The following is a 144179-nucleotide window of genomic DNA, read 5'->3' as shown; positions in this document are numbered from 1 at the left end:
TTATTTGAATATTCATTCGAAGGCTTATGACTCAGTTTATATTATTTAATGGATATTATTTGAATATTCATTTGAGGATCTATGACTCCGATTATTTGCTGAGGTATATTCTTTATTTTATTAAAGAATAAGGTGTCAATAATCAAACTTATTTTCGATTATTCAAATAAAGATAATACTTTCATATAAGTATATCTTTGGTTATTTAATACTCGTTTCAAGTATAAGTTTTAATACTTCTACTTCAATTATTTTTATAAAGATTATTCTTTATGGGAATATTATTTAATTAATAATATTCAGTCATTTTCTAAATATTCTGGGGACTGATTTACTTCATTAAATCAGCTTTACTCCAAACACTCTATAAAGTGTTTTCGAGTCTTCAAAATGATTTTTAAAGTCAGAGCGGATCCCAAAACTCATTTTTATATTTAAGATCTTCCTTTTTTAAGGGGATTTAAATACTCGCTCAAAACCTGGGGAATCCGGCTCTGTGGTGTATTTTATATTCGCAACGAGGTTGCAGTTTTGGTAAATGAATTGATTACTTGCCCAATGTTCGGGAAGTAAGCCCATCTAATTGAGTCGGCATAAGCGACAGGCCGGGGTACGGTCTATTATTGTGTAAGTGGCTGGGTGGCAGTCCATCAACGCGTAAGAGGCCGGGTGGCGGTCCAGCACAAGGTCCTTATGAGGCCAGGGTGATGACCGGTGGGGGATTCATCCATCTACTAGTAGAAAAGGTTACTTATTGGTATCTTTGCCTGATCAGCAAGATATCTGGTTTATGCCAAAATTCTTTTCCTTTCCAAAATTCATTGGATGTTTCAAACTCTGTTCATACTTTACATGACGGAGGTTTTCAGGAAATGTATGGGAGATATATATGAATATATGTATATATCGGGACTTATTGAAGTATCTCGTAACTTCACTATTTATAATGATATTCAAAGATGGAATCTATTCAAATCTTGTCTTGTAGTCTCATCTATGTGATGAACTTTTGAAACTGATTATAACTTGAACGGTGGTAGTTCAAGTAGTATTTGGGAAAGATATAAGTATATTGGGGTATCTTGTAACTTCATCTTTTAAACTTATATCTAATTAATAATTGTCTTATGAATGACAAAGATTTTCAGAAAAACGTTGAGACAAGGTTAGATATATGAGATCACCTTGCAACGATATTTTTTTTATACAATTATACACTGGGACTTTGTGTATATTATGCATAGAAGAGGACTTCCAATATTTTGAAAAGTATATATGTATATATACTGAATATTTTGCGACTTCATCGCATTAAGATATCAAACTTGGTTCATTTCTTTTGACCAAGACTTTCATGAGTATTATGAGTAGGCTCATATATTGTAAATCATTATACATATTATTTTGGTGGGCTTGCTGCTCACCCTTGCTTTCTTCTTTCATCACACAACAACAGTTAGGAAAGATGGCCAGACTCCAGCAGACCCAGCGCAAGCGCGTGGGAAGCGTCCCGCGTCTTCCCGTTGATGTTGTAGCTGCTATAGCTGCAGAGGTAGATCTATTGTAGATCAGACCATCTACTTTTGAGAATCAATTATGTATAATTATAACTTGTGGCAGATAATGGCAATTAACTGTAAATTTATCAAGTAATCATTTTGGGTTGTAATAACTTTTAAATTGTGGATTCAAAGACTTGTACTTATTTAAATTTCATCTCTGAGACTATAACGGGTTGTGGTGTGTGTTAGTGTGGGGTCACATCATAGGGTTATTCATTATTAATTAAGTGAAGTAATATTGTGGAAAGAAAGACCGTGACGACCCGGATCCCCGACCCCGGATCTGGGGGTGTTACACAGGGTGAGACCCTGATGCAACAAAAGAGAGAAAACGAGAAAAATGCAGGTGCTGGAGCTATAAGGATGGATGTCATTGCTAGTGAGTCAATGAATGTCCAGGATGCAGAGAGGGGAGGACTATCTCAGCATCCTAAAGCTGTTATAGATTCCACTTCCCTTGATTCTGAGGCATTTACTCACCCTGTTCCAGCTTATCAACTTCTAGCTGAACAGGGCAATGACAATGCAGAAAGGATGCTGAATTTGGTGCATACCACACAGTCTATGATGAGAGCTAAGGATGCCATCACAGCTTTGCCTTCTACAGCTAGTGATGTGGACTATGAGACTGGTGGTTCAACTGATTTCTTTGGTGATGGGAGTGGGGATAGTGAAGATGAGGCAATGGACATAGGGGAGAAGTAGGCTCAAGTTCAAGATCAGGTATGCCATCATGGGCATTCTCAAAGCACTGTGATGAGCACTACCTCAAGACCACCCTGATCCAATTAATCAATCAGACAAATACTACTCTTCAAACCACTACTAATGCCAGTATCAAGAAGCTCCTTCAGGAACATCTAGCCTCCCTGCAATTTCAACAAATCCTGGGCTTCCAGCATGCTAGGGATGTAAACACCATGAAGGGTGATATTGAGGAGATGAAGAAGGCCATTTCAGATAAGCTAGATTATAAACTTCCAGAAGCTACAATGCTTGACATCAAGAGGCAATTAAGGAAAAATTCTGATCTTGCAAACAAGATAGATGCCTTGGACAAAAGAATGTCAGCCATGGAAGCATCTTTAACAGTCATTCATCTTCATCAAGCCCAACAGACAGATCTACTTCAAAAATTGGTGGCTGGTCAAACCTCCTCCTCTACTCAACTTGATGATAACAAAAAGGGGGAGAAAGGACCAAGTGAGGGGGAGAGGCTTCAGATTCATATCAGTAAGGTAATTGTGCCTTCAATTACTATCTCAAAGCCACCAGTTACAGACAGTATTAATCTGATCAATGCAGCAGTAGCCAACATAAGAGCAGCTGATAAGGAGAAGTTGAGATTAGTCAACTGGGAGAAAATACAGAAGAAGTTTGAACTTGTCAAGGAGCCAGTTAAGTCAGCCATACATCACTCTTAAGTCAAGCAAATTAGTATGAATGAGATGACCATGAACTATCTGGAAAGAGGACAGCCATACTGCATCAAATCTCCAAAGGCTGAAACAATTATGAAACCAAGGGTAAACTACTCAAAATCATCATTGAAGAACCCATTGGATACTGTGTATGAGACACCTAAGCCTGATCAGAAAAAGCTTCTGTCAAGATCAATTGCTTTCTACAAAGATCCAGCTGATTCAGCTTCAAAAAGAAGAATTGCTAAAATTTTCAGGAATGGGAAAGAAATTTGTGTGGTGGCTGGACATCCTCAATTTGCTCAAGCAAAGAGAGAAGAAAAGGCTAGATTGAAGCAGGAAAAGAAGCAAGCTGCTCTGGATGCAAAAAAGACTATACAAAAGAAAGAGCAAATTACCATCTTGGCCAAGCTACATGCTGTAAATTCATCACAACAAATTCCTTCTCAGGCATCTGGAGTTATTGAATCAAAGAAGCAAGTTGAACAACAGAAGAAATCTCCAAAAATCAAGGAATTGGCTAAAAGAACTAAAAGGAAACTGGACATGGTTGATAAGGAATTGGAGAATCAGTTTCCCAAGGAATCCACTCCAACTATAACTCAAGCATCAAAACCCTCTGTGGTATTTGAAGATATCAAAGTGGTGGATCCTTACAGGAACATCCATGGTGAAACTATAGTGCCTAAGGATGAACCAGTAGAATGGGAGAACATACCAATTCCTAACTTCTATTTGCCAATCCTTAACAAGCCAAAGAGAACAAAGTCAAGAGCAGTCAAGAAAGTGAAGCTGTCACCTCTCAAATCCAAATCTCTAGTCAAAGCTCAATCTAAAGTCAGTAAGGGAGATTACATGTACTTGTGTGACATCAAAGAATTTTCTGATCTAAACCTCTATCTAGATGAACTAGAGGAAGTGAGAGGAATTGATGCATACAGAAACCTAACTGAAAGGTTAGTGTTCAAGTACAAAGGAGGAAAAGAGATATAGTGGCCACTTCACAGGATCCTTCAAGAAAGCCAAGCTGTACTGATTAAAGTTTATTCATCCTTCAAGAAGAACTTTGGGTTCAATATTACAGCAAGAAGATTGGTACTGAAGAAGATTGAAGAGCTAAGGAGTGTAGAGCTAAAGATGCACTCTCTTAGATATATTTGATAATGTCATGGCTAATATGTTTTATGTTTAGCTTTCAGATCTTACTGAACAGGATAAATCAGTACTTAACCGTTGATCAGTACTTATACTGGAAGTCAGGACTTAAGGATATCAGTACGTATGTTATCAGGAGATAATCATCAGAAGATAGATATCAGAACTTAAGTGCTGAAGGATAATCAGATAAGGACAGTAGCTGATTAAAGGAAAGAAGATTGAGATAAACATAAGAAGAGATATGCATGAAGAAGGAATTCCGTGAAGAATGGAATACTTGGAAGAAAAGATATCTGATTGATATATTTTAGGAAGCAGAATTATATTCCATATCAATTAGCGATTATCTTGTAACTGTGTAGTATATAAACACAGACATAGGGTTTACACTATAAGTGTTATCATTATTAGAAAAGATTATTCATTGTAACCCTAGCAGCTCTCGTGATATTTGTTCATCACTGAGAGGTAACAGTTTCATACTGTAACAGAGTTTATTATTTCAATAAAGTTTGTTTTCTGTTACTTAAGTTCTTAAAGTTCGATTTGAGTGTGTTATACACTGTATTCACCCCCTCTACAGTGTGTGTGTGTGACCTAACAATTGGTATCAGAGCCTATCTGTTAACATACATACAGTTAAAGATCCAAACACAATCATGTCGGACACAGAAACTCCAACTAAGCCTACCAAAACTGAGGAACCACCAAAGACACAAATTCAGAGTCGGTATGACATCATCAGAGTTCCCATACTGAGACCATCTGAATATTCCATATGGAAGGTAAGGATGACCATGTTCCTGGAAGCAACAGATCCAGAATACCTTGATAGAATCAAGAAAGGTCCTCACAAACCAACCAAACTCGTTGTTGCAGTTGCAGGTGAAGCAGCAAAGACCGTACCAAAGGAGAAGAGTGATTATACTGCTGAGGACATAGCATCAATTGCTAAGGATGCTAAGGTACGACACTTACTGCATAGTGCCATTGATAATGTAATGTCAAACAGGGTAATCAACTGCAAGACTGCTAAGGAGATATGGGATGCTCTGGAAACAAGGTGTCAGGGAACTGACACAATTAAGAAGAACGGGAAGACAATACTCACTCAAGAGTATGAACACTTTGACTCAAAGACTAATGAGTCATTAAATGATTTATATGATAGATTTGTCAAATTTTGAATGATTTGTCATTGGTTGATAAAGAGTATGATATTGAAGATTCAAACCTTAAGTTCCTGTTAGCTCTTCCTGAATGCTGGGATTTGAAGGCAACGACAATAAGAGACAACTACAATCTTGATGAAACAACTCTTGACGAAATCTATGGAATGCTCAAGACTTATGAGCTGGAGATGGAACAAAGAAGCAAGAGGAAAGGAGGAAAGTCAAGGACAGTTGCTCTTAAGGCTGAAAAAGAATTCCCCAAAGCAGCTTCCTCAAAGAAAGACAAGGGTAAAGATCTTTTCATAAAGTCTGATACTGAGTCATCAAGTTCTGAGAGTGATGATGACTCAGATTCTGAAAGCTTGCCTGAGACTGATGCTGATGAGGAGATGATGAAGCTGTGTGCTCTTATGGTGAAAGGAATAACAAAGATTGCATACAGGAAGTTCAGGAAGGGAAAGAAGTTTTCCAGGAAAGGCATAAGTTCTGATAAAAAGAATTTCAGAAGATCTGAAGGCAGAGGAGGAAAGTCTGACAGAGAAGATTACACCAATGTTAAATGCTATAACTGTGGTGAGAAAGGCCACATATCTCCTTACTGCAAGAAGGTAAAGGATGACAAAGGCAAGGCTCTTGTCACAAAGCAGAAAAGCTGGACAGACACCTCAGACTCTGAAAGTGAGGAGAACTATGCATTGATGGCAAATGCTGATAAAGAAAGTGCTGAGAGCAGTTCTGAAGCTGCTGAAACAAAGGTACCTCAGACTACTTATGCTTTTCATACTGATGATATTAATGAGTTGAGAAGATATCTTAAAACCATGTTTGTTAGCTATAGAGATCAAACTTTAACATATGAAAGATTAACTTCTGAAAATCTTGCATTTAAGAAAAGGAATGATTTCTTAGAAAAAGAGTTAGTCATGTTCCATCAAACTCAGAAGGATAGAGATGATGCTTTTTATGTTAGGAATGAAGTGCTAAAATTAAATGAATCTCTAAAAACTGAGTTAGAAAAGGAAAGAGAGATTATCAGGACTTGGACTAACTCTGGCAAAACAACTCAAAATTTGTTAAGTAGTGGAAACTGGAAAGAGGGCTTAGGTTATGGGGAAGATAAGAAAGATAAAGTAACTGAAGAAATTAAGCCTGTTGTTAAGCAAAAGCCAAAGTTTAAACCTGTTAAGTTTGTAACTGTAAAGTCTGAAAATGAGAAATCAGAAGTTAAAGAGGAATTAACTTCTGACAAACTAAAATAGGAAAAGACAGCTAAAGTGAACATAGGCTTAATGACAAAGAAGCAGCTTAAACATAAGCTGAAAGATGTTAAGAATGCAAACAAGGTAAAATCACCTAGGAAAAATAGGAATGGAAAGGAAGGTGTGAATAAAAGCAATGATTATAAACCTGTTCCTGATGCTCCTAGGAAAACATGTCATAATTATGGAAGTTCTAACCATCCGGCTTCTTTTTGCAGGAAGAATAAGAATATTAACTCCTTACCTTCAAAATCAGGAGTTAAGAGTCAGTCTGTTAGATACAAACCACAAAATCCTTGTTTTTATTGTGGTAGTTTATGGCATTCCATTTATACTTGTAAGGAATATCATAGTTTGTACTATGATTATTATCAAATAAAACCTTCTTTAAAGAAAGTTTCTATTGTTCCTTCTAGTGTAAATTCTGATTCAAAGTCTGATAGTGTAAGTTCTAATAAGAAAAATGTTAACATAAACTCTGATGCTAAATCCGCTGCAAATGTTAACAAACTTAATAAGGCCAAAGGATCCAAGCAATTCTAGGTCCTTAAAACTAATAATTAGTGGTCTTTGTGATTGCAGGGCAACAGGAAAAATATTCTAGTTCTGGACAGTGGATGTTCAGGACATATGACTGGAAATAAGGCCCTGCTATCAGACTTTGTGGAGAAAGCTGGCCCAAGTGTTTCTTATGAAGATGGCAACATTGGAAAAACATTGGGATATGGCAATATCAATCTTGGAAATGTCATAATTAAACAAGTAGCTCTGGTCTCAGGACTTAAACACAACCTACTGAGTATAAGTCAAATCTGTGATAGAGGTTATCATGTTGATTTCTTTGAAGAACACTGTGAAATTGTGAGTAAATCTAAAGGCAAAGTTGTTCTGAAAGGATACAGGCGTGGTAACATTTATGAAGCTAAGCTTTCAACAAGTACTGATGGTTCTGCAATCTGTCTGATGAGTAGAGCATCAATTGAAGAAAGCTGGAATTGGCATAAGAAACTCTCTCATTTAAATTTCAACAATATAAATGAACTGGTCAAGAAAGATCTTGTGAGAGGATTGCCAAACACAGTATTTGCTCCTGATGGTCTTTGTGATTCATGTCAGAAAGCCAAATAAAGAAAATCTTCATTCAAGAGCAAGACTGAATCATCAATTCTTGAGCCTTATCATCTAATACATGTTGATCTATTTGGTCCAGTAAATGTCATGTCTATTGCAAAGAAGAAGTATGCGTTGGTCATAGTGGATGAGTTCACCAGATACACATGGGTGTATTTCTTGCACACAAAAAGTGAAACTGCATCTATCTTGATTGATCATGTCAAACAGCTGGATAAAATGGTCAAAGATTCTGTGAAAATTTTAAGGAGTGATAATGGCACTGAGTTCAAGAATTTGATAATGGAAGAGTTCTGCAAAAGCCATGGAATAAAGCCGGAATTTTCTGCTCCTGGAACTCCACAGCAAAATGGAGTTGTTGAAAGGAAGAATAGAACTCTCATTGAAGCTGCACGTACAATGCTTGAAGAAGCAAAGCTTCCAACCTATTTCTGGGCTGAAGCTGTGCAGACTGCTTGTTTTACTCAAAATACAACACTCATTAACAAGCATGGAAAAACACCATATGAGATGGTGAAGAAAAAGAAGCCAAATCTGAAATATTTTCATGTATTTGGATGCAAGTGTTTTGTTCTCAAGACTCATCCTGAACAGCTATCAAAGTTTGATCTAAAAGCTGATGAAAGAATCTTTGTTGGATATCCACTTTCCACAAAAGCCTTCAGAGTCTATAATTTGAGAACAAAAGTGGTCATGGAATCTATCAATGTCTCTTTTGATGACAAGAAGATTACTGGTCTTGAAGATTTCATTGACCATGATCAGCTGAGATTTGAAAATGAAGACTCAAATTCTGATACTGAAAATCCTGACAGTCTAAGTTCTGATACTGTAAACTCTGATGGATTAAACTCTGATGTTATTGAAACTGTGGTGACTACGTCAAAGGAAGATGCACCTATGCAGGGGGAGCATACTCAAGATCCTACCACATCTCAAGAAACATCGGAACATGCATCTGGCTCTTCAAGTTCTGATTTGTCAAGTTCTGATAAGCCAAGTTCTGATAGTGCTGAAAATCTAAATACTGAAGAATCCAACTCAGAGAGCATAGTTTCAGGGGGAGCATCAGAAAATGAAAATGAAGATAGCATGGATCATGGGGGAGCATCCAGTTCTAGAGAAAACCTTCCATCTGTAAGGAAGTGGACAAAATCATATACACCTGATTTGATAATTGGAAATCCTGATGCAGGTGTCAGAACTAGAACAGGTACTTCAAATGAATGTCTTTACAATTCTTTTCTCTCTCAGACTGAGCCAAAGAAAGTGGAAGAAGCTCTTCAAGATGCTGATTGGGTGCAAGCAATGCAGGAAGAGTTGAATGAATTTGAAAGAAACAAAGTCTGGACCCTAGTACCAAGACCAAAGAATAGATCTGTTGTTGGTACAAAGTGGGTATTCAGAAACAAAACTGACAGTGATGGTATAATTACAAGGAATAAGGCAAGGATGGTTGCAAAAGGATATTCTGAACAGGAGGGAATTGATTATGATGAAACATTTGCACCAGTTGCTAGGTTAGAAGCCATAAGAATATTTTTGGCTTATGCTGCTCACAAAAAGTTTCCTGTCTTTCAAATGGATGTGAAAAGTGCTTTTCTCAATGGAGAATTGGAGGAAGAGGTATATGTTGAACAACCTCCAGGTTTTGTAGATACCAAACATCCAGATTATGTCTACAGGCTTGATAAAGCACTTTATGGACTTAAGCAAGCTCCTAGAGCATGGTATGAGACTTTAGCTCAGTTTCTTCTGGAAAGTGGATTCCACAGAGGGACAATAGACAAAACACTATTCTACCTCAACCATGGAAAGGACTTACTTCTGGTCCAGATTTATGTTGATGATATCATTTTTGGATCTATAAATGACAAACTTTGCAAGAAGTTTGCCAAACTAATGCAGTCAAGATATCAGATGAGTATGATGGAGGAACTTAGCTATTTTCTGGGCCTTCAAGTCAAGCAGAATGAGGAAGGCACTTTTATTTGTCAAACCAAGTACACCAGAAACTTGCTGAAGAAATTTGGAATGCAAGATTGTTCAAGTGCATCCACTCCAATGGCCACTGCTACAAAACTGGATAAGGATACCGGTAAATCAGTAGATATTACTGACTACAGAGGTATGATTGGCTCTCTACTCTATCTAACTGCTAGTAGACCTGATATCATGTATGCTACCTGTCTTTGTGCAAGATTTCAAGCAAATCCAAGAGAACCTCACTTAACAGCTGTAAAAAGAATCTTTAAGTATCTTAAAGGAATAGCTGCTCTGGGATTATGGTATCCTAGAGAATCAGATTTTAAACTAATAGGTTACTCAGATGCAGATTTTGCAGGATGCAAAATTGACAGGAAAAGCACAAGTGGAAGCTGCCAATTTCTTGGAGGCAGATTGGTTTCTTGGTACAGCAAGAAACAAAAGTCAATTTCCACATCAACTGCAGAAGCAGAGTATATTGCTGCAGGAAGCTGTTGTGCACAGATTCTTTGGATGAAGAATCAGTTACTGGATTATAGGTTAACATATTTCAAAATTCCTATTTACTGTGATAATCAAAGTGCTATTGCTATGACAGGTAATCCAGTTCAACACTCTATGACAAAGCACATCAGCATAAGGTACCACTTCATCAGGGAACATGTGGATGAAGGTACAGTGGAATTGCATTTTGTTCCCACAGATCAACAACTGGCAGATATCTTCACAAAGCCACTGTGTGAAGCTACTTTTACAAGATTGGTAAATGAACTTGGAATGGTTTCAGGTTCTTTCTCTAAATCTGCTTAGACTTGTTCTGTATTAATCAGACTTTATGCTCAGTATTTACAGAATTAATCTCATTGTATATTCTGTGCTTAATTGATAAATATCTTTAAGTACTGACTGTTGTCTGATATATGTTTCTAAACTCTGATAAGTTATATGTCTGTTCTAGTACCTATTCAATCCTATGAGGATAACTGTGCTAAATACTGACCTAGTAGTCTTCAATAAACAAATGATTCCATGTAAGAAGTAATTATTTCAGTGGAAATCTTATGACACTAGCAAATCCTGATAATTGAGCTTAGTTAAGTTTACTTTGTATATCTTATTACTAAGTCACAAATTAGAATAATGCTACTCATCTGTTAAGTTCTGATACTAGTAAAACTGCTGAATGTACTAAGTGCTGATAAACCTCACTTATCAAAAGAAAAAGCAAAAAGATCAAAGAATAAAATCAGGTACTCCTTTGAGATCTAGAGTAAAAATGTGGAAGGGACGACCCAAGTGCATTGCTGGTATTAAGTAAATATGCATTAGAAAAGCAAAATATTTTCTTGGTGACTTTTCACACTCTATGATTACTGGAGAAATACTCTGATAATAGCATAAATTCTGATAAACAGTCGTGACTCTTTTACACTGAGAAGCCACTGTAAAATAGAATTTCAAAAGATGCATAAAATTAGCACAAAACAGTTGAGGTGGACTCAAGCATAAACTCATTCATCAGTAGGTTTCAGGACAATGACAGCTCCTTAGCAAAATTTTAGTTATGCCTTATTTCTAAGATGTACTGAAGTGAATCAGACTTTACTCTTTGTCTGTTATTTAGCTTAATGCACACACTAATCACTCCATCTGAATGATGAAAATTTTTGTGGTGGTCTATGTTATTTTAGATAAACAGTCATTGTGTCACTTTGCACTAATTCTGAGGACAAGTTCTAGTTACACGTTCTGATGATTAAGTTCTGACGTCTATAACTCAGAAATTGTATGAGGATTTACTAAGATGGGCATTCCTTTTTCGAGTTAAGAAATTATGTTCTGATGACTGTTAAGTTCTGGTATAGGTCTAAGTTCTGATTTCTCAGTCTAATCCTTTACTTGGCTTATCTGTGAATAAAATTTAATAACAGTCTCAGTTAATAATTGAATATGTTGAAGTGGAAGATTAATAGTCACTATGATTAGGATTAATGGTATTCGTACTTGAACAGTCCACTGTTTCTTGTGTCTTGTGCGGTTTAAACCATGATTCCTCTTTCCAATGAATGTTATTCTTTTTCAAAGTCTAGGGAGACGAGGTAGAATTAATTCTACCTGTCAGCATTCAATTTCTTTGCGTCTCCTGGCATTCTCTTGTCTATATAAGCAACCACTTCACATCAGTCTTTCCATCACATTCTTCTCACACACTTATTCTTCTTTCAAAAATACAATGGTCAGATACAACATGTTTTTGAACTACCAAACCTTCAATATGGAGCTAAGTTGTGCCGCGTGGCAGCAGGAATGGCATGTCACAGCCATTCCTGAGGAGATATGGGACTCTGTCCCACAGGAGGCACTGACACGCCTCCTGTTCTTCTATATGGACTACCATCGCCATCTGGAGCGATTGGAGGAGGAAAGGCTGGAAGCTCTCCGCCAGCAAGAGCGAATCATCAGACTCGCCATTCTGTTTGTCGAGAGTAGGAAGAAGAAGATGACTTAATCTCGTCTTCTTCCTATTTTTCTTCATCATCTGCTTTGTCAGGCTTCTTAGCTAGGACTAAGGCTGTTGATGTTAGGATTAGAAGCTTAGGGAAAATCTTGTATAAGTATTGATGTAATTTCCATTTCATAAATGTATTGTCTTGATATATTAATGAAAATTGTTTTTACTTCAAGATTTTGTCTCTGAGTTATTTTATCTTGTGTTGATAAATCCTGATTGATATTCTGATGACCATATAACTTTTGTTTTATATTAAGTTCTGATTCAGTTTCAGCACTTACATATCTAATTTATCTTGGTCATTTTCATGTGATGTATTTTCAGAATTTCAATGATGCAGTGAAAAATAATTCAATCAGTACTAACGGTTTAAATTTTGAATTAAAACTGTTTCTCTTGATAAATGGAACGGTTTTTCCTTCAAACTAGGCAACTGGGTAAGTAATGATTTCTGTTTTCTCGAGCCCAGTAACTGTCCGTTATTACTGCATGTCTGACAGGTGTCCAACGGTAACATTTTTGTTCAGAGTATAAGTACAACAGAGAGAAGATTTCTTTAATCTTTTATTTTCTTTATATTTTATCTCTCTCCTTACTTTTACTCTCTTTCTCCTTCTTTCTCACGTTAGTTTTTCATACAGACGTATCTCAAACACCTAACAGGCATACTTGAATCCTATTTTTTTTTCACATGGCACCAAAGGATTTAATCATTGATGGAGCTAAGTTTGTCCCGAACAACTATGCTGCAGTTCTTGATCACACTGAAGCTCCATCTGAATTGCACTTTGTGGAAGATCTTCTTGCACATAGTGAGGTTGGGTATGCATTAACACAGCCTGAATTCTTTTCAAGCCAACAAGTTCTGAGGTTTTGGAGGACTGGACTTTTTGATGATGGTGGTCAACGTGGAACTCCTAGTATTATCTTCCAAGTGGGTGATTCATCCTTTGTAGTCACTCCTGGTACAGTACGCAGGGCTTTACATCTTCCAGAAGATTGTACTTTCTCAATTCCAGAGGACTCAGCCCTTCGGGAGTTAATGGCTGAATTGGGATATGAAAAGAGTCTGACGAAACTTGGACAGTTGAAACGGGCTAATATCAGAAGAGAATGGAGTTTCTTCTTTGATTGCATCACCAAAGCTTTTGGAAACAAATGTTCAAATTTTGATGCTATTCCCATTATGAGTCAGCACATCGGGTATGCAATTATCAATCAAACTCATTTTGATTTTGCAACTGCTTTAATTGGTTTTATTGGGGATAGGATGACAGAGGATCGAGATGTTGTTTATTTTACAAGATTCTGTCAACTTATTTACACTTATTGTACTGATGAACTTCAGTTAGTCAGCACCCAAACCCCACCTTTTAAGGTTGCAAAATGATACTTTAGTGACCTGGTAAATGTTGATACTAAGAAAAAAGTGCTTAGACCATTACAGATTCCTAAGTCTGTCAAACAGATCCTGGTAAGTGCTGATCCTGATACTTATAGATCTGTTTACTCTGATGTCCAACCAACTCCAAACACCCAAAATCCATCAACCTCAATACCTACCTCTCATTCTACTCAACCTACCCTCAGAACATATCTCAAATCCTATCTCTCCACTTCACAGACTGTTCAACTTTCATCTTCAGCACCTACTGTGAAGCCTTCATCTTCCAAGCCAAAGAGGACAAAGAATGTTCCTCAAATACCTCAAAAGAGAAAGAGGATTGCCTTGAGAGATGACTCTGATTCTGAGGAACCGGTTCCTGCTAGAGAACCTGTTGTAACTGAAGCTGAGAAAGAGGTTTTTCACAAGGATTCTACAATTGGGGGTTCTAGGCTTCTCAAGAGGCTTAGACGAATGATAGTTCCTAAAACTCCCAAGGAATCCACATCAACATGGAAGTACTAGAAACAGAGGGCACAAAGGCCAGTTTCAGATGATGAAGAGGAAGCAGCTAAGGAAGGGGATCAGGAATCTTTGATCTCACAAGACAAGGAATTTGCTCCAGTCACTTCTTCTCCATCAACTCCATCTCTGGAAGCTGTATCTGACAAGGCTAACTCACCATCTGTGTCTCTTGTTGATCCAGGCACAAGTGCTGAAATTGATATTCAGAACTTGGTTGTGCCTGAAATACTTTTCTTAGAAGCTCCAACAGCATATAATCCTTTCACAACACCTGTTACTGATGCTGTTCAAACTCCAGAGTTATCAACAATACCTTCTCTGCATCAAGATGCTGATGATCAGACTTTAGGTAAGCATCAGGATTTGGTTGTTGATCAGAACTTAGTATCAGATCAGCAATTAAAGGATGCTGAAGCCTCCATTACTACTCACACTGTTGTCTTATCAGAAGATACTGATTCTTTAAGTTCTGATGCTGCAAATGCTGGAGATACTGGTGAAGCTGCTCCAACTGTAGATGCTGATGAAGCAGGTCCTTCAGGACATACTCCTCAACAGACTCTTCCTAAGTCTGAACTGGCAGAGAAGTTTGTTATCAGGGATGCACCAGTACCTTGGAGTGAAACTCCTGCAGGTCAGGAGTGGACTAAGGAATGGAACTCAGTTTCATGTGTTCCAAATGCATTACATCTTGCTGAGCACTTGACTAAAGCTGATGAAATGTTAAATTCTGATGATTTTAAAACCCAGCTGAGAGTCACTGCATTGAGTACTAAACATCTACAAGGTCTTCATTCAACTACTCATGCAGAGCTACACAAGATTCAGGAGAACTTTATCAAACAAGAACAAGTTTGCAAAATTGATAAGAAAAAGTTCTTTCAACCTACCATTGACAGGATTGCTTATATTGAGAAAACTCAAGAGAAACAACAAGCTCAGATTGATGACATTCTGACAAATCAAGCTTCTCAGCAATCTTAACTTACTGAAATCCAATCCTCAGTGGAATTACTTATCTCTCTTTTACTACCTGCTGATGCCAAAAAGGAGGAGAAGGTAATTAAGTCCAAATGCAAAACTAACAAGACACTGCAAGGAAAGGATGATGGAAATGATGATCAAGGATACTCTGGAATGAGTAGCGGTCATAGTCAAGGTAGAAGGTTTACATCAAGACAAGCTAGTCACAGGACAAGTTCTGATACTGGGAAAAGAATAAGTTCTGCTGCTGGTAAAAGGATAAGTTCTGATGAACTTCTAGATCTTGATGAGGAAATGTCAAGACAGTTATTTCTTCAAGAAAATCCAGGAATGGACTTGGAAAGTTTAAAGGAAGAAGAAGCCAGACTTAAATCAGAAAAAGTCACATCTAAATCTGAAGCTTCTGGTAAAAAGTCACTTCCAAAACTTAAAGGTATTGTGATCAAAGAAAGGACACATACTGAAGCAACATTGGCTAGATCACAACCACAGATAGATCCAAGATCCAAGGGTAAAGAAAAGGTTGGTGAACCTATCAAGGCTTATGTACCTCCTGAGGAAGAAGAAATTACTGATGAAAAAGATGATCTTGCTCTGACTTCAAGAAAAGTCCTTAAAACAACCTCTGACATGGCTCAAGTTGTTTAGAGTCAAGAAATTGTAAGTTCTGATATTCAGAAGAAGCAAGTAACCTCTGACAGAGCTCAAGTTAACTTGATATCAGAAAATAGATCAAAGACACTCCTACCAGGATTCACTAAAGCAAAACAGACTCAATCTTTGAAGACTACTGCAAGTGGTTTTGAAGCAAGAGTAGTTACTGGAAAGGAAGCTAGAGATAAAACTGGATTGGGAAGTGCTGATGAAAGAAGAGTACACAACACTACCAATGATCCAACTTCCTTGAGTGAACCAGGTATTGGAGCAACTCCTGAGAGATTGAATCAACTGGAATCTGTACAGATGGTTTACCATACCTACTTGAAAGAATACATCATGTTGTATTTCATGACAGATGGTAGGGTTTATCATATAAGACAAAATGCCATTCCATTGAAGTATTTTGAAGAATTGGAGCATGTACTTTTCTTACTTCAAGTGGATGACAGAATAACAGGGACTGCTGCAAACTACTTAAAAGAACAGATTCAGAGACAGAAAAGGCTTTATTCTGTTAAGTCTGACAGCATACATGTTCCAAAGTACAGAGATCACAATGGTGATATTGTTGATATGAAGCCTAATACTGCACAGATCAGAACGTATCTTGGTATTAAGGGACTTGAATTCAATCTAGAGTCTGAAAAAGCTTATGTTATAAGACTAGATCAGGAGTTGAGAAAAGCAAAGATCAATGATCTCAGAGCTGCAATCTTTCAAACTGGTGAAGATACTGCAGAGCTTAAAGATGTTAAAAGGAGAATGATTGATGAACTAAGATATGCTGAGAAATGTTTGTTGAAGAACTATCTCAGAACAACTCCTGACATCAGAGAGATCAGAAAATGAAGAAGCCAAGTCAAAGATCTACAACTGCTTAAATTCTGATATTTATACAGACTGAAGTTGTTATCAGAAGTTGAAATTGGTAAAAACTTTAAGGACTGTAAGTTGTAGTTATCTAGTCTAATTCTCATGCATTTGTACTTAATGTTTTTGACATCATCAAATATCTGTTAAACTTGTATATTATGTTAATTTACAAGTTGGGGGAGATTGTTAGATATATTTGATAATGTCATGGCTAATATGTTTTATGTTTAGCTTTCAGATCTTACTGAACAGGATAAATCAGTACTTAATTGTTGATCAGTACTTATACTGGAAGTCAGGACTTAAGGATATCAGTACGTATGTTATCAGGAGATAATCATCAGAAGATAGATATCAGAACTTAAGTGCTGAAGGATAATCAGATAAGGACAGTAGCTGATTAAAGGAAAGAAGATTGAGATAAACATAAGAAGAGATATGCATGAAGAAGGAATTCCGTGAAGAATGGAATACTTGGAAGAAAAGATATCTGATTGATATATTTTAGGAAGCAGAATTATATTCCATATCAATTAGCGATTATCTTGTAACTGTGTAGTATATAAACACAGACATTGGGTTTACACTATAAGTGTTATCATTATTAGAAAAGATTATTCATTGTAACCCTAGCAGCTCTCGTGATATTTGTTCATCACTGAGAGGTAACAGTTTCATACTGTAACAGAGTTTATTGTTTCAATAAAGTTTGTTTTCTGTTACTTAAGTTCTTAAAGTTCGATTTGAGTGTGCTATACACTGTATTCACCCCCTCTACAGTGTGTGTGTGACCTAACACACTCCCAAAGACTCTAATCATCCCTTACACAGGGAGAAGAGTGCATCTAAGGCCCTACTGGTTGATGGAGTTCATGGATAATAAAGGTGTAAGAAGATTTTTCAGATTAGAAGACCAATTGAGCATCTCCGGCAATGAGACTCTTTTGGAAATGCAAGGAAAGCTAAATCTCTCAGAATCTGATGAACTGGAATTCCACAGGCAGCTCCAAAATCAAATTGAAGAAAACAACAGAAAGCTTGGAAATAGATCCAGACCTTCAAGGAATTAGATAGATCTGCTCAGGCTAGAGGAGCATCTTCAAAATGGCTGTGAGCAAAACTTTGTACATTTTGTTAATTGAAGCACTTTTCAGTATTATCTACTGTCTTTTAAAAGTTGTATTTTTTAAGTGTTTTGTTATCATCAAGTGTCTCTTAATTTATGGCTACAATTCCAGTAGACATAATGTTAGGTCACACACACTGTAGAAGGGGGTTGAATACAGTGTTAATCACAATCAAATCGAATATAAGAACACAGAAAACAGATTTTATTTAACACAATAAACTCTGTTACAATATGGAACTGTCCTCTCTCAGTGATGAACAATTTATCACGAGAGCTGCTAGGGTTACAATGAATAATAACTTCGATTATAATAACACATAGAGTGTAAACCCTATGTCTGTGTTTATATACTACACAGTTACAAGATAAATTCTAATTGATATGGAATGTAATTCTACTTCCTAAAATATATCAACTAGTTATCTTTTCTTCCAAGTATTCTATTCTTCATAGAATTCCTTCTTCATGCATATCTCTTCTTGCGTTTGTCTTGATCATCTTTCCTTTTAATCAGCTTCCTTCCTTATCTGAAAGTCTCATTAAGTCCTGATATTATCTCCTGATAAATATCTCCTGATAACTTAATTTCTGACAACTTAAGTTCTGACTTCAGTATAAGTACTGATTTTCAGTTAAGTACTGATTTGTCCTGTTAAGTAAGATCTGAAAACTAAACACAAATCATATTAGTCATGACATTATCAAATATATCTAACAATCTCCCCCAACTTGTAAATTAGCATAATATACAAGTTTAACAGATATTTGATGATGTCAAAAACATTAAGTACAAATGCATGAAAATTTGACTAGATAACTACAACTTACAGTCCTTGTAGCTTTACCATCCTCAAGGTTTGATAACAGCTTCAGTCTGTATACACAACAGAATTTAAGCAGTTGTAGATCTTTGACTTGGCTTCAATTACTAGATCTCTTTGATATCAGGAGTTGTTCTGAGATAGTTCTTTAACAAACATCTCTCAGCATATTCCAGTTTATTAATCATCCTCCTTTTAGCATTCTTCAATTCAACTATATTTTCATTAATTTGAAAGATAGCAGCCCTGAGATCATTTATTCTAGCTTTCCTTATGTCCAGATCTAGTATGATTAAATATGCCTTGTCAGACTCAAGATTGAATTCCACATCCTTATAACCCAGAAAAGTAGTTATAATCTTGGCAGAGTTAGGCTTCATCTTGACAATATCACCTTTGTGATCTCTGCACTTGGGACAGTATGTGTTGTCAGACTTTACAGAATAAAGCATTTTTTGTCTTTGAATTTGAGTCTTTAAATAATTTGCAGCACCATCTGTTAATCTGTTCTTCACTTGAAGTAAGAATATAACATGTTCCAGTTCCTCAAAATACTTCAGTGGTATAGTATTCTGCCTAATATGGTATACCCTTCCATCTGTCATAAAATATAACAAGATGTGTTCTTTTAAAAATGTATGGTAAATCATCTGTACAGATTCAAGCTGATTCAATCTTTCAGGAGTAACTCCAACACCTGGTTCACTTAAAGAAGTTGGATTATTGGTTGTATTCTGTATTCTTCTTTCATCAGCACTACCCAATCCAGATTTATCTCTAGCTTATTTTCCTGTAACAACCCTTGCTTCAAAACCACTTGTTGCGGTCTTCAGAGATTGAGTCTGTTTAGCTTTGGTGAATCCTGGTAGGAGTAACTTTGAAGGTTTAACATGAGCAATGTCAGAGGTTTCCATTTACTTATCTTATGATATCAAGCCAACTTGAGCTAAGTCAGAGGTTGCTTGCTTCACTGTTATATCAGAACTTACTATATCTTGACTCTGAACAACATGAGCCATGTTAGAGGTTATTTGAGAAATCTTCCTTTTTATCAGAGTAAGACTAGCATCTTCATCAGATATTTCTTCATCCATAAATGGCACATAAACCTTTACAGGTTCATCAACTTTTTCTTTGCCCTTGGACCTTGGATCTATCTCCACTTGTGATTTGGCTTTAGTTGCCTCAGGATTTGTCCTTTCTTTTATCTAAATGCCTTTAGCCTTAGGAAGTTTCTTTTCAACAACAGAAGCTTTAGATTTGGAGTTGACTTTTTCTAACTTAAGTCTAGCTTCTTCTTCCTTTAGACTCTCAAAGTTCATTCCTGGATTTTTTTTCAGAAATAACTGTCTTGAAATTTCCTCATCAAGTTCCAGATGTTCATCAGAACTTATCCTTTTACCATTATCAGAACTTATTCTACTCCCAGTATCAGAACTAGTTCTTTGATTTGTAGTTCCAGCTTTGCTTGATGAAAAACCTTTACCTTGACCATGACCTCCACCCATTCCAGAGTTTCCATGGTCATCTTTTTCATCATCCTTTCCCTTTAGTGTCTTAACAGTTTTGCATTTGGACTTAATTACTTTCTCCCCCTTTTTGGCATCAGCAGGTAAAAGAAGAGAGAGAAGCAATTCCACTGAGGATTGGATCTCATTGAGTTGATTTTGATGAGAAGCTTGATCCTTCAAAATTTCATCAATTTGAGCATGTTGCTTCTCCTGAGTTTTCTCAATGTAATCAACTCTGTCAAAGTTAGGTTTGAAAAACCTTTTCTTGTCTAGCTTGACAAGCGTATCTTGCTGATTTATGGATTCTTGAATCTTGTCTACCTTGGCCTGAGTTACAGATTGTTGACCTTGAAGGTGCCTTGTACTTAGTGCAGTAACTCTGAGTTGTGTCTTGAAATCATCATTGAGTAGCATCTCATCAGCTTTGGTCAAGTGGTCAGCAAGTATGGTTGAAGAAGGAATAAAATCAACTTTCTTCCATTCCTTAGTCCACTCCCTTCCTCTAGGAGTTTCACTCCAAGGTACTGGTGCCTCTTCTCTAACAAACTTCTTGATTAATTCAGCTTTATTTGGAGTTTGTTGAGGTGCATGTCCTGATGGACCAGCTGCATCGGCATCTACATTGGCAGCAGCTTCACCAGTAAATTCATCATTAGCAGCATCAGAACTTATAGAATCAGCATCATCAGCATCCTCTGATAAAAGAATAGTATGAGAGGCTATTGAGGCTTCAACATCATCCTCTAAGTGCTAATCTCCAACTAAGTTCTGATCAACAGCCAAACCTTGATGCCCACCTAAAATCTGATTTTCATCATCCAGATTCAGAATTGGTGTAGGAGGAATATCTTCATTAAAATCAGCATCTATAATGGGTGTTGTTGGTGGAGTGATTTGAGTTGGTGGAGCTTCTAAGTACAAAACCTCAGGCACAATCAAGTTATGAATATCAATCTCAGCACTTGTACCTGGGTCATCAATATGTACTTGTTCAATTATAGGTGACACAGGAGGAGTAGGCACTCTGTCTTGAGCAGTTTCTGGTTGTGCTGAAGGAAGTAATTCAATAACAATTGGTTCTGTTGGGATCAGAGATTCCTAACCTCCTTCCTTAGCTGCTTCCTCATCTTCTGATCCTGACTCAACTGTGTCCCTGTGAGCTCTTTGCTTTTTCTTTTTCTTCAAGGGTGGAGACACTGTAGGAGCTTTATCATCAAGATTTAGCTTTCTAAGCCTTTTGAGAGTCCTAGAACTCCCAGTTACAGTGTCTTTCTGAGAAGAGATCTTCTCAGCTTCTACTACAACAGGTTCAGACATGGGAACCTGTTCCTCATTGTCTGACTCATCTCTCAGAACAAGTTTCCTTCTCTTCTGTTGAGTCTGAGGTACTGTCTTAGTCCTCTTAGGTTTGGAAGATGAAGGCTTCACAGGATGTGCTGAAGGTTGAGATTGAGATGACTGTGATGGTTTGAAATATGTCCTGATTGAGGATTGAGTAGGTTGAGGTTGAGAAGTTTGAGGTGTTTGTGTAGATGTGGTATGTTCTGATGGCTGTTGTGGTGGCTGGGATGTGGGTTGAACATCAGGGTAAACAGATGTGTAGGTTTGAGGATCGGCATTTACCAGTATCTGTTTCACTAACTGAGGTATTTGTAAGGGTCTAACCACTCATTTCTTAATATCAGCATTTAGCAAATCATTAAAAGCCCTTTTTGCAAGCTTAAAGGGTGGAATTAAATCAGTGGTAGGTTGGGGTTCATCAGCACAAAATGTAATAACCTCAAAAATTTTGAACTTTTTGTAACACAGCACTTGCAAAATCAAAGTGAGTTTGATGAATAAGAGCATACCCGATTTCCTGACTCATGATTGGAATAACATCAAAGTTGGAGCCTTTATTGGCGAATGCCTTAGTGATGCAATCAAAGAAAAAGCTCCATTATTTCCTAATATTTGCTCTTTTCAGTTGTCCAAGCTTTCCCAAACTTTGCTAATAACCCAAACTGGCCATAAGATGCTGTAGAACAGGGTCCTCCACTGTTGAGAATGTACAGCCTTCTGGTAAGTGGAGAGCTTTGCGAACTTCCCCAAGAGTAAAAACATGTTCAACATCATTTACTTCAAATACGATGCTTGGAGTACCAGTACCACCACCATCATCAAAAATCCCAGTCCGCCAAAACGTCAGTACTTGTTGGCCTGAAATGGCTTGAGGTTGGGTCAAAGCATACCCAATCTCACTATTTGCTAAGAAATCTTGCACAAAGTGCAAATCTGATGGAGCTTCAGCCTTGTTCAAGATTGCAGCATAGTTATTTGGTACAAACTTGGCTCCATCAACAATTAAATCCTTGGGCGCCATCAGAAATTAGTGAGAAACTTGTTTGCCTGAAAGGTGTTTGTTGAAATGTCTGTAGAATGAACCGTCAGAAAATGTGAGAGAATAAGAAAAGAGAGAGAGTGAAATAGAATAAAAAAATGAATAAAAGATTTGAAAATCTTTTATCTCTTTTACTTAGACAACCCACGTATAGCAGTTAATGAGGAATGGAATAGACCTTTACACATGTCAAACATGCAGCAGTTAAGGCAAAAGTTAATGGGCACGGTAAATAAGCAATTATGACTTTGCACGTTCAATTTTTTTTTAAAAAAAACTGCTCCCACTAAACAAATGATTATAACTGCTTTATCTGACATAAACCAATATTCAAAAAAAATGTGACCGTTGAGGTAATGACCAAAAATAAACCAAGTAAATAAATATTGCCACATCAGCATCAGAACTTGATTATTATCATAATTTAAAAGTCAACAGAATATGGCTTCTTAACTCGAAAAGTGAATGTTTATTCCTGTAATTCTTCACACAAATACTGATATGGGTACATCAGAACTTAATCTTCAGAACTTCCATCAAAACTTGTCCTCATAATTTATGCAATCTAACACATAAACTGTTCATCTAAAATAACGTTGATCACCACAGTAATTTTCATCATTCATATGGAGTGTAAGTGTGTGCATTAAGCTAAATATCAGACAAAGAGTAAAGTCTGATTCAATTCAGTACATCTTAGAAATAAGGCATAACTAAGAACTTTGCTCAAAATATGTCATTATTCTGAGATCTACTTTAGAATGAGTTCATGCATGAGTCCACCTCAACTGTTTTGTGCTCATTTTATGCATCTTTTGAAATTCTATTTTATAGTGACTTCTCAGTGTAAGTGAGTCACGACTCCTTATCAGAATTTATGTTGTTATCAAAGTATTTCTCCAGTAATCATAGAGTGTGAAAAGTCACCAAGAAAATTTTATGTTGCTTTTCTAATGCATATTACTTAATACCAGCAATGCACTTGGGTCTTCCCTTCCACATTTTTACTCTAGATCTCAAAGGAGTACCTGATTTTTATTTCTTTTCTTTTTCTTTTGATAAGTGAGGCTTATCAGCACTTAGTTCATTCACCAGATTTACTAACATCAGAACTTAACAAATAAGAAGCACTAGTCTAGTTTTTGACTTAGTAATAAGATACACAAAGTAAACTTAACTAAGCTCAATATCAGAATTTGCTTGTGTTAAGAGATTTCCACATAAACAATTACTTCAGACATGGGATCTTTAGTATATTAAAGACTACTAGTTCAGCATCTAGCACAATTATCCTCATTGGATTGAATAGTCACAGAAACATTCATATCACTATCAGAGTTTAGAGATTCACATCAGACAACAATCAGCATTTAAGTAAATTTTCAATTTAGGCACAGAATTCACAAAGATAGTAATATTTGTAAATACTGATCATAAAGTCTGATTATCAGAACATAAACTAAGCAGATTTAGAAAAAGAACCTGAAACCATTCCAAGTTCATTTACCAATCTTGTAAAGGTTGCTTCACATAGTGGTTTTGTGAAGATATCTGCTAGTTGTTGATCTGTTGGAACAAAATGCAATTCCACTGTACCTTCATCCACATGTTCCCTTATGAAGTGGTACCTAATGCTGATATGCTTTGTCATTGAGTGTTGAACTGGATTACCTGTTGTGGCGCCCTCCAAACCCGGGTCAGAGGTTTGGGGTCCACAACACAAATACAATATATCAATTTGTATATAAAATATTAATTGCAATGACCCTGCTCAATATAAACATGGATCGCAACAGGTTAAAGTATGAAAACAAGCCACAACCTTAACTTTTATTACAACGTACCAAATCCCAACTAATTTAACTTACAACTGATAATAAAAATTATTCTTACAATCTTACTATCTCACTACCGCCATGAGCTCCTCCTAGCTCGATCCAACTCAATCTGAAATCCTAGCTCATACATTGAACTGGGAAACCTCGCTATCAACCGTATCCTTCTTAACTGTAGAATGCATAAAAAAAAATATTCGCAAGAGTGAGCTAACTAGCTCAGCAAGTCATAATAGCGATAACTGAGGTTAAACAATGATCAAGTAAGATAATTCAGATGAATCAAGTTTCTTTTTAACTAATCATTAGAATTGGATATTCATTTTAAGTTTTAAAACCAAGGTTAGGCTGCTGATCAGTCACGCACTAACCCCGAGCAAAGCACACAGCATTGCTCTAATTACTAGATCCAAAGCACACATTGGCCTAACTTGACCATTGGTCTGACCACGAATTTGGTCCACATATATAAAAACTATCCAATCCTAAAGCAGTTCAATATGATAAACAATATAATTCGATAACACAAGATCATAATCAATGATGATTAAACATTTGAATAAAATGTAAGGAAACTCATGGATATCACAAGGGTATATTAGGGTATGTAAAAGAAACGGCTTTCAATCTGTAAAAGAATCAGGTATTAGACAAATAGTGATTTTTCAAGGTATAGTTCTTTGATGTTTTAAAGAACGGTTGGAGTATAAAAGTTTCTGTTGTTTTCAAACAATTTTGTTTCAGTGTTTGGTGTTTGGTAGTTATATATTTGGGGAGTAGTATCATATTTGTGTGAATTGGTATCTGAGGATCAACAAAGGATGGTTTACAAAGAATAAGGCTTACGGCCCAAGATCAAGAAAATCAGGGTTCAAGGTTTAATAGTTTAAAGCACTTGCAATATAAAACATGAGTTATTTTGAATAATAGCGACATGTTGTGAAACAGTTCGAAAATATTGGTAATATATCTTGAAGAAAAGTTCATAAATACTTGCCTTACAGGCTTTATAACTATTACTGATCAATTCTGAGCCGACTCTATCGCTCGAGCTTTAACATCCAACCACTAGATTCCATTGGATTTGACTTTGATACTCAAGTTTTTCTGTTGAAACTCTATTGAGCTCGTCGACTGACCACTAGGTTATCTTTAGTCCATCGTCCGCTTTCAGGTTCCCGACTATAACCTATAGGGTCGAAATATACCCTACGTTAGACGTCTAGGTATGCTTGACATATCCTCGATACCAATTTTACCCAACGATATTCAAACCCGACTCGTAATTATGTATATTATAATAACACACACAACAAGTAGGGTTCACAATCTCAAAAATCGGTTCGGTGTTCGTTTTCAGAAAATACATATACTCTTTATTTTACGAAATTAGGGTTATCGATTTGGAAAAGTATTTCTTCACATTGTACAACCAAGTTCGTATAAAACACACACATATATATGTATATATAGTCTCTCGACGTCCCAATATTCATCGGATACGTTCCCATATTTATGTAATTTAGTTTCCCGAAAATCGGGCAGCGTCTCCTTTGTTTATCGGACTACCCATCGAAATATCAATCGACGTCAATTCAAAAACAACAATCCAATTTAAACCACGACAACCAATCACTACTCGCAAATTTCCAATCACCGATACAATTTAGTAATCACAACCAACTCAATCATCACGATTCAATATTTACAAATTAACTATTTCGATCCAGAATAAAAACACACCATGACTTTTATTTATTAAAAATATTAGGACTCAGAATCGTGTCATCACAGTTCACCGTTAGCTCATCGAAATTCATGGCTGACGGCGGTAAAACTCGCGGGTACTCGATTAAATTCGGGTTTCCAACATGAATTCCACCGATTAGCTTTTATAATTTCCTGCACAGAATCGTTTTATTTCATAAAAATCAGTCAAGTAATTCTATGCAACCAAATTAAAATAATTAAAAGAATTTCCATCACAACACACACATCCGTACACGCGCCAACAACCACACATGAACACAGGGCCGGAAAATAGAAGGAAATCGAAGAACCCAGGCGGTATACAAGAAGATAACTAAACTGCACAAACACAGAGACATGTATCTATGTATGTGTACATACATAAACAAACAGGAACCAATTCGAGGCCATTACCGAGCAGCAGATCGGAGAGAAACAATACCGGCGGCGGAAACTACCAAGCCACGGCGGCAGAAACCACAAGAATCAATGGAAGGAAGAAACGAGAGGGGGATTACAGAGATATGAGAGAATGATTTCAATGAGAGTGTCAAGAAATCAACAGGGGAGGGGTACCTGTTTTGTATATATATATATATATATATATTTAATAGATTAGGCAATAGCAGCTTAGCACGTATCCACTGAAGTCCTGGAAAATTGACACGTAATTGATTCAGGATTTGTACCCCATTTTCCACTCCCCGGTTCTGACCCGTATTTTAGATTTTAACGTACCATCACGCAGGCAAAAATAACCAGAAAATTACCAAGTTAGACTTAAAATTTTCTAAAAAATCCTGAAACTAATAAAATAAGGTTTTCATAATTTTTAAAACATTTTTGAAACATAACTCGCATCCGTATTTAATAATTAACGATTCGAGCTACACTTAAAACAAATTCAGAGAATTACGAAAATAGTTTTAAAATATTACAAATATCCCGAAGTTCAGAAAAACATAAATTTCATAATTTTAAAATAATTTCTGAAATGCAGTTTATACCCGCTTTTAGCACTTAAACGAATCGACGCGCGGGTGAAACTAACTTCGAAAATTCTCAAAATAATTTTAAAATTCTCAAAATAATATGAACTTAATAAAATATAAGTTTCATGATTTTTGAAGATTTCCATAATTAAATATGGAGTTTACCATTAAACACACTTAGAAAATCATTTATAAATAAATAAATAATGAAATATTGATTTCTCAATTTTATAAAATCCTAAAAATAATTAGTGTAATTATAAAATCATAAAAATAATTTTAGAGACATTTAAATATTTATACAAATAAATTTGCATTAAATCCACTTTAAAAGTGAAACAATTCAATACAATTCCTTAGTTAATCACGCGGACAACTCGATACATCGTAAATCACACATAGATAATAATCAAACAACACATAGCGGTCAAAATCAATACACATATTTTATTTAATAATTTCTATAGTAATCAAATATTTAAATAATTTAAAAATACACGAGTCGTCATATCCTCCTCCCCTTAAAAAGATTATGTCCTCAGAATCTGGTCTAATTACACAAGTGAGGATATTTGTCAAGCATATCCGACTCTAGTTTCTAAGTAGACTCTTCTACTCGAGGATTTCAAATGTACTTACTATAGATATACACTCATTTCCAATGACTCGCCTTTAACGATCAAGAATTTAGATTGATCACTATATGCAAAACAAACTTGGACAAGAGCCCCATTGGCTCCTGATCAATCGCTTAATTCAAACCAAATACTTATCGCTTTAACATTGACAAGTAAAATACATTATGTGTACACTGGTGTGACAGTCATATCAACTCATGAACAACTTTATCTATATTTATCAATACCTCGAATGGTTCACTACTTTTAGGACTTAACATGTCCCTTCTACTTAAACTTATCCAGTTTCTTACAAGACGACACTTTTACTAACACTACTGGTCCTATTTTTATATTCATATTTTCTCTCAATATAATTTCACCTTCTTTCTTTGTCTACTCTGATTTGCTTCAATCAATATTACTACGCTCTTGGTGTGCTGAATTAACTTAGAATTTGACAACTTTATTTCTCCCACTTTATTTCAATAAAAAAAATGTGGACCTACACTTGTGTTCACATGAAGCTTGGTAAAGCGGTATTCCAAAGCTGACATCGCTAATAAATGATCATTCCAGTATTTCCTTAAAACTCAACCTCTCAACATAACTTACATTTCCTCACTCACTTCCGTACTTTGACTCTCCGTTTAAGGATGATAGGCGGTGCTCGTTTTCAACTTGGTTTCCAAACATTTGAACATCACTTACTCTTTTTCATCAGTTAAGGCTGAAAAGTAATCTCATATTTTCACGTACTGTTACCTTTAAATATTTGAACTTCAGATTCCACTCTTTCCAATTCGTTCATTAATTCCTCGGTGGTCTTAATTACATCCAATCCTTTCTGTCGGCATAAGGCATCTGCTATCATACGGCTTAGCTTAGGTAGTTCTTAATGGATTAATTCAGAATCTTTTATTAACCTCTGTCAAAATTTCATACTTGAAGAATCAACGTGTAGTTGCTTTTCTTCTAATCTTTGGAGAAAAATCCTTGGGCATTCCGCACAGACCTTCTTATTCCTTGAATAGCTGAGGATGTTATTAATAAATACAATTTGATTATCCAAGTACTCCTTATACACCACGTTCCTTAATTCCTTATAGCCGCCTGATACACTTGTTATTTCACATAATATCACCAGAGTGTGCAATGCTCTTAACTCACTTTAATCGTAATTTCTGATATGTTCTCAGGTCGGATCTTAAGTTAATCCTCGAGACATAATACACTTCTTAGATTAGGCCTCATAGGTAATCAGTCCTCATAGGGTTACTTATTCTTATTCGTTGTTTTATTGAACTCCCGCTAATCAGTACATAATCTCATAATTTTATTCCTTTTCTTCAACAATATCACTGATACATTTTACGATTCACTTCTTGTAGAACCATTCCTTGGTCTACCTTGTTCATTAGGCTTCCGATACTTCACCTTAATCTTTTGTCATGTCCACACTTCCTAATCCATCTTGAAATTTCCTTTTTATACCTGGTTATCACTATTTTTCTTTAAATTTCCGTATATATTGGCATTTCTTCAATAAATTAAATACTTTATATTATGAATTCCCTATGGGATCTCATTTCTTAATTCTTCTGCTTGTAGCATCCAAGTGCTGGAAGAAAACCGGGGGATATCGTGATCGTTAGCGCATAAATTCCCTCTTTTTATCTGCTAACATCGCGATCTATTATCTTCTCTTGACATCTTCTTATCTTTCCCTTAACAACTCCGACTGAAAGGTCACACTATCCATCTTTCTTCTTTTTGGATTATGAACTTTAGCTTCCAATTCCAACTTCCAGAATCCTATAGTTAATTCTTCTGGTGTAGTCTCTATGTTCGTTCTCTCCTTTTTGCTTATCGCTTGCCACTACATTTGCTTTTCCTCATGAATACCTACTTCAAACTCTTATGGTCCATATAGATCTTACACCTTTCTCCATACATATTATGTCTCACAAATATTATTACTGTTAGTCCCAATGATGAGTAGGATACTTCTGCTCATAAGATTTCGGTTGTCTGGGCGCATATACAATAACTTTATTGTGCTGCATCATCACACATCCTACTCTCTTATGAGAAGCATCCCTATAAACTACCAAATCTCCTTAATACTTTCAAAATGATAAAGCAGGTGTTGTAACCATTCTTTTTTTTTCATTTAACTCCGTAAAACTTTCTTCACACTTTCCCATTTTATCAAAGCTTCTCTATATTCCTGGTAAGCTTCATCAAAGGCGTTGCAACTTTTAAGAAATCTTGAAGCAATTTTCAGTAATAACCAGTCCAGGGTAAAACTTCTTACTTTTGTTGGTGCTTTTGGCCTTCCTATATTCATAGTAACTTTAATTTCTACCGGATGTCTTTTGATCTTCTTCACATTGACTAATTATGCTAAGAACTATACTTCATACAACTTCTTCCCTCTCCACTTCCCATTTATCATTAAATGTTTTTCATGGTCCTCCGTTGACTTTAAGTATCACAACTACAGCTTACCCAGATATTCCTTAAAGATTCTGTCCATCAAGTTCAAATATTACTGGTATATTGGTTAATCCAAATGATAATACGAGAATAGTACTTAGTTCTGAAAATTATCTTTGATATATCCATAAATTTAATCTTCAATTGGTGAGATACCAAGTCTTAAATCAGTCTTATAAAAGTACTTTGCTTCTTTCGTTTGATCAAACAAATCATTGGGTCGAGGTAACAGATACTTGCTCTTGATAGTAGACTTGTTGAGTTTTCGCTAGTCGACGCATAATCTCATACTTCCATCTTTCTTATTAATAATTAATACCGGTGTACCTTATGAGATACATTGGGTCTAATCGCTTCTTTTTCTAACATCTCTTGCATCCACTTTGCTAACTTCTTCATTTTAACTGGTGCCATTTTGTGTAAGACCTTGGTCACTGACTTCGTCTCAAGTGCTAAGTCAATCGCGAGCTTCATTTCTCTATCTGGAGGAAGTTTTGATAACTCATCTGGAAACATATTTTGAAACTCCTTTATAGCTTATAAAATCTTCAAATTTTTGTTTACTTCTGACTTTTATGTATCCCATAATCACCATAATGCTTATATCTTGATCACCGTAATCATCATTAACAGATTCTTTACCTTCTTTCATCTTCTGAACCTCATCACCTTCTCATTTGGCATCCTCGGAATTTATCTTTTCATCACGACGGTCTGCCTGGACATCACGCTTTAATAGTTAATCCATCCCTTAGAATAATATCAAATCCTCTTATCTTCCATGATATCGATTCTTCACAACTTATTGCCAGAAATCTCACTTCCACTATTGGGACTCACTTATTTAACAACTACACGTTCTTGACTTGCTAGTCCTTTAATCACAATCTTATCCATTTAACAAGGTAATTCCTCTTATCAACAAAACCTTGGGAGCTAAATAATCAAGTTGCTCTCACATCTTTCAATACTTTAACATATAAAGTATCCACGATAATCATTCATATCACCACATCCGTATTCTGAATAACATATTTTATAGGAAAATCACAGTTTCTCATTCTTGGAGACGTATTCCTCATTGGAGTAGATTCCCTTGACTCTTAGTGCATCTCTGACTGGGCTAGTGATTTGAAATTTTCGTCATATGCCCTTGTTTACTTTCCATGCATGAGAGGTAGATGGAACTTTGCCCGCTTGGTCCATAATACGTTGGTTTCTGTTGGAAAAACTCTTGCAAAGAACGACAGTACAACGAAATAACTAGGAGGATTCATAATTCAACAAAAATTAGAGTTAAAAAGAAAGAAGAAACAAGGATTTGAATATGAATGAGACAACCATATTGGTACTTAAGATGGCCAGACTTTCATACCATATGGCATACAGCACATAATTAGTTGGTGTCCCACCCGACTCTTCGTCATTCTGACAAAGTGTCTCACCATAACACTGTTTGTCCCAAATCAGAAAGCAAAACTTGAGGGAAACAATTAAATTTGAAAGGAATATAATATCCTTATTTTCAATGTCATAGCAAAGAGTCTATTTAAGAAAAGAAGTTCAAACTTATTTAAGAATCAAAAAGGAATATACGCTGCAATATTGAAGACAAGAACGATACCATGGGTCACCATCCATATTTCATTTGTATTCATCTTTCGAGCTTGTTCGATCATATCCCGATTGCATCATATAACAACTCTAGAAGGTACACTGAAATGCCTTCGCAAATTAAGCATTATGGTAGATTCTTCTTGCTAAGTCTTGCGTCTTTAACATAGCACCTACACGTGTAATACTTTAACAATTCGATCATAATGGCGTTCCTACCAGATAACTTCGAGTTTCCTCATTTTAATTTAGAATAACCACGATCCATTCAACATAATGATCCTTTTGTTAATAATATTCTTCTTTTAGAGAGGTCTGGAAATCTTTCCAATCTTCTTCGATCACGCTCCGGCTTCTGTTGAATTAATGAATTCTTCGAACTCTGATAGTCCTAGTAATTGAATGTATAGTTACTCCGTACGCTGATTCTGTTGTAAATTTTATCAAACAATATCGGCACCTTACTGTAGGGAATAATCAACTTTTTCATAATCATAGGTTACTTCGTTCTCAGAATTAGCAATACTAAGTCTGAAACAGCATCCTTCCAGGTAATCCGGGCTTTCTAACAAACAAGAAACTCAAGTAGTAACTTGACAACCAATGTTTAAAAATCATTTTATTCGAAAAGGCTTTTAGAAATTTGTAAAGGAAAATCTTTTTTTCGAAAACTTGTTTAAAAAGTTTGGAAAATCACAAACATGGTTGTCCTTACTATATGAGTTGGTTGTTGTCCTTCCGACCTATAACAAGGTACCAAATTAATGGAACGATCATATAAAGGTCCATTCACTTCAATCTACCTTCTCTCCTTTATTGGGTCTATTTGCCTTCCTTAATCGACGATCACTTCAAGTGTTGTTACATGTTATTGTATTCGTAGCTTCACATTAAAATTTTCATACCGTTAATATTCCCGTTATCAACTTTGCAATCGTTAAGTGGAACAGACTATCCAATAATCAACAAGTCTATTTCATAGAACCAAAATTTGCTCATATCACATCACATCACTACTTTACATATCGCATTTATCATAGCACCATCATTTAATTCTATAAATATTCCAGATTTATACTTTTCTCTCTAACCTTTTCAAAATTCATCTAATCCATCCCACAACTAATTACTGGTGGCCTGGTCACTAATGGCTTCTTTTAATCTGGTAGAAGCTATCCTCCGGAATACTTAAATCTTCTTTCTAAACTTCTTCTCACCTTTATTAATATCTCATGCATTAACTATTTACTGTAGTTATCGAATCCATCTTCGTAAATACTGTTGCACCATAAAATAGGTTTTAAACTGAGGGCATAGAACAGAATATAGGGTAAACTGAAGAGATACACTCACAACCGAATGTCCAGTAAAACAAGAATAAACAGATGGAGGTTTTTAAATAGGTAGTCTCATAACAAGAGGTGGTAGAATGGCGTGGAATAACTTGAAGAGGTGCAACTGTTATAACAGAAGGTAGTACCATTAATACTGGTGGAGGAACAAGGTGCAAATCCAATCTAAAAGAAGATGACGATCCTCGAACAGAAAGCTCCAAGCGATCAGATGATACCGGGAAAATAGGATCTGCTATCGCCGTTGTCAGAAAATCACGTCGCAAGCTAAGAATCCCTAATCGCAACACGAACCGCGCCGGAGACCTACTATACAGTCGAACTCAACCTCACGATGACTTATCTTTCTATTTCCTATTCCTAATCCTAACCCTCTACCCAATCCCGGCAATCTAGGCTTGTTTCAGTGACTTATAACCTGTATCTCTGATACCAACCTGTGGCGCCCTCCAAACCCGGGTCAGAGGTTTGGGGTCCACAACACAAACACAATATATCAATTTGTATATGAAATATTAATTACAATGACCCTGCTCAATATAACCATGGATCGCAACAGCTTAAAGTATGAAACAAGCCACAACCTTAACTTTTATTACAACGTAACAAATCCCAACTAATTTAACTTACAACTGATAATAAAAAGTATTCTTACAATCTTACTATCTCACTACCGCAATGAGCTCCTGCTAACTCAATCTGGAATCCTAGCTCATACATTGAACTGGGAAACCTCGCTATCAATCGTATCCTTCTTAACTGTAGAATGCATAAAAAAATATTCGCAAGAGTGAGCTAACTGGCTCAGCAAGTCATAATAACGATAACTGAGGTTAAACAATAATCAAGTAAGATAATTCAGATGAATCAAGTTTCTTTTTAACTAATCATTAAAATTGGATATTCATTTTAAGTTTTAAAACTAAGGTTAGGCTGCTGATCAATCACGCCCTAACCCCGAGCAAAGCACACAGTACTGCTCTAATTACTGGATCCAAGGCACACATTGGCCTAACTTGACCATTGGTCTGACCACGAATCTGGTCCACATATATAAAAACTATACAATCCTAAAGTAGTTCAATATGATAAACAATATAATTTGATAACACAAGATCATAATCAATGATGATTAAACATTTGAATAAAACGTAAGGAAACTCATGGATATCACAAGGGTATATTAGGGTATGTAAAAGAAACGGCTTTCAATCTGTAAAAGAATCAGGTATTAGACAAATAGTGATTTTTCATGGTATAGTTCTTTGATGTTTTAAATAACGGTTGGAGTATAAAAGTTTCTGTTATTTTCAAACAATTTTGTTTCAATGTTTGGTGTTTGGTAGTTATACATTTGGGGAGTAGTATCATATTTGTGTGATTTGGTATCTGAGGATCAACAAAGGATGGTTTACAAAGAATAAGGCTTACGGCTCAAGATCAAGAAAATCAGGGTTCAAGGTTTAATAGTTTAAAGCACTTGCAATATAAAACATGAGTTATTTTGAATAATAGCGACATGTTATGAAACGGTTCGAAAACATTGGTAATATATCTTGAAGAAAAGTTCAGAAATACTTGCCTTACAGGCTTTATAACTATTACTGATCAATTCTGAGCCGACTCTATCGCTTGGGCTTTAATGTCCAACCACTAGATTCCATTGGATTTAACTTTGATACTCAAGTTTTTCTGTCGAAACTCTATTGAGCTCGTCGACTGACCACTAGGTTATCTTTAGTCCATCGTCCGCTTTCAGGTTCCCGACTATAACCTACAGGGTCGAAATACCCTACGTTAGACGTCTAGGAATGCTTGACATATCCTCGATACCAATTTTACCCAACGATATTCAAACCCGACTCATAATTATGTATATTATAATAACACACGCAACAAGTAGGGTTCACAATCTTGAAAATCGGTTCGGTGTTCGTTTTCGGAAAATACATATACTCTTTATTTTACGAAATTAGGGTTATCGATTTGGCAAAGTATTTCATCACATAGTACAACCAAGTTCGTATAAAACACACACATATATATGTATATATAGTCTCTCGACGTCCCGATATTCATCAGATACGTTCCCATATTTACGTAATTTAGTTCCCCGGAAATCGGGCAGCGTCTCCTTTGTTTATCGGACTACCCGTCGAAATATCAATCGATATCAATTCAACAACAATAATCCAATTTAAACCACGACAACCAATCACTACTCGCAAATTTCCAATCACCGATACAATTTAGTAATCACAACCAACTCAATCATCACGATTCAATATTTACAAATTAACTATTTTGATCCAGAATAAAAACACAACACGACTTTTATTTATTAAAATATTAGGACTCAGAATTGTGTCATCACAGTCCACCGTCAGCTCATCAAAATTCATCGCTGACGGCGGTAAAACGCGCGGGAACCCGATTAAATTCGGGTTTCCAACACGAATTCCACCGATTAGCTTTTATAATTTCCCGCACAGAATCGTTTTATTTCATAAAAATCAGTCAAGTAATTCCATGCAACCAAATTAAAATAATTAAAAGAATTTCCATCACAACACACGCGTCCGTACACGAGCCAACAACCACACATGAACACAGGGCCGGAAAACAGAAGGAAATCGAAGAACCCAGGCGGTATACAAGAAGATAACTAAACCGCACAAACACATAAACATGTATCTATGTATGTATACATACATAAACAAACAGGAACCAATTCGAGGCCGTTACCGAGCAGCATATCGGAGAGAAACAATACCAGCGGCGGAAACTACCAAGCCACGGCGGCAGAAACCACAAGAATCAATGGAAGGTAGAAACGAGAGGGAGATTACAAAGATATGAGAGAATGATTTCAATGAGAGTGTCAAGAAATCAACGGGGGAGGGGTACCTGTTTTGTATATGTATATATATATTTAATAGATTAGGCAATAGCATCTTAGCACGTATCCACTGAAGTCCTGGAAAATTGACACGTAATTGATTCAGAATTTGTACCCCATTTTCCACTGCCCGGTTCTGACCCGTATTTTAGATTATAACGAACCATCGTGCAGGCAAAAATAACCCGAAAATTACCAAGTTAGTCTTAATATTTTCTAAAAAATCCCGAAACTAATAAAATAAGGTTTTCATAATTTTTAAAACATTTTTGAAACATAACTCGTATCCGTATTTAACAATTAACGATTCGAGCTACACTTAAAACAAATTTAGAGAATTACGAAAATAGTCTTAAAATATTACAAATATCCCGAAGTTTACAAAAACATAAATTTCATAATTTTAAAATAATTTCTGAAACGCAGTTTATACCCGCTTTTAGCACTTAAACGAATTGACGCGCGGGTGAAACTAACTTCGAAAATTCCTAAAATAATTTTAAAATTCTCAAAATAATATAACTTAATAAAATATAAGTTTCATGATTTTTGAAGATTTCCAAAATTAAATATGGATTTTACCATTAAACACACTCAGAAAATCATTTATTAATAAATAATTAATGAAATATTGATTTCTCAATTTTATAAAATCCTAAAAATAATTAGTGTAATTATAAAATCATAAAAACAATTTTAGAGATACTTCAAATATTTATACAAATAAATTTGCATAAAATCCACTTTAAAAGTGAAATAATTCAATACAATTCCTTAGTTAATCACGCGGACAACTCGATACATCGTAAATCACACATAGATAATAATCAAACAACACATAGCGGTCAAAACCAATACACATATTTTATTTAATAATTTCTATAGTAATCACATATTTAAATAATTTAAAAATACATGAGTCGGTATACCTGTCATAACAATAGCACTTTGATTATCACCGTAAATAGGAATTTTAGAAAATTCTAACCCATAATCCAGTAACTTATTCTTCATCCAAAGAATCTGTGCACAACAGCTTCCTGCAGCAATGTACTCTGCTTCTGCAGTTGATGTGGAAATTGACTTTTGTTTCTTGCTAAACCAAGAAACTAATCTGCCTCCAAGAAATTGGTAGCTTCCATTTGTGTTTTTCCTGTCAATTTTGCATCTTGCAAAATCTGCATCTGAGTAACCTATTAGCTTAAAGTCTGATTCTCTAGGATACCATGATCCCAGATCAGCTGTACCCTTAAGGTATTTGAAAATTCTTTTCACATCTGTTAAGTGAGGTTCTCTTGGATCTGCTTGAAATCTTGCACAAAGACAGGTAGCATACATGATATCAGGTCTACTTACAGTTAGATAGAGTAGTGAGCCAATCATACCTCTGTAATCAGTAATATCTACTGATGTACCAGTATCCTTATCCAATTTTGTTGTAGTGGCCATAGGAGTGGATGCACTTGAACAATCTTGCATTCCAAATTTCTTCAACAAATTTCTGGTGTACTTAGATTGACAAATAAAAGTTCTTTCTTCATTCTGTTTGACTTGATGGCCTAGAAAATAGCTAAGTTATCCCATCATACTCATTTGATATCTTGACTGCATTAGTTTGGCAAACCTTTTACAAAGTCTGTCATTTGTAGAACCAAAAATGATATCATCAACATATATCTGCACCAAAAGTAAGTGTTTTTCATGGTTGAGATAAAACAGTGTTTTGTCAATAGTCCCTCTGTTAAATCCACTTTCCAGAAGAAACTGAGCTAATGTCTCATACCATGCTCTTGGAGCTTGCTTAAGGCCATAAAGTGCTTTGTCAAGTCTGTAGACATGATTAGGAAATTTTGAATCTACAAAACCTGGAGGTTGTTCAACATATACTTCTTCTTCTAATTCTCCATTAAGAAAAGCACTTTTTACATCCATTTGAAAGACTATAAACTTTTTGTGAGCAGCATAAGCCAAAAATATCCTTATGGCTTCCAATCTAGCAACTGGTGCAAATGTTTCATCATAATCAATTCCCCCATGTTGAGAATATCCTTTTACAACCAGCCTTGCTTTATTCCTTGTAATGATGCCATCACTATCAGTTTTGTTTCTGAACACCCACTTTGTACCAACAACAGATCTGTTTTTTGGTCTTTGTACTAGGGTCCAGACTTTATTTCTTTCAAATTCATTTTACTCTTCCTGCATTGCTTGCACCCAATCAGCATCTTGAAGAGCTTCTTCCACTTTCTTTGGTTCAGTCTGAGAAAGAAAAGAGTGATAGAGACATTCATTTGATATAGCTGTTCTAGTTCTGACACCTGCATCAGGATTTCCAATAATTAAGTCAAGTGTATGTGCTTTAGTCCACTTCCTTGCAGATGGAAGGTTTTCTCTAGAACTGGATGCTCCCCCATGATTTATGTTGTCTTCATCAACCTTTTATGATGCTCCCCCTGAAATTATGCTCTCTGAGTTGGATCCTTCAAAATTGGAGTTCCCAGAATTATCAGAACTTGGCCCATCAAAACTTGATGAATCAGAACTTGAAGAGCCAGTTGTAGGTTCTGATGCTTCTTGAGATGTGGTTGTATCTTCAGTATGCTCCCCCTGCATAAGTGCATCTTCCTTTGGCGTAGTCACCACAGATTCAATAACATCAGAGTTTAATCCATCAGAGTTTGCAGTATCAGGATTTAGACTGTCAGAATTGAGACTGTCAGGATTTACAGTATCAGAATTTAAAACTTCATTCTCAAATCTCAGCTGATCATGATCATTGAAATCTTCAAGTCCTGTAATCTTCTTATCATCCAAAGAGACATTGATAGATTCCATGACAACCCTTGTTCTTAAATTGTAGACTCTGAAGGCTTTTGTGGAAAGTGAATATCCAACAAAAATTCCTTCATCGACTTTTAAATCAAATTTGGATAGCTGTTCAGGATGAGTCTTAAGAACAAAATACTTGCATCCAAATACATGAAAATACTTTAGATTTGGCTTCTTTTTCTTCACCATCTCATATGGTGTCTTTCCATGCTTGTTAATGAGTGTTGCATTTTGAGTAAAATAAGCAGTCTGCACAGCTTCAGCCCAAAAATAGGTTGGTAACTTTGCCTCATCAAGCATAGTTCATGCAGCTTCAATGAGAGTTCTATTCTTTGTTTCAACAACTCTATTTTGTTTTGGAGTTCTAGGAGCAGAGAATTCCTGCTTGATTCCTTGGTCTTTGCAGAACTCTTCCATAATCAAATTCTTGAACTCAGTGCCATTATCACTTCTTATGATTTTCACAGAGTCTTTAACCACTTTATCCAGTTGTTTGACATGATCAATCAAGATAGATGTAGTTTCATATTTTGTGTGCAAGAAATACACCCATGTGTATCTGGTGAACTCATCCACTATGACCATAGCATATTTCTTCTTTGTAATAGACATGACATTCACTGGACCAAATAGATCAACATGTAGTAGGTGATAAGGCTCAAGAATTGAAGATTCAGTCTTGCTCTTGAATGAAGATTTTCTTTGTTTTGCCTTTTGACAGGAATCACAAAGGCCATCAGGAGAAAATACTAATTTTAGCAAACCTCTCACGAGATCTTTCTTGACTAGTTCATTTATATTGTTGAAATTTAAATGAGTGAGTTTCTTGTACCAATTCCAGCTTTCTTCAATTGATTCTCTACTCAACAGATAGATTGCAGAACCATCAGTACTTGTTGAAAGCTTGGATTCATAAATGTTACCATGCTTGTATCCTTTCAGAACAACTTTGCCTGTAGATTTGCTTACAACTTCACAGTGTTCTTCAAAGAAATCCACATGATAACCTCTGTCACAGATTTGACTAACACTCAGCAAATTGTGTTTAAGTCCTGAGACTAGAGCTACTTTTTCAATGATGACATTCCCCAGATTGATATTTCCATATCCCAAAGTTTTTCCCATGTTGCCATCTCCATAAGAAACACTTGGGCCAGCTTTCTCCACAAAGTTTGATAACAGGGCTTTACTTCCAGTCATATGTCCTGAACATCCACTGTCCAGAACTAGGATGTTTTTCCTGTTGCCCTGCAATCACAAAGACCACTAATGATTAGTTTTAAGGACCCAGACTTGCTTGGATCCTTTGGCCTTATTAAGTTTGTTAACATTTGCAGCGGATTTAGCATCAGAGTTTATGTTAACATTTTTCTAATCAGTATTTACACTATCAGACTTTGCATCAGAACTTACACTAGAAGGAATAATACTAACTTTCTTTAAAGAAGGTTTTATTTGATAATAATCATAGTACAAACTATGATATTTCTTACAAGTATAAATGGAATGCCATAAACTACCATAATGAAAACAAGGATTTTGTGGCCTATATCTAACAGACTGACTCTTAACTCCTGACTTTGAAGGTAAGGAATTTATGTTCTTATTTTTCCTGCAAAAAAAAGCAGATGGTTAGAATTTCCACAGTTATGACATTTCTCTCTAGGGGCATTAGGAACAGGCTTATAATTATTACTTTTATTCACACCTTACTTTTCATTCCTATTTTTCCTAGGGAGTTTTACCTTGTTTACATTCTTAACATCTTTCAGCTCATGCTTAAGCTGCTTCATTGTCATTAAGCCTATGTTAACTTCAGTTGGCTTATCCTGTTTTGGTTTGTCAGAAGTTAATTTCTCTTTAACTTCCGATTTATCAATATCAGACTTTACAGCTACAAACTTAACATGATTTACCTTTGGCTTTTGTTTAACAACTATATGCTCAATTTCTACAGTTCCCTTATCATTCTTATCATCTCCATAACCTAAGCCTTCTTTCCAGTTTCCACTACTTAACAAATTCTGAGTTGTTCTCCCAGAGTTAGTCCAAGTCCTAATAATCTCTCTTTCCTTTTCTAACTCAGTTTGTAGAGATTCATTTATTTTAAGTACTTTATCCCTAACATAAAAGGCATCATCTCTATCTTTCTGAGTTTGATGGAACATGACTAACTCCTTTTCTAAATAATCATTCCTCTTTTTATAAGCAAGATTTTCAGAAGTTAATCTTTCACATGTTAAAGTTTGATCTCTATAACTAATGAACATGGTTTTAAGATATCTTCTCAACTCAGTAATATCATCAGTATGAAAGGCATAAGTAGTTTGAGGTACCTTTAACTCAGCATTATCAGAACTGCTATCAGCATTTGCCATCAAGGCATAGTTTATCTCACTTTCAAAATCTGAAGTGTCTGTCCAGATTTTCTTCTTTGTGACAAGAGCCTTGCCTTTGTCACTCTTCACTTTCTTGCAATCAGGAGCTATGTGGCCTTTCTCACCACAGTTGTAGCACTTGACATTTGAGTAATCTCCTCTGTCAGACTTTCCTCATTTGCCTTCAGATTTTCTGAAACCCTTCTTATCAGAACTTGCACCTTTCCTGTAAAATTTCTTTCCCTTTCTGAATTTCCTGTATGCAATCCTTGTGATTCCTTTCACCATAAGAGCACACAGCTTCATCATCTCTTCATCAGCATCCATCTCAGGTAAGCTTTCAGTTTCTGAGTCATCATCACTATCAGAACTTGATGACTCAGTATCAGACTTTGTGATGAGAGCTTTTCCTTTGCCTTTTCTTGAGGCAGCTTCTTTGGGGGATTCCTCCTCAGCCTTTAGAGCAACTGTCCTTGATTTTCTTCCATTCCTCTTGCGTCTTTGTTCCATCTCAAGTTCATGAGTCTTGAGCATCCCATAAATTTCATCAAGAGTTGTTTCTTCAAGATTATAGTTGTCTTTTATAGTGGTGGCCTTCAAATCCCAACTTTCAGGAAGAGCTAACAGGAATTTAAGATTTGAATCTTCAAGATCATATTCCTTATCAACTAGTGACAAATCATTCAAGAGTTTGACAAATCTGTCATATAAACCAGTCAATGACTCATCAGATTTTGAGTTAAAGTGCTCATACTCTTGAGTGAGTATAGTCTTCCTGTTCTTCTTAATTGAATCAGTTCCCTGGCATCTTGTCTCCAAGGCATCACATATCTCCTTTGCAGTCTTGCAGTTAATTATCCTATTAGACATGACATTATCAATGGCACTATGCAGCAAGTGTCGTACCTTAGCATCCTTAGCAATCGATGAGATATCTTCAGCAGTGTAATCACTCTTCTCCTTTGGAACAGACTTTGTTGGTTCACCTGCAACTACAACAGAGAGTTTGGTTGGCTTGTGTGGTCCTTCATTGATTATGTCAAGGTATTCTGGATCTGTAGCTTCCAGAAACATAGACATCCTCAACCTCCATATGAGATATTCAGATGGTTTCAGTATGGGAACTCTAATAGTCTCATATCGATTATGGATTTGAGTCTTTGGAGGTTTTGTCAGTTTTGGTGGGCTTGTTTGGAGTTTGTTCGTCTTCAGACATGATTGTTTTTGGATCTTAAACTGTTTGTGTGTTAACAGATCTGCTCTGATACCACTTGTTAGGTCATACACACTGTAGAAGAGGGTTGAATACAGTGTTTATCACAATCAAATCGAATATAAGAACACAAAAAACAGATTTTATTTAAGACAATAAACTCTGTTACAATATGGAACTGTCCTCTCTCAGTGATGAACAATTTATCACGAGAGCTGCTAGGGTTACAATGAATAATAACTTCGATTATGATAACACTATAATACCCCATATTTTATTTGGTACATTGTTGGTGCAATAACTTAGTAAATATTTATTAATTGATTTTAGAATTCAAAATTATGGATAATGTTTTATGTAGATAATAGGCTGTAAAAAATTTGAATTTTGTAAGCTATCTTTTAGTTGTTTAAAATTTGAATATGAGTCAAAGCGGGTGATAGTTTAATAGTTTGTTGAGCTACTTATTATATAAACAGAGTCACCCTATTAGTGCTTTCACACAAAAAAAAACTCATCTTAGAGCGATAGCTAACAAAATGAAAAAATAGTTGTATTATATAACTTATGAGTGAGATAGAAGAGTTGCTGCATAAGAAAGGAAACTTTGGATCTACATGTGCAAGAAGGTCAGAGAAGAGCTAAATGGAGTGTCACTGTTAAAATATTGGGTTATTAAAGATTAAGAGAAGGAGAAATAGATTTTTTGGTTATTAAAGATGAAGAAGAGGAGAAAGATAGCTAGGTCGGCCAAAACTTTGAGAGAAGTGTACATCTTGAGGAGGTTTATTTAAAATTTAATTATGTAATTTAAGATGATTACTATTTATATTGTATACTACTATTAGTCATTTTATTTTCAGGTTTATAACTATTTGTACACATTTTTTTACATATTATATCAGGCTCTAAATTCAGGTAAGTTTTATCAAATTATTATATTATTTGTTTATGTGTTTATATATTGTGTTAGGTTATTGTTTAATGCATGTTAATTGATTTAATTGATTAATTGTTATTTGTACTGGCTACAAGATGTTTAATTAGTATTATTCTAATTAGTCATGTTCCCTGTTGTTTTTGTTTTTAATTTTTATGTCATTAAGTTGGTTTAAGAAATTATATGATTCTCAGGTTTTTACATTTTATTAAGTGGATGATATGGTACATTTTAATATTGTTAGTGTGTGGCTAGTTTTGTAAATTATTATTTACTAGTTATGTGTGTGAGTTGTTCACAATATTATCATGTTATATTATGCTAGTTTGTTAATATGTAAAAATATTTGTAAAATAAAATCTATTTTCACAAGATTTAGTTTATTGAGATTTATTAAAAATTGACAAAATATGTATTTGTGGGACTAATGATATGTATGGTATTTTATTTTACAGGAGATATGTAGTCAAAGTATTTTATTAATTAAGTTAAGTAATTAACAATTGGTTGTTTGTTTATCTAAAATTATAAATTGTTTACATTTGTTAATCATATTATATTATTATATTTTCCCCATGCATAATATATTTGAAACTTTAGTCTCATTATTTTTTTATAACCAATATGTTATTAATTATAGTATCTAATGATTGGTCATGATAATTTAAATTTTGTAAGTATTGTGTAGTATTAATGTGCCAGAGGTGGATTTGACAAATCTTGTCAGTATGTGTTGCTAAACAGAGAGCATAAATGCTATATTTATTTTTATCATTTTCTTAAATTGTTGTTACCATTTAATGTGTTAAATGAATGTATAATTTAAGTTTGTCTACTTTTATAAAGTTATATACTTAAAGATTTCTACATTATTTTTATAAATAAATAAAATATCTTTTATATTTTTATAAAGCTTGTAAATTATTCAGATTATTTGTTAGTTATATACTTATACTACTCTAGCTTGAGATGGTGATCATCTATATTAGTTGTCTATATTAGTTGTGGTAGCTGTATAAAATATTATAATTTTATTAGCTTTACTTTTTAGTGGGTTTTAGAGTTTGGTGTTTATAAATTATATTTCTGTTGATATTATAGATTGATTTGGAGGTTTATTTGGAGCTAGTTGTGTGAGCATTATTGAATATTTTAGATTCATTCCAGGTACGAGTATCCTCCATTCTCTCTGCATTTAAAATATATTTTTTCTTTCTCTCTACTTATTGTCCTATCATATTTATCTTATCATATTTTTATTTTGTTAAGTTGTACATCTTGTATATGTACACTTGTTAATTTTTGCTTAGCCATCTTTGGTCCCTGTTGTTACTTAACCACTTTTGATCCATGTTGCCTATCAGTATACTTGATTTGTCACATGTAACTTTTATTTTCAATACTATTGGCAACTTTGTAACCATTTGTTATGGGCTCTTAAACTTATCTGTGTGGGTAAATCACAGACGAGACACATGGAGTTTTTGCAGTCTTTGGTGCTCTCGGCACTAACTCGTATCAGTGCTGTGAGTATACGAGCATGTCTCTGGGGTATGAGGCATGATTAAGATCATGATCATTTGGTTTGTTTGGGGAAATGTTTTATACATTTCATCTTATCCTTCTTGTGGATAACCGGAGAAGGAACTGTTTGCACTGTGCTTTGCTTGGTGTTTACTAGCGAGCAGAGGTTTTATAAGATGCCCTTATTAGTACCCACCTTACTTGTTCTCAGCCATTTCTTTGATTTTATTTGGATTAGTTGGTTCCTTGCTTCTAAATAATTACTGTCATATTAATCATCTTCTTGGCTAATTATTAAAATCAAATATATTCTTTTGCTTTACCTTTTAATGATATATTCGTACTGGACATTTGGCTCACTCGTATTTATTTCTTTCCACAGGTAGTCGGGGGTAAAGCGGGGGTGTGATGAGTGCTTCCCAGATTTTAGCTTGTTATCTAGTTGAAAATAAAGTCAAGGACATGTTTTATTCCATATTAATTTGGATCTTGTTAGAGAACTTTATTTTGAAGATTTTGAACTTTTATTAGTTTAATAAATTATGTTTAGCTTGTTTTGCTTTCATTAATAAATAAGACTTAGCTTGTGTAGCATCTACTTATTTAAGTGGGGTGTTACAACGTTGGTATCAGAGCTTAGGTTATAGTTTCTGTAGACTGTCCTTTAGGATTTGACATGTGAGTTTTGGGTTGACTTCATACGGGTAGATTTAAGATTTTGGATATGATTTTGTGATATATGTTTTTGTGCACTCATAAAATTTTGTGCATGATGGCAAGAGGTAGCAGTAGTCGAAATACTGGGGGGAATGATAATCAGCAGATTGTTATGGATAAGAGTACTTTTATGGAGATGTTGCGGGAAGTTCAACGTGGACAGAATCCCACTGCTAACGGGCAAGATCGAGATGGTCAAACTATGTTTGATCATTTTACGAAGCAAAGACTCAATTATTTTAAGGATGCCAAGACTCCCATGGATGCTGAAGCTTGGATAGATCATATGGAGAAAATTTTCAGGGTCTTGGAGTGTTCAGAGGTGGAAAAGGCTCGATTTGCTACTTATCGTCTTGAGGGGGATGCTAATACTTGGTGGAAGTCTGTGGTAGCCTCGCATGCACCTGGCTATGAAAATACTCTTACTTGGCAGGTATTCAAAACTCAGTTTGATCAGAGGTACTTTCCAGCCAGCAATCGTGAGGAATATGTAAGGGAGTATCAGAGTATTACTCAAAGAGATGATGAGTCAGTGGTAGACTTTCAAGTCAGATTTCAGAGGTTAGCTGGTTATGCAAGATCTGTGGCTGGGACAGAAGCGGATAAAATCATGAAGTTTAAGTGGGCATTGAAGAATTCCATCTGCAACCATATCATCTCTAACTGTTATACATCCATGGATATCTTGGTTGACAGTGCCAGAGATCAAGAGCTTCATCAGGCTAACTTTCTCAAGAAACGAGACATGCAAAATCAGAAAAGAAAAAGGGAAGAGGAATTTTCCGATCGTCGACATGGATTTCAGAAAAATGGTGGGTCTTCAGGTGGATTCAAACCAAATTATCAGAGGTATAATACTCAGAATTTTCAGCAAAAGAATGGAAATCAAGGAAATGAGCAAAAGAGGTATTTCAACCAAACTGGAAATAAGGAAGCATCTAAGTGTGAGCATTGTGGAAAGATGCATGGAGGAAGCACTTGCTATTGGGCTACTAGAGCATGCTTCAATTGTGGAAAGAAGGGTCACACTATTCGAGACTGTCAGATGCCACCAAAGAAGCCTTGGGATCGTAAGGATCAGGGAGAAAAAAGCAACCAGAAGACTTCCGGTCGTGTGTTTTCCATCACTGTAAAAGATGCTGCAAGTACTCCAGGTACCATTTCAGGATCACTTTCTGTCGGTAATGGAAATGCTATAGTCTTATTTGATACTGGAGCTACACATTCATTTGTCTCTACATCTTATGCTAAACACTTAGACATTGCATCCACTGCACTTATATCGGATTTTTCTGTTGGCACTCCTATGGGTGTAACTATACTTGTGAATTCTCGGTATCTTGATTGTGTAGTTAGAGTAGACGATAGAGAACTACTTGTAGATCTCTTACCTATTCAGATGAGGGACTTTGATATCATACTGGGGATGGATTGGTTGGAGCGACACAAAGCTACAATTGATTGTCCGGGAAAAAGAATATTTTTTTGCGACTCCAATTCGCCCGAGTTCGTGTTTCAGGGTTCTAATCCTAGTGGTTGTAGAAAATTCATTTCGGCCATCAAGGCTAAGAAGATGATTGCTCATGGATATGAAGGATTTTTGGCTCATGTGATTGACACGTCCAAAGTGCAGCCAAACTTAGAACATGTTCTGTTGTTCGTGAGTTTTCAGATGTATTGCCCGACGATTTGGAGGGTCTTCCTCCAGAAAGAGAGGTGGAATTTTCTATCGATTTGTTATCAGATGCACAACCTATTTCTAAGGCACCTTATAGAATGGCTCCGTTAGAGCTACAAGAGCTGAAAGAACAGCTGGAGGAGTTACTTGATAAGGGTTTTATTAGACCCAGTGTTTCGCCTTGGGGAGCACCAGTTCTATTTGTGAAGAAGAAGGATGGTTCGATGAGACTCTGTATTGATTATTGAGAGTTGAACCGAATCACAGTGAAGAATAGATATCCATTATCGAGGATCGATGACTTATTTGATCAGCTTCAAAGAGCAAAATAATTTTCGAAGATTGATCTACGGTCAGGTTACCATCAACTAAGAGTGAAGGCAAGTGATATTCCGAAGACAGCATTCAGGACTCGTTACGGACACTACGAGTTTCTTGTTATGTCTTTTGGATTGACAAATGCACCTGCAGTTTTCATGGACCTAATGAACAGGGTATTCAAGGATTTTCTTGACAAGTTTGTGATTGTGTTTATTGATGATATATTGGTGTATTCAAAGTCAAGGGAGGAACATGAGGAACATCTTCGAGTTGTGTTGGAAACACTACGGAATAACAAATTGTATGCAAAATACAAGAAGTGTGAATTTTGGCTTGATCAAGTTGCATTTTTGGGACATATTGTATCAGCAGATGGAATCAAGGTGGATCCATCCAAGGTTGAGGCTATTACCAATTGGCCAAGACCTAGCACTGCGACGGAAGTGAGGAGTTTCTTGGGACTCGCGGGCTACTATCGCCGATTTGTAGAAGGCTTTTCGACAATTGCGATGCCATTGACACAGTTGACTCGAAAAAGCAACAAGTTCATATGGACCGATGAGTGTGAGGCTTGTTTTCAAGAATTGAAGAAGAGACTTGTGACATCACCAGTATTGACACTACCATCAGGATTGGGAGGCTATGTGATTTATAGCGATGCTTCGAAGAAGGGACTTGGTTGTGTATTGATGCAATATGGAAATGTGATTGCCTACGCTTCAAGACAATTAAAGCCTCACGAGGTGAATTATCCGACACATAACTTAGAGCTTGCAGCCGTCATTTTTGCATTGAAGATATGGAGATACTATTTGTATGGTGATAAGTGTGAGATCTTTACTGACCACAAGAGTTTGAAGTACATATTCACGCAGAAGGAGCTAAATATGAGGCAAAGACGATGGATTGAATTATTTAAAGACTATGATGTGAGCATTCAGTATCATCCCGGCAAGGCTGATAAGGTTGCAGATGCTTTAATCAGGAAAGATTTTGGAAATTTGGCCGCTTTGGTGACGCAACAACAACCTCTTCAATGTGAGATTGAGAAATTTGGTTTGGAGTTTTATCATCGGGATACAGTTGGTATGGTAGCAAGTTTGCATGTCGAGCCTAGTCTTATCACTAGGATTAAGGCAGCTCAAGATGGAGATGGAGAATTGTGGTCATGTATCCAGAATATTGATCCTGAAAAACAACCAGGATTTCATTTTGATGATCATGGCATTCTATGGATGTATAATCATTTATGTGTGCCTGCTAACAAGGAACTCAGGGAGGAATTGATGGAAGAGGCTCATAGATCACCATTTTCTATTCATCCATGTGAGACAAAGATGTATCGAGATTTAAAGGAACACTTTTGGTGGAGTGGCATGAAACGAGATATTGTCGATTTTGTTTCGAAGTGTTTGACTTGTCAACAGGTGAAGATTGAGCACCAGAGGCCAAGTGGCTTATTACAACCATTGGAGTTACCTACTTGGAAGTGGGAGAATATTTGCATGGATTTTGTCATAGGACTGCCTAAGACTTTTAAGAAACATGATGCGATATGTGTGATTGTAGACAGACTCACTAAATCTGCTCACTTTTTGGCAATCCGTGAGAACATGAACTTGGAGAGCTTAGCGTTATTATACAGGAATGAGATTGTTAGACTACACGGGATTCCAGTTTCGATCGTATCCGACAGAGATCCCAGATTCACTTCAAGATTTTGGAAAGGATTTCAAAAGGCATGGGGCACCAAGTTGAACTATAGCACAGCTTTTCATCCACAGTCGGATGGGCAGTCAGAGAGGATAATTCAGACCTTGGAGGACATGTTGCGAGCATGTGCATTAGAGTGGTATGGAAATTGGGATGACTATTTGCCTTTGGTTGAATTTGCTTATAATAACAGTTGGCAGAGCAGCATTGGTATGGCTCCTTTTGAGGCACTATATGGGCGTAAGTGTAGAACACCTATTTGTTGGAATGAAGTAGGAGAGAAGCTTTTAGAAGGTCCCAATCTAGTCCAAGTCACTATAGATAAGGTTGCAGTTGCTCGAGAAAGACTTGAACAAGCTCGATCTAGGCAGAAGAGTTATGCTGATAAGGGTAGGCGAGAATATGAATTTAAAGTAGGAGACAAGGTCTTCCTTAAGGTATCTCCTCAGAGAGGCATTCAGCGATTTGGTCAGAAGGGTAAGCTAAGTCCGAGGTATATAGGACCTTTTGAGATTCTTGAGAGGGTTGGAGCTGTGGCATATAGAGTTGTTTTACCGCCACAATTGTTACGGGTGCACAATGTATTTCATGCATCGGTTATGAGGAAGTATGTATATCATCCTAATCATGTTGTTCAGTATCCCTTAGATGCATTTCGTGAAGATTTGTCTTGTGAAGAAGAAGCTGAAGCTATATTGGCGAGGGAGGAGAGAGTGTTGCGCAAGAACATGATCCCTTTTGTTAAAGTTTTATGGAAAAATCATGATGTTCGGGAAGCTACTTGGGAAACCGAGGATTCAGTTCGCGCAAGATATCCGTACCTCTTCGAATCAGGTACTTCACGAGAATTTCGAGGACGAAATTATTTTAAGGAGGGAAGAATATAATACCCCATATTTTATTTGGTACATTATTGGTGCAATAACTTAGTAAATATTTATTAATTGATTTTAGAATTCAAAATTATGGATAATATTTTATGTAGATAATAGGCTGTTAAAAATTTGAATTTTGTAAGCTATCTTTTAGTTGTTTAAAATTTGAATATGAGTCAAACCGGGTGATAGTTTAATAGTTTGTTGAGCTACTTATTATATAAACAGAGTCACCCTGTTAGTGCTTTCACACAAAAAAACTCATCTTAGAGCGACAGCTAACAAAATGGAAAAATAGTTGTATTATATAACTTATGAGTGAGATAGAAGTGTTGGTGCATAAGAAAGGAAGTTTTGGATCTACATGTGCAAGAAGGTCAGAGAAGAGCTAAATGGAGTGTCACTGTTAAAATATTGGGTTATTAAAGATTAAGAGAAGGAGAAATAGATTTTTGGGTTACTAAAGATCAAGAGGATGAGAAAGATAGCTAGGTCGGCCAAAACTTTCAGAGAGTGTACATCTTGAGGAGGTTTATTTAAAATTTAATTATGTAATTTAAGATGATTACTATTTATATTGTATACTAATATTAGTCATTTTATTTTCAGGTTTATAACTATTTGTACACATTTTTTTTACATATTATATCAGGCTCTAAATTCAGGTAAGTTTTATCAAATTATTATATTATTTGTTTATGTGTTTATATATTGTGTTAGGTTATTGTTTAATGCATGTTTAATTGATTTAATTGATTAATTGTTATTTGTACTGGCTACAAGATGTTTAATTAGTAGTATTCTAATTAGTCATGTTCCCTGTTATTTTTGTTTTTAATTTTTATGTCATTAAGTTGGTTTAAGAAATTATATGATTCTCAGGTTTTTTACATTTTATTAAGTGGATGATATGGTACATTTTAATATTGTTAGTGTCTGGCTAGTTTTGTTAATTATTATTTACTAGTTATGTGTGTGAGTTGTTCACAATATTATCATGTTATATTATGTTAGTTTGTTAATATGTAAAAATATTTGTAAAATAAAATCTATTTTCACAAAATTTAGTTTATTGAGATTTATTAAAAATTGACAAAATATGTATTTGTGGGACTAATGATATGTATGGTATTTTATTTTACAGGAGATATGTAGTCAAAGTATTTTGTTAATTAAGTTAAGTAATTAACAATTGGTTGTTTGTTTATCTAAAATTATAAATTGTTTACATTTGTTAATCATATTACATTATTATATTTTCCCCATGCATAATATATTTGAAACTTTAGTCTCATTATTTTTTTATAACCAATATGTTATTAATTATAGTATCCAATGATTGGTCATAATAATTTAAATTTTATAAGTATTGTGTAGTATTAATGTGTCAGAGGTGGATTTGATAAATCTTGTCAGTATGTGTTGCTAAACACGGAGCATAAATGCTATATTTATTTTTATCATTTTCTTAAATTGTTGTTACGATTTAATGTGTTAAATGAATGTATAATTTAAGTTTGTCTACTTTTATAAAGTTATATACTTAAAGATTTCTACATTATTTTTATAAATTAATAAAATATCTTTTATATTTTTATAAAGCTTGTAAATTATTCAGATTATTTGTTAGTTATATATTTATACTACTCTAGCTTGAGATGGTGATCATCTATATTAGTTGTGGTAGCTGTATAAAATATTATAATTTTGTTAGCTTTACTTTTTAGTGGGTTTTAGAGTTTGGCGTTTATAAATTATATTTCTGTTGATATTAAAGATTGATTTGGAGGTTTATTTATTTTAGACTCATTCCAGGTACGAGTATCATCCATTCTCTCTGCATTTAAAATATATTTTTTCTTTCTCTCTACTTATTATCCTATCATATTTTTATTTTTTTTAAGTTGTACATCTTGTATATGTACACTTGTTAATTTTTGCTTAGCCATCTTTGGTCCCTGTTGTTACTTAACCACTTTTGATCCATGTTGCCTATCAGTATACTTGATTTGTCACATGCAACTTTTATTTTCAATACTATTGGAAACTTTGTAACCATTTGTTATGGGCTCTTAAACTTATCTGTGTGGGTAAATCACAGACGAGACACATGGAATTTTTGCAGTCTTTGGTGCTCTCGGCACTAACTCGTATCAGTGCTGTGAGTATACGAGCATGTCTCTGGGGTATGGGGCATGATTAAGATCGTGATCATTTGGTTTGTTTGGGGAAATGTTTTATACATTTCATCTTATCCTTCTTGTGGATAACCGGAGAAGGAACTGTTTGTACTGTGCTTTGCTTCGTGTTTACTAGCGAGCAGAGGTTTTATAAGATGCCCTTATTAGTACCCACCTTACTTGTTCTCAGCCATTTCTTTGATTTTGTTTGGATTAGTTGGTTCCTTGCTTCTAAATAATTACTGTCATATTAATCATCTTCTTGGCTAATTATTAAAATCAAATATATTCTTTTGATTTACCTTTTAATGATATATTCGTACTGGGCATTTGGTTCACTCGTATTTATTTCTTTCCACAGGTAGTCGGGGGTAAAGCGGGGGTGTGATGAGTGCTGCCCAGATTTTAGCTTGTTATCTAGTTGAAAATAAAGTCAAGGACATGTTTTATTCCATATTAATTTTGATCTTGTTAGAGAACTTTATTTTGAAGATTTTGAACTTTTATTAGTTTAATAAATTATGTTTAGCTTATTTTGCTTTCATTAATAAATAAGAGTTAGCTTGTGTAGCATCTACTTATTTAAGTGGGGTGTTGCAAACACATATAGTGTAAATCCTATGTCTGTGTTTATATACTACAAAATTACAGGATAAATTCTAATTGATATGGAATGTAATTCTGCTTTCTAAAATATATCAAGTAGTTATATTTTCTTCCAAGTATTCTATTCTTCATAGAATTCCTTTTTCATGCATATCTCTTCTTGCGTTTATCTTCATCTTCTTTCCTTTTAATCAGCCGCCTTCCTTATCTGAAAGTCTCCTTAAGTCCTGATATTATCTCCTGATAAATATCTCCTGATAACTTAAGTTCTGACAACTTAAGTTCTGACTTCAGTATAAGTACTGATTTCCAGTTAAGTACTGATTTGTCATGTTAAGTAAGATCTGAAAACTAAACACAAATCATATTAGTCATGACATTATCAAATATATCTAACATATAAATTGGGGGAGATTGTTGTGTATATGTTGTGTACTTGATGATTACATGAATAAAACACCTTGGTAGATTTTACTTAGTGAAATAATGTAGCACTCGACGGATAAGGTTTATAGTCCCGACGGATGACTCAATATAGTCCCGACGGATGATGACTTATTATCCATCGAGTGAATAGCTTATGTAACAATAAGTCTGTAGCACATTTCTGCATACACATTATTTAGAATCTGTAGTAGTACTTAAGTCATGATGACTTTAGTTAGATATGCAGAATAGGTTGATTAATTATACATAGATGATGTCTTGTAATTCTGCATAAGTGAAATGAAATCAAGTGCCTGATTGCTACCCGACGGATGAACAAACAATGAATTCGACGGATGATCAACAACCCGACGGATGATCAATAACTCGACAGATGATCAATAACCCGACGGATAAAGAATTCAAATATATGTTGACAGTGACAACACAATCACATGCGTCGAGTGGATGCAAATGGAATGTGGTAGCCTATTCAACTGGGTTTTCGAGAACAAATAAGCATTGCCATTTCCATGCTATTATGAAGATATTCAAAGATGCTGGAATAGAGTAATGAAGTAGCATTGTATTAGACTAGATAGTTTTGTTTTATTATCCTGTCTCATTACTTTGTAATCTTGGTGATATATAAACCAAGAAGTAGCAACTAAGGAACTATCTAATCTGATAAACAAGTAGAGAAATATTTGTAAGCAGAATCCTTAGCATTTCTCTGTATTCTTTGTTGTTCAATTGTTGTAAGCAGCTGTGAGCATTTTGCACACAGGGTTCTCTCGATATATAATATATATCTCTGGTGGAATCATTCAAATCCACCAGAAAGTTTTTAAAGACTCTTGTTTTTAATTACTTGTGTTTTGATTCATTTAAGTAACTATTCCGCATTGTGCTAATCAATTCACACTTATATATTCGACTTAGAACATTCTTATTTCAAGAAAAAGTTTCAAGAATTCCATTCAACCCCCATTCTATAATTCTTGTCATATTGTTAAGGGACTAACAAGCTTAGAAGGACAAAGACTACACCAAGGGTTCTACATCAACTTTGAAGAAATAACAGGGTGTTATTGTCTAAGATAGGTTGTGTAGGTTGCACATTTATTTTGAGGTGGTAACCCGGAGTTACGCACCAAGACAAGTATTTGTGGGGTTGTAAAGGCTTCTCCGTCTACGTAAGGAGCAAGGTTATTTTTAAGAGAAAAACTCGGGTCCTGGAGAGGATCTCGGGGACTGGACGTAGAGGTGAGCGATTCTATTAGAGGTTGTGTCATAGCGAACCAGGATAAATCTCGCGTGTGGTATTTTTTTCCTTGTCTTTTATTTCCGCATATATATAATCTACATCGGTAAAATATTTAAAACAGGATAAATATTTTTAAAACGCCATAATAATTTTTAAATTGGTAATTAAGCTATTCAACCCCCCCCCCCTTCTAGCTTAAAATAGCCCTTTTACGGGACCTCACAAAATGAGATTGGAATTTTTAACTTTCTTGGCTTCAAAAAATTTATATGCATCATTCTCTTAATGAAACGCGCCTATTTTGTTTAGCTTTCAGGGCACAGCCAAAGAATTTTAACTGATTAATATATTGACCGCGGAAGATATATGTCCCCATTATCTTTAAACCTATGCAAAAATTGTGTCATCCTTAACCATGAGGGCGCGTCATCCGCATTCTCCTCTATGACTCTTGAAGTCTTTCTCAACAAAGGTAGCATCCTTGGAAGGGGCATCCTCTGTAGGAGCATATTCCTTAACAAGGGCTTGATCCTTGGAGGTAGTTTCGTTTTCAAGAGGTGCTTCTACCTTGACAATGTCTTCATCCTTGGAGGGAGATTCCTTTATAAGAGGTGTCTCTACCTCGATAAGGTTTGTACCTTTGGAGGGAGATTCCTTTGCAAGAGAAGCATTTATCTTGATAAGGTGTTCATCCTTGGAGGGCGTGTCCTCTGTAAGAGGAGTATCTACCTCGTCAAGGGTCTTTTCAATAAAATCATAATGTTTTTGATAAAACAAGTGAAGTCTGAGCTAAGGGGAGGTGGACATGCACTACCTCCTAGACCATATATATTCATTTAACAAAGTGGTATTTCACGTAGAAGCATCTCAAACATAGGCATATCAAGTAGCCATCTCAAAATGAGACATCTTCTCAGAGGGATTTTTTAAAAATTTTCTCGAATATGGTCATTTCTCTGATTTTGAGGAGATCCCTTTTACCTTATACTCGTGGCACTATGTGACTTCACGTAATCAATCACAGGTGTCCTACCCCCCGAGTGCGCGTCCTCTGTAAGATGATCATCTACTTCGACAAGGTATTTATACTTGGAGGGTGCGTCCTCTACAAGAAGAGCCTCTATTTCGACAAAGATTTTCATTCTCGGAGGGCGCGTCCTCTGTAAGAGGAGCATCAATCTCGACAAGGTTTTCATCCTTGCATAGCGCATACTCTATAAGAGGAACTTCTATCTTAACAAGGGTTTTCATCCTTCGAGGGCGCGTCCTCTTTACGAGGAGCGTCTTGCTCGAAAAAGGTACTCATTCTCGGAGGGAGCTTTCCTCTGTAAGAGGCGCGTCCACCTCGACAAGGTAATATTCTTGGAGGGTGCGTCCTTTATATGAGGCACGTCTACCTCGACAAGAGAAATCATTCATGGAGGGCGCGTCCTCTGTAAGAAGCGCGTCTACCTCGATAAGGTAACATCCTTGGAGGACGCGTCCTTTATAAGTGGAGTGTCCACCGTGACAAGGATATCATTCTTGGATGGAGCTTCCTCTATAAGAGGCGTGTCTACCTCCATAAGGGGAATCATCCTTGGAGGGAGCTTACTCTATGAGAGGAGCATCTACCTCGACAAGGGTATTCATCCTTGGAGGGCGCGTCCTCTGTACGAGGAGTATCTACCTCGACAATGGGAATCATCTTTGGAGGGCGCATCCTCTGTAAGAGGAGCATCTATCTCGACAAGGGGAATCATTCTTGGAGGGCGCGTACTCTACAAGAGAGCATTTACCTCGACAAGGGAAATCATCCTTGGAGGGCGCGTCCTCTGTAAAAGGAGCGCCCACCTCGGCAAGGTCTTCTGCAAAACTCTTGTGTAACAAAGTTCATAATATCTTCAAGGTTAATGCTTTGGAGAAATTCTAGAGCAACCTCAACAAAGCGTCTCTCAGCAAGGCATCTTCAAATGAGGTATTTTATGAAGAGGCGTCTGATAAAGAATATCTTATGGCAAGGCATCCCCTGATGGTAATCGTTTTTGGAGACATTTCATTGAAGCTAGACGCTTCCCTGAGCTTGGACATTTCCTTGATTTTGAGAAAAGTATATCTATTTTTCCCACGTGGCACTACCAATAACAGGTCCCCTACCCCGAGGATACATCTAGATGAAATATCTTGGTCAATCCTTTATTCCTTACTGATTATAATTATTTTGATTACCACTTCAATAACCTTGGATTGGCTTTGTCCTCTGGTTAAATTCCATAACATGAATATATCTTCTTACATCTTGAATATTTATTTATTTGACGCGTCCGGAGCTAGAAGCGTGTATATCCATGTTTACACATTCGCTTTGAGCCCACACACCACTATGTGTTCATTACAGGCTAGAGGCTACACACAACCCACATAATGCGTAGTTATTTCAAGTCTACACATTCCCAGAGCATCACCAATACTTATTTGAAAAGTATACCTTGCCAACATTTACTTGGGCGTGCCCTTGCCGGCCTTAAATAACAGCAATGAATGTCTTCGATATATCCATTTACATGCACTTTGTTGTAGGCTTCCTTCTACCAACGCATATCGGTGACCGTCAAATTTCTTTGGATAACAATCATGTGCATGCTACCTGAGTCTACGGGCCTACAAATTGTCAGTGTTCCCATCAGTTTTTTCTTCTTTATTTCGATGTAGGCGCGCCCTTGACATCTTCATGATAAATATTAACAGTGTCTTTACATAATATATTAATTTTTCCCTTTCTTGTTCATCTAACAAGCCCCTGTGATTTCAAAAGGAGCGTCCTCATGTGCAAAGCCACCATCTTACTTACTATTTCATCATTCATTTTTAACTCGTCCTTAAATCCCACTTTATTATTGGTCGTCAATTTTGTGAATTAACCACGTGCATACTAAATTTCCATCGCAAGCAGTCGAGCTCTATGAAAGCCCCACAACCTCTTCAACGACCTTTGTTAGCCACCCAACGTACATATATTTCTTTCAAGGCGTGATTTGTTACTCTTTTTGATTAATCTACCTCTCTTATTTAAGGTCAACTCTTGTTGAATACAAACTGACAATATAATCCAACTCTACCTAAAATATTTTGGCCGAGGACATGCCTTGCTTTTGTGCACGTTAATATTTTTCAAATACTCTTCCTGTTCCATTGTACTGCTGCACCTGCCCTCTGATAGTTGATTCTTTACTAGTGTTCTCTTCTTTATTTTATGTACAGGACGCGTCTTGCAAGTTTCTAGCTCTTCACAATTTCTTTGCACAACCACATGAATATGGTATCACGTTTTGATTCTTTTCTGACAAGTAGATGACACTTCCAGGCATGAATCTTCAGGTATGATTTTGTCTTAGATTCAGGGTGGTCTCCCCTATTTTTACTTTGTACCTGTACACAACACACACCGCAGGGCGCATCCACTACAATTTAGCACGTAGCCCATGTGACTCAATCTTAAATTATTTTCTTCGAGTCTCCTATTCACAACTACTACACTTTTTGTATCCTTGTCATTTCCAATATCTCCGCGTAAACCGATTATAATTTCTTAATACTCAGGTTTATTTTTTATTTATATGCTCCAAGCTCGTCTTCATCTTACAAACATCTGCTCATTTGGTCTTTCATTTTCTTAGTGTATCCGAACCCCGCTAACTCAACTACTCAAGTAATCCAATGATCCAATTTTGTCAAATGTCTCGTATACTCCCTGCAACCCTGAACAGTCGTAACACATCCTTTAATTTTCTTAATTGACTAGAAGTTCATATGGTGTTCCTTTTGTAAGTGATCAACCCGTTTCTTTCATTATTGTAAGTTGATGCACTTTCCCTCTCATTTTGTTTACACATGACACACCCCCTTCATCTCTTAGCTTCCTTTACCAATTCCAATTAACTATTTCACTAGCTCATGTTCATACTCCAACACATACACATCCTTGACTTTTCTTTTTTATGCATCTTGCTTCGAAATTAGTTTTAATATTTAGTGAGAATAAGAAATGGGCTTTCTTGAAGAAGAAGAAGAAGAAGAAGAGGGAAGAAGGAGCTATTCAAAAATATCTGAGGGTGTGTGTATGTGTGTATAACAGTCAAATATTTTTCAACCCCTAAAACCCTCTTTTTGGGGCCTTTTATAGGTCTCAAGATTTAGGGTTTTTGGGGTTTGTACCTCTTCATCCTGGCCTTTGATCATTCTTGGTTGGTGACAGGTTGGACGGTCCAGATGAGCTGTGTGGTCAGGTGTTCTTTCTCCATCAGAGCTGTCTTGGGATGATTACCCATGAATGGCTAGGATGCAATTGTTCCATTTTGGGTAACATGAGACAGTTGACTCTTTTGCCCTGTGTCACGTGGCACCGGGAACCACTTCGGCTTGGGCCTGGGGTGGCATCTCTTTTGGGCCCCTGTTCTTCTATTTGGGCCTGATTATTTCTGGCCCATCATTTGCCTCCCACTCCCTTATGCGGGTTTTCCCAGATGGGGGAGTAGGAAAAAAATCACTTCTTTGACTTGTCTCATGACCCCGGGGTGTTGCTGGGCACAAGTCCCCGGGGTTGTGTTTGGGTAGACCTTTTAATTCTTGGCACTTGGAAAAAAATTTGTCATTTTTCTTTTGACTTGTGGCCCCTAGCCCCGGGGTGTTGTTGGGTACAAGTCCCCGTGGTTGTGTTTGGGTAGGCCTTTTAATTCTTGGAACTTGGAAAAAATTGTCATTTTTCTTTTGACTTGTGGCCCCTAACCCCGGGGTGTTGTTGGGTGCAAGTCCCCGAGGTTGCGTTTGGGTAGGCCTTTTGGTTCTTGGCACTTGGAAAAATTTTGTCATTTTTCCTTTGATTTGTGGCCCCTAACCCCGGGGTGTTGTTGGGTACAAGTCCCCGGGGTTGTGTTTGGGTAGGCCTTTTGGTTCTTGGCACTTGGAAAAATTTTGTCATTTTTCCTTTGATTTGTGGCCCCTAACCCCGGGGTGTTGTTGGGTACAAGTCCCCGGGGTTGTGTTTGGGTAGGCCTTTTGGTTCTTGGCACTTGGAAAAATTTTATCATTTTTCCTTTGATTTGTGGCCCCTAACCCGGGGTGTTGTTGGGTACAAGTCCCCGGGGTTGTGTTTGGGTAGGCCTTGGTGCAGATGTGACAGGTGGTTAATGTTTTAGCGCTTTCCCCGAGTGTCAGGTGGCGGTTGAGCTTCTTGTTATGTGTAAGTATATGTGTATGCACGAAACGTTACAGTTTTTCCCCCCTTTTTGCCTCAAAAGTCGCGCCTGTTAAATAATTAAGGATGTGTAATCATTAACTGCAGCGGTTATTTTCTGGACGCTCAAGATTGCGCCACGTGTTCTCGATCAACGGACCGGATTGCGGGGCAGTTGAGGGGGTTAAAACTCCTCATGTGCCTATAAATACCCTCTCTTTCTCATTTCTTTTTCCTTTACGCAAATGCGAATACATCTTTCAGCCATTTTTCTCTAAGTCGAATTTGGGAGTCTCTTCGCTTTTTGAAGCCGATTTATTCTCCTGCTTTCTTGTAAGTTCTTGAACTTACCATCATACTTCTTCTTGTTTCTTCGTGATTACTTAGTGAGTAACTGTAGTTTGGTTTTTTGGAATGCATGTATACTCAAGTATTTGGATTTGTTTATCTCTGTTGTGTCGAGTTTTGGCGAATCAAAATAGGTTGTTTGCTGTTTAGATTTATAGTTTCTATTTTGCGAAGAAAAAGTTGATGTTTGTAGAGAATCTGGGTTTGTGTTTTGGTATGCATATGTGTGCAAATGAGGGTTTTAATTTGTGTAAAACTGCGCTTGATTTTTACTTTCGTGACTATTCATAACATGTGATATAGGCTTGTATATGTATGTATAGGTTTGTTTGATATGATTTGGTATGTTGATTTTGAAGTTAACTGTTTCTGAGTAGCTTTTGTGTTTCTTTCTTTTCTTTTCCTTCCCGAAATGGCATAGACTTGGGGGTTATATGGTTAGGAGGGGTAGGAAGAAACAATTAGCTAACCTGAAGCATAGACCCGACCGTCCCCACTTTGGATTTTCCGAATATTCTTCAAGTGACTCTTCACAAGAACTAGAAAATATGCATCCCCGTCGCCAAGCCATAGTTGAGGAGCTGCCTACCTTTCTATTAAACCCCGGGCAGACCTTGGGTAGGAGAGACGGGTCTTGGATAGACATTGACCATTACTTCGTTCGGACTTGTGAGAATAGCCCTCCCTATGATTATTACTTTAGGGACCTTACCACTGCTTATAGGCCCGGGGGCTTAGAACCTTATGATGGGGCCCGTATGGATCAACTTTTTTATAATGCCCCCGGGACGAGATATGTTCCTGCTCCCCGTCTTCCCGACCTCTCCGAGTACACCTTTGAGCAGGTAGATGATGTGGTGAAGGCCGTATTTCACTTCGGGGATGATATGGAGTGGAGGTGGCCCGAGCCTCACGAGAGAGTTTATCACCGTCCTGCTGGTGGTTGGGTAGGGATTCCCTTAGAGCATCTTCGTAGCATGAGACCCAATCTCCATCAGTTTACCAAGTCCCTGTGCCGTGACGTCTACGGGATACCCTTCACCTAGCTAGCTTCGAACTCTATTTAGTGGGTTTCCTGGTTCCTGGCCTGTTGCCATGTGAAGAAGTACCTTCCGACGTTTAAGTTTTTTCACTATCTTTTTAAAATCAAAAAGTCCACCTTGCCTCCTCTTTATGAGTTTACCTTCAATATAGATGGTTGTGGGCTCCCTTCTGATGCCAAAAAGGCTCCAGTCTTTATGTTAAACTCGCTCCGGGGCTGGCACCAGGAGTTCATCTTCGTCCGGGGGTGGGACCTGGAGTTTATGCCTTTGTACAAAACTACTTTGAAAAATAGCAGGTTCCCATCCGAGAGGCTTGGTGGAGATGCCTTGACGAAGATGTACGACTTTGTGGTTGCTCTTGGTGCCCAGTGGACCCGGGACACCTTTTTAGATAATCAAACATTGTATAATGTTGGCTGTAAGTGTTTCGCCTTGGTAGCTTTTTCCTTGTGTTTATCATGTTGTATATCTTTGCCCTGTTCATTTTAATGATTGTTGTTCCTTGTGCAGGTCTTCCCCTCCTGAACCCCTTCCATTACGCTATATCGCAGCAATTTAAGGATTTGGCTGGGAGGTTCAAGAAGATTGTTGGCGCCGTGCAGTTGGACTCGGGGAAGAGGGTAGCTGGTGCAGGTAACGGTTCGCAGACCCGGGATGTTGGTTCTTCGGGTAACAGTGTGAGGCAGAGTGCTCCCGTGATTACCCCACCTGCTGTCCCGGAGCCTGAGGAGGTTGAGGGGGTTGAGCTGGAGGAGGTGGAGGTCGGATCTCTGAATCAGCGGAAGAGGAAGGCTGTGATGGAGGCTGCTGGTGGGTCCGGAACCCCACAGCGTAGGAGGGTTTCGGGATCGGGTCCTTCAGAAGAAGAGAGCCAAAAGTTGGTGGAGGAGGATGCGCTGAAGAACCTCCTTGCTCGGATGACCCTGGATGATCGCCGGAATGAAATGCTTGATAATTATGCTACCCCGGCTGACTTTGACTGCTACGCCACGGAGGATCTGGATACCTTCCTCGAACATCTCGTCCGGGATGTTTCGGAGGTAAGGTCGTTCCCTTAACATTTTCTTTTATATCCTTGTGTTAGTACTTAGCCGTTTTGTTTTCAGGCCAATGCTCGGATCAGCGGCTGCTCCACCATTCTCCACAACTTCCGCATAAGGGAGACCAAGACCAAGGCTACGCTGAAAGAGCTAAGTAAGGAGAAGGAGAACTTCACCAAGTATCGGGAGGTGAAGGAGAAAGAATGTGTACCTTGGTGTTCCTAACTATCCACTCTTTTTGGTCAAAAGGACCCCGCTCATTAGGGTAATACATGTCTTTTAATAGCTAGTAGCGGTTTTAACGGTAACCTCAGCTCTATTTATTGGTCTGAGCAAGATACGACTCTCTGACAGATGGTCAGAACTTCATCTGATTTTGAATCAGAGCTCTAGAGTTTTGTTCATCCCTCGCCGTAATAATATCTTGGGTACATAAGAAATGTATTGAATCGATTCTTTTTAATGGCTGAGGCGGTGAAGTCTCGGGAGGCTGCGGAGCAGTTGGTGGGATCCCTCCGGGCGAAGGTGGAGAACCTGAAGAAGGAGCTTGCTGCTAGGCCCCCGGCAGAGGAGGTGCTGGAGTCTTTCCGGGGTACTCCTGCTTACTACGAGGAGCTTAACAACAAGATCTTTGAGTAATGGTCCCCGGGAAGGGGTTTAAAATTTTAATTGAGTAAAATTTTCTAAGTACACATGGGTTGTGTAATGGTCCCCGGGAAGGGGTTTAAAATTTTAATTGAATAAAATTTTCTAAGTACACATGGGTTGTGTAATGGTCCCCGGGAAGGGGTTTAAAATTTTAATTGAGTAAAATTTTCTAAGTACACATGGGTTGTGTAATGGCCCCCGGGAAGGGGTTTTGTTTAAAATTTTAACTGAGTAAAATTTTCTAAGTGCACATGGGTTTTGTAATGGTCCCCGGGAAGGGGTTTAAAATTTTAATTGAGTAAAAAATTTTAAGTACACATGGGTTGTGTAATGGTCCCCGGGAAGGGGTTTTGTTTAAAATTTTCACTGAGTAAAATTTTCTAAGTACACATGGGTTGTGTAATGGTTCCCGGGAAGGGGTTTAAAATTTTAATTGAGTAAAATTTTCTAAGTACACATGGGTTGTGTAATGGTCCCCGGGAAGGGGTTTTGTTTAAAATTTTAACTGAGTAAAATTTTCTAAGTACACATGGGTTGTGTAATGGTCCCCGGGAAGGGGTTTAAAATTTTAATTGAGTAAAATTTTCTAAGTACACATGGGTTGTGTAATGGTCCCCGGGAAGGGGTTTTGTTTAAAATTTTAACTGAGTAAAATTTTCTAGGTACTACAGCGACAGTGATCGAATGATAGTAGAATGATTTTGGGCTATGGGGCGCTCCAAATCGGGTTTTTCATTTAAATCATTAGAACAAAAGTACATTCTGGGAAATGTTGAAAATTACATCAAGCTGCTATAGCCTAAAAGTGGAGGAGATGCCGGAATGTGTGACCTACCTTTACTGGTAGAATTTCCTTAGGCGAGCTCCGTGCCAAGTGTTTGGGACTTCGGTCCTGTGACGCCCTCCAAACCCGGGGTCTAGATTTGGGGGTCACTCGCCAATAAACCAAAATAAAATAATCACAGCGGAATAATATAATAAATACGACCCCTTTTACCTACACTGGATCGATCACAGGTTATAGTATGGAACAGGCACTAATACAAACCAACTGTTATTACAGACCATAGTCTAATTAGTTTTACAACTTATTCAAATTTTATTACAAACCTCTAGACTAATTAAGCGTCCCAAACTGTCTACCTGGAAACACACCAACTATTTACAAGCACAAAACCTCTGGTCAGACCTGGAACTTAAGCTTGCTCTGGCCTAGCTGAAAGAATCAAGATATGAAACAAGTATGAGCGAACGAAGTGCTCAGCAAGTAATAAATAGCTTATGATTTGGAATAACAACAGTATATCTGATGAACAAAACCAACTAAGCTAACTGAACAGTATCAAAACTGATAAAAATTTGATAATAAACAACATTTGCAATATATTATGTTTTGGGACTGGAATCCTTGAACGACGGTGTGTTGCCACCGGTGATCAGCCGCGGAGCAATACCGGTATGCCGAAGCATATCCAACTAAACAAAAGGTACCCAAGGCACATATTGGCCTAGCAAGGTGTTATATCCTGTATAACACATAGCTCACACTGGACCGCCGCCACGGCCTCTTACGCAACCATCCAACCCATAAAAACAATTTTCCGCCAAAGGAGTCGAATCAAATGACATCCTTAACCACATAACTCCCCATTTCTCATGGTCCGGAGTTTTCTCAACAACCAATGGCAAAATAACCAGAACAATTAGTTATTCGCTAATCTCAATTCAAAGCTTTGCCGTATAGAGTAATTCATAGCGAAACATAAAACGTTTAACTATTCTGAACTTAGAATAGTATGGATATTGAAAGAATAAAGTTCAGAGTCAATATCAATTGAATGATAAATAAAGATATAGGTACTTGTATAATATGATTAGAAATGAACGTCACTTGAACGATAAGTGAAGTTAGGGGTACTTGCCTGGTATGCTCAATAACATCTTACTTTAACTCTGCTTCTAACTGCTGGCTACTATCTTTGTCTAACACTTGACTGTACTCCTTGCTACTCGATTCTATAAACAAAAAGACTATCTTAATTGACAGAAATAAACTCAATCGACGTAACTCTACGTCTTGACATCTCCCCGACCATTTATAACTAAGCATGGCATATTAAACTGTAAACAAATAGCATACTTATCACATAACACATAATCATGACATTTGTATAACACGAAATCTCATAACTCATGCAATACATAATTCAGATCATTAAAAGATACGTCTCAGTGTGCTCAGAATGAAAATCAGGTCAATATTAGCATTTATCGATCAAATACCGACTCAAACTGATATACAAATTAAATGACATTACAATATAAAAGAAATTAGGTCTCAAAAGTATTTTTATTGAAAGCGCAATATTTTTCTGAGTTTGTACGCGTTCGTTTCGTATTAAACGGACAAACGGTTGATTTATTATGAATTTTTGAACATTTTTCGGAATAAAACGGGTCTCCAAATCATTTAATAATTAAATAATAGGGCTCAAACACCCTAAAATAATTTTATAAGATTTATCGAGCCTGGAAAATAATTTAAAATAATATCTTAAAGCTCGAAACTATTTTTCAGAATTTTTAAATCAATTTTAAATAATTAAATCTAATTAAATAATCAATTAAAATTAATTAATAACTAATTAAATTAATTAATCAATTAATATTTACATTAATTGACTAATTAAATAATTAATTATCAACTAAAATTAATTAATTAAATAATTTGGATTTATTTTTGAATTAAAATAAATTTTCAGAATTAAAAATAATGATTTTTGGAATTTAACATAATTAAAACAATTTTATAAAAATAATTATAAACAGAAATCTAATTTTTGAAAAATTTTAAAACAAAAATCCAATTTCTGCAGACTTTGGAAACGAGGGGGGTGCAAACGGTAATTTCACCGTCTTCCCCGTCGTTCCGCCGTCGCCGCCGGCCAGTCGCCATTAACGGCGACTGGAGCTTTTCCGGCCACCTGCAAAACCACTCAGATAATCACCAAATTAACAGGAAACGTTGTTCTTGCTTCCAGGAACGCATCTGCAAGACTAAAATCTTCAAAAATTAACGATTTTAACCGGGAAATTTAATCAAAACTTCCGACGCCGCCATGACTAATTTTCCGATGAGGGCCTTTCGGTTATCGTTCGTTAATTTCAGTGGTACCATTCGATTCGTTGCACAACGATCTACTTAACCATGTAATCAATTTCAACTCATAACCCCTAACAAAGAAACGCCTAATTTCTAATTGAAAATATTCTTGAATATAAACCCTAAATTCATAATCCGAGAATCAAAATCACTTTTTTACATGTTATTGAACTCCAAATTCAACGTATAATATATCAAAATGACCAGGAAGAAATTATCTACATGATTCTAGCATCAAATCACATCAACAACATCAAGAACAAAAATTCATATTTTAATTATCAAATAATTCGAATATAAATAAATAAATAAGAAAATTACTGTGATTTCTGGGCAGAAACTGATGATTTATTCAGAAAGAAGATTTCGAGAGCTTCGTTTTGATATGCTGCACGCCCGAATCGGAGTTCGATAACGCCTTCGTTCGTGTGTTTGATTCTCGGAAACGTATCGGTTTCTCGGGTTTTTCTCTGTTTTTACGGTATTTTAACTGGTTGCAAATGAATAAACGAAATAAACGAAATAAGAAATAGGCTATTTATATTTATGGAATATTGGATCGTTCTGGATCATTTTGGATCGTTAAATTAGTTGCTTAGCCGCTAAGTAACTGTAAAAACGATACAATTCAATACCAGAATTGGATAATTATCAAAACCGGGCTTTTTATAAAACACCATATACGAACATAACGTAAAAATATCCCGTCTTTCGAGATTACGGGTTTTTATTGATTACCGAAATAACTATCGTATCGAAAATATTGCGCCGGGCCGCGCACGAGTCAAACCGTAATCCGGATCGAAAAAGTCAAAACACGGAAAATATCCGGAATTACCAGATTAGGTTAGGAAGGAGTTTTCGGAAGAGTTTCGGGTTGTAAAAACGCAAAACGGTTGAAGTTGGAAGATTCCCGGCTTTATAAAATAATTTTATAATTATTCTGAAAATAATTAATAATTCATAAATCATTATAAAATCATATAGCACTCCAAAAATTACCAGAAAAATACCACAATTATCTATATTTTATTCTGGACATATAAAAATTCAAATATTCAAATAATGTCACATATAAACATTCAGATATCTTTCTACTTTTCAGATAATTCACCAAAATTCACATAAAATCACATAAACAATTCCGAATAATAATAATAATATTTGAAAATATATGGGATATTACAATCTACCCCCCTTAACAGGATTCTGTCCTCAGAATCAGCCTAGGAAAATAAATAAGGATACTTGGATCGCATTTCGCTTTCCAATTCCCAAATCGACTCTTCAACCTTGGGATTCCTCCACAAGACTCGCACTAAAGATACAGACTTATTCCTAAGTACTCTTTCTTTCTTATCTAAAATCTGTACTGGTTGCTCTACAAAAGATAAATCTGGTTGGATCTCGATTGGCTCGTATTCTATCACATGGTTCGAATCAGGCAAATAATGCTTCAACATCGACACATGGAACACATTGTGAATATGTTGCATGTGAGGTGGTAACGCTAATTCATAAGCAACCTTTCCCACATGCTTCAAAATCTCAAAAGGACCAACATAACGCGGACTCAGCTTTCCTTTCTTCCCAAATCTTGATAGACCTTTCCAAGGAGAAACTTTTAATAGCACTGCTTCACCAACTTCAAATTCCATATCTTTTCTGGTAGGATCTGCATATTTACGTTGACGGTCTTGAGCTACTGTTAATCTTTTCCGAATGAGTTCTATTTTCTCTTTTGTCTGCTGGATCAATTCTGGACCCAAAATCTTTCTCTCACCAACTTCTTCCCAACATATTGGAGATCTGCATCTTCTCCCGTATAAGGCTTCGTAAGGCGGCATCCTAATGCTGGCATGATAGCTGTTGTTGTAGGAGAATTCAACTAATGGCAAATGCTCGTCCCAACTCCCTTCAAAATCTAGTGCACATACCCTCAGCATATCTTCAATAGTCTGAATCGTCCTTTCACTTTGACCATCCGTCTGCGGATGATACGCGGTACTCATGTTCAGCTTCGTTCCGAGACAATCTTGAAAACTTCTCCAAAATCTTGAGTTAAATCGAGGATCTCTGTCTGAAACTATGGATACTGGAACTCCGTGTCGGGTCACAATTTCCTTAAGATATAACCGAACCAATTTATCCATTGAGAATCTTTCATTGATAGGAAGAAAATGCACCGACTTCGTCAATCTATCGATAATAACCCAAATAGCATCATGATTCGCCCTGGTCCTCGGTAATCCAACTACAAAATCCATCACGATATGCTCCCATTTCCATTCTGGAATGTCCAATGGTTGTATCAGTCCACTGGGCCTTTGATGTTCCGCTTTGACTCGCTGACAAGTGTAACACTTACTTACCCATTCTACAATTTCTTTCTTCATGCTTGGCCACCAAAAGTTTTCTCTTAAATCTCTATACATCTTCGTACTTCCGGGATGAATTGAGTATCTGGAGTTGTGAGCGTCTCGAAGAATTTCATCTTTCAGCTCGGCTATGTTGGGTATCCATATTCTGGAAGAAAATCTTAGTATCCCTTTATCATCCTTTTGACTCCCTATTTCTTCTCCTGTCAAACTGTCTCGTTCATGGCTCATTACTTCTTCCTGACATCTTCTTATTTTCTCTAATAATTCTGGTTGAAAAGACATTGCACACAATACCTCTGTAGACATACTTGGAATATTAACCTCTATTTCCAGCTTCTCAAATTCCCTGATTAATTCCTCAGATGAAGTTATCATGTTTAACCTTTCTTTTCTGCTCAGAGCGTCGGCCACCACATTTGTTTTGCCTGGATGATAGTTGATAATACAGTCGTAGTCCTTGATCAATTCTAGCCATCTTCTCTGTCTCATGTTCAATTCCTTCTGGGTGAAGATATACTTTAAACTCTTGTGGTCCGTGTAGATCTCGCACTTTTCCCCATAAAGATAATGCCTCCAAATCTTTAATGCAAATACTATAGCTGCCAATTCCAGATCATGCGTTGGATACTTCTCTTCGTGTGGTTTCAATTATCTTGAAGCGTAGGCTATCACCTTGTCATGCTGCATCAAAACACATCCTAATCCTTTGTACGACGCATCACTGTAAATCACAAAATTTCCTTGTTCATCTGGCAAGACTAGCACTGGAGAAGATACTAATCTATTCTTTAATTCCTGGAAACTTTCTTCGCATTTCTCATCCCATTCAAATTTCTGATTCTTCCTGGTGAGCTTTGTCAATGGCGTAGCTATCTTTGCAAAATCTTGCACAAATCTTCTGTAGTAACCTGCCAATCCCATGAAACTTCTTACTTCCGTTGGTGTTTTTGGCCTCTCCCAGTTGATTATGGCTTCAATCTTTGCTGGATCCACTTCCACTCCTTTATTGCTAATCACGTGCCCAAGAAATCGTACTTCTTTTAACCAAAATTCACACTTGGAAAACTTTGCGTATAACTTCTCATGTCGCAGTATCTCCAGAACTATCCTCAAATGCTCTACATGCTCCTCTTCTGTTTTGGAATAGATCAAGATGTCTTCTATAAACACGATCACGAATTTATCCAAATACTTCTTAAATACTCGATTCATTAGATCCATGAAAGCTGCTGGTGCGTTGGTTAATCCAAATGCCATCACTAGAAACTCATAATGCCCATATCTGGTTCTAAATGCGGTCTTCGAAATGTCTTCGGGCTTGATCTTTAGTTGATGATATCCGGATCTTAAATCAATCTTAGAAAACCATACAGCGCCTCTCAATTGGTCAAACAAATCATCGATCCTTGGTAACGGATACTTGTTCTTAATGGTTAGCTTATTCAGTTCTCGATAGTCAATACACAACCGCATACTCCCATCCTTCTTTTTGACAAACAGTACTGGTGCGCCCCATGGGGATACACTGGGTCTTATCACTCCTTTCTCCAAAAGATCTTGCAGCTGAGTTGACAATTCTTTCATCTCCACTGGTGCCATTCGGTACGGAGCTTTAGAAACTGGTTCTGTTCCGGGTGCTAGATCAATCGCAAATTCAATTTCTCTGTCGGGAGGTAATCCTGGTAGATCATCTGGGAAAACATCTGAAAATTCGTTGACAACTGGAATCGCTTCTAGTGCTGGAACTTCTTTACTGGTGTCTACCACATGGGCCAAATATGCTTCACAATTCTGACGCAATAACTTTTTCACTTGAGCGATCGCTAAGAACTTCTTCTCTTGCCTATTTCCTCGAAATATTACCTTCTTCTTACTTCCCAAGGTCTGAAGTCTCACTTTCCTATTCTTACAATCAATCTGAGCGTTATTTTCTGACAACCAATCCATTCCTAAAATAACATCAAATTCTCCCAACTTAAAAGGTATCAAGTTGGCATAAAAATGATGTCCTCCTATTTCAATATCGCACCTCGGGCACACTCGGTCGACAAAAACTTGGTCCTTATTAGCTAACTCTATCATTAATGCTTGTTCTAACAACTTAACTTCGCAATGCAGTTTATCGACAAAACTTTGAGAAATAAATGATCTTGTAGCTCCAGAATTAAATAAAACTTTAACATCTATGGAGTTGACTGGAAGCGTACCTGCCACCACGTCTGAACTCTGAACAGCATCCTTCATAGTCATATTGAATGTCCTAGCCTTTGGCTGGTTCTTTGCTGGTGGTCCTTCAATCCTTGGCACATTAGCAGTTGGTTCAGTTGTCTGGCAGTCCCTGGCAATATGCCCCATCTTTCCACATTTAAAGCACACTGTCCCTGATCTTTGAGCTGTAGTCTGACTTCGACACTCATTAGAATAGTGTCCCTTCTGATTGCACTTATAACACAACACATTAGCCTTACAAATCCCAAAATGCCTTCTACCACAAAATTTGCACTCTGACGCAGGTGGACGATTGGATCTCTGCTGATTTGAATTCTGAAAACGGTTCCCATTTCCTGGCTGTGGTTTCTTAAATCCCACACTCTTATTATTCTGAAACTCTGGCCTTTTATTGAAACGGCCCTGGAAGTTACCTTGTTGTTGGCCTCCTCCTGAGGTTTCTATTTTCCTTTTCTTCCCATCCTTCCCTTTCTGATACATATCACTCTTACTTTCAATCACCATCGCTTTCTGCACTACTGCCACATATGAAGTCAATTCAAACATGGCCACCCTATTCTGAATCCAAAATCTCAATCCCTGTTCAAACCTTCTTGCTTTCTTTTCATCCGTGTCAACCTGGTCTGGCACGAACCTCGCTAATTCAGTAAACTTAGCTTCGTACTCAGCTACAGTAAGATCTCCCTGGGTCAAGTTCAAGAATTGGATCTCCATTTGATTCTTCATATACCTCGGAAAATACTTCTCTAGAAACAGCTCTGTGAATCTCTCCCAAGTTATAAACTCACCTCCTTCCAATGCTCGCGCGGATTCCCACCAATAGTTCGCCTCACCCTTCAGAAAGTAACTTGCAAACTTGGTCTTCTGCTCAGCTCCTGCTCCGACCAATTCAAAAGCCTTTTCCATTTCCTTAAGCCATGCACTGGCTTCCACAGGATCAGCACTTCCCTTGAACTCAGGTGGCTTCACTGCTTGAAACTGCTTAAAAGTCACTGTAGGTGGTGCTGCTCGCTGCTGCTGTTGCTGTTGCTGCTGCATAAGATGTAACATCTGCTGCTGCATCAGTCCCAACATCTGGATAATCGCTGGATCTGTATGGCTCTCGGTACTACCCTCTCCTGAATTATTCCTTCTCTTTGGTGCCATTATTCTGGTAAGAAACAAGCAATATATATAATAATCTGTCAAGCACTGTGTCAAATATGTAGCAATTCCTTAGCATATCAAAATTCGCAAACAATATCTCTTCCATGAATATCATAAACTTGCTACCATATTAACACAAGCGACATGATTATCACATAATCCTGCTTATTATCTCAAGAATAATAACACAAAGAAAATTACTCCGAATTATCCAACCCTTTTAAATCCTTGCTCGAAATCTTAACTAAATCAACAAAATAGCGGCAATGACACAGGGCCTAAAGCTAAACACAAAACAGGAAACCTAAACAATTTAATCACAACTTAACCCAATAACCTAAATTTAATCCTATAAAAGCTAAACTACACGCGCCTATATTATGTGATCTTCCTATGACTCATCTATGAAAATCCTAAGCCTGTTTCAGTGACCATAACCTGTAGCTCTGATACCAACCTGTGACGCCCTCCAAACCCGGGGTCTAGATTTGGGGGTCACTCGCCAATAAACCAAAATAAAATAATCACAGCGGAATAATATAATAAATACGACCCCTTTTACCTACACTGGATCGATCACAGGTTATAGTATGGAACAGGCACTAATACAAACCAACTGTTATTACAGACCATAGTCTAATTAGTTTTACAACTTATTCAAATTTTATTACAAACCTCTAGACTAATTAAGCGTCCCAAACTGTCTACCTGGAAACACACCAACTATTTACAAGCACAAAACCTCTGGTCAGACCTGGAACTTAAGCTTGCTCTGGCCTAGCTGAAAAAATCAAGATATGAAACAAGTATGAGCGAACGAAGTGCTCAGCAAGTAATAAATAGCTTATGATTTGGAATAACAACAGTATATCTGATGAACAAAACCAACTAAGCTAACTGAACAGTATCAAAACTGATAAAAATTTGATAATAAACAACATTTGCAATATATTATGTTTTGGGACTGGAATCCTTGAACGACGGTGTGTTGCCTCCGGTGATCAGCCGCGGAGCAATACCGGTATGCCGAAGCATATCCAACTAAACAAAAGGTACCCAAGGCACATATTGGCCTAGCAAGGTGTTATATCCTGTATAACACATAGCTCACACTGGACCGCCGCCACGGCCTCTTACGCAACCATCCAACCCATAAAAACAATTTTCCGCCAAAGGAGTCGAATCAAATGACATCCTTAACCACATAACTCCCCATTTCTCATGATCCGGAGTTTTCTCAACAACCAATGGCAAAATAACCAGAACAATTAGTTATTCGCTAATCTCAATTCAAAGCTTTGCCGTATAGAGTAATTCATAGCGAAACATAAAACGTTTAACTATTCTGAACTTAGAATAGTATGGATATTGAAAGAATAAAGTTCAGAGTCAATATCAATTGAATGATAAATAAAGATATAGGTACTTGTATAATATGATTAGAAATGAACGTCACTTGAACGATAAGTGAAGTTAGGGGTACTTGCCTGGTATGCTCAATAACATCTTACTTTAACTCTGCTTCTAACTGCTGGCTACTATCTTCGTCTAACACTTGACTGTACTCCTTGCTACTCGATTCTATAAACAAAAAGACTATCTTAATTGACAGAAATAAACTCAATCGACGTAACTCTACGTCTTGACATCTCCCCGACCATTTATAACTAAGCATGGCATATTAAACTGTAAACAAATAGCATACTTATCACATAACACATAATCATGACATTTGTATAACACGAAATCTCATAACTCATGCAATACATAATTCAGATCATTAAAAGATACGTCTCAGTGTGCTCAGAATGAAAATCAGGTCAATATTAGCATTTATCGATCAAATACCGACTCAAACTGATATACAAATTAAATGACATTACAATATAAAAGAAATTAGGTCTCAAAAGTATTTTTATTGAAAGCGCAATATTTTTCTGAGTTTGTACGCGTTCGTTTCGTATTCAACGGACAAACGGTTGATTTATTATGAATTTTTGAACATTTTTCGGAATAAAACGGGTCTCCAAATCATTTAATAATTAAATAATAGGGCTCAAACACCCTAAAATAATTTTATAAGATTTATCGAGCCTGGAAAATAATTTAAAATAATATCTTAAAGCTCGAAACTATTTTTCAGAATTTTTAAATCAATTTTAAATAATTAAATCTAATTAAATAATCAATTAAAATTAATTAATAACTAATTAAATTAATTAATCAATTAATATTTACATTAATTGACTAATTAAATAATTAATTATCAACTAAAATTAATTAATTAAATAATTTGGATTTATTTTTGAATTAAAATAAATTTTCAGAATTAAAAATAATGATTTTTGGAATTTAACATAATTAAAACAATTTTATAAAAATAATTATAAACAGAAATCTAATTTTTGAAAAATTTTAAAACAAAAATCCAATTTCTGCAGACTTTGGAAACGAGGGGGGTGCAAACGGTAATTTCACCGTCTTCCCCGTCGTTCCGCCGTCGCCGCCGGCCAGTCGCCATTAACGGCGACTGGAGCTTTTCCGGCCACCTGCAAAACCACTCAGATAATCACCAAATTAACAGGAAACGTTGTTCTTGCTTCCAGGAACGCATCTGCAAGACTAAAATCTTCAAAAATTAACGATTTTAACCGGGAAATTTAATCAAAACTTCCGACGCCGCCATGACTAATTTTCCGATGAGGGCCTTCCGGTTATCGTTCGTTAATTTCAGTGGTACCATTCGATTCGTTGCACAACGATCTACTTAACCATGTAATCAATTTCAACTCATAACCCCTAACAAAGAAACGCCTAATTTCTAATTGAAAATATTCTTGAATATAAACCCTAAATTCATAATACGAGAATCAAAATCACTTTTCTACATGTTATTGAACTCCAAATTCAACGTATAATATATCAAAATGACCAGGAAGAAATTATCTACATGATTCTAGCATCAAATCACATCAACAACATCAAGAACAAAAATTCATATTTTAATTATCAAATAATTCGAATATAAATAAATAAATAAGAAAATTACTGTGATTTCTGGGCAGAAACTGATGATTGATTCAGAAAGAAGATTTCGAGAGCTTCGTTTTGATATGCTGCACGCCCGAATCGGAGTTCGATAACGCCTTCGTTCGTGTGTTTGATTCTCGGAAACGTATCGGTTTCTCGGGTTTTTCTCTGTTTTTACGGTATTTTAACTGGTTGCAAATGAATAAACGAAATAAACGAAATAAGAAATAGGCTATTTATATTTATGGAATATTGGATCGTTCTGGATCATTTTGGATCGTTAAATTAGTTGCTTAGCCGCTAAGTAACTGTAAAAACGATACAATTCAATACCAGAATTGGATAATTATCAAAACCGGGCTTTTTATAAAACACCATATACGAACATAACGTAAAAATATCCCGTCTTTCGAGATTACGGGTTTTTATTGATTACCGAAATAACTATCGTATCGAAAATATTGCGCCGGGCCGCGCACGAGTCAAACCGTAATCCGGATCGAAAAAGTCAAAACACGGAAAATGTCCGGAATTACCAGATTAGGTTAGGAAGGAGTTTTCGGAAGAGTTTCGGGTTGTAAAAACGCAAAACGGTTGAAGTTGGAAGATTCCCGGCTTTATAAAATAATTTTATAATTATTCTGAAAATAATTAATAATCCATAAATCATTATAAAATCATATAACACTCCAAAAATTACCAGAAAAATACCACAATTATCTATATTTTATTTTGGACATATAAAAATTCAAATATTCAAATAATGTCACATATAAACATTCAGATATCTTTCTACTTTTCAGATAATTCACCAAAAATTCACATAAAATCACATAAACAATTCCGAATAATAATAATAATATTTGAAAATATATGGGATATTACAGGTCCCCCCGAGGTAGCTTAGCTTGTAAGTTCCTAGCCGGAGTACTTCTTTAACCCTGTAGGGGCCTTCCCAGTTGGGCTGGAGCTTTCCCTAATTAGTTGGGTCTGAGGCCTCGGTGTGTCGGAGTACCAGGTCTCCTTCTTCATATTCTCTGATTCTAGCCTTCTTCTCAAAGTAGAGTCTTGTCTTTTCTTTGTAGCCTTCCATCATTCTTACTGCTTCATCTCTTATCTCATCTAGGAGTTCCAGGTTGTTCCTAAGCCCTTCAATGTTTGAGATCTCGTCAAAATTGACGACCCTATGGGAAGGGGACCCGGTTTCGATTGGAATGCGGGCTTCGGTACCGTATGCAAGCTTGAAGGGGGTCTCATTCGTTCCCGCCCTGGGGGTGGTTCTGTAGTGAAAGGAATATGTCCTAAGTCCAATCGTGTATTAGGATTTAGGAATAACTTTTATGTAATCTGTTTTGATTTCATTGATATTAATAAAGACTTGTTTTGTTTTTATTACGGGCTTTATCTATTTAAGTGTTTAAATAAGATATACCATAGTTTAGAGTAAAGCTTTTTATGGATTATGATGAGATCATAATAGTGAGACCTAAAAAGATGATAACTCTAAACTTAAATGGTTCCTGGTCATAGGATTACTAACTGGTAATTAATAATCCGCAAAGATCGGTACATACTATGCTTGCTTCATTATGAAGGATGTCTGTTCTCATAGACATTTGTGTGGTGACACTATAGCTAGTATGTAGGTGCTTATTATGGAATAAGTTCACTGAACATGACTCGCCCAGCTGAACAACTGATGGAGTTCACTCACGTGTCAGCAGTTGTTCGCTTAGTGATAGTTGTACAAGTATCCTTAGACTTGAGGTCATCATAGTCATCTTGTGTACACTGAACTATGCTTTGGTTTAGTTCTTAGTCTCCAGGGACAATTATTAGGGCTCTTCTGGGTATAGGAATTTGTACACGAAGATAGTGTATGATCAATAAAGGATCTACCCCTTCCAGTGAAGGAAGCGAATGTTCAAGGCTGATCCACTTATGCTAGTTCAGGAATCTCTGGCCAGAGTAAATGAAGTTAGAAAGGAGTTTCTAATTTGCATAGAATTACGCATAGTAAATGGTAAGCAAAGTGATTGAATTAGATAGGCTTGACACGAGATCCATGTCTTGTATTTAATCGGGACATTGTAGGGTAGAAGGAGTTTATTGTACGGTAACTATTCACTGACAGGTTCTTGGTATTCTAAGCAGTGAATTCATATTATCCGGATAGTCGCGATATGTTGAAAAGCATCACTCACGATGTAGAATAAATGTGATTAATTAATTAATCATATTTAATAAATTAGAGAATTTATATAAATAATGATAAAATAGTTTTATTATTATTTATTTCTACTACCGGCTTAATATTGAACCTACAGGGTCACACCATAAAAAGAGAATGATTTATTGGTGGAGGAATTAATTAATAATGGCTAATAATTATTTATTTGTGAAATAAATAATTAATTGGCAAATTTAATAATTAATTAAATGAGATTTAATTGATTATAAATTAATTAAGAAAAATTCTTAATATTATTAATTAAAGGATTTAATTTTTGGAAATTAAATCAAGAGAGAGAATTATTTCTAAAGTATTTAGAAAAAGGATTAATAATTAAAAGGTGTTTTAATTATTAATGAGAATAATAAATGGGATAATAATAATAATATTTATGGGAAAATTTCAGCTAAAAATTTTGCCTATAAATACACTATTATAGACCCTATTTTATTTGAACCCGAGAAACCCAAAAGTTTCAGAAAACCAAATTCTCTCCACCTCCTCCTCCTCCTAAAAGTCGTTTTCTTGGTGGATACCGGTGGAGTGCTTCACACTTGAGGAGCAACTGCTACGGATCTCTGATCGTTGTCTCCGAATTATTTTAAAAGGTTAGATTCGATCCCTCGAATTTTTATTCACGAATTATATGCTTTTATTTGGATTTTCTGTGTATAAAAGTATTTTTCCACACCCCGCTGCGATTAAAAATCCAACAATGGTATTAGAGCATAGGTTGTATGCATATAGATCTGTGGTAAAAATTTCAGAATTTTATGTGCTTGTATGAATTAATTATGATTTTTACAAGTTATATTATGGATTAATTTTGTCTGATGAGAAATCGTTTCTCAGAATTATTTTGAATGTTGATCTGGGTTCTACAAGTGTTGTAGATCGTCTGGGTATTTTTTTCATAATTTTAGGATGTATAGATTTTTTATTATGAATTTTTGAAGTTATTGTAATTAAAATTCGTAATTAAAAAAAAGTAAATATATGTATATATAGTATATATATATATATATATATGTTTGTTTTGTTGTCTGCTGTAAAAGTATATATGTTATCTGCTGTATGGATGTTTGTCTGCTGCTGCACGGAATTAAAAGGAGACACAGAAGCAGAGATTTCAGGCGGGTGATCAGAAAAGGCGACGACTGATAAACAGGCAAAGGACCGCGCGTCGACCACGCGCGCGTGGGGTTCACGCGCTAGCGTGCCACGCGCGGCGCGTGGAAGACACGCGCTGGTGACGTCATGCTGACGTCATGCTGACGTCATCAGATGACGTCATGCTGACGTCAGCATAGGGGTCAGGGGCGCGTGAGGCGCGTGGGCGCGTGGGCGCGCGTGGGGGGAAGTCTGACACGCGCCTGACAGCGCGTGTGCGCGTGGCGGCGCGTGGGACATCTTCTCGGGGCGCGTGCAAGCGCGTGGAAGCTCAGAATGGGGTGATTTTGGTGTCGTTGGATTCGTATTTTCGAGACGCTTCTAATGGTATATTATATGATATTTAATAAAATTGTTTCGAACTGTTTATAGCTAACAGAAGTGTTTTTTAAGCTGTTTTTGACTGTTTGAATTGCTTTTAAATGCTTCATGTGATACATAGAAATGTATAATGCTTAGACGAATGTGCTAGATGATGTAACATGCCTACCTTGATGTTTATTCATGTTTATATATGTGATATATGCTTAGTTTATCATGCGATGATAGATTTAGGTGAACTTGAATGAACATAAGGCGTTTGTTAGACAACCTAGTATAGTGAAATTGTTTCATAACCTTAATAATAATATTATGAATACAATCATGAGATTCTTGTGTTTGTGAAACACGTAATTGAATATGAATTTTCGATATGAGAGAAAGGATGATTCTGTCAACAACATATTTCTATCTGTAAGAAAGGGTTATTAAGTGATGTCTCTTGACAATGCTCCACCCGATCTGGAAATCGTCTGATTATTGATTTGAAATATTTAATTTAAAAGGAAGAATCTCTTTATAATATGATTATGATTGTAACGTAATATAATCCCTCTAAAATTAAATAATATCAAGTAGTAATTGGCCAATGATACAACGGGCTTGTGTCGGTCATAGCCTTCCAACATGATAGAAAAGTAGTTCTTATTTTTGAATCATTGTCGGTTCGTGCTACAGCCGAGGGCTTTGATTTCGAAATAAGAAATACTTGTCTGTTACATAGAGATGTGTACATTGAATAAGAATCTAAAGGTCGGTACGTGCTACAGCCGTGGGCCTTTGGGGACTGATTCAACTGTACGGAATGTTGGGTTTGACTTGACTTAGAATATTGAGTTTGTCGTGCTACAGCCGAGACTCAATTATTCAAGAGGCTAAAGTTTGATTAGGGAATAACATGAGATGTAATTGACAAGAGTTGTCTTCCTATTGAACATTGCATGGCGGTTCGTGCTACAGCCGGGGTCGTGTAATAGAATGTAGGATCCCTATTACCACTAGCATTATGAATGCTTAATTTTTCACGTAGGGGGTTGAATAAATTAGGAAAACTAGTGGAAGCCACTTATGAATAAAGACCCGATTCATATAGTGTTTTGAAATGAAATCGAATATTTGCTAAGTGTTGTTATATGTTTATCATTTACAGATTTACTTTGTATGTTATGTCTTCTGCACTATCACTCAGGAGCATACTGGATGCTCACAAATTGACTGGTCCTAATTATCCTGACTGGCTTCGAAACTTGAGAATTGTTCTCAGGATTGAGAAGCTGGAATACGTGATTGACTCACCTAAGCCTACCGAACCTGCTAGCGATGCGTATAATGATGAACATGTTGTGTATCGTAAGTGGATAGATGATGCAAATGTTGTTCAATGCATCATGCTAGCTTCCATGAACATTGAGCTACAGAAGCAACATGAGCATATGGATGCTCACACTATCCTCATGCATCTACAAGAGTTGTATGATGTGGCGGGGAGGACAGCTCGATATGAGATATCGAAGGAGTTGTTCGGTTGTAGGATGTCTGAGGGATCATCTGTGAATGACCATGTACTTAAGATGATCAATTTGATTGAACGTCTTGGACAACTTGGTTTTGCCATGGATGGGGAGCTGAGCCAAGACTTGGTCTTGCAATCGCTTCCGAGTTCGTTCTCGCAGTTTGTTGTGAACTTTCACATAAATAAGTTGGATGTCAGCCTGCCTGAACTCCACAACATGTTGAAGACTGCGGAATCGAATTTTCCCCCTAAGAAGAGTTCTGTTCTTCTAATTGGTGAAGGTTCCAATCCTAAGAAAAGGAAGAGGAACTCTTCCAAGAAGAAGAAAGTAGGTGAGAAAACGCCGGTTCCACCAAAAGCTGAAGACCCCGAGAGCAAAGTTGTTTGCTTTCACTGTAACAAGGTGGGGCACTGGAAGAGGAACTGCAAGGTTTACCTTGCAGAATTGAAGAAGAAGAGTAGTGAGACTACCGCTTCTGATTCAGGTATGTTCATGATAAAATTGAATATGTCATTTCTACTTGGGTATTCGATACCGCCTGTGGTTCTCATATCTGCAATTGTTGCAGGGACCAAGGAGAAGTAGGACTCTTGAGTAAGAGGAGGTGATTCTACTGATGGGAAATGGAGCAAGAGTTGCTGCTGAAGATGTAGAATCATTTCATTTACATATGCCTACGGGCAAGACTATTGTTTGAAATAATTGTTATTTTGTTCCCTCAATTGTGAGGAATATTATACCCAAGTTAGACTTGGATGGATTTTCATTTATTATTGAGAATAATGAATGTTCTATTCTTAGAGATAATATTCTTTATGGACGTGGTGCTTTAAATAATGGTCTGTATGTATGTGACATAATTTATTTCAGATTGAACAAACTAGTAAAAGAAAAGGGATGATGAAAATCTCACTTTATAGTGGCATTGCAGTCTCCATTTAGTAGACATGGAGAGAGGGCTGCAAATTTGCTAGGAATGGTACACACAGATGTATGTGGACCAATGTCTAAGCAAGCCATGGGTGGGTTTTCATACTTCATTACTTTCATAGATGATAGATCTAGATTCGGATATGTGTTTGATGAAACACAAGTCTGAGGCCTTTAAAAAGTTCAAAGAATATAAGTATGAAGTGGAGAAACAACCAAACATAGTATCATAACTCTTCGATCAGATCGAGGTGGTAAATACTTTAATGGAGTGTTTCTAGATTATCTCTAAGTAAATGGTATAGTCTCCCATTGGACTCCTCCATATTGGTATCTGAAAGGAGAAATCGAACTTTGTTAGACATAGTTCGGTCCATGATGAGCTATGCAAATCTTCCAGTATTCCTATGGGGTTATGCATTGGAAACCTCAGCATATTTACTGAATATGGTGCCTTCCAAATCTGTTCCTCAAACTCCGTATGAGATATGGAAAGAAAGGAAACTGAGTCTTAAACACGTTAAGATTTGGGGATGTCCAGCTTATGTCAAGTAAGTTGACCCAGATAAGCTGGAATATCGATCCGTAAAATGTAGTTTTGTGGGATATCCTAAAGAAACTTTAGGGTATTACTTTTGCACCGATCATCGGGTGTTTGTCTCCAGACAAGCTACCTTCTTGGAAAAGGAGTTTATCCTTGAAGGAAACAATGGGAGCAAAATTGAACTTGATGAAGTTCAAGAAGCACAAACTACTACGGATCAAGTGGAAACACCTGTTCTGACTGAACAACCTTTTGTGGAATAGCCCATTCATAGATCAGGGAGAGTGTCTCGCCAACCTGAGAGGTATTATGGCCTTGTCATTGAGAATGACAATGAGTTGTCAATCATTTGATGATGACGACCCTGTAACCTATAATGAGGCTATGAGTAGTGTTGACTCAGAGAAATGGCATAGTGCCATGAAATCCAGAATGGAATCTATGTATACGGTATACAAAAGATAGATTATAACAGATAGCTAGGTGGAGACCTATAAGGCCAGGCTTTTGGGAAAAGGATTCAAACAAAGGCAATGGATTGACTTTGATGAAACTTTTTACATGAAGCCCTGTTAAAATCAGTTCGGATTTTGCTTGCGATTAATGTGGTTTAAAGCAAGCTTCTCGAAAGATGGAACATTCGTTTTGATGAGATAATCAAAGAGTTTGATTTTATCAAAAACGTAGATGAACCATGCGTCTACAAAAGGGTTAGTGGGAGCGCGGTAACATTTCTTGTATTGTATTGAATTAGAGTTGACACACATAACAACATAGCAGACCCACTCACAAAGCTACTTTTTGAAAGTCACTTTGATCGTCATAAAGATGAGATGGGTATTAGATACCAGAGTGATTGGCTTTAGTACAAGTGGGAGATTGAAAGGAATATGTCCTAAGTCCAATCGTGTATTAGGATTTAGGAATAACTTTTATGTAATCTGTTTTGATTTCATTGATATTAATAAAGACTTGTTTTGTTTTTATTACGGGCTTTATTTATTTAAGTGTTTAAATAAGATATACCATAGTTTAGAGTAAAGCTTTTTATGGATTATGATGAGATCATAATAGTGAGACCTAAAAAGATGATAACTCTAAACTTAAATGGTTCCTGGTCATAGGATTACTAACTGGTAATTAATAATCTGCAAAGATCGGTACATACTATGCTTGCTTCATTATGAAGGATGTCTGTTCTCATAGACATTTGTGTGGTGACACTATAGCTAGTATGTAGGTGCTTATTATGGAATAAGTTCACTGAACATGACTCGCCCAGCTGAACAACTGATGGAGTTCACTCACGTGTCAACAGTTGTTCGCTTAGTGATAGTTGTACAAGTATCCTTAGACTTGAGGTCATCATAGTCATCTTGTGTACACTGAACTATGTTTTGGTTTAGTTCTTAGTCTCCAGGGACAATTATTAGGGCTCTTCTGGTATAGGAATTTGTACACGAAGATAGTGTATGATCAATAAAGGATCTACCCCTTCCAGTGAAGGAAGCGAATGTTCAAGGCTGATCCACTTATGCTAGTTCAGGAATCTCTGGCCAGAGTAAATGAAGTTAGAAAGGAGTTTCTAATTTGCATAGAACTACGCATAGTAAATGGTAAGCAAAGTGATTGAATTAGATAGGCTTGACACGAGATCCATGCCTTGTATTTAATCGGGACATTGTAGGGTAGAAGGAGTTTATTGTACGGTAACTATTCACTGACAGGTTCTTGGTATTCTAAGCAGTGAATTCATATTATCCGGATAGTCGCGATATGTTGAAAAGCATCACTCACGATGTAGAATAAATGTGATTAATTAATTAATCATATTTAATAAATTAGAGAATTTATATAAATAATGATAAAATAGTTTTATTATTATTTATTTCTACTACCGGCTTAATATTGAACCTACAGGGTCACACCATAAAAAGAGAATGATTTATTGGTGGAGGAATTAATTAATAATGGCTAATAATTATTTATTTGTGAAATAAATAATTAATTGGCAAATTTAATAATTAATTAAATGAGATTTAATTGATTATAAATTAATTAAGAAAAGTTCTTAATATTATTAATTAAAGGATTTAATTTTTGAAAATTAAATCAAGAGAGAGAATTATTTCTAAAGTATTTAGAAAAAGGATTAATAATTAAAAGGTGTTTTAATTATTAATGAGAATAATAAATGGGATAATAATAATAATATTTATGGGAAAATTTCAGCTGAAAATTTTGCCTATAAATACACTATTATAGACCCTATTTTATTTGAACCCGAGAAACCCAAAAGTTTCAGAAAACCAAATTCTCTCCACCTCCTCCTCCTCCTAAAAGTCGTTTTCTTGGTGGATACCGGTGGAGTGCTTCACACTTGAGGAGCAACTGCTAAGGATCTCTGATCATTGTCTCCGAATTATTTTAAAAGGTTAGATTCGATCCCTCGAATTTTTATTCACGATTTATATGCTTTTATTTGGATTTTGTGTGTGTAAAAGTGTTTTTCCACGCCCCGCTGCGATTAAAAATCCAACATGTAGGACCAAAGACTTTTGGGAGCTCGTCAGACCAAGTTTTCTTGGTTTCTTCTAGTCTCTTTTCCAGACCCCGAAGTATGGTTCTGTTGGTTACTTCGACCTGTCCATTTCCCTGAGGGTGTGCAACCGACGCTCTTTTGTGTTTGATTCCGAGCTCTTTCAGATATGCTTCAAATTCAGACCCGACGAACTGTGGGCCATTGTCGGAGATGAGGACTACAGGGATCCCGAACCTCATGACGATCGCATCCATGAACTTGATACAATCCTGTTGGTTGATTGTCCTCATGGCTTTAGCTTCTGCCCACTTTGTCATGTAATCAATGGCTACCAGGACGTAGCGGAGGTCGCCTTTTGCTCGGGGGAAAGGGCCCATGATATCTATGCCCCATACAGCGAACAGGATAGGAGATAACACTGATGCTGGCAGGCTCGGGCTTTGTCTGGGAACATTGCTGAATTTCTGGCACTGGGGGCACTTCTGGACGTAAGCGATGGAGTCGGAGTGTATCGTGGGCCAGTAGTACCCTTGCCTGATGATTTTGTAAGCTAGAGCTTTGGCTGCCAGGTGGTCTCCGCAGATGCCTTCATAAACCTCCCGGAGGCAATAATTGGCCTCCTCAGGGTCTACACATTTCAAGGTAGGTGCGGAAAAGGTTCTTCTGTATAGCTGACCCTCTTCCAGGAAGAAACGAGCAGCTTTGTGCTTCAAATATCTGGCCTTGTTCTGGTCTTCCGGGAGTGTCCCATCTCTTAAGTAAGCTATGTAAGGAGTCATCCAATTGTCTGGGCTCCCGATGCACAGGACCTCAGCTCGCTCTATGCTGGGTACTTTAAGTTCTTCGAAGTATACTGAACTAACGAGGTCGGAGGAATTCTGCATGAGCTTGGACAGCTCATCCGCTGTGGAGTTCTCTTCTCTGTTGATCTGAAGTATGGTGATGTCGGGAGTGGCTTCCAAGATCCTCCGTACCATTGCCTGGTACTGTGCCAGTGTTGGATCTTTCGCGATATATTCTCCGGTGGTTTGCTTGACCACGATCTGAGAATCACTGTGGATGGTCATTCTTGAGATACCAAGAGATTTTGCCAACTTGAGCCCGACAATGAGTGCTTCATATTCAGCCTGATTATTCGTTGCCTTGAAAGCGAAAGTTATTGCCTGTTGAATGGTAAAGCCCTTCGGGCTAATAAGGATGAGGCCCGCTCCAGACCTTTCGGCCGTGGATGATCCGTCGACATAGAGCTTCCAGGAATCCATCCCCGAGTTGGTTCTCTCCGGGGATATCTCTTGGGGTAAAGGTTGATTAAGTTCCGGGAAGGTGCATTCCATCACAAATTCGGCTAAGGCCTGAGCCTTTATTGCCGTTCGTGGCACGAATTTGATGTTGAATTGACTTCGTTCAATGGCCCAGTTAACTAACCTTCCAGAGGCATCTGGCTTGTGAATGACCTTCCTGGGTTGCTGGTCCGTGACCACTCTGATCTCTCGGCCTTGGAAGTATTGCCTCAGCTTCCTGCTGGAGTGCACGAGGGCCAAGGCAAACTTTTCCAAGTTTGGGTACCGAGTCTCGGCATCCTTGAGGACTTGGCTGACATATTAGATGGGGCTCTGCGTTCCTCCTTCCTCCCGGACCAGTGCCGAGGAGACGGCTTTGGGGCCGGCAGCGATGTAGAGAGACAGAGGTTCTCCGGGCTTGGCTTTGGAGAGCACCGGGGGGTCCATCAGGTGCCTCTTGATTGCCTCAAACGTTGTATGACATTCTGGTGTCCATTCCACTAACTTCTTGTTCCGGGCCCCTTTCAGCAACTCGAAGAATGGGAGACATCTCTCCGCTGGTTTCGGGATAAATCTTCGCAGGGCTGCTAGGCATCCTGCCAACTTCTGGATGTCCCTCTGTGTTTGGGGTATCTTCATTTCCATGATGGCGGTGATCTTCTCTGGGTTTGCTTCTATTCCTCTTTCGCTGACCAAGAATCCCAGGAATTTTCCTGAAGGTACCCCGAACGCACATTTCTCCGGGTTCAGCTTCATGTTGTACCTCCTTAGGTTGTCAAAGCACTCCTTGAGGTCTTTTATGTGATCCGGGGTGGTGAGTGACTTGGAGATCATATCGTCTACATAAGATTCCATGTTCCTCCCCAACTGGCTCTTGAAAATTATGTTCATCATTTTCTGGTAGTTGGCTCCGGCGTTGATGAGTCTGAAAGGCATCATGATGAAGGCGTAAACCGCCCTATGAGTAATGAAGGCCGTTTTGGCGATGTCTTAGGGATTCATGCGAACCTGGTTGTATCCCGAAAAGGCGTCCATGAAGCTGAGCATGGTATGGCCCGAAGTCGCGTCGATTAGCTGGTCAATATTTGGGAGGGGATAGGAGTCTTTAGGGCACGCAGCATTGAGGCTCGTGTAGTCGACACACATTCTCCACTTTCCGTTTGGCTTCTTAACTAGCACCACGTTGGCGAGCCAGTCGGGATACTTGATCTCATAGATGATGTCGGCCCTGAGCAGCTTTTCTATCTCCACGTCTATTGCTTGCTGTCGTTCGGGAGCAAAATTTCTCCTTTTCTGTTTGATTGGTTTTTTCTTCGGGTCTACATCCAGGCTGTGCATTGCCACTGACTGATCGATTCCGGGCATATCCTCTGGCGTCCATGCGAATACATCCGCATATTCTTTTAACAGTGAGATGAGCTCTTCCTGAAAGGATGTCTCCAGGCCTTTTCCAATTTTCAACTTTCGGGTGGGGTTCCCGGGGTCCAATTCTATCTCTAACATCTGGGCGGTCGGCTCTACCTTGGTTTTCTCTCTTACTTCCACAAATCTCTATATCCGGGCGTCAGCGTTGGTTACGCTGTATCCCGAGTCCTCTATCATGTTGACATCCAGCTTTAGCCTTTTATTGAAATGTTCGCGATGTTTCTTGCGGCTTTGGCCTTTGGGTAAGGCCATTTCCTTCTTTCTGTTTTCTGGATCAGTTTCAGCCATGACCAGCGCCTGTCCATAGCATCTTCCCGAAGCACCCCGGTCCCCCTTGAGTTCCCCAATGCCTCCCGGGGTGGGAAACTTCAACTTCAGGTGAATTATAGACAGGATGGCCCGGAGCTTGGTGATGGTAGGTCTTCCCAGGATCACGTTGTAAGAGGATGCAGCACTTATCACGTAGAATTTCATGATATGAGATACTTGCCGGGGAGCGGTACCAAAGACCATGGGGAGGTATATTACCCCGCGGATCGGGATCATATTGTTTCCGAATCCGTAGAGAGGGTCTTCGAGGCATGGATCCATGCAGAGGTGTCCTAACTTCATCCTGTTAAGGGTGTGTTCAAAAACAATATTAGCTGAGGAACCATTATCAACCAAAATTCTTTGTACCTCATTATCGGCGATGTCGAGGGTCACGACCAGGGCTTGGTTGTGCTCGGGATCCAGGCCTTCATAATCTGCATTAGAGAAATATATGCGCTCATCTTCAGCCGGCTGGATCATCAAGACATCGCTGCCCTCATCTGGAATACGGGGCGGGGAGGAGGTCCCCCAAAAATCATGTTGACCACATGTTTCCCTCCACCGGAGGGTTTATCTCTGTCATCAAGTCTTCTCTGTAGGTACTGGTTTATGTTGCCCTTTTTTATCTGATCTTTAATGAACATTTTGAAAGAGAAGCAGTTCTCCGTGGTGTGGCCATGATCTTCGTGGTACCCACAATGCTTGTCCCGGGTCCTGTTCCCGGGGGGTGCCAACAGCGGCTTCGGGGGGTAATAAAAGGGCTTTCCCTTGACCTCTCTCAAGATGTCGGCCCGGGGTCGATTGAGCGGAGTCCACTCGGGCTCCAGTTTTGGTTCCCTCTTAGGCTTGGGCTTTTTTTCATTTTTCTGGTGTCTGGAGTAGTCATCCCGGGGTGGGGTCCCCCTGGATTACTGCACATAATTGGTCCGTATATCTGTCTTGTGCCTCTTTTCTTTCCCGTAGGGGCGGCGGTGTTCTGGGGATTCATCATCATCCCGGATCCTCCTGTTCATCTTCATTGAGGTGAGGAAGTCATTTTCTTTGATAAACTTGGACGCCATTGCATAGGCTGAAGCAAGGCTTTGGGGTTCCCTATGGATTAGGTCCTTCACGTAGGCTTCACATGAAACTGGGTGGAGATTTCGCCGGAAAATATTCACGGCTTCCTTCTCTTCAAGGTTGGAGAGCTGGTTGACTGATTCTTGAAATCTTTTGATGAACTCTGGGAGAGTTTCTCTGCTTCTCTGTTGTATGGTTTCCAAGTGGCACATCTGGAGCTCATTCATACGGTTCGCCCTGAACCTCTTGAGAAATATCTCCCGGAAGTCCTTCCAAGAGTCGATGCTCCGGGAGGAGATTTGACTGAACCATTTTTGTGCTCCACCCTTCAGTGTTGAGGCAAAGAAACGATATTTGGTGAGGTCATTGTAGTCGTATATGTTCGAGATCTGTTCAAAGTAGTTGAGATGTTCTTCAGGGTCGGCAAGTCCATCAAAAGAGTCGAAGTTGAAGTGCTTGAGCGCTGATTCCCTGGGGGTGGATTCCAGCTTTCTGGTGAAGGGCGTGGCCGCCGCCCCGACTTCCACATCCCCTTCCACTTTTCTTTTAAGGTCCCGGAGAACTCGGGCCATTTGCTCCTGCTTGGATTCCTTTTCAGGTTCTGAATCCAAGGAGACATGGATCCGACGTGCCTTTTTCTTTAGTTTGGCTTCTTCGTCTTGCACTCTTTTTTCAATGTTGGCTTTGGCCTTGGCCTCTTCCTCCTTTCGAATACGGTCCCGGAGCGTGGCCCTCTTGATCTCGTCTCGGCCGTTCTCTGACGGCCTCTTAGTTTTGCCGATTCGGTCCAAGACTGAGCCCTGGGATTCTTCTGAATGCTCTTCCTGGTCTTCAGGACGGGTCTCAGGAGCCTTGATATTTTCTTTCCACAGGTCCATAGCCGCTTGAATCTGCTCCGGGGTCATATTTCCCCAGGGGTTTGTAGAGGTTTCTGCATACTTGTGGGCTGCTTTCTCTATGGTTAATCTCTGGTCTCCGGGCTGAAGCTGAGACGAAGCACGAGCTGTGGTGGGCTCTTCATCTATATATTCCATCTTGTCGTCCCTGGGCGGGGCGACCATGGGCTAAATGGTTCCGGAGACCGAGGTCTTGCTCTTTCGCGTGGTCATTCAGGACACAGTAAGGGTGATGGTGCTAGGATGTGTGATCGTCCTGGAGAAAGAATAAGGAGAGTGAGCTGTAAAGAGAGGGAGGGTTTTTGTTCTTACCAGAGAGGGTTTCTTTGGTTTTGTAGTTGTGCAACGTAGCTGGAGATGACACCACGTCACCGGAGGTTCGAGCCCCTCCTTCTAGCACCAATGATAACTCGGTTTCTTCCCAGGTCTTCTCCTTTCTCTCACGTGCCGGGACCCAGCCTCCGCAGCGGTTTGGGTGCGGTTAACCTGCTAGGTAGGGGTCTCTGCAAAACAGAACCGGAGGGGGGTTGTATCCCGCGGAAACTCCGGTGTGAGAATAAGAAATGGGCTTTCTTGAAGAAGAAGAAGAAGAAGAAGAAGAGGGAAGAAGGAGCTATTCAAAAATATGTGAGGGTGTGTGTATGTGTGTATAGCAGTCAAATGTTTTTCAACCCCTAAAACCCTCTTTTTGGGGCCTTTTATAGGTCCCAAGATTTAGGGTTTTTGGGGTTTGTACCTCTTCATCCTGGCCTTTGATCATTCTTGGTTTGTGACAGGTTGGACGGTCCAGATGAGCTGTGTGGTCAGGTGTCCTTTCTCCATCAGAGCTGTCTTGGGATGATTACCCATGAATGGCTAGGATGTAATTAATCCATTTTGGGTAACATGAGACAGTTGACTCTTTTGCCCTGTGCCACGTGGCACCGGGAACCACTTCGGCTTGGGCCTGGGGTGGCATCTCTTTTGGGCCCCTGTTCTTCTATCTGGGCCTGATTATTTATGGCTCATCATTTAGCATAGCGCCGTCTTTATTTACAATGGATGCTCATAGGCTTGCTTATACATGGAGGGCGCGCCATAATCTCATCATCCTCACCGTTCGAACTTTCCTCATTTAACTATTTTATTCTATTGACCTCTATTATACAAAACTAGCCTCTACCAACTTTCCCAAGTTAACTTTTCCAATTCTTTTATGTATCTGGAGGCGCGCCCTTGCGAAATCCTTTTCTTTTATAGCAAAACCTTTATCAAACCTTTTTACATAAACAAAGGCACGTCGTTGCTTCTTCTTCTCGTTGGTTTTCTTTTAAGGCATGTGTACTAGAAGTATCCAGTTGACATGGCCTACATGCTGCTCCATATCCTTTTTATGTATATGCTTTTCCGGTCTCTCATTTCTTTCTTAGGCGTGTCCTTAATTTTTCGAGCAGAAGACATGAGCCTTTTTTGCTTCATCCAAGAATTTCACTTGATGATCAACCTAGAAATGTGAAATAGCAAGTTGGATGTATACACTTGTCTTGAAATTTTGTGGACGCGCCTTTCTCTTATTTTTCTTTTTACAGGACACGTCCTTTTGTTTGTTTCACCCTAGACACATCCTTATTGTTTCATATGCTGCCAATACAAACTTTAATTATAATCTTCTCTTCATATATAATAATTATTGTGCACTATCACCATCATATACTCATGTGCCTGTATTTTATTTTTTCCTTTTTCATTGCATGGGTTACTTATCGGCTTGCCTATACAAAGAGGGCGCGCCATGATCTCACCATTGAACTTTAGTTCATTGGCAAAAACATTAATTAGTTAACTATAATTTGGCAGATTGTTGTTTTCTTGAATCACCTTTATTGGAAATATGTTATGAACTTGATGATTACATTAACAAAACACCTTAGTAAATTCAATTTAGTGAAAAATGTAGCACTCGACGGATGATCAGATATAGTCCCGACGGATGACTCAATATAGTCCCGACGGATGATGATTTGACATCCATCGAGTGAGTAGCTTATGTAACAATAAGTCATGTAGCACATTTCTGTAAACACATTTGTATAAATTCTGTAGTAGCATATAAGTCATGTTGACTTTAATTAGATATGCAGAATAGGTTGATTAATTGTAAATATAAGATGTATTGTAATTCTGCATAAGTGAAATGAAGTCAAGTGTCAAATAGCTACCCGACGGATGATCAACAAAGCCACCGACAGATGATCAACAAGGCAACCCGACGGATGATAATCATGTACCCGACGGATGATCAATTCAAACATCTGTTGACAGTGACAACACAGTCACATGCGTCGAGTATTTGCAAAAGGAATGTGGCAGCCTATTCAAATGGGTTTTTTAGAACAAAGAAGCATTACCATTTTCATGCTATTATGAAGATATTCAAAGATGCTGGAATAGATTAGTGAAGCAGCATTGTATTAGACTTGATAGGTTTTGTTTTATTATCTCGTCTTATTACTATGTAATCTTGGTGATATATAAACCAAGAGTAGCCAGTAGAAAAACAAGAAGACTAAGCAAATACATTCTCAGAGAAATAATTGTAAGTTGTATCCTGTAGCATTTCTCTGTAAGTTTAGTTGTTCATATTTGTAAACAGCTGTGAGCTATTCAAGCTTCACGGGGTTCTCTTGATATATATATATATATATGGTGGATACATTCAAATCCACCAGAAAGTTTTTAAAGACTTGTGTTTTTAATTACTTGTGTTTTGATTTATCTAACTCTTCATTCCGCATTTTGCAAATCAAATACTTATATATTGTTAAGTTAGAACCACTTTTAATTAATCTCAAAAAGTAGCCAGAATTACATTCAACCCCCCCCCCTTCTGTAATTCGGTATCAGAGCAACCTTTTGAAGTATAAAGAGTCTAAAGATCACAACAAACAGCAAGATGAACAAGAAGGATGTTGAAGTTAAGATTCCATTTCTGGACAAAGACAATTATCGCCACTGGAAGTTGAAGATGCACCTACATCTTCTTTCTCAAGATGAGACCTATGTGGATTGCATAGAGAGGTCCTCATGTACCAATGAGAGCTGCAACTGGAAATGAGCCATCAGTTCCCAAGCCAAGGCATGAATGGTCAAATCCTGATATTAAACAAGTCAGGAAAGACAAGAAGGCCATGAATATTATGTTCAATGGAGTTGATGGTGACATGTTTGTCAACATCATCAATTACAAGACAGCCAAGGTGAAAGAGATATGTCCTAAGTCCAATCATGTATGAGGATTTAGGAATAACTTTTATGTAATCTGTTTTGATTTCATTGATATTAATAAAAGACTTGTTTTATTTTTATTGTGGGCTTTATCTATTTAAATGTTTAAATAAGATATACCACAGTTTAGAGTAAAGCTTTTTATGGATTGGGATGAGATCATAATAATGAGACCTAAAAGATGATAACTCTAAACTTAAATAGTTCCTGGTCGTAGGATTACTAACTGGTAATTAATAATCCATAAAGATCGGTACATACTATGCTTGCTTCATTATGAAGGATGTATGTTCTCATAGACATTTGTGTGGTGACACTATAGCTAGTATGTAGGTGCTTATTATAGAATAAGTTCACTGAAAATGACTCACACAGCTGAACAACTGATGGAGTTCACTTACGTGTCAGCAGTTGTTCACATAGTGATAGTTGTACAAGTATCCTTAGACTTGAGGTCATCATAGTCATCTTGTGTACACTGAACTATGCTTTGGTTTAGTTCTTAGTCTCAAGGGACAATTATAAGGGCTCTACTGGGTATAAGAATTTGTACACGAAGATAGTGTATGATCAATAAAGGATCTACCCCTTCCAGTGAAGGAAGAGAATGTTCAATGTTGATCCACTTATGTTAGTTCAGGAATCTCTGGCCAGAGTGAATGAAATTAGAAAGGAGTTTCTAATTTACATTAAATAGAACTAAGCATAGTGAATGGGAAAGCAAGTGATTAAATAAGATAGGCTTGACACAAGTTCCATGCCTTATATTTAATCGTGACATTGCAGGGTAGAAGGAATTAATTGTACGGTAACTACTCACTTAATAGGTTCTTGGTATTCTAAGCAGTGAATTTGTATTATCCAGATAGTCGCGATATGCTGAGAAGTATCCCTCACGATGTAGAATAAATATGATTAATTAATTAATCATATTTAATGAATTAGAAAATTTATATAAATAATGATAAAATAGTTTTATTATTATTTATTTCTACTACCGGCTTAATATTGAACCTATAGGGTCACACCATAAAAGATAATGATTTAATGGTGGAGGAATTAATTAATAATGGCTGATAATTATTTATTTATGAAATAAATAATTAATTGGCAAATTTAATAATTGATTAAATGAGATTTAATTGATTATAAATTAATTAAGAAAAGGTTCTTAATATTATTAATTAAGAATTTAATTTTTGGAAATTAAATCAAGAGAGAGAATTATTTCTAAAGTGTTTAGAAAAAGGATTAATAATTAAAAGGTGTTTTAATTATTAATGAGAATAATAAAGGGTTAATAATAATAATATTTTATGGCAAAATTTTCCGCTGAAAATTTTGCCTATAAATATACTATTATAAACCCTATTTTTGCCTCAACTTAAAAATTTTACAAAACCCTAATTCTCTCCACCTCCTCCTTCTCCATTACATCATTTTCTTGGTGGATACCGGTGGAGTGCTTCATACTTGAGGAGCAGCTGCTAAGGATCTCCGCTCGTGGTTCTTGGATCGCTATTAAAGACCTCCATCTTTCCATTAATGTAAAGCTTCTTAAAGTAAACATACTGAACTACGAATTAAATTTTATTTTTCGCATGGATCCTGCGGAGGGTTTCAGTTTTTTTTAAGATTTAAATTTACATTTTCGTTGCGTTTATTGTGCTAAAAACCCTTCACAAGGAGCTTTGGGACACCATTCAAATAATTTGTGATGGCACTGAACAAGTTAGAGAAAACAAGATGCAGTTACTAATTCAGCAATATGAGCATTTCCACTTTGAAGAAGGTGAAACTTTCACTGATATCTTTAGTAGATTTCAAAAGCTACTAAATGCTCTGAAGCTGCATGGAAGAGTCTACTAAACCAAGGATTCTAACCTCAAAATTCTGAGATCCCTTCCAAAAGAATGGAAACCAATGACAGTCTCCTTGAGAAATTCACAAGAATACAAGGAGTTTACACTAGAGAGACTGTATGGCATTCTAAAGACTTATGAGCTTGAAATAGAGCAAGATGAAAGAATGGAGAAAGGGAGAAAGAAAGGAGGGTCCATTGCATTGGCTGCTGAGTTAGAGAAAGAGAAGGAGATGAAGATAGAAGCTGTTGAGTCTACTTCAAAGGTCTGTGAAAATAAGGGCAAGGGGCTGGTAGCAGAAAATGAAGATTCTTTGAGCCAAGATGATATGGATGACATTGATGAACATCTTGCATTTCTTTCCAGAAGATTTTCCAAGATCAAGTTCAAGAAGAACTTTGGAGCAGCGAAGCCAAATAGAAATATGGTTAATAAATCAAATTTCAAGTGTTTCAAATGTGGCTTGCCAGAGCACTTTGCCAGTGAGTGTAGAAAGTCAGATTCCAGCAAAAAGAAGTTTGAGCCTGTAGATTATAAACAGAAGTACTTTGACTTGCTCAAACAAAAGGAAAGGGCTTTTATTACACAAGAAAATTACTGGGCAGTAGATGGTTTGGATGAGGATGAAGATGTCAGCTATGTAAATCCAGCCCTAATGGCTAAGTCTGATGAAACAGAGACAAGTTCTTCAATTAATCAGGTAATCACTACTAACCTTGCACATTTATCTAAAGCTGAGTGTAATGATGCAATAAATGACATGTCTGCAGAATTATATCATTTGCGTGTTACACTTAAGTCCCTCACTAAGGAAAATGCTAAAATCAAAGAAAATAATTTATTTTTAAGTGAGAGGAATAATGTGCTAGAGTCTCAATTTATTGAATTTGGAAAATTGAGAATAGAATGTAAGATTGCTAAGGATGAATTAACTGAGTCCTTAAAGAAAGTAGAAATTTTGAAGAAGCAGCTTGATCGTAAACATGAGGTGATTAAGGCATGGAAATCATCTAGAGATGTTCATGCTCAAATCACCAAAGTTCAAGGTATTGAATCCTTCTGTGGCGTAGCCTAAAAAAAGAGTAAAGAGAAGCTAGAATCTAATTTGCTTGAAGGATTGCTAACAGATGTAGACTCGACGGATGATGAGGGTCAATCGTCGGATAATCAAAAAGGTTATCCGTCGAGTGACATAAATCCTCATCCGTCGGCTGTAAGCAAACCTGTGAGTAAAGCCAAACTTGCCAAGTTAAATGAAAAATATGGATCAGTTTCTAAAAACTTTATTTCAAAAGAATCTAGTCAAGTGAATAAGGAGAAGAAAGTGAATGTTGGTCATCTATCCATCAAGCAATTGAATGACAAACTAGAAAAGATTGAGGTTAAAATAGAGGCTAAAAAGAAAAATAATAGAAATGGGAAAGTAGGGATTAACAAACATAACAACTACACACCTGATAAGTATGCTCCTAGAAAAATCTGTGTTAAGTGTGGTAGTGTTAATCAACTGTCTGTTAATTGCAAACTTGCCATGCCTACTTCCACGACTGTGCCACCTTCCTTTCCCAACATGAGTACTATACCTTATATGACTTTGAATGGTATGTCTACACATAATATGAATGCACAATTTGCTAATATGCCATTTGCACCTAATCCTTATTATGATGCATTTAATATGCCTCAAATGTCATTTATCATGCCCTGCTGGAATAACATGTTTACAAATAGCATGCCATTTCCTGTTAATCAAAATATGCATGATAATTATGTTTTAATGAATGGTTTCAAAGGTCCAACTCAGATGACTAAGGATGAATCTGATATCCCCAAGTCGAATGAGATCACACCTAAAAAACAAAAGAAGAAAGCTAACAAGGCAGGACCCAAGGAAACTTGGGTACCAAAATCAACTTGATTTGATTTTAATGTGTGCAGGAAAACAAAAAGAATTTGTGGTACTTGGATAGTGGTTGTTCAAGACACATGACTGGAGATTCTACCCTGCTCACAGAGTTCAAGGAAAGAGCTGGCCCAAGTATTACTTTTGGAGATGACAGCAAGGGTTATACTGTGGGATATGGCTTGATTTCAAAAGACAATGTCATCTTTGAGGAGGTTGCCTTAGTGGATGGTCTCAAGCACAATTTGTTGAGTATCAGCCAGCTTTGTGATAAAGGCAATTCAGTAACCTTCACTAAAGAAGCCTGTGTTATGAAAAACAAGAGGAGCAACAAAGTGGTTCTCACTGGAGTGAGAAAAGGAAATGTGTACCTAGCTGACTTCAACTCATCAAATGCCGAATATGTTACTTGTCTTCTCAGTAAAACAAGTCAAGATGAAAGTTGGCTATGGCACAAGAAGCTATCTCATTTAAACTTCAAGACCATGAATGAGCTTGTAAAGAAAGAACTGGTTAGAGGTATTCCTCAAGTGGAGTTTTCTAAGGATGGACTGTGTGATGCTTTCCAAAAGGGAAAATAAATCAAAGCATCATTCAGAAAGAAGCTTGATTCAACAATTGAAGAACCTTTGCAACTGCTACACATGAATTTATTTGGACCAGTCAATGTGTTGTCTATCTCAAGGAAAAGATTTTGCCTAGTAATTGTAGATGATTTCTCAAAGTTCTCTTGGACATATTTCCTAAAGTCTAAAGATGAGGCTAGTGAAATCATCATCAATCACATAAGGCAAGTCAACAATCATCCTGATTTCAAAGTTAGAAGAATCGGGAGTGACAATGGAACTGAGTTCAAGAATTCTGTTATGAGAGTATTTTGTGAAGAGAATGGGATTATGCATGAGTTTTCAGCAGCAAGAACTCTACAACAAAATGGAGTAGTAGAAAGGAAGAACAGATCACTTATTGAAGCTGCAAGGATAATGCTTGAAGAATCAAAATTACCTATATATTTCTGGGATGAAGCTGTAAATACTGCATGCTACACTCAGAATATTTCCTTGGTTAATCAGGCAAAATGCATGACTCCCTACCAATTGTTTAAGAACAAGAAGCCAACTCTAAACTTTCTTCATGTCTTTGGCTGCAAATGTTATATCTTGAGAAATCAAACTGATCAGAATGGGAAGTTTGATGCTAAAGCAGATGAAGGAATTTTTGTTGAATATGCTGTTGATAAAGCATACAGAGTCTACAATCTGAGAACCAACATTGTTATAGAATCAATACATGTTGTGTTTGATGATAAAAAGATTAAAGGACTGCAAGATGGAGATTACCATGAGAGCCTCAATTTTGACAATGTGGAGATGGTTAGTGATGACAGTGATGATGAAAGTGATCAAGAAACTTCCAATAAGGATAGTGCAGAACAATCTACAACCAATAAAGCTAATAACTCACCATCCATCGAGTTACAAAATGCCTCATCCATCAGTAGACAATCTGCATCATCCATCGAGAGACAATCAGATTCATCCGTCGAAACTCAAAATTCACTATCCGTCGGGTCATCAAAAGAAGCTGAAAGTCAAAATAGCTAACTTGCAGAAAATTCCCCTCTCTCAAATCATAGATTCACAAACTCAGGGGGAGTTTCCAATAATCAAAACTCAATCACACATCAAGGCAACATTGAGGCCTCTTCATCTAGAGCTAATCTACCTCAACAAAGGAAATGGACAAAGGATCACCCCTTTGAGCTCATCATTGGTGATGTATCTTCTAGAGTTCAAACAAGGAGAGCAACTCAAGAAGAATGTCTATATAGCAGCTTCCTCTCTAAGGAAGAACCAAAGAAGGTAGAAGAAGCTTTGTTGGATCTTGATTGGATTTTGGCTATGCAGGAGGAGCTAAACCAATTTGAAAGGAACAATGTTTGGAAGCTGGTACCCAAGCCTAAAGGGAAGAATCCTATAGATACCAAATGGGTATTCGGAAACGAGATGGATGAAAATAGCATAATAGTAAGGAACAAAGCTAGATTGGTTGCTGAGGGCTATTGTCAATAAGAAGGAATAGATTTTGATGAAACCTTTGCTCCTGTTGCAAGAGTTGAAGCCATCAGAATCTTCTTAGCCTATGCAACCCATGCCAATTTCAAGGTCTATCAAATGGATGTCAAGAGTGCCTTTCTAAATGGAGATTTGGAGGAGGAAGTCTATGTCAGTCAGCCTCCTATTTTTGAAGATCCAAATCTACCTGATCATGTATACTATCTTTTGAAAGCACTCTATGAATTAAAACAAGCACCTAGAGCCTGGTATGACACTTTGTCAAAGTTTCTTTTAGAGAATCACTTCACTAGAAGTTGGAGAATTGATAAAAAAAGTACAACAGGAACCTGTCAATTTCTAGGAAACAAGCTTTTGGAGAATTGATAGAAAAAGTACAACACGAACCTGTCAAATTCTAGGAAACAAGCTTGTGTCCTTGTTCAGTAAAAAGTAAAATTCAGTTTCTACTTCTATAGCTGAAGCTGAATATATTGCTGCTGGCAGTTGCTGTGCACAGATTTTGTGGATGAAAAAACAATTGCTAGACTATGGTCTGCAAGTGGAAAGAATTCCTATTTTCTATGATAACACAAGTGCAATTGCCATCACTGAAAATCCAGTACAGCATTCAAGAACAAAGCACATAGACGTCAAGTACCACTTCATAAGGGAACATGTGATGAATGGTACTGTGGAACTACATTTTGCTCCAAGTGAATCAGCTTGCAGATATATTTACTAAGCCACTGGATGAATCCACCTTGTCAAGGTTGGTAAGTGAGTTAGGTATGCTTAATTACTCTTGAATCTTTTCAGATATTTTGCAAGTTGTAATGCAGCCAGAAATTTAATTAATTTTTCAGTCTTGGATGAAATTTTGGTTAAGTCAAAATTTACATCCTGGCAGATGATCATTATCCATCGAGTTCGATCATCCGTTGATATACAATTTGTTAATAAAATCAATTATTTTTCTGGAATATTTTATATCTCGACGGATAACTGATTTATCCTCATCCGTTGAATTATCTCATCCTTAGCCGTTGATTTTCTGAACATTATCCACCGAGTATACTTACAGTTTGTAAGCATAACACGACGGATAAGTGATGGAATTTTTACAGTTAATTTTAAACGGCTATTTTGGGTAATTTTTAGTGGTCACTTTATTTTAATTTATTATTTTTTACAGTTATTTTTGAGAGAGTATAAAAGCAAAATTCATTTTCATTTCGTTTCTTTTATCACTCTCAATTCATCTGCTATAACTTCTCTCTTTCTCAAAAGCAATTACTCTCTCTCTGCAAGTTCTTACTCTCTAACAATGGCACCAGTCGTCAAAATCATGTCTCAAACTGGTTTTATCTATGAGAAGAACAATTTCACGGCTCTAGTGAACAAGGGGATTCAACAATCTGGCGACTACCACAAAATGATGGATTTTGTGAAGAACTGCAAACTCACTATGCCATGCTGGAATCACCCACCATTTACTGTGAGGTTGTTGAAGAAATGTGGACAACTGCATTGTACAACTCAACCGACAAGACCATCACTTTCATGATTAAAGGTAAGGAATTATGTGTTAATAGTGATATTGTTAAAGCATGTTTCAAGTTTCCTGATAATACTGTAACTTCTCCACACACAGACACTGACATTGTTAATATGCTTAATTCCATGGGTTATGCACTCTCTACTTCTAAATTAAGTGAAATTAGGAGGTTGGGTCTTAGGAAGGAATGGAGTTATCTGTGTGATATAGTTACTAAAGTATTTTCTGGTAAAATTAGCAATTTTGATTCAGTTAATATCTCCATGCTCAACATGCTTTACATGCTAGTAACTGATAAATTCTTCAACTTTAGTGATCTAGTCTTATTTGAGTTGGGGTTTAAGTTAGGGGAGCTTAATAAGAGGGGTAAGAATGTTTATTATGCTAGATTTTTCATGATGCTTGCTAACTACCTCTCTGAGGATATTATGCTTGAGAACCCAACCAACAAGTTAGAGTGTTGGGTTCAAAAAAGAAGAATTATTGCAGATTTAAATAGAGCAAACCACCACAAAGAGGTGTCACTCTTCTACTTTTCAGTAATGGAGGCACCTCAGGTAAGTGAGGTAATCTCAACTGTCTTTACTCTTCCAACCTCAACCATTTATTTGCCCTCTAGTGTAGCAGTGGCATTTGTGTCAATGACCAGACAGATGCCTACCCAAGCTACCAAATCTAAAGTTACAAAACCAAAGACAAAGAAAGCCCCCTCTGGTGTCTCTCAAAAGATGCCAGTTGTAAAATCCACTAAACACAAAGAAGGGAGTGTGAAGGTGGAAAAGACTGGTGAGGGACAGGGTGAAAATCAAAGAAGCCCTAAGGATAAGGTTGGAGAGGTGAGTGTTTCCCAGCCTAGCCACACTGCAGTTTCTCAACAAACTGCAGTGCTTAATAAGGATATTAGCTCATTACTAGTTTCATCCTCCCAAATGGATGTTACCATTGAAACAAGCTCTCAGCCAAGAGCACAGGCCAAGAGGGGTAGGGACACAAGTTCACCACAAACCTGCACAAGAAAGAAGAAATCCAAAACCCTTGGGGATGCACAGGGTACACACACAGTGCAAACTGGAGCTAAAGACCCAGTCACTGTACCATCTCAAAGTCAAATTGATGTGGCTTCAACAAATATGGAGTCACAGCCAAAATCTGTACAAATTGAAACACCTCAAACACCAAATTTCCCCACCCAATCTTTGGATGTTGACATGATTCAAACATCACAACCATATTCTCCATATTTAACTCTGTTAGAGAAGCCAAAAATCCATGCAAGTGAGCATCATCTTCTAGATGATTTGTTGGCTCACTTGCCATTTCTTTTTTAGACTGTTGAGATATTTGTGCCAAAATTCTCCTCAATCTGCACAGAGTCCACAATAGTCTCCACTCCAAACTCATTTATTTCTACTCACTCGATGGATATTTTTCATCCGTCGAGTAGTGATTGTATCCTGACGGATGTGCCTAACAGCAGTCATCCATCGGTTAGCCAAATTACTATCCCGATGGATATTTCTCATCCGTCGGGTATCTCTGCACAACTCCAAAGTTTGTCTATAGTCACAAGTGCAGATGACTTAGTAATTGTGCAATCACTATTAGGATTGAGGGAAGGTAGTGACTTGAGTGAGAGTCTGGGTTGCTCCCAGGAAAAAGGAGAGAAAAAGAGTGATCCAATGCAGTCCATTTCTTCAGGACTGGCAAAAGTGAGTGTTAGAAGTCCCACCTTAGATGGTGAAGGTGTGGATGTGAGGGTGGGGGGAGCCAAGGTGAGACCTTGATGCAAGAAAAGAGAGATCATGAGAGAAATGCAGGTACAGGAATGATAAGGATGGAAACCATTGCAAGTGAGTCAATGAATGTCAAAGATGCAGAAAGGAAAAGGCTATTTCAGCAATAATATCAAGATGTTATAGATTCTATTTCCCTAGATGCTGAGACATTTACTCACCCTGTTACAGCTTACCAAACTCTAGTTGTACAGGGAAATGAGGAGGCTGAAAGAATACTAAACTTGGTGCATACTACACAATTTTACAGAGAGCAAAGGATGCAATCACTACTATGCCTTCTACCATTGGCAGTGATTTTGAACTGGATGAAATTTCTTTTAGGAATGCTGGTGGGGATGATGAGGAAGATAGCATGAGCATAGGGGGAGATGCAGATGTTCCTGCCTGGATGCTAACAAAAGAATGTTCCTACTCACATCACCAATCAACACTATTCAAGCTAATTCATGACACCCAAACAGCCATTCAGGCATCTTCTAATACCAGCACAAAGAAGCTACTTACAACACACCTTGAAGCACTCCAGTTGCATAAAATTCAAGCTCTCCAACACAGTCAGAGTGTGGATGAAATCAAGTAAGAAATTTCTAAGTAAAACAAGATGTCATAGCAAAGTTGGATGTTAGACTTCCTGCAACCACCATGACTGAAATAGTTCAAAATCTAAGGAAGGAGGCTGATCTCAATAGGAAAGTTGAGGCCATGGACTCAAGATTCTCTGTTGTAGAGAAGTTAATGGCCAAGATACTTACCAATCAAGAAACTCAGATTGCTCTACTCCAACAGTTGGTGGCTGCTCAACTCCCTCCCATACAACTTGATGATTATAAAAAGGGGGAGAAAGGCTCAAGTGAGGGGGGGAAACAGCTCAACATTCAAGTTAGCAAAGTAATTGTGCCTACAATTATTTTCACAAAGCCACCAGCTAAGAATAGCATTGATCTGATCAATGAAGCAGCAGCCACTTTGAGAGCAACTGAGAAGAAGCAGTTCAGTCCAATAAACTGGGAGAAAATTGATGAGGATATTCAAAAGAAGTTTGGTCTAGCAAAGGAGCCATAAAAATCAGCCATTCATCATTCTCAAATCAGGCAAATTTCTGTGAATGATATGAGCATGAACAATCTGGAAAGAGGCCAAACATCCTGCATCAAATCTCCAAAGGCAGATCTAATCATGAAGCCAAAGGTGAACTATCCAAAATCTTCACTAAAGAATCCTTTGGACACAGTGTATGAGACACCAAATCCTGATGAGAAGAAACTATTGTCAAGATCTATTGCATTCTAAAAGGATTCAGCTGATTCAGCATTGAAAAGGAGAATTGCCAAGGTTTTCAGAAATGGTAAGGAAATTTGTGTGGTGGCTGGACACCCTCAATTTGCTGAAGCAAAAAGGGAAGAAAAGGCAAGATTGAAACAAGAAAAGAAGCAAGTTGCTCTAGATGCTAAAAAGCTCAAACAAAAGAAGGAGCAAGCTGCTATCTTGGCCAAGCTGCGAGCTATTAAACCTACACAACAAATTCCTGAACAATCATCTGAAACCACTAGATCTAAGGATCTGAAAATGCAAGAAGAATCATAGCAGACAAAAAGGTTTAGATACAAACTTCATGCAAAGAGAAAAGTGAACTTTGATGAAAAGGAATTAGAAGATCGGTTTCCCAAAAAGTCTACTTCTGCAACAACTCAAACATCCATGCCCTATGTGGCACATGAAGAATTCAAGATAGATCTATCCAAGAATTTCCATGGTGAACTTATCATTCCAAAGGATGAGCCAATAGACTGGGACAGTCTACCAATTCCTGAACTCAATCTACCTCATTTCATGAAGCCAAAAAAGACAAAGACCAGAGCAGTCAAGAAAGTGAAGCCCTCAACTCTCATATCCAAGTCCCTAACCAAAGCTCAAACCAAGGTCAACAAGGGAGATATCATGTACATCTGTGACATCAAGGAATTCTCTGAACTAAACCTTAATCTAGAAGAATTGGAAGAAGTTAGAGGGATTGATGCTTACAGAAATCTACCTGAAAGGTTAGTATTCAAGTACAAGGGAGAAAAAGAGACATCATGGCCACTTACAGGATTCTTCAAGAGAACCAATCTATTTTGATAAAAGTTTATTCATCCTTCAAGAAGAACTTTGGATTCAATGTGACAGCTAGAAGACTAGTTCTAAAGAAGATTGAAGAACTGAGGAGTATTAGAGCCAAAGATGCACTCCCAAAGACCTTAACTATTCCTTACAAAGGGAGTACAGTGCATCTAAGGCCCTATTGGCTGATGGAATTCATGGATGATAAGGGAGTTAGAAGATTCTTGAAATTAGAGGACCAGTCGAGCATCTCTAGCAATGAGACTCTTCTGGAAATGCAAGGAATGCTGGATCTTTCAAAATCTGATGAACTTGAATTCCACAGACAGCTCCAAAATCAGATAGAAGAAAACAACAGGAAGCTTGGGAAGAAATCCAGATAATCAAGGAAATAGATCAATCTGCTCAGACTAGAGGAGCACCTTGAAAATGATTGTGAGCAAATCTTTGTACACTTTGCCTTGTAAATTTTTCAGTAAATTATGCAGCACTTTTCAGTTTTATCTACTACTTTTTAAATCTGTATTTTTAGAGTGTTTTGTTATCATCAAGTTTCACTTAATTATGGCTAAATATGGTGAACTTGATGATTACATTAACAAAACACCTTAGTATATTCAACTTAGTGAAAAATGTAGCACTCGACGGATGATCAGATATAGTCCCGACGGATGACTCAATATAGTCCCGACGGATGATGATTTGACATCCATCGAGTGAGTAGCTTATGTAACAATAAGTCATGTAGCACATTTATGTAAACACCTTTGTATAGATTCTGTAGTAGCATATAAGTCATGTTGACTTTAATTAGATATGCAGAATAGGTTGATTAATTGTAAATATAAGATGTCTTTGTAATTCTGCATAAGTGAAATGAAGTCAAGTGTCAAATAGCTACCATGATCAACAAAGCTACCGACGGATGATCAACAAGGCAACCCGACGGATGATCAATTCAAACATCTGTTGATAGTGACAACACAGTCACATGCGTCGAGTGTTTGCAAAAGGAATGTGACAGCCTATTCAACTGGGTTTTTGAGAACAAAGAAGCATTACCATTTCCATGCTATTATGAAGATATTCAAAGATGCTGGAATAGAGTAGTGAAGCAGCATGGTATTAGACTTGATAGGTTTTGTTTTATTATCTCGTCTTATTACTATGTAATCTTGGTGATATATAAACCAAGAGTAGCAAGTAAAACAACAAGAAGAGTAAGCAAATACATTCTCAGAGAAACAATTGTAAGTTGTATCATGTAGCATTTCTCTGTAAGTTTAGTTGTTCATATTTGTAAGCAGTTGTGAGATATTCAAGCTTCACAGGGTTCTCTTGATATATATATATATATATATATATATATATATATATATATCTGGTGGATAAATTCAAATCCACCAGAAAGTTTTTAAAGACTTGTATTTTCAATTACTTGTGTTTTGATTTATCTAACTCTTCATTCCGCATTTTGCAAATCAAACACTTATATATTGTTAAATTAGAACCACTTTTAATTAATCTCAAAAAATAGCTAGAATTACATTCAACCCCCGTCTGTAATTCTTGTTGTATTGTTAGGGACTAACAACCTTGAATTTCATAGACCTCATTATCCTGATTTGAAAATGCATGCACTTTTATTTTGTACATGATTTTCACTCATGTGGCCCCACTAGCTATACTTTTCACAAAATCACTTGCGTGATGCACATGACCGCATGTATATGTATTTTAAATGGCCATTGATTTCTTGTTACCTTTGAGGTCCCACTCTATAATTATCTCCACCATCAATCCACCTTAAACATGATATAAATAATCCCCAGTCCGCACTCCCCACCATAAATGCATGCATGCCATCCTCTTTTTATTATTTGATCCATCATCTACGGAGGGACTTGTGAATAAAAGAATAAGTTAAGCCTCTCATTTCCATTTACTTCTCCACGTGGGTCCTGCTAGGGGTGAGTATTGGGTGAAATAGGCGGATTTAGAGCTCATAACCATCCAAACCAAATTTAGCGGTTTTACATTTTACTTAACCATTACCGTAACCATAACCGTTACTAATATAACCAAACCACCCAAACTATAACGGTTTGGGTTGGGCGGTTTCCGTTTAAACCGTTAGGAAAAATATGTGCATATATTTACTAGGTAAAAAAGTTAATAAGTTAATAAATTATCAACTAAACAAATTCATTATGTAATAATTTGGATCTTTTAACTTTAATATGTAACATTCAAGTGCACTTAACATAACATGGATTCAACTATTTATAAATATTAATAATTTATCTAATATATGTATCCTCAAAATATATAAATAAAATATTTTAATAGATTCGGGTGGTTTGGATATAACGGGCGGTATAAAAGACAAATCCAAACCAAACCGTTATTTTTCGGGTTTTGCAAAAATGAAACCCTAACCGATCCAAACCGTTATAAAACCATTAAATTTCGGTTTGGGTGATTTGAAACGGTTGGTTTGGACGGTTATGAAATTTTTTGCTCACCCCTAGGTCCTGCCACTTTATCACGTTCCTACCTTCCATGTAAAATCCTTTATTCATCAAATCACAATCAATTGCACTTGGCCCCACTACCTTTACTTATTGGTTCTTAAAATTCACTTTCTTGGCTCCTTGATTTCATATGTTCAGGCGCGCCATCTCTTTTTAATCCCGAAAGAAAATGCTTGTCAGCACATATTTGTAAAAATGTCAAGCCACCTTTCTCCACTCTATGACAGGGCTAATTCCACTTATTTTATTCAATCCTTTTGTGAGAGCGCGCCTTGAATGTTAATATTTCATCATCACAAATCACCATCATATTTCCTGTATGATTATTTATTTATAATTGTCTTAATGATTTACGTACCCAGCTGCATTCCTTCATCTCATATCAAATAAACAAGAAGTTCTCCTCTTATATGTACATATACTGACCATCATGGTTATATAATACGAACCATGATCACTTCGTCCATGTAGCAATATTGATGCTTTACCTGGTCTTCAGTTTATATAAGCACGCCTTCCTATCTCTAAATTGTATCTTGTATTGTTCTCTCTTTTGTCCTTGACAACCTTGCCGGTAAGACTTCACCTCTTTATTTTAATTTATAAATATATTCATGCAGCTTCCCCTACAATGCGTTGATAAAATTTAGGAGGGCAAGCCCTTCAGACTTCTTGGCAGGACGGAGGGTTGACTCTTTGTATCCTTATCCTTATTAAGAAATAGTTGCATGTATCGATTATGCTGATTTTGTCTCATGCAACTCACTCGATAAAGGCACACCTATCACTCCTTCGAACGAGAATGTCCTGTAATAAAGCTGCATCCTCTAACAAAATTATATCACTCCAAGTCTCTTTTCGGTACCAGCAATATGCAGATTCTTACCCTTTTTTATTCGATTAATCGAAGCTTCAATATATGATTTTGGTAATTTCTTCGTGAGGTGCTTTAGATACCAAATTAATCAAAGAGAATGAGAGTAGATTTTAATACTTCTTTTTTCCCAAAAAGAAGTAAACAGAGGGGCTCACACGAGAACATGAGGATCTCGACTTCACTCGTATGGTAAAGGAGTTCTCTCTAATGTTCCCGGGCCGCGTTTCTAAATACTATTTTTTTTCTTTTTAAAGCTAAAATAACAAATTACTCTCATATCACGTATATAATTACCTACCGAGAATCTGGACGAATGTCCCGAGTTGCCCTTTAAATATCGCCAGCCTTTTTCATCCTCTAGATCTCGCACTGCATATTTATAAAAATACCATCATGATAGAACATGTTTCCTCCTAGATGCAAATCTTGATCAGCCCCTCCTTCTAGCGCCAATTTATTGACGGGGGAATTTGGTAACAACAAAATTTGGGATTCGTCGCCGGAATCAAGATCTATGATGGTGGTTCTTCGCCTGAAAAGTGAGCGGGGTGTGGTGGTTGTGATGAATTGGGGTTGAGATTGCTTAGGGTTGGTGGTGGCTCCTAAAGTCTCTCGCTTCCGACCCCTTGCAATTTACCTACGTATCCTTATTTATAGGGAATCAAGCCAACATAGTTATTGGGGGACAAGAAACCTAATGGGCCTAAATCTCTTGTCCCGAGACCCAGTAGGAAACCTACTGGAAACCGTCTTCTACTAGCTTTAGGAATGTCCACCGATGAGGCCCAACCACAAAGGCCCAAGGCTCGTCCGCAGATTCGAGACTTCACGGATAAGGCATCTCCCTGGCCAAGGATAACCCTCACCTACCAGCTGTTTCTCTAATTCGTGGACGCAAGTATAGCCGTGGTTCACCCCAAATATTGGACGCATCCTTATCCCCCGGATAAGGAGCCCCTACTAGAATGCAGGACAAGTGATCCCAAACTTTTGGGTGCAAAATGTAGGATACTCCAAAGTCTCCCAATGAGGGCACCCGTTGACTATAGAGACGGAGCTCCCAAAGCACACACCAAATTTTACCCCACATCCTCAATAAGGACACACATTAACTACAGGAGGAGGCCTTCCGTCCAGACATACCCCTGAAGGTCTCTGACCACGGACATCGTCTTCCTGTGGTTGCATTACAGGAAAGAGTTCTTCAATAGAGTACCCGCAAAAAATATGTTAGTAATAATCTTCCAATGCCCTCCTGAAGTATCCAAAGAGTCCGTTCAAGTAGCATGTCAAAGTTGCATTATGTGCCAAGTAGAAGCTAAGGGTGCGCCCAAACATTTTTGTATGTTGGCGCCACCCCATGTCATCAGCTTTTGATCTTTTCTTTTATCATCCTAAATTATAGGGTGCGCCCTAACTTATTCAACGGTGTAACACCCCCAAATCCAGGGTCGGGGATCCGGGTTGTCACGAGTTCCATTTCCCTTAATAACACATAATTTTTAATAAATAATCAACTACTGCGTACTGTGACCCCACAATATACACACACACACCACAAGTTATAGTCTCAAAGATGAATACCAAAAATAACACGAGTCATTTTATTCCATAATTATAAGTCATTACAGCTCAAAAGGGTTTCTAAATAAATTTACATATTCTTTGTCATTATTACAATTCATAAATATACATAAGTCTGATACATCAACAGTTGAAAACCTGTCCTATTAGTAGTTCCTACCCCAGATACAGCGTCGTCAACACCTACAGGAAACTGCGGAACGTTTCCTATCCGCTTGCGAATTGGGAGCTTAATCCTGTTCATTTTGTCTATCTGTTGTTGTGTGATGAAAGAAGAAAGCAAGGGTGAGCAACAAGCCCACCAAAATAATATGTATAATGATTAACAATATATGAGCATTCTCATCATAATACTCATGAAAGTCCTGGTCAAGCAGATATGAAACAAGTTTGATATCTTAACACGACCAAGTCACAAAATATTCAGTATATATGTATATATACTTTTTTAAAATCTTGGAAGTCCTCTTCCATGCATAATATACACCGAGTTCCAGTTTATAACTGTATAAAAATATCATTGCAAGGTGATCTCATATATCTAACCTTGTCTCAACGTTTTTCTGAAAGTCGTTGTCATGTGTAAGATAATCATTTACTAGATATAAGTTTAAAAGATGAAGTTACAAGATACTCCAATATACTTATATCTTTTCCGAATACTACTTGAACTACCACCGTTCAAGTTATAATTAGTTTCAAAAGTTCATCACATAGATGAGGCTACAAGATAAGACTTGAATAAATTCAATCTTTGAAATATCATTCAAAAAAAATGAAGTTACGAGATACTTCATTAAGTCCTGATATATATATACACCTATATATATATCTCATACATTCCCTGAAAACCTCTGTCATGAAAGTATAAACAGAGTTGTCATATCTAATGAATTTGGAAAGAAGAGAATTTTTGCATAAACCTGATATCTTGCTGATCAGGCAAAGATACCAATTAAGTAACCTTTTCTACTGTAGATGGATGAATTCCTCGCCGGTCATCACCCTGGCCGCATTAGGACCTCGCGCTAGACCGTTACCCGGCCACTCACGCGTGGATGGACTGTCACCCAGCCTCTTACACCTTCATAGACCGTACCCCGGCCTGTCGCTTATGCCGACTCAATTAGATGGACTTACTTCCCGAACGTTGGACAAGTAATCAAATTGTTTTCTCAAAACAGCAACCTTGTTGCGAATATATAATACAACACAGAGCCGGATCCCTCAGATTTTTGAGCGAGTACTCAAACCCCCTTCGAAAGGAAGATCTTAAATTTGAAAACGAGTTTGGGATCCGCTCTAACTTTTAAAAATCATTTTGAAGACTCGAAAACTTTTTAAAGAATGTTTAGAGTAATGATGATTTAATAAAATAAATCAGTCCCATTATATTAGAGAATATCTGAATATTATTATTTAAATAATATTCCTATAAGGATGATCTTTATAAAAATATTTGAAGTAGAAGTTTTAAAACTTATACTTGAAATTAGTAATAAGTAACAAAAGATATATTTATACGAAAGTACAATCTTTATTTGAATAATTGAAAATAGTTTGATTATTATTCAAAACTATTGAATATACCTTATCCGATTAATAGTTATAGAAAACTATATATATATATGTATAAATATATATATATTATACTCGGGAACATCGACTCCCGGTTTAGAAAAATGTTCACCTTTGGGTCCCCTATACTAAGGGTATACGAAACTACTACTTATCTCTAGCATAGGTATTATGCAACTTATAAGCATTTGAATTGAAAATAGAATATCAAGATTACGAAACAGGCATGCATATAAATATCATATCACATGCTCCAATATATCGCAAGACTTTGCTAATAATAACCATGCACTTATCTCAAGATAATGCATCAATAAATTACATCACAACAACAGTATAACGGGTAGAAAACTTGCCTGAGTGTTCCGGAATAGACTTAAGCTTAGAGTGGGTCCGGTAACCTATGAACAATAATATAATACGGAATTAGACCACGGTCGCTTAAGAAACTAGTCAAAACTCACTCAAACCCTAACGGTCGCTTACACACTCAATGATTCACATAAGTCGCTCGAGTACCTTCGGCTCCACCAATTTTAATAAATTAACCGTTACGAATTTTAAGGCGACGCTTTCGCGAGTACCCTACCAACTGACCCTTTAACCTTACATAATTATTTCATACTCCAAATAGTCATTTAAGGACCTTAAACAAGGTTTCAAAGTAAGGCGAGGGGAAATGGTTTGTTCGCGAAACGCCGTTACTTAAAACGGTCGTTTCTCCTAAATCGTACATCGGATTCAAGCGAACCACATACCAAAACGAAGCTAACGACATAATCTAGCTAAACATGGCAAAGTCACAGATTCAACAGTTAGTTCTCTGTCCCGAACACTAAGAACAAGCAGTTGTATAAAAACGGGCATTACGACGGCTATGTTTACGCGATTACCAAGTTTTAACTACTTCAAATCAATCACAAACCAACTCTCAACCAACATTACAACCACCCTTCATCCAAAACTTACTACGTCAGTCTCAAACCTCGAGATTTTTCAATTTATTCAACCACAAACATGAACTACTAACTATACTTAAGTTTCATTAACTATAAACAAGATTTCAACATCCAAATCACTACACATCCAATCCAAACTCTAAACACACAAGCATCATGCTTCTCATTTACTATTACAATAAAAACCATCCTAATACTCAAAGTAAAGTTAGGGTTTGGAGGTGTTATACCTTCCTTGGAGTGATTAGAGTAGCTAGGAAGCCTTAAGAAGCCTTGAGATAGCTTAGGAATGCTTGGATCTTAAAGGAAAAACAAAGAAAACAAAGTTAGTAATCTTGAAAACACTATTCATCATCTTCTTCATTGATTTATTGGAAGATATTAATGAAGAATTGGAGGCTTAAACTTCTAGGATAATCATAACTAATCATAAGGAACCTTGAATAATTACCTTGTAATTTAACAAAGCTTGAATCTTGATTTTTGGAATTTTTCTCTTCTTTAGGATGAAGAAGCCGAGAGCACTTGTTCTTGGGAGGGTTTTTACTTTGCTAAATGAGTTTGAGGTGGAAAATGGAAGTGAATGGGATATTTGGGTGATTAATTGGTTGAATAAAGTGAGTGGAGTGTGACTAAGCATGACATCACCTTGGTGACTTCATCATTTGCCACTTGTCATCACTTGGTGGTGGAAGCATCTTTCATGCTAATCCTTGCTTAGTTGCTTGATTATCATCCTTAATCCTTGCACTAATCTCTCTTGCATTACTTGCCATTTAATGGTTTTACGACTCGTTTATCATTCGTTCTTGCTAATCGTTTGAGGGATCATATCCGTGATCTTATTACTTGGGTTCCTTTAAACCTTTCTCAATATTTTATATTCCTTTTATGATCCTCTCTTATAATCCTTGAATTTAAATCCTTTTAATCATGTTACCTTATACTCAATTCTTTCGGTATCTGGTGGATTTTCGGGAAAAATCAAAGTGTTCGAATTTGGATTCTGACGATCTTTACATACACTTATATATCATATAGAGTACTAATAAGATCTCAGAATATCAATAAAAGAACTGCTACATAGTGTGGCATGAAAGGTTTTCTTAATCAGCATAATCAGCAAAATCATTATTCATAAGGGTTACAAAAAGTCCAAAATTTTTGGGGTTATTACAAACGGGTATGGCTCGCCTTAATCACCTCAATGAAAATTCAATGTGTGAATTTGTCAAAGTAACCATGTCCGAAAAATCCGTCTAAGGAATCTGTCAATCAAACATTTAGGGCTCGCCCTAATTTGTCCAAAGGTAAGGGCTTGGTCTGACCTGTCCAAGGATTTTGGTGCGTGCCAACCTGTTCAAAGGTTTTGGCTTGCGCCAACCCGTCCACGAAAATCCATTTCCTTGGTCATCCTTTCTTGGTTCCGTCCTTGGCTGTCTGCAAAAACCCATTTTCTCGATGTTGCACAAATTGAATTATGTTGACCCGAATTTGACCCATATATTTTTTGTAACAAAATGTGGTCTATAACAATTATTACAGTAGAGTATGATCTCAATATATAAACAGATCCAATGGCAAGTTTGGACAACATGTTTTTAAAAAAAAAATCATGGGTCATTTCGTAACTCATGTGCTAGTTATACCTCTACATACAAAATTCAAAAATGGAAATCTGTTTTCGTTTGCATTCCTCTCATTCTTCTGTCGAATCCGCAATCGAAAGAGAAGGAAAAGTACCAAGAACAAGTTTCCTTGGGCATATAATTATACTGTTACATTGCTTATTTGATCCATTTAGAAGTTGAATGACAGGATGCGGTCACGTAAAGTAGATTAAAATTTCATATTTTCAGTACAATGTCTTGTAACGATACCTCCTACACTACAAACCACTGATAAATGATACGTTTCAATTACATATACGTTTTAGCCAAACATTGGACCTTAAAGGAGAAATAATTTAAGAAGTTACAAAAGCTGTGAAAGTTTCTTCAGTTTGACATGGTTGCCTCCCTGCTACATGATTAGACTCTGTTTTCTCTACGCCTTTTCTCTGCCCTTTGTTGCACTCAAAGTTACACCTTGCTGCTCACTTCATACTCTCTTTACACTGTCGCCATGAACCACAACAAATCCCTCGCTTGCAAGAGTAGAAAGAGCATTCCGTAGCTGACATTGAGGTGACTTCATTAGATGAATTTTCACTCACACACACACAGAAACTGAGAGAGGGAGAGTTGGAGACTTACATCACTAAGATGGTATTCAGCACCTGAACTTTGTTTCTTCAACTCTTCCAATAGCTACAAAGCAGATTAATACAACAATTAAGTTTATCAAATTTAAGGTACTTCAAATGGCGATCCTGGCTAAAAGTCAAGCTAACGCACCTCCAATTGGAGGATGGAGGGTCCACCTAGCTGCATTTTCTCCATTATGATGCTGCGCGTAAGTGATACCAAACTCTCCCTTCTCATCCTTTCGCTTGCAGAAACCCCAGTTGTGATGAGATCCATATCGATGGTCCCTGGTTGAGAACCCAAATAGAAATTATCAGCATTATTCTTTGAATATGATACATGTCTATTAGGCAAGTGTATCATATTATGTTTTTATGCTCTGGATTAATTGGACAAGGAAACACCCAATCAGTAAAAAGGAGTTCATAACCTACATGTTGGAGAGCTACTATCTTAATGTGCCTGATATAATATACAGTTGTAATATTTACCAGAAAAAGGTAATAAACAATAGCTATACAGAGTCAGGTTTTTAAGCATAATATTTCAAATTCCAATGGCCATTTTGTCCGATCTCTATCTTTAAATGGAAAGATAAATGACCTAAACAAAGGAAATATGTATAGTATACATGATTGGAATTTGAAGTAAAAAGTTCAAAATCACCTGTGGCGTGGTCTGTGGCAGACTGCTGCATTGCAACTTCAAGAAGCCGAAAAGCCTCCACTACATCTCGTTTCTCAACCTACATGCACAAGAGGCAAAATTCTTCAGGTGTTCATTTTAAATCCTCTTAATCTTTCCTCGGCCAGCAAACCTTACCAATTCAGAGAAGCGAATCCGAGCCAGGGCCTCACTGAGCCGTATCAAACTTTCAATTTGTCTGGGTGTTGCCGTGATAACCTGTTAACAGAACTTTAGCTTAGATAGATGTATATGGTCTCAACACCGCCTGCCCTTAAGCATTTAGAAAATTAAGTACTAGAGCATATGTTAAGGCTGGGAGCCAGGAGAATAGTCAAATTTAACATGTACCTTCTGCAAAACTTAGAAAAGGGTCTAAAATACAAAAGTAATCTTATCATGAGCAAACTGCAAATAATATTTGATGTAAGATTGTAATTTCAGGATCAATTATCCATCTACTGTGCATAAATTATAAACTCTTTAAACCTTTTAGAAGTAGGTTCAGTTTTTAAAAGTAATGTTGGGCTTAGTACCAGCTAATTTTATATCAACAAATTAAAAAAAAAGACCTGGATAAGTTACTTGTCAATACCTTTTTGCTACTGCCTGGAAAATTCCCTCTTCTTCTCATCTCAACATAGCCCCGTGTCAACTCTTCGGCAGCTTCATCAGACAATTCTGGATGTATGTTTTTCCGGGCATAGCTCACATAAGCTGTTAGTGTTGGAAGGTCGATGACATTCTGCTCTGATTTCTGCAGGCAAGTCAAGAAGAGTAGGTTTAACAAACAGAAATTTTGAGATACTGTACCAGGAAGGAGAAATTAAAATAGAACTTCAAGACCTCAGGATCTTCAAAGTGTAACCCAACAATGTGCTTAGCAAGGCGCCTATCAGTTTGCTCATCAGCCTTGTCCAGAATTAAATATATCAGATCAAACCTGGGAAACATTGACAAGCTTGATTACATGCTATGCTGTTCTCCACATATCAATTATTATATATTCAAATTAAGAATTCTGTAGCAGTACATTCTTATGTGTCTCCCTCCAGGACCAAGTTGAACTTGTGTTACACTAAACCTTAACCAAATTTAAGAATTTAGCAGGACAACTACCTTACCTGTTCTTGTTATTTAAATTAATAGTAATGGAGAGCTAGTAGAAATATCATTTGACACCTAGCAACATTGATTTATAGTGACAATGTAATAGAGATTATCATTTACCTAGACAACAATGTAGGAGGAAGGTGTATATTGTCAATGACAGATAAGCGGGGATTATATCTTGAGCCACTTGGATTTGCACAAGCTAATACTGAAGTTCTTGCATTGAGGGAAGCGATGATCCCCGCCTTTGCTATTGACACTGTTTGTTGTTCCATCACCTAAGAAGTTAAACCCCAAATATTAAGAAGAGTATATATATCTGGAAGTTAACAAATTATTTGTTGAGTACTGTTTTACCTGTATATAGATTTATATTTACATGTACAACTCAACAGATAAATAAGTGTAAATAAATAAATAAGTGCACCTCATGTAACATGCTCCTTGCATTTTCCGACATCTTGTCAAATTCATCAATACAGCATATGCCTTTATCACTTAAAACTAGCGCTCCGCTCTCCAGAACCTACATTTAAGTACATATGAGTTAAAGAAAATACAACCAAAAAATTAAAAGCATACTGGATGCGATGAAAAATTTGCAAACATACTGTTTCACCAGATTCTGGATCTTTGGCTACATAGGCAGTCAATCCAACAGCAGAGCTCCCTCGTCCACTTGTGTAAATTCCACGAGGGGATAGCTTATGTATGTAAGTCAGTAACTGTGACTTGCTGGTTCCAGGATCGCCAACAAGAAGGATGTTGATATCTCCTCGAAAGCTAGCCCCAGATTGCAATGTCAATGCACTCCCACCAAAAAGCTGCAATTTGTCAATCAACCAAAACTCAGAGTATGGAATGTATATCACTAAATTATATAGGACTGTGCCAACTGTAAAGAAGAGCAATAAAACAGAAAGTTCGGGATGTTCAGTATCAAAACAATAAGCAGCATTGGATTAAAGGGATTAGCGCAATCTATTTTAGAGGAACACTGTAGTACCTGACAAAGGAGACCCTTCTTTACATCATCAAGCTCCCATATATTTGGTGCCAAAGACTTGGTTAACCTCTCATATATATCAGGCTGCCTTGACAGCTCTTTCAATTGCTCAACCTGAAATTTCCAGAATGAATGGTAAAGTTCAATATTTCGGGAAAATGTATTGTTTAGAAGATATATAAAATATTATAATTGCCTTGTCCTCATAATTATTGGGAACATCTTCGTCATTGGTACTAGATCCATTTTCAACTTCCATTGGGTCCTCTGCATTCATTCTCGACTTGTCAGTTTTCTTCAAGTGAAGACAATCAATGTATGTCTGCAATAGTTTAAAAAACAAGTATTAATTTAAAGCAAATAACCATATAACCCGTTGATGGCAACAGAAGAATTTGGGAAGCTTAACCTTGAATAAAGATTTTACAGTTCTTTGTGATGACCCAATTCTGACAGTCATAGCCCTGTAGATCCCTGTAACCTGAGTAGCAAAAACAAATGACAAAAATCATTTTGATTGTGAAAATCTGTAACAAATTTTTTAAGCATGTGCTGGTTACTCAATCTATCATGTAACCCTGTACCTCAACCCTGTCACCTGGCTTGCCAGCATCCACCAATTTGTCGTGCATCAACAAGCTCACTGTGTGTGGCGTTCCACCATCAGGAATCTCATCTGGTGTCTCCTGTAGTCTCACAACTTGTTTATCAGCGAACCTGTTCAAGACGGTAGACGGTAGATAAGTTTCTAGTAGAAAAACTAGCAGCAAAGTTTAAAGGGAGCATCTGCCAAGCTTCTTGTGTCAATATTGCACATATACATCTTAAATGATCTGATTCAAAATTTTATTACTCCCTAGAGTACACACTATATATACATGTTAACAGAGCCATCACTCTGTTACTTTACAAATTATCTTCATCAACTTCAGATCTCTGCTTCCACATATATGTAAAGCACATTTTCCAAAAAATCGGGTAACTGATGACTATCAACAAGGAAACTATCATAATGTCTCGACTACTTTAGTATCTGAACCTGCACATATTGAATAGACTTCACTAAATGTATTGAGAAAAATGAGAAAAGTATAACTTATTTAAATATCAGGAACAAGCAAAAGGGAATACAGAACTCCTCTTGACAATTCTACAAATTAGAAGCTGTTTAAGGTTCGAGGGTAAAAATAAGGCTATATAGATATGATAGACCTTTATACAACTATAGAGTACAGATACCGTGTATACTTTCTGCTACTGGAAGTGTGCATCTTGAATGCAGAAATGGAGCTAAAAAACTACAGTATGTAGCATCAATACATAACAATAGTCTAGAGGACATGTAAGTATGACATTACAGTAAATAGAACACATTACCTGCATCTATTGTGCACCAATGTCATAGAGTTCTTGGCAAGACATTCTTGCTTCCCGCAAGTTGTTGGCTCACTGATTCTTCCTGGCAATACACATAAACACTGTAGGCTTAAGATACAAATTTTAGTATCAGCTTAACTGACAAAATCAAAAAACAAATCAGATAAACAACCTCTATCCACAACAATGGGTTCAGAGTAATATCCGCACACAAGACATCTAAACATGGCTTCCCTGATTTCTGGTATTATCGAACTACACCGAATTATCATTCCTTTCAATGACACCATCTTCTCAATATCTGAACAAGACCAAAAGTAATTAAGTTAAAGTAAACACTAAAAAATCACATCAGCGCAAATAAAAATGACCCGAAAAAAAATAACAAAAACTAACCAGAAGGGTTCAAATTCCTCATAGTAGTAGAAGTCTTGAGATTAAAAATACGAGCTTGAATATGCTTCTCGAACAAGGGATTAATCCGACTAACCATATCCATCAACACAATATCGAAAATGGCAAGAACCTCCAATGGATACCTAACCATCTTATTATACAAATCATTATCATAATCAAACACATCGTGTGCATCAACCTCAAGCGACTCCCCTTCAATTTCAATAACATGATGAATAGCCATCATATACTTTCCCTCTAAACTCCCATCATCCTTCCCTCGAAAATTCCTAAGAAATCGTAAAATAGCAGCATTAACATCCTGGACACTGATATTAGTCCCCCAAACAAACATAGGAGGGGCCTCATCGGGGTTCCCAAACTCCCCGGCCTCGGATGAGGGAGGGGCTTCAGGAGACGAAGGAGTGGCGGCAATTGGGGTGGAAATAGGGTCAGGGCTATGACGTCTACGTCGATTGGTTCGAGGAGTGGGAGTAGGCTCAGGGGTAGCGAAACGAGAGCTACGACGAGAAGGGGGAGTGGCGTAGGATGTGGTGGAGTTACGAGTGCGGCGGCGGGGGTTTCCCGGGGAGGAGAATGTGTTTCCGATTGGACTCGACATCGATTCGTCATCGGGTGATGATGGACCTGTTTCATTGCATCCTAATTAGTAGCCTTAACAGACTTATGAAATGAAAACAACAACAACAACAACAAACAGTAAGACTTGAAACTACACTAAATTTTAATTGAATTCAATGTATAGAAAGTTACCTCCGTGAACGTTGGCCGGAGAAGAATCGGAAGCCATGGGGGTTGTGTTGTGGGTGAGTGAGTGAGAGAGATTTGGGGGTTTTTGTGTGTTTGTGTGTGTGTAAAGGCTGTGTTAGTAGTCAATGTGATTTTAGTGTTGAATCTGGCGGGAAATAACTCTTGGTTTGGCGCCAACTATTCTAGCTGTTGGGCTTTTCGGCCAACTGTTTAAGAGGATGAATGGCCCGTTGTGTGGATTGGGTTTTCAGATTGACCCAATTTATTAATGAGGGCCAAATGCGTATGTCGCACCTTCGCCTATCCGTACCGCTTCTTGTTTGGTCACGCCTATCGACCGGATAATTCACATATTGATTTGCCTATATTCGTATTCGTATTCGTATTTGGATTATGATAAGAATAATATTCGCTTTTTTCTAATATCAATGCATATATTTCGGACGGATATTATATTTTTTTAAATTTTTTGATCACCTTATCATATTGATGATAATTTTAAAACAAATTTTTACGATTAAACTTAAATGCTATTTTTACATATCAGTATTTTACCCGTGTTTCACACACGGGTCTGATATTTTCACATATTTTTTTTCAAAAACCTAATCTACATTGACTAAATTATATTCCTTCGAAAAAGTGAGCGAAGGTCGGTTGCGTTGGTTTGGGCATATTAGAAGAAGAAGGGTATCTGCTTCCGTGCGCAAGGTGGAGAATTTAGTGGTATCGGAATCGAGGAGGAAAGGGAGGCCAAGTCGGACTTGGGCGGACCTACTCATGCTGGATTTGAGGGCCCTAAACCTCATAGATGACCTGACCTCGGATAGGAGATCTTGGCGCAACCGGATTAGGGTGGCAGATCAATTTTGACTTTCATAATTTGCATGTGTAGCATGTAATTTAGTATATATTTTTTTTAATAATTTTCTTTGTTTAATACTTATACTTACCAAGTTTGGTAGTTTCTTTTCATTGTCATTAATAGTCTTTTAGTTGCTCGTGTAGGTGCTAAAATTTCACTTTTATAGCTATATGACCAATTGTACGATATGGTAGATGGGTTGTGATATGTTTCAGTTTTTTTTGACAGGTATGTGATAAATTCAAAACATTTAGTTTGGAGAGTGATCTCCAAGGAAAAGATTGAGTTTGGGACATCAAAATGAGTGCAATATGAGAAATAGAAGGGACTTACGACAATCACTATTGACCACCAGATATGGGAGGAGTGAAGTTTTTTACGACATAGGTAACACTACGCCTTGAATGGACTATCACAACCCCTCCCTAAAGAATGTTACCTAATATGTTACCTTAGATAGGGCAGTTATGAGCTAATTTAACATTGTGTTTTTTATGTTAGCTTAGCCAAAACCGTGGTGTTGCATTAGGTCGAAAGTGTTGCAGCTTGCAACATTCTGGTCAAAGTGTTAACTTAGAGTATCAAAACATAAATATGATGTTTTTTAAGATTAATTATTAATTTAAATTCATTTTCAAGAATTTAGGGTGATATACAAATAAAATGAATAAAATATGTGACGATATGCGAATTTTGTACATATTAAAACTTAAAAAGTTAAAAGTTAGCAAAAAACGTTAAAATAAATATTTTAAACCTAATAAAGTTTTAAAATAGAATTTTTAAAAGTAATAAAACATATAAATGGTCGTCCTCTTGATATGAGCACTGTTATATAAGTTTAAAAATATAAATATTAAAATATTTGAATATACATATTTATATAAAAAATAAAAAAAAATTTAAATATTTGAAAATAGATTTATGAAATCTTAGAAATTTGATAAGGAGGTAAAATTTATGAAAATATTCAAACCCAACGCCCGATTTTTTGGGTAAAAGGCCGCTTATTTTCAGCCCATTAAAACCCACACTGAGTCTCAATCTCATTACTCTCTCTCAATCTTTCGCTCTCTTTCCCCCTCTGTACTCTCTCAATCTCATTACTTTCTCTCTCGATCTTTGTCTACTATTTCTCTATCTACTCGCTATAACTTGGAATTTCTAATTAATAATTAGGTATTTGTATTTGAACTTAGGGCTCAGTTAATTTCAATATCAAATTAGGGTTCAGTTGATTTCAATATCAAATTAGCAATAAGAAAAAATGTTGTATGCTGCAACTTGAAGATAAAAAAATTATAGCGCAGAACATTATGCAAATATTTCTTTAGAATTACATTGTATAAGGCTTTAGCTATTCCGGTTATATCATCCCCCCCCCCGCTAATATTTTAACTTTGTTTTATATGTACATTATATCTGTTTTGTAAATTCTACCATGTTTTTGCACTCTCATGAATGCGGTTTACTGTTTGTCTGCCTAAAGCATCTATCAGAATTGCTTAATGACTTTTTTGTCTATCCTGATTTATGTTGTCTAGCTAATTTGTGCATTGTTATCTTTGGGGTATCATGTAGTTAGGGACATGTTGGTAAAGGAGGACACTTAACAAAAAGTGGATCAAACACTTGCGTCTGAAGTCGAGGAGAATGTGAAGAGTTTCTAGTGTTACTATTTTATTAAGTTTATTTTTTCTAATGTTTAGTAAAGAACCTGAACTATTTTGTTTTGTTAAAATAATTGTTGGTGTCATAGTTTTAGACATGTGATGGTTTAAATGTTTGAGTTGGTTTGGATGTAATACATTTTATGGTATATAATGATATTTTAGGATTGTTCGATTTCGAATAGCAGAATTTCATGTAGTATTGCTTTTTACGCATGAAAAACATGTTAGTGGTATATGTGTTCAATTTACAAACAAATCCTGTCAAATTAATATAATACAAATCATTATAAAAAATGGGGCCCACCCGTGGACCCCATTTTTTTTACAAATTCAAAGTGCAAAGGTAACATACATAGCGTGATACTATAGACATACATTGATGTTACCTTTGATGTTTATTGTAACACAAAAGTCCAAGTTGCACCAGGGCAAAAGAAATGTTACCTTAGGGGCCAAAGGTAACTCGAAAAATAGCAATTTAAATTTTATGTTACCTTAGGTCTTTTGGGTGGCTATGGTAACATTTTTTTGGCCTGTTATAACATTTTTTTGGGTGTGGTTGTAGGCCATTTATGGCGTAGTATAAGTATCATGTGAAGAAAATCATAGACTGAGGTATTGTATCAATGTTTATCATTGTATCGCCTACTTTTACTTAATTTTATGTATCATTGTTTATCTAGGACACATATATTTGTGCACACACAAGCCGGTGGTCTTTTGAGGAGACGGGCTCTTCATTCTTTTGAATGAGGGTAAGGCTGTGTACGTTATACCCTCCCCAGAAACTGCCATGTGCGGTATTTATTGGGTATGATTGATTGATTGATTAATTGATATTCCTTCGCCTAGTAAAGAACACTGAAAAGAAACGAAAGTAAAGTAAATAATTTTTATTTTAATTAAATTAGAGTAAAGTAACGATTTAAGATGCTTAAACAAAAATGATTATAGCATATTTATTTGGATTATGTGAGATGACAATGTTGTGAACAATGACAAAGTATGATGATCATAATAAAAGAAGAAAATGTAAGCCTCATAATTCATGTTAAACAACATGAAGTTCTATGTTTCAACAACTTAATATTGTTAATTGATTAGAATCAATGTCATCAAATAAAAAACTTAAAATTAGATAGCACGAACATTGAACGAAACAATGTCATCTTCCTCCATCATATCAAATCTTAGTTTGTCATTACTGAGAGTTTGATTTCATTCACAAACTTATCCCATCTAGCAGAAAATCTTGGCTTGGAATTTATTGAAACCACTTGAACCTTACACTTATGTCGGCCATTTTCAGAACGACGTTCCTCACACACATCCATTATTGTTTCTCCAGATTTATCCATGCTGGAATATACCATTTAACATGAAAATTAAAGTATGAATAGACTGGCTAAATTTGATCAAAAAGGTATGTGAAGGAATGTAAAGTAATTTCATACCACTCCGTGAGAATTCTGATCAAGATTATCGTATGAGCACATTATCGAATATCCCATTACTGTGATTTTGTTCTATTGTCCAAATGACAAGTTCTGCAAAATATATAAACTTGATCAAATATCAGATTGGAATGCTTGAAAGGAGTAAAAAATTGATAAATAAGGTGGATAAACACACAAGCAGTGGTTGTTGAAAGAGGGAATATCCTTTCCACTTATTTTATAGAGAAAATAGAAACAACAAACTCAGTCTTGGAAGAAAGTTGGAAGAGAAGTGTATCACTAGATTTCCAATATTTAGTCATGAATACTGCTCTGGGATTTATGAACTTCTTTGTTGTTGCTGAGAAACTGTACTCATACTTATTTCTGTTATGAAGAATGAGAATTTTGTTCTCATCAACATATGTCAAAACTGATCAATAAATGCTGAAGAAACCTCTTATTGCAAACATAATAACAGTTTAAAATTATCCAGTACTTTACTTTCTAGTCTGTCAAATACCTAAATTTAATAATATGTGAATTAAGACTTACCATCTCAGCTGGAAGTCTCACGTTCTCTTCAGTATGAATCATAAACTTCTTCCCGATTCCATTAATCTTGTCTGTATAGTTTGTCGGAAATATTGAAGCAAATCTTTCTTATGTTAACATATAAAAAGAATCTAATGGTGTATTGCATATAGTTAACTACATACCTTCCATATAAACAGGGAACTAGAAGCAACTTTTTTTAGATGGATACTCATTATCCATACCATTATGGCTTAGTATGAAAAAATTGAATATTCGAAACCCACTCTACATAAGAGCCTTTCTCATTTTTGAAATCTTCGTAAAATAAACCAATATTTTCAAACATCTTTCGTTACTTGTTGAACCTGCAGTATTATTGGTATCCATTTGGCAGTTGGACAATAATTCGTTTAGGCATATGATCTCCACATTTTTTCATGAAACGTGAAGGCAATTTCTACATAACATATTCACTAAGTGATTAATAATAAAAACATAGATGATATATTAAATTAAGAACAATATAATAAATATACTATTAGACGTGCATGACAAATTTTAAAGGGAACTAACCAAGTGTATCTTTGCGAAATCTTTGACGCTTAGTCGAACAAACAATGAAGGGTGTGTGTGTGTGGCTGATATTGATAATTGACAAATGAATAATTTAACTTTCATTGGATACATATGCAAATTATCAATTATCATATGAGAGTTTAGTTGATAAAACAGACAACAGAGTATTACATAATATTTAGAATATGTTAAATTGTTGTAAATATGTTTAACCAAGAGGATGAGGATCCAAAATGTATGATTGCCTAACTTAGCACACTTATACATAAGTTACCACACTTATATAAGCTGTAATATTCAATGATAATCAATGGAGATTTAGGTCAATATTTGGTCATGAACTAAGATCACTATAAATTAATATAGACTTTTTGTCATTATGTAAAAGGTTTAACACTACAAGAAAAAAAGCTAATAGACATCCGTTTTTGGTCGATGTCTATCTTTTTTCGACCGATGTTGATGTCGGTGATGTCTATTCTAGACATCAGCCAGAAACTGATGTCTTTACAAAATTACACATCAGTTTCTATAAAAAAACTGATATTTATTTTTTATTAGACATCACTTTGGCCTGATGTCTATATAGGTTGTTGTAGACATCAGTTTACACTAAAAAAAACTGATTTTTATTTTATTCGTCAACATTAGTTTTTACACAACAAAAGTGATGTATATTTAGTTATTTTAATACTTATACAATATAATAACTAAATTCCATTTGGGCAAAATAATAACCAAAACTGAATTTAACATTAACAAAAAAAATCCATTGTTCTCATCCTCACTTACAACCAATACTACTTGCATATTTCTTTTCTATCAAAATCAAATTATCAATACATTGATCCGTAAAATATTTTCAAATTGAATTAAACTTCGAATCCACATATCGCTTCGTGCAACGTAAGCAGCTGCTCCACCGCACTTTGAGATGGGGGAGTTATAACGTCAAAGGCTTTCAAAGGTTCCCCAAGTTCCATGGAGTTACGATACCTGTTACAACCGACCATAACTATAATAAATAAAAAAGATATATGGCAAGACATTCTATTTAAGGTACCCTCAAAATGGTGTTTCCCATTTGATCTTTCATTTTCATTCTATATAAATGGAATAACATTGTAGTACTATTTTTACTCGCTTCTCCACACAAACAAGAGAATACCATTAATTTATTAAAAAAAAATTTAATGAAATCAGAGAAAGCATATTTAAATGAGAATTGAACCAAACACCTGACATTTTATGGTGTAATTACTTAGGATTGTCAACCAGGAAATTTTGTACTTTAACATTAGAATTACACAACCAACATAATTTGTACTTCCTTTGAGTTTTAAAATAGATATCAAAGGCACCTGTATTAGAAAATAACCTCATTGAAATTAAAACTCATAAGAAAATTACATGATTAGAATATTAAAACTTTTATACAAATAACAAGGGTACGTTCTAAGTTAGTGTTTTAGTCGTCTAAATTATAACTCAATTATCGAATTATTAAGGCTAATTACACTTATATGATAATAAAAAATATGAAGCACAAAAATAGACAAACAGAGAGATGGTATAATAGGTTAATTTCTTCACTTTCAACAAGGAATGGATGTATGTTTCACACGTATCTATGAAATCCATAGATACTAATTAGTTTTTCAACATGTCTCACAACCCTGCAACAAATAAAATAATTGTTAGATATATTTGAGATGTCATGACTAATGTGTTTCATGTTTAGTTTTCAGATCTTAACAAACAAGAAATATCAGTACTTACTGAAATCAGCACTTACTGGAAGTCATAACTTAAGGATATCAGTACTTAAATTATCAGGAGATAATTATCAGAAGATGGATATCAGAACTTAAGTGCGGGAGGACGAACACTTAAGGAAAGGCTGATTGAAAGGAAAGAAGATCAAGACTAAATAAAGAAGAGATATGCATAGAGAAGATTTTTATGGAAGATAGAAGACTTGGAAAAGAAGATATCTAATTGATATATTTTAGGATACAGAATCATATTCAATATCAATTAGCGATTATCTTGTAACTGTGTAGTATATAAACACATACATAGGGTTTACACTATATGTGTTATCATAACCGAAGTTATTATTTATTATAACCCTAACAGCTCTCGTGATAATCTGTTCATCACTGAGAGAGGACAGTTCTATATTGTAACAGAGTTTAATAAAGTTTGTTTTCTGTTACTTGTGTTCTTTAATTCGATTTGATTGTGATAAACACTGTATTCAACCCCCTTCTACAGTGCGTGTGACCTAACAAGTGGTATCAGAGCAGATCTGTTAACACACAAACAGTTTAAGATCTGAAAACAATCATGTCTGAAGAAGAACAAACTCCAACCAGGCCCACCAAAACTGAAGAACCTCCAAAGACTCAAATCCATAGTCGATATGAGACTATTAGAGTTCCCATACTTAAACCATATGAATATTCCATATGGAAGGTGAGGATGTCTATGTTTCTGGAAGCTACTGATCCAGAATACCTTGACAGACTCAATGAAGGACCACACAAGCCAACCGAACTCTCTGTTGTAGTTGCAGGTGAACCAACAAAGTCTGTACCAAAGGAGAAGAGTGATTACACTGCTGAAGATATCTCATCAATTGCTAAGGATGCTAAGGTACGACACTTGCTGCATAGTGCCATTGATTATGTAATGTCAAACAAGGTAATCAACTGCAAGACTGCAAAGGAGATATGGGATGCTTTGGAGACAAGATGCTAGGGAACTGATTCAATTAAGAAGAACAGGAAGACTATACTCACTCAAGAGTATGAGCACTTTGACTCAAATCCTGATGAGTCATTAACTGGTTTGTTAGAAATATGTGTATTAGTTTGATGATAAGTTAAACAAAACACTTAAGTAGAAATCTAGTGTTTGTAGCCTCAACGGATAAGACCATTTTAGCTATCTGTTGAAGGAGTAGCTTTACTTAGAAATAAGTTTAGTATTGTATCACATTTCATTCTCTGTATTTAAGTTGTAATTCTTAGATGTTGTGGGAAATTATCAGTCATGTTGGCCACTAGTGGATATGCAAATAGGAGGGCTAATTATAAATATTTCATGCCTTGTAATTTTGTATAAGTGAAGTAGTATCAACTGATATTAAAGGCCTTCAACGGATGAGAAGCAAAGCTTCAACGGATGTCTCTAAAGCTTCAACGGATAACATCCATTGACGGATCAGTGCTTCAATGGATAAAGCTTCAACTGCTAATGCATCAACGGATAAAGCATCAACGGATAAATCTTCAACGGATAAAGTCATCAACGGATGAAAGCTTCAACGGATGCTTAGTTCAAATAGCAATTGATAGTGACAATTCATAAGCTCACATAGGCACATGGGTTGACACTTGACAGAGACAAACTGGAATGTGGCAGCCTCTAGGAGGAATCAAGAAAATGCAGCATTTTCATTCTGGTGCAAGCAAGAAAGTATTCAAAGATTCACAGCTAAACCTAAATTGCATTGGATAGAGAAATGAAGAAGAAACATGTGAAGAATCTTTTAATTGTATTTTACAGTTTTGTCTTCATTTGTAAACTTGGTGGTATATAAACCAAGTAGCAGCTAGTAATTAGATGGTGAATTTTCTAGAGCTGTTTAGAAAAATCCAGAGAGAAAATCATCTAGTTTGTACAAGGACGCAACTGTGATTTAATTCTTTGAATCACAGATTTTCTGAAATAACACATCTCTGGTGGAACAACAAATCCACCAGAAAAGTTTTTAAGTTCTTTGTGTTCTTTACATTTGTGTTTGAATATATATCTGTCTGTATTAGCTTCAAGTAATTCACACACATTTGCTCTCTAAAACACTTAGCCTTAGAAACTGCTCAAAACTTGAAAAAGTTTTGAGATTTACATTCAACCCCCCTTCTGTAAATCTCATTGTTAGTCCACTGGGAATAACAATTGGTATCAAAGCAAGCTCTTAACATACAAAGAGTTTAAAGATCTATTCTGCTAACATCATGAGTAAGAAGGATATTGGTGTAAAGATTCCAATCCTGGAAAGAGATAACTATCATCACTGGAAAGTGAAGATGCATTTACATCTTCTCTCTCAAGATGAAAGATACATCAACTGCATTGAAAATGGTCCTCACATCCCTCACAAGGTGGCCACAGCTGCTACTGCAACAGTTGCTGTTGGACAGTCTATTCCCAAGCCAAAAGCAGAATGGACTGTTGAAGATATTGAAGAGGTTCACAAGGACAAGAAAGCCATGAACATTCTGTTTAATGGCCTAGATCAAGATATTTTTGACAATGTCATCAACAGCCAAACTGCTAAGGAAATTTGGGATACTGTGCAACTTATCTGTGAAGCTACTGAGCAAGTTAGAGAAAACAAAATGCAGCTTCTCATTCAACAGTATGAATATTTTCATTTTGAAGAAGGAGAATCATTGAATGATACCTTCAACAGATTTCAGAAACTGTTGAATGGATTAAAGCTGTATGGCAGAGTGTACCAAGTCAAGGACTCCAATTTAAAATTTCTGAGGTCTCTACCAAAGGAATGGAAGCCTATGACTGTTTCTCTAAGAAATTCTCAAGATTATAAGGACTTCACACTTGAAAGATTATATGGAATTTTGAAGACATATGAACTTGAGATGGAGCAAGATGAGCTGTTGGAAAAGGGAAAGAGAAAAGGAGGATCAGTTGCACTTTAGCTGACAATGAGAAGATTGAAGCCAGGAATGAGGAAAAGACAATGCCAAGTCTCAAAATTGGCACAAGCAAATCAGAATCAAGCAAGGGAAAGGAGCAAGTAGGTGAGGATGAAGACAATTCTAGTCAAGATGACTCTGATGGTGTTGATGAACATCTGGCTTTTCTGTCCAGGAGGTTTGCAAAGATGAAATTCAGGAAAAATACAAAATTCACTAAGTCAAACAAAAACATGGTGGACAAATCTAAGTTCAAATGTTATAACTTTGGCATTAGTGGACACTTTGCCAATGAGTGCAGGAAGCCAACCTCTGATAAGAAGAAATTTGAGCAAGTTGATTACAAAAAGAAGTATTTTGATTTGCTCAAACAAAAGGAAAGAGCTTTTCTGACTCAAGATGATTGGGCAGCAGATGGAGTCAATGAAGATGATGATATGGAATATGTCTACCTAGCCTTGATGGCTAATTATGATGAAAATGAAACTAGTTTATCAAGCAACCAGGTAATTACTACTGATCTCTCTCAGCTTTCTAAGATTGAGTGCAATGAAGCCATAAATGATATGTCCAATGAATTATATCATTTGCGTGTTTTACCTTAAATCACTAGCTAAAGAAAACACAAGAATCAAAGAGAATAATTTGTTTTTAAGTGATAGGAATGATGTGTTAGAGAATCAGGTAATTGAGCTTGAAAAGATTAAAATTAAATGCTTGACTGTTGAAAGTGAACTAGAAGAAGCTGTTAAGAAAGTAGAAATTCTTTCTAAACAGTTAGAAAGTGAACAAGAGATAATCAAGGCCTGGAAAACATTTAGGGATGTTAGTGCTCAGATTGTCAAGGTTCAGGGAATTGAATCATTCTATGAGAATGCCTGGAAGAAAAACAAAAAAGAGTTAGAATTAATTGATGGATTGTCAACGGATGTGGAATCAACGGATGATGAAAGTTATCCGTTGAAGGAAGAAAAAGAGCATCCGTTGAAAGCTCATCAATTAAAACAGGCAAGTGATTCTAAAAAGAATAATCTCAATAAGAAGGTTGGTTCAACTTTCAAGAACTTTGTCAAAGAAGGAGCTAGCACATCCAAAGATGCCAGTAAGGTGAATATAGGACATATGACTTTAGATCAGCTGAAAAATAGGCTTAAATTGGTTGAGGATAAAAAGGAAACTAAAAGAAAATCTAATAGAAATGGGAAGGTAGGGATTAACAAACGCAACAATTACACACCTGATAAATATGCTCCTAGAAAAAGCTGTGTGCATTGTAAAAGTGTTAATCATCTATCTGATAACTGCAAATCTGTTAAGAATGCTCCCATGCCTTTAACTCCCTCCATGCCTAACATGTCTATGTCACCTCTGTATGCTATGCCTGTTATGTCTCATCAGAATCCTCATGCACATTTTACAAACATGCCATATATTAATAATCCTTATTTTACTGCATTCAGTATGCCTCAGATGCCATACAACATGCCTATGTTGAATAATATGTTTGCACAATCCATGCCTTATCAAATTCAATCAAATGTGCTAAATGATTCTGTGACTAACCCTACACTTCAACCAATTACATCTGAGATCAAGGTTGACCCAAAGTTACCTAAGTCAAAAGATGCATGAGGAATGAAGTCTAGGAAAAAGACTAACAAGGCCGGACCCAAGGAAACTTGGGTACCAAAATCAACTTGATTGATTTTGTTGTGTGCAGGGAAAAAGAAGGAATCTATGGTACTTGGACAGTGGCTGTTCAAGACACATGACATGAGATTTCACCCTGCTCACAGAGTTCAAGAAGAGAGTTGGCCCTAGGATAACCTTTGGAGATGACATCAAAGGGTTCACTATGGGATATGGCTTGATTTCAAAAGAAAATGTCATCATTGATGAAGTTGCATTAGTTGATGGTCTCAAACACAATCTATTGAGCATCAGTCAACTATGTGACAGAGGGAATATTGTTTCCTTCAATTCTGAAGCCTGTGTTGTCACAAGTAAGAAAGACAACAAAGTGGTTCTAACTGGAGTTAGAAAAGGAAATGTGTACTTAGCTGACTTCAACTCTACAAATTCAGAATCAATTACTTGTCTTCTCAGCAAAGCAAGTCCAGATGAAAGTTGGCTATGGGACAAGAAGCTATCCCATTTGAATTTCAAGATAATGAATGATCTAGTCAAAAAGGACTTAGTTAGAGGAATCCCTCTAGTGGAATTCACAAGGGATGGACTGTGTGATGCTTGTCAAAAAGGAAAGCAAAAGAAAGCATCATTCAGTAAGAAGCTTGAATCTGCAATTAATGAACCATTACAACTGCTACACATGGATCTTTTTGGACCAGTCAATGTATTGTCAATTTCAAGGAAAAGATATTTCCTAGTGATTGTAGATGATTTCTCAAAGTTTTCATGGGTTTATTTCCTTGGATCAAAGGATGAAGCTAGTGAAATCATTATCAATCATATCAAGCAAGTCAACAATCATCCAGATTTCAAAGTAAGGAATATCAGGAGTGATAATGGAACTGAGTTCAAGAATACAACCATGGAGTTGTTCTGTGAAGAAAATGGGATCATGCATGAGTTCTCAGCTCCAAGGACTCCACAACAAAATGGTGCGGTGGAAAGGAAGAATAGATCACTAATTGAAGCTGCAAGAACAATGCTTGAAGAGTCAAAACTCCCAACATACTTTTGGGCTGAGGCTGTTAATTGTGCATGTTACACTCAGAATATTTCTCTAATTAATCAGGCAAAAGGCATGACTCCCTATCAATTGTTCAAGAGAAGAAAACCAACTTTAAACTTTCTGCATGTCTTTGGTTGCAAATGTTACATTTTAAGGAATCAACCTGATCACAAAGGGAAGTTTGATGCAAAGGCTGATGAAGGAATATTTGTTGGTTATTCTGCTGGAAAATCATATAGAGTCTACAATCTAAGAAACAACATTGTCATGGAATCTGTGCATGTTGTGTTTGATGATAAAAAGATTGATGGACTAACATATGAGGGACATCATGAAGGACTTAAATTTGACAACATTGAGATATATTGTGATGATAGTGAAGATGAGAATGATGAAGAAGGCACCTCGAAAAGAACTCAAAATCTGCCTTTGGATAATGCACAGAATGCTGCATCCGTTGAAAGTCATAATTCAGCTTCCGTTGATAGAAGCAATGCAGCATCCGTTGAAAGACAAAGTGCATCATCTGTTGAAGTTCATAATGAAGCATCCGTTGATCACAATCTGTCAACGGATAATCATTTCACTTCATCAGTTGATAGAACTCCCAATTCCTTTCAAAGGATCAGCAACTCAGGGGGAGTTTCAACCAATCAACACTCTATCTCACATCATGACAATACTGAGGCAACCTCATCTAGAGCTAATCTACCACCTCAAAAGAAATGGACCAAGAATCACCCTTTTGAATTGATCATTGGTGATGCTACATCTAAAGTACAAACTAGAAGAGCTACTCAAGATGAATGTCTGTATAGTAGCTTTCTATCACAGGAGGAACCTAAGAGAGTGGAAGAAGCTCTATTGGATCCAGATTGGATTTTAGCAATGCAAGAGGAGCTAAACCAATTTGAAAGGAACAAAGTATGGAAGCTGGTACCCAAGCCAAAGAACAAGAGTTCTATCGACACAAAATGGGTATTCAGAAACAAGATGGATGAAAATGGCATTGTCATAAGGAATAAAGCCAGATTGGTTGCTAAAGGCTATTCTCAACAAGAGGGAATAGATTTTGATGAGACATTTGCTCCAGTTGCCAGACTCGAAGCCATCAGAATCTTTCTAGCCTATGCAGCCCATGCCAATTTCAAGGTCTATCAAATTGATGTCAAGAGTTCATTTCTGAATGAGGAATTGGAGGAAGAAGTTTATGTAAGCCAACCTCCAGGATTTGAAGATCCAAATTTTCCAGACTATGTGTATTATCTGTTGAAAGCACTCTATGGACTAAAGCAAGCACCTAGAGCCTGGTATGAGACTTTGTCAAAATTTCTTCTGATAATCACTTCACAAGAGGTCCTGTTGACAAAACTCTTTTCTTTAGAAATGTTAATGGCTCTACAATACTTGTTCAAATTTATGTAGATGATATTATATTTGGTTCTATAGATGATAAGCTTTGTAAAAAGTTTGCTAAGTTAATGCAAAGTAAATATGAAATGAGCATGATGGGAGAGCTAACTTATTTTCTTGGTTTACAAGTTAAACAAGTTAGTGGTGGAATTTTCATTAGTCAAACTAAAGATATTTATGATCTTTTAAAGAAGTTTGACTTAATGGATTGTTCATCTGCAAAAACTCCCATGGCCACTGCCACCAAGCTTGAATTAAACAAGGCTGAAAAGTCTGTAGACATTTCAAGTTATAGAGGCATGGTTGGCTCACTTTTATATTTAACTGCTAGTAAACCTGATATAATGTTTTCTACATGTCTCTGTGCTAGATTTCAAGCTGGCCCTAAAGAGTCTCACTTAGTGGCTATTAAAAGGATTTTCAGATATCTCAAAGGGACTCCAAATCTGGGAATTTGGTACCCTAGAGAGTCTGGTTTTGATCTAATTGGCTACTCAGATGCGGATTATGCAGGTTGCAAAATAGACAGGAAAAGCACAATTGGCACATGTCAATTCCTAGGGAATAAGCTTGTGTCATGGTTCAGCAAGAAGCAAAATTATGTTTCAACATCAATAGCTGAAGCTGAGTACATTGCTACTGGTAGTTGTTGTGCACAGATACTATGGATGAGAAATCAACTATTTGACTATGGACTAACTGTTGACAAAATTCCTATATTCTGTGATAACACAAGTGCCATTGCCATTACAGAAAATCCAGTGCAGCACTCAAGAACCAAGCACATTGACATCAAGTACCACTTCATAAGGGAACATGTGATGAAAGGTACATTGGAACTTCATTTTGTTCCAAGTGAAAAGCAGATTGCAGACATATTTACCAAGCCACTTGATGAATCAACATTCACAAGATTAGTAAGTGAGCTAGGTATGCTTAATTATTCATAAATTCATGTCCTCATTATAATCTGCTTTGAAGCCTGAAATGAATTTGTGTCAATAACAAAGTTGGCTTTAAGTAAAGATTATTCTATCAATGGATATTCCCTATCCGTTGAAAGCCAAAATTGTTCTATCAACAGATGTTTATTATCCGTTGAAAGACAAATACATTTCTGGTAATTTTATCCTTCAACGGATAAAACTGTGTTAATCTTCAATGGATAACTATTTACCTCATTCGTTGAAGTGTCACATCAGTTACTTTAAGTGAGTCACAGCCGTTGATTTGTTTACTTAACTGTTGATACAGATATACACTATTGTATGTATTTGTATTAAAGGCAGTTTTCAGAATTTGTACAGTTTTCTTTATTCTCAACAGTTGTAATTTATTTAAAAGTATCATTTAATCATTTTATTTACGTTTTAATTCAAGAAAGTATAAAAGCCCATTGAATTCCTATTTTCACTTTACGCTTTCTTGCAATTTTTACTCTCTTTCTCTCCCAAAACTTTCAATCTTTTCTCTGCAACCTCTACTCACAACAATGGCACCAGTAGTCAAGATTATGTCTCAGTCTGGCTTTCTTTATGAAAAGAACAATTTTGTAGCCTTGGTGGAAAAGAATGAAGCACATTCAGATTATCACAAGATGATGGACTTCATCAAGAACTGCAAACTAAGCTATGCAATGCTGGAAGCCCCAACTATCTATTGTGAGGTAATTGAGGAGATTTGGACAACTGCAGAGTTCAACTCCACAGATATGACCATTGCTTTCTCTCTCAAAGGTAAGGATTACTGTATTAACTGTGATGATATACAGTCATGCTTTAAGTTACCTGAGAATAATGCCATGACACCACACACTGATAATGATGTATCTTCTATGTTAGATTCCATAGGCTATTCTTTTGATTCTGCTAGTTTAGGGAGCATTAGAAGAAAGGGCCTTAGGAAAGAATGGAGTTTTCTTGGAGATGCCTTTATCAAGGTTTTCTCTGGGAAGATTAGCAATTTTGATGCCATAACTTCATCTCTTGTTAATATGCTCTATATGCTAGTTTCTGATAGGTACTTTAATTTTAGCAACTATGTCATGCTAGAATTAGGTTCCAGGTTAGGTAACAAAGCTAATAGATCTCATAACATCTACTATACTAGATTCTTTATGTTATTGGCTAACCATGGTGCTGAAGGTTTGGTCATAACTAATGAGAGCAATAAACTCAAATGCTGGGCACAAGAGAAAAGGGTCCTTGCAGACCTTTTGAGAATTAACCTCAACAGCCAGGTGCCATTGGTATATTTACCAATAATGAATGCACCTCAGGTAAGTGAGGTAAATACTTCTGCAACTCCTACATCTTCCACCCCCATTGTTTCTTTGTCTTCTAGTGTGGCAATGGAATCTGTGTCTTTGTCCCAACAGATTCCTACCAAAGCCACCAAACCTAAAATTCCAAAACACAAGTCAAAGAAAACCACCTCTGTTGTTTCTCAAAAGACAACAATTGTAACAACTACCAAAAACCCTGAAGGGAGTGAACAGGGTGTGAGTGGTGAGGGGAGGGGTGAACATCAAGAAACACATCCCTAGCCAGCCAAACCACAGTTTCTCAAAAGATTGTGGTGGTTCAAAAGGAGTCAAACACATCCCTAGGTGCATCCTCCCAAAAGGATGCAGCTATTAAAAATAGTCCCCAACCAGGGACACAGAACAAAAGAGGGAGGGACACTGAAGCCACACATTCACCTGTCAAAGCTTTTTCAAGAAGAAAGAAGGCTAAAACCCTAGTTTCCACACAGGGGGCACACACTGCACAGATACATTCACCTGTATCTTTGCCTTCTCAAATTCAGCTTGATGTGGCTCCAGCAAATGTGGGGTCACAACCCCATTCTCTCATAATAGACACACAACAATCACCAAATTCTCCATCACCATCTCTGGATGTGGATATGATATTCACATCAATTCCTGATTCTCCCTCTTTAAAACTCAGGGAGGAGCCCCACTCAAATCCTGGTGATCATCATCTGTTAGATGATTTGTTGGATCATCAGCCAACTCTTTCAGACTTAGTTGAAGAATCTGTGTCACCTCACTTAAAATCAATTCACACAGATTCAACAATTATGTCACTTTTAAAATCTACATCTTTTCCTTCTTCAATGGATATCTCTCATCCGTTGATAAGTGGTTGTTCTTCGACGGATAAGCTTAACAACAGTTATCCATTGATATCATCAGTTTCCACTTCAACGGATACTCCCTATCCGTTGATGGTCTCTACACATATAACTGAATCAATTCCAAGTGTATAAGACATGGTTACTGTACAATCACTTCTAGGATTGAGGGAAGGGAGTGATAATTCGAGTGAGAGGCTGGGTTGCTCCCAGGCAAAAGGAGAGGTTGAGAGTCAAAATATGCATGCTATTTCTTCCAGCATGGCAAAAGTAAGTGGGGGAGTGCCACCTTAGTAGGTGAGGGTGAGGGTGTGAGGGTGTGTGTGAGCCAGGGGGAGCCCCTGATGCAAGAATATAGAGAAAATGAGAGAAAAGCAGGTACAGAAGCTATAAGGGTGGATCCAGCCATTGCTAGTGAGTCAATTATTGTGGATGATGCTGAAAAGGGAAGACAATTTCAGCAACATTACAAAGCTGAAATTGATAACATTTTCTTGGATGCTGACACTTTTACTCATCCTATTTCAGCCTATCAACTGTTGGCTGCTCAGGGCAATGTGGAGGCAGAGCAGACTTTGAACATAGTGCACACTTCAGAATCTCTTTAAAGAGATAAAGCTGTTGTTAATAGGATGCATTCTCAAGCTGGTGAGCCATCTGAAGAATTTGAAGTAAATTCTAATGATGATGACTCTAATTCTTTGGATGGGAGCATGAACTTAGGGGGAGATGCAGGCCCAAGTTCTGTTCCAGATTTACCTGAATGGGCATGGACAAAGAAATCTACACCAGGACAGTTTGGTGTAGCTTTGGTCAAGCAAGTAATGGCTATTCAAAAGGCCCTTCAGGAGACTACAGATGCTGGTACAAAGGCTATTCTTCAAGCTCATCTAGACTCTCTGCATCTCTTGCAGTTGCAGCATATCAGACAGAATTTAAGTATGGATGAACTCAAAAAGGATATTGCTGATCTGAAATCCCACAATTCTGAGAAGTGGGATTCAGTTATGCCTTATGGTATAATGCAAGATTTGTTGATAAGATTGAGGAGAGAATCTGATGCTGACAAGAGGCTGGCCAAGTTGGAAACAAGAGTTCAAGTCATTGAAGACTCTGTGGTCACCATTCTTCAAAATCAACAATCTCAGACAAATCTACTATTGCAGCTGGCAAAAGCACAAGGCTTGACCCCTATCCTTGATGATAACAAAAAGGGGGAGAATAAAAGGGAAGGGGAAGGAGAGCCTTCAACAACAGTTCAAATATCTAAAGTGCTAGTTCCTGCCATCACCACTTCTCCAACTCTTCAAATCAAAGGAAAGCTTGATGAAATTGATCTAATCCAGATAGCAGCAGCTGAGATGAAAGTCAAAGAGCAAAGGAGGAAAATTGATGAAAGGATACAACAAATTTTTGGTTCTACAACTTCTAAATCACAATCTGTGAAGCATAGCACAAAGGTGGAGCCAATCATTATGGAGCTCAAGCCAGTAAGGAGGAATAAGGTTGGAGAAACTTCTTCCAAGTATCTGAAACCTATGGTTCTCAAGCCCAACAACAGATCCAATAAGGACTCTACAAAGAACCCTTTAAGCCTTGCTCAGTTGAAAGAAGTGGACTTTCCTCTTCCAAGGCCTGATGAAGACAAGGTTTTGGGTGGCAACATCATGAAGCACAAGGAGACCACGGATGTGGTTGAAAGGATGAACATGGCTATTATCTTTAGAGAGGGAAAGAGTATCTGTGTGATACAGGGACATCCCAAATTCTCAATAGCCAAGAGAGAAGAAGCCAGAAGGTTAAAGGAAGAAGCTAAAAAGCTAAAGGCTGACAAAAGAGCACAAGCAAAGCTTGAAAAACAACTAAAGTCAAGTCAAGCTGAAGAAAAGAAAGAAATTGAAGACAAGAGTGAAGATGTAGGTATGGGGGACATGATTAGTGATGATGTGGAAGAAAGAAGTAAGGAAAGAAAGGAATGGTAGAAAGGGAACAAACGCCAATACAAAAAGGAAGATGGTAGATGAAACTGAAGAAACCCAATCAAAATCCAAACCACTACCTTCTATCCCTGAACCCATTGTGCCTGACCCCTTCATAAACATCCATGGTGAAACAATCACTCCTAAGGAGGAACCAATTGATTGGGACACCATCAAATTGCCCACCTTCTTAACCACTTCTCCATCATCAAAGAAACAGAAAAGGAAAATCAAATCAACACCTCCTCTAACCTCAATCAAATTCACTCAGAAGCCTAAGCCTAAGCCACAAGCCTCAAAGGATGATTATGTTCACATTTGTGACATAAAGGAATTTTCAGACATTGAACTCTATCTGGATGAGCTGGAGGAAGTAAGGGGAATTGATGTCTATAGACAGCTTCCAGAAAGACTAGTGTTCAAATATAAAGGAATTGGGGAAAGGACCTGGCCTCTTTACAGAATTCTGAATGAAGGCTATTCTACCTTGATTAGAGTCTACTCAGCCATAAAAAAGGATTCTGGCTTTACCAGGACTACCAAAACTGAGATTCTCAACAAGATTGCCAGCATAAGGAAAACTTGGTGGGAGCCCAATGCCTTGCCTAGAACATTACTCATACCAGAGAGAGGAATTACAGTTCATAAATCACCTCATTGGTTGATGGAGTTCAGAGACAATAAAGGAGTCAGAAGATTTTTCAGACTTGAAGATCAGCTCAAGATTGCCAGTAATGAAACTCTCAAGGATATGCAATCTAAGTTGGACATCAATGAAGAAGATGAAGCTGAGTTCTACAGACAACTCCAACTCCAAATAGAGGAGAATGACAGGAGGCTAGGGAAGAAAATAAGGGATCAAAGGAAAAGAAATTAATCTGCTCAGGCTAAAGGAGCACCCTTGGAAACAATGTAATTCTTCAATTCTATCTCAGTATACACACCTTTGCAGCACTTTTAAATTTCTACTTTATTTTAGTTCATATGTTTGTTAAGTGTTTTGTTATCATCAAGTTAAACCCAAATTTATGCCTACAGTTCAAGTAGACATAAATAGGGGGAGATTGTTAGGAATACGTGTATTAGTTTGATGATAAGTTAAAAAAAATACTTAAGTAGAAATCTAGTGTTTGTAGCCTCAACGGATAAGACCATTTTGGCTATCCGTTGAAGGAGTGGTTTTACTTCGAAATAAGTTTAGTATTGTAGCACATTTCATTCTCTGTATTTAAGTTGTAATTCTTAGATGTTGTGGGAAATTATCAGTCATGTTGGCCACTAGTGGATATGCAAATAGGAGGGCTAATTGTAAATATTTCATGCCTTGTAATTTTGTATAAGTGAAGTAGTATCAACTGATATTAAAGGCCTTCAACGGATGAGAAGCAAAGCTTCAACGGATGTCTCTAAAGCTTCAACGGATAACATTCATCGACGGATAAGTGCTTCAATGGATAAAGCTTCAACTGCTAATGCATCAATGGATAAATCATCAACGGATAAAGCTTCAACGGATAAAGTCATCAACGGATGAAAGCTTCAACGGATGCTTAGTTCAAATAGCAGTTGATAGTGACAATTCATAAGCTGACAAAGGCACATGGGTTGACAGAGACAAACTGGAATGTGGCAGCCTCTAGGAGGAATCAAGAAAATGCAACATTTCCATTCTGGTGCAAGCAAGGAAGTATTCAAAGATTCACAGCTAAACCTAAATTTCATTGGATAGAGAAATGAAGAAGAAACATGTGAAGAATCTTTTAATTGTATTTTACAGTTTTGTCTTTATTTGTAAAATTGGTGGTATATAAACCAAGTAGCAACTAGTAATTAGATGGTGAATTTTCCAGAGCTGTTTAGAAAAATCCAGAGAGAAAATCATCTAGTTTGTACTATGACGCAGCTGTGATTTAATTCTTTGAATCACAGATTTTCTGAAATAACACATCTCTGGTGGAACAACAAATCCACCAGAAAAGTTTTTAAGTTCTTTGTGTTCTTTACATTTGTGTTTGAATATATATCTGTCTGTATTAGCTTCAAGCAATTCACACACATTTGCTCTCTAAAACATTTAGCCTTAGAAACTGCTCAAAACTTGAAAAAGTTTTGAGATTTACATTCAACCCCCCTTCTGTAAATCTCATTGTTAGTCCACTGGGAATAACATGGTTTATATGATAGATTTGTCAAACTCTTGAATGATTTGTCACTAGTTGACAAGGAATATGATCTTGCGGATTCAAATCTTAAATTCCTGTTAGCTCTTCCTGAATGTTGGGATTTGAAGGCCACCACTATAAGAGACAACTATAATCTTGAAGAAACAACTCTTGATGAAATTTATGGGATGCTCAAGACTCATGAACTTGAGATGGAACAAAGAAGCAAGAGATTAGGAAGAAAGTCAAGGACATTTGCTCTTAAGGCTGAGGAGGAATCCCCCAAAGCAGCTGCCTCAAGGAAAGGCAAGGGAAAAGCTCTCATCACAAAGTCTGATACTGAATCATCAAGTTCTAATACTGATGGTGACTCTGAAACTGAAAGTTTACCTGAGATGGATCCTGATGAAGAGATGATGAAGTTGTGTGCTCTTATGGTGAAAGGAATCACAAGGATTGCATACAGGAAATTCAGAAAGGGAAAGAAATTTTCCAGGAAAGGTGCAAGTTCTGATAAGAAGGGTTTCAGAAAATCTGAAGGCAAAGGAGGAAAGTATGACAGAGGAGATTACTCAAATGTCAAGTGCTACAACTGTGGTTAGAAAGGCCACATATCTCCTGATTGCAAGAAAGTGAGGAGTGACAAAGGCAAGGCTCTTGTCACAAAGAAGAAAAGCTGGACAGAGACTTCAGATTCTGAAAGTGAGGTGAACTATGCCTTGATGGCAAATGCTGATAGCAGTTCTGATGTTGCTGAGTTAAAGGTACCTCAAACTACTTATGCCTTTCATACTGATGATATTAATGAGTTGAGAAGATATCTTAAAACCATGTTTATAATTATAGAGATCAAACTTTAATATGTGAAAGATTAACTTCTGAAAATCTTGCTTATAAAAAGAGGAATGATTATTTAGAAAAAGAGTTAGTCATGTTCCATCAAACTCAGAAAGATAGAGATTATGCCTTTTATGATATGGATGAAGTACTTAAAATAAATGAATCTCTAAAAACTGAGTTAGAAAAGGAAAGAGAGATTATCAGGACTTGGACTAACTCTGGCAGAATAACTCAAAATTTGTTAAGTAGTGGAAACTGGAAAGAAGGCTTAGGTTATGGAGATGATAAGAATGATAAGGGAACTGTAGAGATTGAGCCTATAGTTGTTAAACAAAAGCCATAGGTAAATCCTGTTAAGTTTGCAGCTGTAAAGTCTGATATTGATAAACCAGAAGTTAAAGAGAAATTAACCTTTGACAAACCAAAACAGGGTAAGCCAACTAAAGTAAACATAGGCTTAATGACTAAGAAGCAGCTTAAGCATAAGCTGAAAGATGTTAAGAATATAAACAAGGTAAAGCCACCTAGGAAAAATTGGAATGGAAGGTGTGAATAAAAGTAACAATTATAAGCCTGTTCCTAATGCTGCTAGAAAAACATGTCATAATTGTGGAAATTCTAACCATCTGGCTTCTTTTTGCAGGAAAAATAAGAACATAAACTCCTTAACTTCAAAGTCAGGAGTTAAGAGTCAGTCTGTTAGATATAGGCCACAAAATCCTTATTTTCATTGTGGTAGTTTATGGCATTCCTGTAACACCCCCAGATCCGAGTTCAGGGATCCGGGTCGTCACGGTCTTTCTTTCCACAATATCACTTCACTTAATTAACAATAAATAACCTCATGATGTGACCCCACACTAACACACACCACAACCCGTTATAGTCTCAGAGATGAAATTGAAATAAGTACAAGTCTTTGAATCCACAATTTAAAAGTTATTACAACCCAAAATGATTACTTGATAAGTTTACAATTAATTGCCATTATCTGCCACAAGTTATAATTATACATAATTGATTCCCAAAAGTAGAAGGTCTGATCTACAGATAGATCTACCTCTGCAGCTATAGTAGCTATGATCTCAACGGGAAGGCGCGGGGCGCTTCCCACGCTCTTGCGCTGGGTCTGCTGGAGTCTGACCATCTTTCCTAACTGTTGTTGTGTGATGAAGAAATAAAGCAAGAGTGAGCATTACAGCTCGCAAGATAATATATAGTGTAAACAATAATGCAAGTATCTAAATGGATAACTTGCTGGAAACCTTTATCAGGTGTAAGATAATTACTTACTGGATATAAGCAAAAACAAGGGATGAAGTTACCAAATACTTCAATATACTTATATCATTTATAAAGCTATTTGAACTACCACTGTTCAAAGTATTATAGGGTTCAAAAGGTCATCCAATAGATGAGACCACAAGTTAAGACTTGAATATATTCAATCTTTGAAATATTATTGAATGAAATAAAGTTACGAGATACTTTATTTAGTCCCGATATATATATCCACATATATATCTCTTAAACATTTCCTGGAACCCCTGTTATGTAAAGTATGAACAGAGTTTGTAACATCCAATGAATTTTGGAAAGGAAAAGAATTTTGGCATAAACCCGATATCTTGCTGATCAGGCAAAGATACCAATAAGTAACTTTTTCTACTAGTAGTCTTTTTTTAGTAGAGATCTACTCCGATGCTTACTGGAGATAGAATTCCCCACTGGTCATCACCCTGGCCGCAATAGGACCTTATGCTGGACTGCCACTCAGCCACTTACGCATTTGATGGACTCCCACTGAGCCACTTACACTTTCATGGACGCCCACTGAGCCCATGTTGCTTATGCCGACTCAATATATGGACTTACTTCCCAAACGTTGGGTAAGTAATCAATTCATTTATCAAAACAGCAACCTTGTTGCGAATATAAAATACACCAAAGAACCGGACCCCTCAGATTTTAAGCGATTATTTAAATCCCCTTTGAAAGGAAGATCTTAAATATAAAAATGAGTTTTGGGATCCGCTCTAACTTTTAAAATCATTTTGAAGACTCGAAACCATTTTTAAGAATGTTTGGAGTAATGCTGATTGAATGAAATAAATCAGTCCCGATATATTAGAAAATATATGAATATTATTATTTAAATAATATTTCCATAAGGATAATCTCTATATAAATAACTTGAAGTAGAAGTTTTAAACTCATACTTGAAATGAATATTAAATAACCAAAGATATACTTATACGAAAGTACTATCTTTATTTGAATAATCGAAAATAAGTTTGATTATCGAAACATTATTCTTTAATAAAATAAAGAATATTATTTAGTAAATAATCGGAGTCATAAGTCCTCGAATGAATATTCAAAATAATACTCATTACATAGAATAATCAGAGTCATAAGTCCTCGAATGAATATTCAAAGTAATATTCATTAAATAGAATAAACAGTGTGGCGTCCTCCAAACCCGGGTCAGAAGTTTGGGGTCCACAACACATAATCAATATATAAACCTGTATATATAAAATATTATTTGTAATGACCCTGCTTTACATAACCACGGATCGCAACAGGTTAAAGTATAAAAACAAGCCACCACCTTAACTTTTATTACAACGTACCATATCCCAACTAATTTAATTTACAACTGGTAAAAAAAAATTATTCTTCAACCTTGCTATCTCACTACTGCCATAAGCTTTTGCTAGCTCGATCAATCATAATCTGGAATCCTAGCTCGAACATTGAACTGGGAAACCTCGCTATCAACCGTATCCTTCTTAACTGTAGAATACATAAAAAGATTCGCAAGAGTGAGCTAACTAGCTCAGCAAGTCATATTATCAATAACTGAGGTTAAACAATAATAAACGAGGTGATTCAAAAGAATCAAGTTTCCTGTTAAACAGTCAATAGAATTGGATATTCATTTTAAGTTTTTAAAACCAAGGTTAGGCTGCTGATCAGTCACGCACTAACCCCGAGCAAAGCACACAGCACTGCTCTAACTACTGGATCCAAGGCACACATTGGCCTAACTTGACCATCGATATGGTCTGACCACGAATCTGGTCCACACAAAGAAAACTATCCAATTCTAAAGCATTTCAATATGATAAACAATAGAGTTCAATAAAACCAGATCATAATCAATAACCATAAAACATTTGTAAAAGAGCATGGTAAAAATTCATAGTTACCAAAAAGGGTATGTCAAAATACATAAAAGAAGTGGCCTCCAGCCGGTAGGATAATCGGATATTAGATGAATAGAGTTTTTACAAGGTTTTAGTACTTTGA

General features: G+C 36.8%; 4 protein-coding genes across 5 annotated transcripts; 2 read left to right on the top strand and 2 right to left on the bottom strand.

Annotated features, from left to right (window-relative positions):
• The first annotated feature begins 45681 nt into the window (after nt 1-45681).
• On the top strand, nt 45682-47552 carry LOC141674000 (uncharacterized). Its single transcript, XM_074480727.1, has 2 exons — nt 45682-47161; nt 47260-47552. The coding sequence occupies exons 1-2, from the start codon at nt 45682-45684 to the stop codon at nt 47550-47552; spliced, it is 1773 nt and encodes a 590-aa protein (XP_074336828.1).
• A 9578-nt stretch (nt 47553-57130) lies between these two features.
• LOC141672820 (uncharacterized) lies at nt 57131-63038 on the top strand. Of its 2 annotated transcripts, XM_074479503.1 has the most exons (4): nt 57131-57341; nt 57933-58049; nt 61806-62335; nt 62402-63038. In XM_074479503.1, the coding sequence occupies exons 3-4, from the start codon at nt 62093-62095 to the stop codon at nt 62558-62560; spliced, it is 402 nt and encodes a 133-aa protein (XP_074335604.1). In that variant the 5' UTR covers nt 57131-57341; nt 57933-58049; nt 61806-62092; the 3' UTR covers nt 62561-63038. The 2 variants fall into 2 exon arrangements, with proteins under 2 accessions (XP_074335604.1, XP_074335603.1); XM_074479502.1 differs by lacking the exon at nt 57131-57341 and having other exon boundaries at nt 57799-58049.
• Nucleotides 63039-65892: 2854 nt separating this feature from the next.
• LOC141673998 (uncharacterized) lies at nt 65893-85448 on the bottom strand. The gene is made up of 3 exons (XM_074480726.1): nt 84220-85448; nt 74370-74451; nt 65893-65967 (listed from the first exon to the last, which is right to left on the bottom strand). The coding sequence occupies exons 1-3, from the start codon at nt 85446-85448 to the stop codon at nt 65893-65895; spliced, it is 1386 nt and encodes a 461-aa protein (XP_074336827.1).
• A 27578-nt stretch (nt 85449-113026) lies between these two features.
• On the bottom strand, nt 113027-118968 carry LOC141672862 (DNA replication licensing factor MCM4). Its single transcript, XM_074479552.1, has 18 exons — nt 118824-118968; nt 118050-118697; nt 117826-117954; nt 117654-117735; nt 116861-116993; nt 116686-116757; nt 116473-116598; nt 116277-116390; nt 115882-116094; nt 115698-115796; nt 115388-115548; nt 115004-115100; nt 114753-114914; nt 114296-114376; nt 114140-114218; nt 113624-113760; nt 113483-113536; nt 113027-113402 (listed from the first exon to the last, which is right to left on the bottom strand). The coding sequence occupies exons 1-18, from the start codon at nt 118858-118860 to the stop codon at nt 113328-113330; spliced, it is 2499 nt and encodes an 832-aa protein (XP_074335653.1). The 5' UTR covers nt 118861-118968; the 3' UTR covers nt 113027-113327.
• Nucleotides 118969-144179: the final 25211 nt, after the last annotated feature.

The sequence above is a fragment of the Apium graveolens genome, chromosome 7, assembly GCF_009905375.1.
Source record: "Apium graveolens cultivar Ventura chromosome 7, ASM990537v1, whole genome shotgun sequence".
NCBI classification, from domain to species: domain Eukaryota; kingdom Viridiplantae; phylum Streptophyta; class Magnoliopsida; order Apiales; family Apiaceae; genus Apium; species Apium graveolens.
Note: the sequence above shows the minus strand (reverse complement) of the source record. Positions and strands in the feature narration are given on the sequence as shown.

Excerpts from the sequence above, each read along its gene's own strand:
- LOC141672820 (XM_074479503.1), top strand. The coding sequence starts at position 62,093 with ATGGAGGCTGCTGGTGGGTCCGGAACCCCACAGCGTAGGAGGGTTTCG. Across the intron at positions 62,336-62,401 it reads TCGTCCGGGATGTTTCGGAG|GCCAATGCTCGGATCAGCGG; the intron begins GTAAGGTCGTTC and ends TTTTGTTTTCAG.
- LOC141673998 (XM_074480726.1), bottom strand. The coding sequence starts at position 85,448 with ATGGATTCCTGGAAGCTCTATGTCGACGGATCATCCACGGCCGAAAGG. Across the intron at positions 74,452-84,219 it reads GAAGAAACCAAGAAAACTTG|GTGGCCGGAAAAGCTCCAGT; the intron begins GTCTGACGAGCT and ends GTGGTTTTGCAG. Across the intron at positions 65,968-74,369 it reads GGGAAGACGGTGAAATTACC|GTGGCCGGAAAAGCTCCAGT; the intron begins GTTTGCACCCCC and ends GTGGTTTTGCAG.
- LOC141674000 (XM_074480727.1), top strand. The coding sequence starts at position 45,682 with ATGGCAAGAGGTAGCAGTAGTCGAAATACTGGGGGGAATGATAATCAG. Across the intron at positions 47,162-47,259 it reads TCAGGGTTCTAATCCTAGTG|CCAAACTTAGAACATGTTCT; the intron begins GTTGTAGAAAAT and ends TCCAAAGTGCAG.
- LOC141672862 (XM_074479552.1), bottom strand. The coding sequence starts at position 118,860 with ATGGCTTCCGATTCTTCTCCGGCCAACGTTCACGGAG. Across the intron at positions 116,391-116,472 it reads CCAATAATTATGAGGACAAG|GTTGAGCAATTGAAAGAGCT; the intron begins GCAATTATAATA and ends TGGAAATTTCAG. Across the intron at positions 113,537-113,623 it reads CCTCCATCCTCCAATTGGAG|CTATTGGAAGAGTTGAAGAA; the intron begins GTGCGTTAGCTT and ends TCTGCTTTGTAG.